Source organism: Scleropages formosus, chromosome 4, assembly GCF_900964775.1.
Source record: "Scleropages formosus chromosome 4, fSclFor1.1, whole genome shotgun sequence".
NCBI classification, from domain to species: domain Eukaryota; kingdom Metazoa; phylum Chordata; class Actinopteri; order Osteoglossiformes; family Osteoglossidae; genus Scleropages; species Scleropages formosus.
This window is the reverse complement of record NC_041809.1, coordinates 26884208-27003072: the sequence shown is the minus strand read 5'-3', so window position 1 is coordinate 27003072 and position 118865 is coordinate 26884208. Positions and strand designations below refer to the sequence as shown.

Here is a 118865-nt window from a genome sequence, read left to right as displayed (position 1 = left end):
TAAGGAACACAATGTCAATGATGTACATTTACATATAAGTGGGATCAGACTATAAACAGCGGATGACACAGCGGTCAGAGCATCACCTTTGATTTAAAGAGCCAGGGTTGAAATCCCCTCTGCCAGTACAACGGAACAAGGTATTTATCTCAGACAGCTCCAGTAAACATTACTTACCTTTATATATGGGTAAATAAGTATAAGTAGCTCAGTGTAGTACATCTAACAATGTAAGTCACCTTGGACATGCATTAGCAAAATGAATATATGTAAAATATATACACTGTAATGGAGGATTTACTCTATTTTATTGTCCACTCACTATTGGTACCTGCCTGTCCTGAGTCTATGCTGGAAGCACTGGGAGCACGGGTGAGCAGGGTACACCTGTGACAGGATGTCAGTCCATCACAAGATACCTTCTCACAAGCACATTCAAACGCTACAGGTAATTTAAAGTCGCCTGGTAAATTGAAACACACTTTCTGGACTCTCGGAGGAAACCTGTGCAGACGAGTGTAGGACGAAACCCCCTGAGGACAAATAATTAATGAAATTTTTATTCTTCTGATTATTTGTAGTTTATGAACATTTCTCTGAATTGTAAAATACTACATTTATTGTATAATGAGACTGCAATACGGAAGGCATTGTTAAGTATTGTATTGTAGCATACATTTATACTTGCATTATAAATTTACAGCTCTCTGTTTTGCAGCATAAAATTATTTGTACAATCATAAAAACACGTTGTCTGAAGCCGCTTGTCCCAAGCGGGGTCAGGGCGAGTCGTAGCCTAACCCGGCAACACAGGGCGTAAGGCTGGAGGGGGAGCGGACACACCCAAGAGGAGACGCCAGTCCGTCACAAGGCACCCCAAGCGGGACTCGAACCCCTGACCAACCGGAGAGCAGGCCCTCGTCAAACCCACTGCGCCCCCCTACCAATCATAAAAAAAGCATAATTAGACGAACATCATATCATGTCTTTGAAAAATAAAAAAACAAAATTAAAAATATTATTGAGTGTTTCTGTAGACATCTAAAATACGTTTCAAAGAGTCAAGTCTACCATGGAACTACGAACTTCAAGTTGCTGTGGACATATGGCATTTGCAGCAGTATGTGGAGGGCTGACCCTGTTGGTCAAAGCGACTGTTTTTATGGTGTTCTTTACCTTGGCTGCTTCAATCTTGTTAGGATTTGGGTTGTGATTATGCTCAGTTAGCATAGTAAGTGAGAGTTGTTGCTTTACCTCCAGATCTGTAACAGCGCAACCTTTGCAAGAAAATTCATTCCTCTAAGAACATTCCCAATGTATTCATGTATTATTTGAGCTCTGCTTAGTGTATAAGTAGCCTTCTGTACACAATTTAGGGCCTCCTTTATTGTTCTTGATGATCTCCATGGTGGAACTGATGCCTCTGCTTAGATCCAACACCAAGTTTTTCCTACTTTACATTTCAACAGAGAGGGTTCTGTCCTCCGTTGTATTTCAGCAGAGAGGGGTTTTGTCCTCCTTTGCGTCTCAAAAGAGGGGGTTTTGCCCCACTTTATGTTTCAGATGAGGGGGTTTTGTCTGGACCCCGTGCAGATACAGGGAGAACATACAAACTCCACACAGACTGAGCCACATTCAAACCCATGGTCAAACAGCCCAGGCACTGCAAGACAGCAGCACTCCCTGCTGCACCACTGTGCCATTGTAACTTTTGGTTGTTACCGTTTATTATGTTACAAAATAGTCGTACTTTGCGACGTTTCCATGAAGGTTGCTTTTAACGTTTTCGGATCGCACGCAGTCAGGTACGGGCACACAGTTACCACGTACACCCATTCCTCATAAAACGAGGTTAATTCTTTCTGTGCAGTTGCCACTTTAGGCAAATTTAAAATCTCACAATGACAGATGCACTAAGCCTGACTGAGGCCTGAAAATGTGCCCTTTACCCAAGAATTGGCTCAGGAAATATCAGAGGAGCTCTGCTGAGTGCTGATTTCTATAGAGCATCCTGGGGTCACACAAGCTGCTGGAGGGAAAGAGATTTGACACCATCAGTCTTAAGGCCCGCCTGTGGACTGTTTCTTTGGGTGAAAGTACTCAGATGCGCTACTTCATAGAATTCCTCGGTCTGTCAGGCAGGAGAATGGAGAAAAAAACCCACCGATCTTGTCGAGTGGCCAGCAGACAGCGTCTACAGACATGACAGGACAATGATGGGCAGCCACAGTTGTGATTAGAAACACAGGACACTGAGCTGTCAAGGGTGAGGATGTAGCTGTGTGAAGATTCTCTGTTCTTTCAAGATTTCTGAGCAGCCAACCATTCTCCCCACCCGGATCCCCACCGCTGCTGCCGGGAAGGCAGAAGATTTGCTTACAATAGACAGAAGTTCTGACTCACTGGGATTTTGTCTTCATTGCCATTGTACTGGGATTAGAATGATTTGAGAAGACAGTCTGCCCCTCCCATGTCTCGGTTTGTTTGGTGCACAATTGCAAGATATTAACTTATTTGTTCACTTGGAAAATGCACGCATTCAAGAGAAATTTGCACAGCTTGTCATGGAAACATTCTTGCTTGTTTGTATTATAGGATTGCTTGTTGGGACAATTCGGTTTAACTGGCTTGCTGAAGGGTACAACAGCAGGACCCCTGCTCTGATCTCAATCCACAACCGGGCAATTTGCGTGGAGCTGTGTTGACATGTGGGCCAGCCTATTGATTATGGCGCTAACACCACTTAATCGGGGAGGATGTGCTCTCATACTGTGTCACAGCTCTGGTGCAGCAGAGTGAAGGGAGAGAAGGGGGAATATCTCCTTGCAGCAAAGGGGACTGACAAAGTGCATATCTGGGTTAATGCCTCCAAATGGCCCTAAAAATGTTTTCAGATTTTCTAAACAAATTATAAAAATTTATAAAAATAGTAATTTTGTAATAGTAGCACAGCAGTTTACATTTACATTTATTCACTTAGCAGACGGTTTTCTCCAAAGCAACTTCCAATGGATACTATGTAGTGTTATCAGCCCACACACCTTATTCACCAAGGTGACTTACACTGCTAGATACACTACTTACACTGGCTCACTCATCCGTACATCAGTGTGACACACTCTTTCTGTGTCACTCACACACTATGGGGGGACCTGAGCAGCATGTCTTTGGAGTGTGGGAGGAAACCAGAGCACCCAAAGACTTACACTGCTAGATACATTACATACACTGGGTCGCTCATCCATACATCAGTGGAACACACTCTCTCTGTGTCACTCACACACTATGTTCCACTGTGCTCTGTGGCCCTGAGCCAAAGGATTTCAAAGTTCCCATGTAAAGCAGGCACTGTAGAACTTAGAGCTGCCACCTTCTTCTGGCAGGATCCAGGTTTGAATCCGTGCCCATGCTGTAGTACTTCTGAGCAAGGTACTTACCCTAAATTGCTCTGGTAAAAATTACCCAGCTGTATAAATAGACAAATCATTGTAAGTATCTTAACAACATAAGTCACCTTGGAGAAAAGTGTCAGCTTAATAAAATATGTGTTTAATGCTTAACAGCATAAATGCAGAACAGTGTTGTGTCTAATTTGTTCTGCTGGTGTTTATGAATAATAAAAATGTACTTAAGGGAGGAAAATGTATGGGCAGGAGCAGTGAGCCAGGCTTATTTATTAATAATTAATGCCACAATTACAAAAATGTATGTAGAGAATATAGAAATGTGGACACTCTAACTGAAGCACTGCTGAGAAGGAGTAGGTGAGGTTTCAAAAATTAGTCGGATGCATGTGTAAGAAGTACCAAAAACAAATATTTCACTATTTGATAGGAAAAGTGTATATACAGGTCACCATCACACCATTGCTGTCTATGCGTTTCTTTGAAAATGTGTATAAAAGTCATATTTCCCTTTTAATAGTGAGACCATTTCTTAATCAAACATTCTGTAGTTGCAATTTAATGGCTGATCTGGAATGTACCATGTGGTTTTACTTCTTGGGTTTTTTTTTTATTTCAGCAAACTTACCTTTATTGCTTTTAAATAGGTAATTATATTATTTTGCATGACTGTAGTAAATTTATCTCACTTGTCTGTACTTCTTCAGTATATACATTTACACACACACATTGGCTGAAACCTCTTGTCCCATACGGGGTCACGGGGAGCCAGAGCCTAACCCGGCAACACAGGGCGTAAGGCTGGAGGGGGAGGGGACACACCCAGGATGGGACGCCAGTCCATCACAAGGCACCCCAAGCGGGACTTGAATCCCAGACCCACCAGAGAGCAGGAAACCCATTGTGCCACCGCACCCCCTATATACATTTACAGACAAGACAAAATTATGTAGCTTTAAAATTATTAATAAATAGTCTTTAATACTCTAAAAACAATTTTATGTTAACCCAGTAACCTATAAAGCACTGTGATGCTTCAAAAGCTTACACGTCTGCAAATGCCAAAAGCTTGAGGTCTCTGAGGTCCAACAAGGTTTGCGTTCCGCCGTTGCAATGTTGTTCTTTTATTATAGCAAACATCAAAACTCTGTGCTTTGGTTTTTCTGAGCCATGCTAAATCATTTCCCCACTCGTAATTGGAATGTTACTGAATAAAATATGAACAGCCTTTTTGCCAAACTGCGCTCAGTAAAAAACAAGTTAGAGTAAATTAGACCCCTTTGGCCCTGTCTAAGAACACTATCAGTACAGAGCAGAACTCTCCCAGAAGATAAAAACGTATTTCTACAGTTATTTTATAGCGATTATTCATAGAGGCTGTGCAGAGTTGAAAGTGGATTATAACTTATGCCAACATAATGGTAGTATTATTTGTTCCATACAGTGGGTTTGTTTTTAACACAAAGACCAAAAAAATGAGATAAACATCTTTTCTGCAAAAGTCTTTGGTGTTGCTTTCAGACATACTTTTTCTCATAGGAAACATAATGTAAAATCACTTTTATCTGTGGAGGTTAAATGGCATGTTGCACAAGAACAAAACGAGTATTACGTACAAAGAAAATGAACAAAGGAGAGCGCTTCAAAAAGTTTTATATTTTGCATAGCAGAGCACAAGTGACAGTGACACAGGAACAGATGACAGATGAAGTCAAATAGTAATAAAACTGGGTTTGAAAGACATTTGGGGGCCTGTAGACAGAACACTGAGTCTTTCTATTCCTTTTACTCCTACCAGTGGTTTTCTGAACTTTTTTCCAGTTTACTGCTAGGGGATTATTCCAGTTTGTAAGCGCATACATTATTAAACTCTAGGAAAGGGCTAATTTAAATAAGATTAAAATTATATATTTTACATTTAAGGGTCAACCTATGCGACATAGAAAATTAATGACTCCTACTCCCTCTTCTGTAATTATTTGCATAAATTATAAAATGTTTTACGTTCTGTATATTCTAAATGAAATAATCTAATAAGTCCATGATGCATTTTGCAGCATCTGCAATATTGTCAGTCCTGCATTCCACAATGCAGTATAAGCCACCAAGGCATTTCTGTTAAGGTCAATGCAGCTGATAAATCATCCTGTAGTATTTAATTTAATTACCTTGTAAATTCAGGAGACAAGTCAGTCGAGGTTGTCACCAAAGCCAGATATGGGGCAGTGGAAGTATTTACATGGTGAAGTAGGGACAGCCAAGGACTACTACTACTACTATAGCGACAGCTCTGGGACATTAAGCAGAAGAGCCTTTTTTGTGGCTCAAACCCTTCAATCTGAACCAGGCTTGAGAACCGCTGTTGAACAAGCCATTGGTACAATGGACAGCTAATGCAGGTCATGAGTGCAGCAGTGCTAAAACAAGTCATTTGCTCACCTTGAAGGCACAGGAGGTTATGGATACACTTTACAATCATATACACATCCTGTTCCTTCTGATTCAAACCAGTCCTTCAAGTCAAATCAGGCTATGATGAATAACACCAGCATTCAGTACTTCATATTGTTTGTAACAAAAATTATTTCTGTCTATAATGACAACTGACCAACCGCCCTCATCCCTAAAGCTCTGCAGAGAGCGGTGCAGACAGCCCAGCACGTCGAAGGTGAGCTTCCCTCCCTCCAGGACATCTACACCAGTCGGTGTGTGGTGAAAGCACGGAGGATCATCAGAGACTCCAGCCGCCCAAGCCAATGACTGCTCTCAGTGCTACCATCAGGCAGATGGTATCGAGACACCAGATCCCGCACCAGCAGGCTGTGGGATAGCTTCTTCTTGCAGGCCATCAGACTGTTGAACTCTAACTAACAACGCAACCATACACACAACCCACTCTACCTCCCATCTACTGCACTTCATCATTCTACTAGGCACGTGTATATGTGTATATATTGTATATATACTGCTTATGCTGCACAACTGCAGAGAACACACCAAAGATTTTCACCACCTGCACACTTGCGGTTATGGTGAATTGACAATAAGTGATTTGATCTGATTTGTCAACGCAGGACCCAATGCAGGGTCGCAGGGCTTTGGAGTCTATGAATAATCGATTACCGGAGTTATAGAACTGACCCCCTGGCCTACTTTACGTCACATTTGACTAATCATCTTTTCGGCTCTCGGTCCCAATTTAGTTTGTAAGTAGAGGACCCGCTGAGTTTTTTTGTTACACAGGACCCTGTTTTATAAAGGCTAAGTGTACTTCTTGAGAGAGCTCAGGTGTAGACCATAGCAATAAAATACATTTCTTTACAACATGTGTAAGAGTAATCAACCCAAGTTCTACAGTATAACATCAGGAAAAATACAGTTTGGCTTGAGATTTAATGGGAAAATAGAGGGGGAAAATCAAATATTTTGTTAAAGATTTTTTTTAATGCTTGAATGAACACTGTTCTGTCAGCATATTCCCAGAATAAATGGATAAAAGTGCCAAGAGCAGCCGTAGCATTTCAAACATAGCTGAGATGTCCTCGGAAATATCCGGTGAAGGCATATTTGAGTAAGGTAGATTCTCTGCACGAACTCAGCTGAATGAGGTTTTGTTCCGAGATTCTGATGGAGGTGGAGACAGGGAGCACTTTACAAATATGTACAGAAAACTATTTGTCATCCCTAAAGACAAGTCAAGGTCATATCACCATGTCTCTCATATTTCATCATACACAGTAAATAAAGTGCTTTTAATAATTGTATATTTCATCATAAAATTTGAAGGTTAAAGTACACACACATCATCTGAAACTGCTTGTCCCATGCGAGGTCGTGCGGAGCCGGCGCCTAACCAGGCAACACAGGGCGCAAGGCTGGAGGGGGAGGGGACACCCCCAGGACAGGACACCAGTCCGTCACAAGGCACCCCAAGAGGGACTTGAACCCCAGACCCGCCAGAGAGCAGGACCCGGTCCAACCCACTGCACCACCGCTCCCCCTACAGGTTAAAGTATATAATACATAATATATATATATATTTTTTTTCTGAACCGCTTGTCCCATACGGGGTCACGGAGCCAACCCGGCAACACAGGGCGTAAGGCCGGAGGGGGAGGGGACACACCCAGGACGGGACACCAGTCCGTGGCAAGGCATCCCAAGCAGGACTCGAACCCCAGACCCACTGGAGAGCAGGACCCGGTCCAACCCACTGCGCCACCAGGCCCCCTCCATAATATATATATAATGTGTATAATATATACATATGTAATATATATGTAATATATATAAATGTATGGTTTAAAACAGTAAACATTTTTTATGCTGTGCATTCACATGATAACTCCATTTATATACATAGATAGTGCCCTTTAATAAATTTACGGTCTAGTGTCGTCTATTAGAAAGTGTTCAGTTAGCTGTAAAGAAACTAATACTTTGCATAAATGTTAAAAATGTGGTGTTAAAGGTGGAGTGTAATTTGATGTTAACTGTTTATAGACACACAGTACAGAATTTGTGTTCCATTCACCATAACATTGAAATGAAGCAGAGTTTAGAACCTAATGCACTGCCTCTTTCGTTCAGGATTATGTGAATATGTTAGGGACACAAAAGAATAGCCATATGGTGTATTGTAGCGTATTTGTGTACACATCGGTATCCGTCACAGAAGCTAAAATCTTCTTTATGAGGCAGAATTTGTTTCTAAATACCTTCCACTGCCACAATGCCAAGCCCCATAGATAGTGGGGCTTTGCTTACTTTTAAACGGAAGGCATACATCAGTAATGGATTAAGTACTAGATCCCTGTATATAATAATACAGACATATTTAACAGTTGTTACTGAAGGTTTTAATAGATAATGTCATTACTTCTTCGTTTGGCTAAGATTAAAGTGTACATGATGTCCATCTTCTCACGGAAACTAATACCTTAATTTTCTCTCCATTGTCTAAAATTTTGGTATGGTTGCGGGAAACATAGATAAACTATCTGAAAATGGTTTGTGACTATAGTTTAGCAGTAAAATACATTTTTTCATATTACTAAGCTGTTTTTAGAACTTGAAACACAAGTTTATAATGGATATTTGCTCTATACAATCACAGTCAAGTAAATTACTTGTATTTACATGTTAAACTGTATTCTAGGGTTAAATACACACACACACCATCTGAAACCGCTTGTTGCATGCAGGGTCGCAGGGAGCTGGAGCTTAACCTGGCAGCACAGGGTGGCAGACTGGAGGGGGAGGGGACACACCCAGGATGGGACGCCAATCCATCGCAAGGCACCCCAAGAGGGACTCGAACCCCAGACCTATCAGAGAGCAGGACCCAGTCAAACGCACTGCACCACCGCACCCCCCTTAGGGTTAAATAATGCAGAATTTTTTACAGTGTAAAAACAGATGCCAATGCTTGTTAAAACAGCATACTGTATAATGCAGATTATACCTCCTCCAATTGTACCGAGAGATTGTATTAAATAACCGTGACTGTACTCAGTTGTCTGTTTCTAGAAGTAAAGTAAAATGCCTCAGTTATAGTGACATAAATCAGTAAATAAAGCTATTTCTTAGATGGCCAAAATTTATTGTTGTTTGATCTGCAACTGAATGTGATGTGTTCATTACCCTTCACAATTTTAGAAGTGGGTTTAAGGCAGCAGGAAACTATAATTCAATATAATAATTTCAGCTGGGATCCTCTGATATCCCCTAACATTTCTCCAGGCTAGAAGAATGTTATATATCACCATTTTTTCAGGTAGTGATAGAATCTTATTGAATTTCTGAATAAAATGTAAGATGAATAAAACTGCATATCATCCCACAAGGAATAAAGCCCAACCTGGAACCAGCTAATCATTTGCTTTTTTTGTACAGCTCAATAATAATATCTCTGTCACATCTACAGTCCAAAGTGGCACGGAGGGGAGGAGCAGGACCATCCACACACAACTGTTAACAATAAACTTATTGGTAACTGTCCGTTCTCTCTTCTTGGCAGTAGAGAGAATGAGAGGGAGAGGAAATCCACAACCTGATGATCCACACACCACTGTCTCACCCACTTCTTCTCAAACCTTTCTTGTTAGCTGTAAATACAGCAGCTGGGAGCTTGCAGGTGATTAAGATCAGCAGTGAAAAAAAATCCTAAATTCATGTTGTTTTTTTCCCCATCTTGTAAGTCAGCATCTAGGTGGAAAATATCACAAACTCTGTAAGGAGTCTGGTAAGAGACTGCGAATGGCATCCTCCCAGAACTACAAACTCGTAATGTGTGTTCACCCGAGGTTTAGTGCTACTTCCTTATCCTATTGATTGTCTGACTCACCAAATCATCTATGCTTCTGAAGGAATGGCGCTTGTGATGGGACACTGATGCTCTCTACAGCAGTCCCATGGCTTCTGGTTTGTCCTTTGCTCATCTGCAGCACTGACCTTCAGGAAAATAAATTTATCTCTTCACTGTGACACAGAAGATCATGCATTGCAGTGAGACCGTCTGCTCCCTCGCAAGCGAATCTCATCCCGACTGGTTCCGCTTGGACTATAAAGCTCCGCCTCCTGCTGGATTAGGTCCGCCTGGGCGCAGTCAGAAGCGAAATGTTCTGAGTGACCTTGAAGGATCTGGCTGTAGACTGAGATGCATTGCCTAGCGGTTCTGCAGAGCAACCACCCAGTATGATGAATATAGGATGCCTTTGTGTGCTCAGTGGACAAGCTCTTCACACACCAAATACCTTCATATGAAATTACTTACCTTCCTTTGCAGTTAAGCACCTGCCTCAGCTCCACAGCTGGGTACCACATACACACACACACACATCATCTGAAACCACTTGTCCCATACGGGGTCGCGGGGAGCCTAACCCCGGCAACACAGGACAAGAGGCTGGAGGGCGAAGGGACACACCCAGGATGGGATGCTAGTCCGTTGCAAGGCACCCCAAGCGGGACTCGAACCCCAGACCCACCGGAGAGCAAGACTCGGTCCAACCTACTGCACCATCACACCCCCCACAGCTGAGTACAGTCACTGCACTCCTGGGACGTGACTCTGAAACCTTTAGGCTGCTAACCACCTCCCTAAGCACTATGCTGCAGACTATCTGCACGCAAGGTCTCTTGGCTTTTTGTACAACAGGCAGAAACCTAGAGATACCGGGAAAGTGTGCCTAGTCTTGTCACATGGTTAAAATCCTGTGACGTGATTGGTCATTAAGGGTCCGCATAGGCTAGCTTAGGGTGCTTGCGGAAAGGACGTCATTTCTGAGCCCCACCATGTAATTTCAGCACTTCGTCAGTGGAGCACACAGGAGATTCCACACTTACAGAGGCCTGCACAGTAGCATATATATCAAGGATCCATAATGTTTACTAATTCATGCACATATTCATCAAAGGTGTGAATTTAAAGAAAAGGATATTTGATCAAGGAGCTCTCAGTTTTGGAGAGCTGCTGGTGCACCAGCACCGAGTGTGCGTTTCCCTCAATAAGTATCCATCTGTTGAAATCATTATTGACATTAATAGCTGCATGGTTGGTCATGGGTGATACTGAGATCTTTATGAAAATACCAAAATACTGGAATTGAAAATACAACTTTCTTCAGCTGCCAGGACAGTGGTTTGGGGACGTTGTATTTCTCTGCTCCAACACACCGGTTTTGTGGACCTCATTCTCAGGGGTAGGGATACAGCACTATCCAGAATGAACTGCATGAACTATCAAGCCCATTTCAGCTTCTTCTTGTGAAGAATGCTGCTGCATAATTCTGAAATAGCAATATTTTTTTTACAGGTTGAGGGACCGCTAAGAAAAGCTAACCTTTGGCTAAACCGAACACCATGGCACACTTGAGCGAGTAGTATTTTCCATTTTATACAGTGCCTGGCAGAATTAATTAAAAGAATTCTACTTAAGCTGTGTAAGTCACTTCGGATGAAGAAATGAGCTGCCTGACCTACATTTCGAGTGCGGAGGCGAAAGCCCCCTATGCTCGCCCTTTGTGTTGACCAGGTTGACCCTCTGTCTTTCCACATGTGCCGTGTACATGTGAAGAATATGGACGGAAAGCTCTCCTTAGTTCCACGTTTGCCCTTCATTTCACCCCCACACCCACCCACCCACCCACCGCTGACGGAACGTATCATAGGGTACCTGTCACCATCTCGCTTCGTCTCTGACTCTTTATCCGACTTTTCATCTTTCGACGGCATTGATGGTGATACGCTTGTTTGTTCCGCTCACTTGAGGAAAACTGCCGCCGTACCCTTGAACAAGGGGCGTCGTCTAAAAAGATTTCAGTAAACGCTTGGACTTATACATATGGGCAAAATTGTAAGATTGGCAAGTTTTAGACAAAATAAAGTTAAAAAAAATAAATAAATTAAAACAGAAACCGAGTGTCCATAATTTCCTACCAATTCACGTGGTGGAAGTGGCAATGCAGCACAGCCAAATTCAACCATCCAGCAGGAAGGGAGATGAGGGAAGGATCTTTCCCACACAGTTATTTTTACCTGCAGTCATGTTATTTCTTATTTATTTGCTCTTTAAGGGAAACTACACAGCTTACCAGTGCACGTGTATAGTATACAGAATCATTGCACGCATATACAGAGAAGTGGGGAGAGGGTCCCGAGAGCTTTACCTGGGGATTACAGTGTTCAGGAGGGCAATACACGTGCAATGGTCCACAGCCAAATTTGCATAGCACTGCTCTCTCCAAACAGCGGTTGCAGCAGGAAGGCAAGGATTTTTAATTACCTAATTATATTTAGGGTGATTACTGCAGATGGCCAGACTGAAAGAGCTAGTTCAGGATTTTGGCTGGGGAAAAGGGTTAACATTCCAGCTTGTGTTGAACATCTCGGTGTCTTTAATGACCGCTGTTGGTCAGGGCCTTCGGTTCAAACGGATTAGCAGAACGTCAATTTTTCACTTTTATGTGTGAATGAGATTTTGTTCCATTGAGCTAATCAATAACAACACTCGAATAAAAGTTATTCCATGAAACCAGAAAACCAATGTTCTGCTTTTACTTGTCTCAGACTGCTCGTCCCTGTTTGAACTTACTCTGATTGATGACTCTTTGAATTCATACCTGTTTTGACTGTGTGATGTCATATCCCGTTATTCTATATTAAATATCATGTCAGCAGGAAGCAGCTGCAACCACTCCACTTACAGCTTTGACCTCAAATGCATGTCAGTGTCTCAGCAATCCATCTGTCTTTGTGTTCCGTGAGTTCACTGAAATTTATCCGGCTTGTCGTTGCCAATGTGTATCTACATTAATCTTACGTTTTGCCCTTCCTTACTCTACTCCCAAACCCAACTTAAAGTTGAAACCTGGTGACGGCAGATTGTTTGTACAGAGCATCAGCCGCCAGCAGCAAAGTGATGGATGATGGCAGTCTGGCTCCATAGTCCATATTCCGATTGCTGACAGGCAGACTTCATACCCCTGCTGCATGGGAGATTCCTCCTCTGCCTCCCTCCCAAAGCACTGATGAGACTTTAGTTCTCTCTTTGGGTTAATTTTGCTAACTATGAAAATGCATTAAAGTGGATTTTACTGCAAGTGTAAACATTCTGGGGGGTGTGGTGGTGCAGTGGGTTGGCTCTTGTCCTGCTCTCCGGTGGGTCTGGGGTTCAAGTCCTGCTTGGGGTGCCTCGTGATGGATGGGTGTCCTGTCCTGGGTGTGTCCCCTCCAGCCTTGCGCCCTGGGTTGGGCTCCAGCTCCCCGTGACCTTGTATGGGACAAGCGGTTTCGGTCAATGTGTGCATGCAAACGCAACCTTAAATGAAAATGCTCTTTGATAATGTCCAATTCCACTGTACATGTAATTGTTCTGCTTTAAAATGCAAGTGTTTTTTGTGTAAATTTAAATACTTCATTACAAGCTTAAATGTAATTTAATGAAATGTAGGACTCCAGCATGGTAACTGGATTAATGCAATCAAGAGACGACGTGACTAATGGCATTAATTACAGTAACACGACTTGTCATGTTGTAGGTGTATGTACGCGTGTTTATTTGTATATGTGCGTGTGTGTGTGTGTGTGCATGATTATAATTGGACTCCAGGTTGCCAAGAATTTCCTTGATGCCCATTGTCTGTCATTTAATTCACCAGCATTCAATACAACAGGCATATTTTCTAAACAGTTATTTTACTGTCAGTTTCATTTTGAAATACAGTAGATTACTGGTGGTACTGTCTGCTGTGTGGTCAATTGAGGCCACCTTTCTCCAGTCAGCAGGACATTGAGTAGACAAGTGCTCACAGAGAGTTTGCTCCCCATCGAATACCTGCCTTTTGATGACTGTGGCACAGTTCTCGCCAGGTCTGTGGGACCGCTGTGTGTCAGTAATATGCGTCAGCGGCTCAACAGGAAGTGTCCGCCAGCAAGCTGTGCCTGTCTCCTCGGAAGGGTCACAGTGTCTCAAAGCAAGGGACACTTGGTCTCTCGCTTTTTTTGCCCACGTGTGAGACAAATGATAGAAAACAGGCTCCTTTTTTCCGCCCTCGACCCTGAAGCCCTGAGACTGACCTTGATTGTTAGGTGGTCCCTGTCTGTGGGACACCCTAAGCGATGACATGATGATCCATTCATCGTATGAGCCATTCCTTTCCTGACTGAGATGTGCTGGTCAGGTTCCGGAATAGTCCACACACACACCATCAGCCACTCTTTGAGATTTTCATCGTTTTTCTTCCCTGAGCTCCAAAGCCCCAGGGACTGAGCCTCTCCATTGAAAACCCCACTTTGGCTGTTAGGTATCCTCTGTCTGCTGGATGCCCTGAGCAATAGGATGGTACTGTCACATCTCCCACAGACTGACATTCAAGATACACAGGACAAGATGTTACACCCCATGCGTATATTACAGCAGGTTTCAGGTTTCCGGATAACCAGGAATCATTTCAGAGGGTCTAGAAACATGTCCTAAATCTATTAAAAAGGACTGTGCTATAAAGAATAACTTGGCCGCTATGAGGTCCTCACCCATGTCTCACAGCTGTCCACCTCTCTGTGTCGCTTTATTGTGACATAAAACAGAGACATAAAACACAAACTCATTACCCTTCTGATTTATGCCTGGACTCCCTCTTCTTCCTTCTGCCTCCCTCTTCCTAATGCTTCCTGATGTTCTGGCCTCTTGGGTTTGCATGTACTTCAGAGCAACTCCCATGCAGACTCAACTTTTCACAGTTTAATTGACTTTAACCAAATCTGACTTGTGTCAGGTTGAATTCTATGGTGTTTGTGACTTTTGCCTAGTGGGAGGGGGATTCAGCGCTCTGCTTCCCCTTCCCTATGCCCTTACCTGTTTTTGAGCACCTTCTCCATTCTCTTTCCATCATAAATTCCAAAGGATGCTTGGTATCATGCATTAAGTGGTTCATAAAAATTTTTACACCAAGGCACAGTCTTGCGGCTCTTCGCTATCTTTATAGTTCTTTTCATTGTTTTTGATAGATGATATATTAGGCATGCATGGTGAAAAAAAATTAATTGAAAAGATATTTAAAAATTCTGAGTAGACATTATAAGTTTTCAAAGGTGATGCTCTTTATTATACAGTGGAAAAACTGAAAGTGATAAACTGAGTGTCTCATAATTATGGCAACGTCACGACAAAAGACCCAAGAGTCTTGTGGGACTGTTTTGTATAAACACAGCATGGCAGTCCTAAGGAGTAGACTCCTGATTAATATATGTGTATATCACGGTGTTATAGGTGTCACGCGGAACACAGGGAGCCGAGACGGCTGAACCCAAGTGCAGCGTTGTTCGTTAGACGTTGAGGGAAGAGGCAAGGTCTCAAAACCAGGGACAGGCGAAGGGTCGGTCGACCGGCGAACAGGACAGGAACGAGGATCCGTGGACGTGGTCGGAGAACGGAGCAAGGAGTCAAAAAACCGGAGATCGTGGACAGAGCAAGAGGGTAGTAACACGAGGAAGGGCGGTTGTCCCAAACGAGATTCCGCAACGGTACAGGAGCTGAAGAGGGTCTTTATAGGGTGAATGATTACTCATGAGCTACTGCGGAGTCAGGTGTTGTTGCTTGTGTTGTGGGCGTGGACGTGACAATAGGCAAGAGTAGATAACTTTTTTTATTAGGAACTTTTAATGTAAAGAATCTTTATTAGATCTAATCTGAAATCAAATATGAATATAGCACTAAATACAAATGTTTTTGCTGCTTATCTAGTATTCGGTATGATCTGAAGATTTTTGCTCTTGTGCACCTATGTCATATGCAGAAGACATTGCTGATGCAGGGGTACTGGGTAGTTACTCTCAGCCAATGTGACAGGCAAAGATTTGGCAGTGCTCAGGTGGCCCTGCCATGAGAGTGTCTCCAGTCTGTCCCTGGGCTGTTTGCCTAAGAGTTCATCCTCACTAGAGGCCTTGCCAGTGATGAAGCCTCCTTTATAGCAATTATGTATGAATGTCTGAGCTGCAGAGCAGGCTGAATCCTCATGATTCCATCTTCCAGCTCCTGGCTTCACTTACTGAATCCATCAGAATGATGAAGCGTCACAGCTCTTAGGGATGTCCGCACGTTCTCCTGAACACTTGTTTTTATGGTATTTATACAAGGCAGCTTTCACCTAAAAGGGACTAGTCTTGTATTCAATACCCACAGTTTAAATACTAATCCCATAAATTCACAAAATGTGTTGAAGTAAGTTTCTTTATAAGTTGGTGTCCATAAGCCTCTGTGGGGCCTGGTGGTGTTGCCTCCCAAAAGTTTCGAAGGTCGATGTTTTAAACAAGGGAGTTTGATGACAAGGGAGCAACTTTGAAGTAGTGCGATTTTGTGCTGCCGTTTTTGGATATTAGCAGTAGTCTGGAATGCTTTTTTCATGACATTTTTTTCTTGAAGTTTTGAGTTTTATGCTGAATGTTCCTCTTTAATGTAGTATTTTTGTACCTTTGTAACAGCTTTTCCGTTTACTTTTCTAGTGTGCCACCGGATTGGTCTCTTTTGCTTTTCATTTCGGGTCTTAAATATCAGAGACGTCTTAAGTCCACCCGCTGCCACCCATGGCCTGGTAACTTTCTGAACCAGACGTACCCCATTGTGTCCCGGAGTGTGACTAAATATGTTTGTGTATGTCTAATTGTGCATAAACACGTTTGCTTGTATCCATTAATGCTACCACTTCTCACTTGCGTGGCTAAGCGAGCTTTCGCCACTGGAGCTCCTGCTGATGCTTGCAGTGGGGATGGGGATGGCTCCACTCCCCAGCATGTGCCCACATTACCCTGAAGTTAAAGTCACAGGCTGAGCCAGATCCCAGCTGAGCTCCAATGAGCCAAGTGGCATCTCCCAGGGGAAACAGGACTGTTTTGTCATGCTGTTTCGATGCCCTGTTTCTGCTCTGTATCTTCATTTTTTGAAGTATCATGTTAGAGCTGGGCTGCTCTTGTGTTTATTTGTAGATGTGATCCACCTGTTGCTAAGTCGCTCTTTGTCAGGGTGTAGAAGAGCTCTGGAGTGGAACCAAGTTCTGTATTTGTTCCTGATATGTACATGTCACAGAATGGGCAACGGGTGGTTTAGAAGTTAAATTAGTGAATTGATGCCCGAGTTCATACAGATTTAAATGGCATGAACAAAAACTGTGGGAAATATGCAGAAGACACAGTGTGCACATGATTCCTTGATTATTTTCCAGCAGCCATCTCCAGAATCTTTGAGTAATGTGCCTCTTGGCCTGGCTTGGCCAGTGTTTGAAATATGGAGCCTGGATTTTCTGTATATAATGTGGTGCTTGTTCCTTTAGTGAAATGTTGCTCTTTGTCTATTTTGGGGAATGCTGCACTGTTATCTAGAGAGCTCCACCTCACCACAGAAGGCTCGCTCATATTATATCTTCCTGTTAGCTCAGGTGCATCTCTAAGATCTCTCTCTGGCCTTCAGTAACAAAAGGGATCAATAATTACCCCCTAATGAAGATCCAAGGACAAAGCAATTGCTGTTTTATCAAGCAATCACTGACTGACCAGTTTATTTCCGCAGTCTGCAGCAACAATCAAAATGAAGTCAAAGAATCCTCATGGCGGGGGGGCGCTGTGGTGCAGCGGGCTTGGCCAGGTCCTGTTCTCTGGTGGGCCTGGGGTTCAAGTCCTGCTTGGGGTGCCTTGCGATAGACTGGTGTCTTGTCCTGGGTGTGACCCCCTCCCCCTCCAGCCTTGCGTCCTGTGTTGCCAGGACTCCGCTCAGGACAAGCGGTTTCAGCCTGTGTGTGTGTGTGATCCTCAGGGCTTCATGATGATGGGGCCAGAGCCACTTATACAGGCTGCTGGTTAATTCACATCTGGTGTTACCCTCAAATGGGTTTGGGAGGAGCAGCAACCTCGTACAGAGAAATGCAGAGCTCTTCAGCTTTAGTTACGCCTTCGTGCAGATGTGACTCCAACCATTGCTCTGATCAATAATACCGTGCTCTGTCACAGCCCCTCATTACCCTCAAAAAGATTCAAACCCTCTCAAAAAAAACTGCCTGCAATTTTAATTTTAACTACAGTTTATTTTAATGCTTCTTGAGAGGAGACATGTGCACACAAGAATGATCTGACTGCTGACTTCAGTCCTTAGTGCCTTTGGTACAAACTGTAAAGTTTGCAAGAGACAATACTATGAGTAATAAATACAGGCTGTCAGCTTTACTCCACTCAGAAGTTTTTGGCATTTTAAAAACAAGCAGTCCCAGCAGACGGGAGCGAGGGAGGGATGCCAGTTTCGATTAGAGTCACCTCTGCTATACCTGCCTACTTCAGCGAGGGGAGTGGTGAGGTTGGACTAGGGCTAAACGGAGTGGTGAGGTCGTCCCGGATTAAATGGTAAAATAGCGGAAGAGTGGATAGTGATTTGGTCTCAAACACACCCTGCTGCTTTGCCTGCATAAATCTGGCAAACCCTGGTATTAGTGTCTACTCTTACACTGTAAACCCTTTTACTTCAAAGTGTCCTTGTTCTCTCCTGCAGCTACATCTGCTCCAAGCTCTGTTCATATGTTTATGGTTTCTGTCTGTAGTGATGGGTTCAGGTCTGGAGTTTGAATATGAGACGCTCAGAATATGGGATTTTAATTTGCTGTCGCTTTTGTGCCTTAGAGGTGAGAGATTACAGTTGACTTCAAAGGTAACAATTTTATGGAGTTGGTTATGATTTATTTAATGGTCAAAAAGACTTTGCAGATTTACTGTGGTTAATTGACTTCTACTTTAAACTATGACTGCTTTTTCAGGATGGGTGGCTTGGTGGCACCGCTGCTTTTCAGTGCCTGGGCAGTTTGTGGGTTTGAATCCAGTTCAGTCTGCATTGAGTCCTCCACAGTCTAAAGAGGTGCAATTCACATGAACTGGTGACACTAAATTGCCCATAGTGTGTGCTTGTATGTATACACCTACCCCGTAATGCACTGTACCCACACACACACATTGGCTGAAGCTGCTTGTCCCAAGTGGGGTTGCGGTGAACCAGAGCCTAACCTGGCAACACAGGGCGCAAGGCTGGAGGGGAGCGGACACACCCAGGACGGGACGCCAGTCCATCACAAGGCACCCCAAGTGGGAGTCGAACCTCAGACCCACCAGAGAGTAGGCCCTGGCCAAACTTGCTGTGCCACCACACCCCCTATAGACTCTACCTCTGAGCCTTTTTCCCAGTGATTCCAGAATAGGTTCCAGACTGCGGCAACCCTGACCAGAACAAATAGTTAACGAAAGTGAGTGAGTGCTTTTCAGATTTCAAAAATACAAGGTAATATTTTCTCTGCACCAAGTGTAAGCTATCACTGGCTGCCCGGTGGCATTCTATCCCATTACACATTTAGATTATCTGTCAGTCAGCAGTTCATTATGGTGGGTATGAAAAATTTTCCTCCCCTTTGTCTTGCGGGGGTTTTCAGCTGGGTGATGCTTACAAACGAATGTTTATTTGTTTTTTTTTTTTCTATTTATTGAATCCAATTTCCATAAGTGCTTTAGGTGGACTCCTGGGAGAACATGTGAGGCAAGACTTTTGAAGTATGAGTTAGTTAATTTTTTCCAGCCTCTAAGGATTTCTGATGCCTTCCTTTCCCTCTTGCTTGCTTAGCTCTGTTTTTTGCTGGGTTCTGGTTGTAAATCACAGTAGGTGCACCCGTGCGCCTTGCCAAGGTTTGCTTTCCGCATGCTAATTTCAGGCTCATCTACAGGAGCATCACACTCTTATGGGCAGCCCTTGACTTTGGTATACAGAAATACTGTTGTACATGCTATATAAATGCATACATCAAGTCAGCGTAGATACATGCATCCTTGTAGTGTTCAAACTGTTCCTCCAGTGTATCACTTATGCTAAAGCTGATGGTGATGAACAAGGAAAACAAGACTGCAGGCCCACACATTAATGCAACAAGGTAGACATGGGGATTGAGCTGCATCTTGATGCGGGGATCCGATACAATCTGCAGAAAGAATTTCAATTGTAAATGGGACAGCAAATAGAGTAGAGGTTAGCGCATCCGTATTTGGACTTGAAGGACCAGGTTTGGAATCCCACCCACTGCTGTAGTACCCTTGAGCATATTACTTGCCCTAAATTTCTCTGGTAAAAATCGCCTAGTTGTATAAATGGAGAAGTAATTGTACGCAGCTAAACACGGTAAGTCACTTTCAAGAAAAGAATCAGCTGAATAAAGAAATGCAATGCCATTAAGACCACAAATACACAGCTTTGGAGAAACATACATTTACATACACATTTCCAGACAAAAATTCCTGACAGCGAGCATGTTTTATGTGGTCGTCCAGCATGAATAAATTGTCAACAGGTGGATTATATCATATCTTACCGCCACGCTTCTTTAAAACTGTGACAAAGAATGGCGGCACGTGCACCGCAGAGACCCTGCTGGTTTGATAAGGGGAGGGGGCAACTGTTGGTAGGCATTGAAAGCAACTTGGAGAGGATGTACAAAGTTTCTGCTACCTCTAATTTCTGGATGCTGTCTTCCACTTTGGCAGCCTTCTCTGCCAACTTGGTCTTGAGACTGCAGATTTGCCTGTAAAACTATTGCTGGCTGAGCTGAAATGAGATTTGTCCAAGCAAACAATGGTTCTTTTGGAAGTCATTATTAAATTTGCATTAGATTAAATTAGATGAAACGTTCAAAATATAAAGCAATTTCAGAAAATTAATCACAAATGTAGATATGTATATATGAAAATGAAGAAGAAAGCCCCCCTTCTCTGATAAAAAGTAGGTAGAAATGAAATGGCAATTAACCCTGCACGGAATTTTGTCTGTTCAGCCCCCCTGAGAGCATGAGAAAATTAAAAAACTGACCTATGCTATCAGTTAAACACACACACCATATGTGCTATTGCATTGTCATATGCAGCTAAATGCACTCTGCAAACATACAAACACACGTAGATGTGGATTAGGCCGTATGTTAAAGTAAGGATACATCTTACTTACGCTAGGCTAGGCGGGGCACAGCCTGGCCAGGACACCTGTCGATCTTTTGACTGTGGGAGGAAACCAGAGCACCCACAGGAGGAACATACGAAGTCCATACAGCCTGAGCTGGATTCAAACGTAAAAAAACCCAGGCAGTGTGAGGCACCAAAGCTACGGGCTGTGCCGCCGTGCCGCCTTTCTACCAGCAGCCATGTTTAAATGCTCTCGCCTGTCACTGCATTAAATTAAATCATTTATGTCTACCATTGATTCATGTCAATACATTCTTTCTGCTGTCATGTGACATTTATATTCTGCTGACTTTGAAAACAAAGCAAAAATAATCACACACAAAATGTCTATAACCACTTGTCCCGAGCAGAGTCGTGGCGAGCTGGAACCTAACCCGACAACACAGGGCGTGAGGCTGAAGGGGGAGGGGACACAACCCAGGCGGGACGCCAGTCCGCCGCAAAGCACCCCAAGCAGGATTCGAGCCCCAAACCCACCACAGAGCAGGCCCTGGCCAAATCCAATGCACCCCCCAGCAAAAATAATATAATAATTTAATATATAAATGAAAAAAAAAACTGTTCTTGGACTGCCTGTGTCATGTTTTTACTTGCACTGCCCTGTGTTTTGTGGGAAAAAGGAGTTGCTTCTGGAAGTGTTGTTGTGTCAGGCATGCGCTGACAAAAGGGCAGTGGATCCCCAGGAGTCAGACATGATATAAATTCTGTGAGCCCTTTGTCTTTGTTACCAAATTACCACTATTTTTATTGGTATGAATAGATTTTTGGATTATTCTGTATATTTATATATGGAATCCATTCTATTATGTAGAAAAAGGATTATTTTGGAGAAACTGATCAGTTGCAATGATTATTATTCTTTACCATGCTGATATATTTTTCCTAGATGACATGCAATGTTAGGGACGTATACTGATCTACTAAAAATAATGGCCCCATTTATACTGCAGGGTATTCTTAGTGGACAATTGTACAGTACATACTATGTGCAAGAGTTCTTCGGGGGAACAGAGATTTGACCCAGGGACCCTCAGATTATAAGGCAACAACCTTCATCATTACACCCCTCGCTGCTGCACATTGGCTCTGTTCCATCTAATAAGGACGGTTAACCTGCAGACTGAACCAGAAGAAATGTTACGGATAATACACACACGCTGTCTGAAACGACTTGTCCCATGCAGGGAGCCGGAGCCTAACCCAGCAACATAGGGCGTAAGGGGACACACCCAGGGTGGGACGCCAGTCCATCACAAGGCACCTCAAACAGGACTTGAACTCCAGACCCACCGGAGAGCAGGACTCGGTCAAGCCCACTTCACCACCGCATCACCACATCCCCCTCATTAAGGATAATGATGTGGAGTAAAAATCCAGAATGCAAACAGCCCTTCCAGGATGTAAATCTGAAAAAAACATTGTTGTGTTTTTGTTGGCTCTCGACACATTCTCCCACATTTACAGTATTGTCTCGTTTTTTGTCTCGTTTTTTGCGTCTCTTTTGTAAATGTCAGTGTCAACCACCAGGGGGACCTGCAGCGCCCAGGACTGTCACACACACTTTCACACTGCTGTCTTCCAATGGGCACCCATACAATTTTGGATCTTGGCAGCTCAGGAACTACTCATCTATTAGTGTCCTGGACAACCTGAGGGGTTCTTTCCTCCTTTTGTCCATGGGAGCTCAGCCCAAATACCCTGAAATATCAATCTAGCAGTAGCAATATGTCAGAATACTTACTCAAGGGTATTTCCTGCCCAGGCAAGAGTGCCGAGCAAGCATTTAATTAATCCTGTTTACCAAGTGTTCCAGAAATAGGTGACTACAGAAGCCCTGCTTGAAGGGAGTTGTTTGGGCCATGCCCTAAAATGGGCAGTGGCCCCTTGGTAGCTGATTAAAATCTATCACGGTCAATTAAGACAAACAGGATCTAATATGAAATCCAATTACCTTCTTTAATTAAGCCATTTGATACGTGTGGCATTATGATGCAGCCTGACCTGACCGGCATGTCATACCAGTCCATTGTAAGGTTCATCTCTCTGGTGCTCGGCAGCATATGCTAATTAAACTGCCCGCAGAGGAGGAACACGTATATTACGTTTTCATTAAGCATATCTCGGTGCCATGTGCTCCACAAAGTATTATTTTTGTTTTTCGGTATGCTGTGCATAGAACGCAACAAATACATCTAACCATTTAAATTTTTCAGAGGCAGTTCGGGTTATGTAACCATCAAATTAGCACACCGAGATTCGATTCTTTTACTACCGAGTTTAAATTTCCATTTATTTCCTTCTAAGAGCCCTGCGCCACTTTAAAGGAGCAGGCAGCTAAGTGTTTGTAGAGAGGGGGACACCAAGCCTGCGCCACTGGCCCTTTGTGGATTCCAGGGGCCGACTTCACCGAACTGAACCGGTCAGTCCTCCATTCAGAGGGAAATAAGAGGCACCTTTATCTTTGAGCGAACAAACGTTGCCAGTCTAAAGCTCAAACATGAATAAAAGCAATGTCACCGAGTTCCGCGTCTGAACTCACAAGGATATAAGAGCCTTGTTTCCCAGCTCTGCGCCTATTCGGCAGTTTCATTAAAGCGTCACATTTTGCAAGATAAAGGTCACCCTCATTTGTGTGCATTCTAATGGAGTTTGGGATTATTTACATTTTTCAGGAATAGCGGGTAAGTATTTGAAAATGGGTTTGGAGCCTGTCAGCAGGCCGTGCTGTTGTGCCCTTGAGCGAGGTACTTAACCTGAACAGCTCCAGATAATGTCTAGCTGCATAAATGCATAATTTTAAAAACTTTCCGCAATTCTGAATAGATGGTGAAATGACTGCAGTCAAGCTCAACAAATTGAATTAGCAACTTTAAGGCTACTGGTGTGAATCATTGGAATATTCTTTTGACCATGAGCACAATTTCTTTAATTTAGCGAGAAAAGGAAAAATAGCCACCTCTAAATTGCACACTATGCGGTTTCACCAGTCAAGTAAGTGGTGTCAGACTATTGAAAGAAATGTTGCGTTTTCGTAAAAAAACACCATTAAAACTGTCTTTTAAATGTCAGCGCACAGAGTCCACGGCACCCTGGATGTGCGAGGTGCCAGGATGGTCAGTGGACAATTGTTGAATCTGGGTCAGTACACTGGGCTGTGTCATCGCTGCGGTGCTGATGCAGAATGCACACCTTTTGCTCCTGATGCTCTGGTGTGTAGCAACTCCTCCTTGCTAAACAGAATTTATCCAATGGACCAGTAACACACACACACACCGTCTGAAACCGCTTGTCCCGAGCAGGGTTGCAGCAAACCGGAGCCTAACCCGGCAGCACAGGGCGCAAGCCTGAAGGGGGAGGGGACACACACACCCAGGACGGGACGCCAGTCCATTGCAAGGCACCCCAAGCGGGACTGGAACCCCAGACCCACCGGAGAGCAGGACAAGGGCCCCCCCTTGGACCAGTAACAGTCAAATTCAAAGTCCAGCATGGCCATCACTCCTGGAAGTGTTTAGCATGGTACATGTCTTCACCGCCAAAAGCCAAAAAAAATCCTAATTAACATCACCAGCTAAAAATACTGGGTTTCATCCCAAAAAAAGGAACATTGTGACATTTCATGCACGTGTATTAGTTTTACATGCCTTTTCAATTCGTTCCCACCTTTCTAGACTTTTGGTAACAAAGAAATACTTTACCCATTTAAACAGCAAGGTATCTTTATAGGGTAAGAACATTGCTCAAGAATGCCGCAGGGGAGGAATGAGACTCAAACCAAGAACCGCCCGGACTGCTGTCCGTGTCCTTGACCGAGGCGCCACGCAGCGCTCTGCCGATAAGAAACTGCGGAGGGAAACGCTCGCGGTCCACTATAATTAAAAGCGAGCAGATAAAATCACAATATTCACGCTCTCTAAGTGTGACACAATGCGAAACTGGAGCGGTAATGAAAAATGGTCATTATTATCAGTCCATGTTCTTATGTGCTTTCTACACGGGAGCGCAAATAGAACGTGAAATTAATATTCATCTGCAGATTTGAAGTCCCCCTCCTCGGCGGCGCTGTCAGATATGAACGCTGAACAGAACGGGTGACGCCGGTGTTTATCATCATGTTTGGCGCCGCAGACCCCACCGTCTCCACGAGACGCCGCAGATTTACGAGGCCACCTGTTAAAGACGTGGAGCGGAGTCGCCAGAGCGCGGAAAGGCGGACAGACAAGGCTGAGCGACAGCCCGGTTCACGCCGTCAGAATGGAACATTTATAGATGATACCAATAAGGACGCGACCGGCTTCCCGCTGACTCCGTCCGTCCGTGTCCTCGCGACAGAAAGGACCACACAGATGAAGAACATCCATCTGTGATCCTAGCGCCAGTCTTCGGGGGTGGAGGTGGGGGCTGGGGGGGGGAACTGTTGCACGTGAAAGGGGCTGATATATCATCACACGTTCGGAGGCAGAAACTGGCGGTAAGGACTAAAGGAGGAGGTCCATCGGAACACCTGTACAAACGTGTCGCGCGGCTTACGGCGAGGACGCGGTGAAGGCGGGAAGCGGGTTAAAAATAGAATGACGGGTTAGCGGGAGAACGCGCGCGCGGTTGGACGGCTCGAGGCGGCTTTAGAACGCGTGGACGTGTCGTGGGAAATAGGGGTCACGGTGAAGTCCTCACGCAAATGACTCGAGAGTGAAAAGAGTGAACAAAAGAAATTAGGTCTCCCCCCCCCCCGACCCCCCACTTTGCCATAAGGGCACCTGCCGAGGTGAAAAGCAGAGCGGCCCCTGCGCTTCAGACACAGTACTGATCCGACTTTACCTTAAAAGGTGAGTGGATGAAGCGGATGTTCGTTTTTCACCATGATTTACATAATTATAGCGCTTTACTCGGTCGACGACGAGCAATTTTGCATGTGGTGGGGACGGATGCGTTTTCGGTGTTTCACGTGGCTTTGAAATTCAGCTCCAGGTTTTCGTCCGCATTTTTTAACATTGGGTCTCCCACGCAGGGACGCCTGTACTTACTGCAAGGTGAAATAGTTCATAAATGATCTACTTACGCGGTAAAGTGTCACAGGTTTTCATCAGTCTTTCCGCTCCTCGTTTCATTAGTGATACCAGACATTTGCAATAAATACATTTTGCACTGTCATTTTGTTCTGTATTGCTATATTATAAACTGTGAAAATTCCACTGGACACTGAGTGGATTGATCGATATCAGATTTATAGATGAGGGAGGAAGCACGGCTGGGGGCATCTAAACTCATTCACTGAATTGCAGGCGAATCTGGTTTCTCTGGAGGTGCATTTTTTTAATTCTCAATCTTTTTTTTTTTAATTTCTTTGATACGGGTTTGCTATTTTTGTGTCAGTATTTGTTTGGAGCGGCAATCCGAAAAAATCCCAAATTTGTATCATCGTGGACGTCGATGATGGGTGCAGCCTGGTCATGAGCGACTCTTACAGTTCTCCTCTCCGGGCTTGTGGCGCGCTCAGTGGCGCGCGCGCAGTGCCGCTCGCGGGGGGACCGCGCGGGGCCGGTGAGGGTGCCGCTTTGAATGATTATTTTAATCTGACTCGGCGGGGATGCGCGACGCCCTATGGCTTTGCCGCGCGGCCGCTCGGACCTGCGCGCGGAGACACGGAGGAGGGGCTGCCCGCGTTGTTAGGTTAGGGGGTCTTTCGACGAGTCTGCCCTCCTCCACGTGGATGGATGCAGCCACGCGTGAGCACCTGCTCCCCCACGCCGCTGACACAGACATTTAATAAATGCGGCTTTGCGGTGCCCGATGCCGACGTTGCGGGAGAAGCTCACGTTTGTGTGGAACTTAGGCTGAGGCACCGGGGGGAGGGGGAGGGGGGGGGGACCGTCCGTCCACCCGTCCGTCCATCCGTCCGCCGCCGTTCGGACTTTTCGATCCGTAGATGGAGGTCAGCGGAGCAGCCGAGACGGAGCGGGCGGATGGGGAGAGACGGAGCTCTGTGGAGGACTCGACGGACTCTCCCGCGGAGCCCCAGATGGAGCCCGACGCGCCGCAGCACTCAGAGTACGAGCAGTGCCAGTGCCAGTGCCGCGGGGGAGCGGGACGGGGGACCCGGGCAGTAAGGCGATTAATAGCGCGGGAGGACGGTCGCTGGAGCCGCATCTGCATCATCATCATCATCAGGGCATTTCAGCTCTCTTAACTAAGAGATCAACAATGCTGGGTGTCTTCGGAGTCGCCGCGCTGGCAGTTCTGTGACTGATCCTGCTCTTCTTGATACCCTGTTGAGTTAATGCGGCGTGTTTTAACTCTCCCGGTGTCGCATGTGTGCGGGGATCCGTTTTAATTCGCGGCAGGTGGAGTAAATTGGATGGACTCGGGGGAATCTGCGGTGTGCTGCGGCTCACAGCTGGCCACTTCTGTGTTTTTTTTTTTTTTCTTCTTGGTTTGTTCGCTGAATGATGGAAGAAGTGCCCGGCGCGGTTAGGGTCCAGACAGTGGCCGGTCTCTGGGTCCAGGGTTGGCTCTGAAATATTATTAATATATACAGTCGTCCTTGTGCGAAATTCCTAACGCTTCGCTTTGGAGGGAGGAGGTTGCGGGGACGCGCAGCTTCGTGTTCCAGCTGTCGGGTCGGAAAGCCTTCGTGAGACCCTAAGAAATCAGATTTTGTCAAATTATAATGGAGTTATTTCTTGTGTGATTCGAAATGCAAAAAAAAACAAAAAATCATGTCTTTACGGGTTGAAATTTTATTTTTAAAAAAAAAAATCCCCTTTCCACTTTCGTATTTCCTGAAATTTCTACTTGCATTGTGTAAAATATAATGACAGAAATTTCCAATGGACATTACAACAGATGCTTACAGTTCACAGGAGTTGCTGGTTCTGCGGAGTCTGACATCTCCGATATCTTCCTCCCAAACCCCTATGGATGGATCAGATTTTACACCACATGAATGGTCATTATTTCCCTGCAGGCTAAGGCCAAGAAGGTCAGAATGATTATGGACTTATACTGTATAACAATAGTTCCTAGTGATGGTTGCATAATAAATCAGGTTATTTGCCATAAAATTAAACAGGGGTCCAGGTAGGGCCCAAGGCTACACGCAGTTATCCCAAATGACCCATCGTAGCTGATGGTTTACTCACAAGTGCCTTGCATGTGGTTGCAATTTTACAGCTATTTATTTCTCAGCGGTGATTGCAAGGTGCCTTGAAGTCAGGCTGTTTAATATGCTTCCAAACCCGGTGTGAAATGAACATTTTTTTGTGGTATCAGAAGGTTTGGCTCAGCGCTGAAACAAGACCCTGGACTGTCAGAGGTTAGTCACATGTCAGTTAGTCATTTTTTCTATCAGCGAAGAAGTGTATGAGTGCATTCTGATGAATGTCTCAAGAGGCCGTCAACTGGCTCAAAGGAGGATGTTAAAGACGAAGCCAGCGCAGCGTTCAGAGTGCTGGTGCACAGTAGCTGGGAGAAGAAATCACTTATGCTCAGTTGGTTTTTTTTCTACATGATCTGCTGAGGTTTTGACTCTTAACTAGAGCGTATTGTCTAGTGTATGGCTTTCTTTTGGGTCTTTTGCTGACCAGCATGCACCGTAGTGAAGGAGGGAAAGGAGGAGAGGAACTACCTCTGTACCCATCCTGTACTGCAGAGTTCCTGTCATCGGTGTAACGGTTGCGGACACTGTCGAACTCTTAGGTGAGGAATTTAACCTGAACTGCCTTGGCAAATTCCCTTAAATCGGTTGACAGCATAGACTGCGCAGCTGGACACATCACATCCAGACAGCAGCTCAGTGATCTGCAGTCAGAGTTCTGGAGCAGAAAGCAGTGCTGATCTGGCACACAAGAAATGATAGCCTCAGAGGAGTGAAATGGAAATATGCCCAGCTTCCTGTGCAAAGCTGAAAAAAACAATCCCATGATAGATTTCACACTGGATTTCTGATTTGGGTATTGACGTCCCCCATGCAGGCTAAAAGGGGGTAAATAAAACACTCTGTCCACCGAGGTATAAATTGAAGTGACACGGCTTTTATCATTCATTGTCGGGCTGCATGCCAGAGAACATAAGCGGAGTGGGGATAGAAAATACTTCTTGCAATTGGACATTTTTATTGCAAACTTGGCAGCCTTTAATCCATGCTGTTACTCAACAAAGCCACCATTTTCCTCTCTCTTCCCCATCCTAGATGTACCGTAATTGAATGAACTTGGAGGGACTGGTCCCTCACAGGTGGAGGGTGGATATGATCAGACTGAGATGTGGTCCTTATAAAACGTTCTTGGGGTGGAAGAAGTGGAAGGCCCGTGAAGCGGCAGAGATGCTTTCCTTCTCAAAATCATCACCGTTCTTAGATTACAATGTTCAGCCTCTAAATAAATTTAGTTAAAATGACTGTTTATTTGTAAATATTCCCAAGAATAAGTGCATTTCTCCAGAAGTTTTTCACATAAACACTGAACCTCGCCATTTAACATCTTATCATCGAGTAAGGCTGTTCTGGTTTTAGGAATACATTTTCTTCTCCCTCCAAACCTGAAACCTCATTTTTTTGCTGGATAGACTCTGCTTTTTTATTACCGTTCTGTTTTAATTTAGTCAAGGCACTAAATACGTGACATCATGTGAATTTTTTTTAATTTTTACGGCATTTAATGGGGTTTTTACAGTTTGATTCGGAGTAGTTTGTATCAGAAAGAAGGTGGCGTCAAGGACATTGGCCTTTTAGAAATTCAGTGCATAGTGACATACACAGAATAAATATGAAAGTGGAATTCTAATTGTTTCTTGTGATGTGCATTTATTGATCTAACAATCCGCAAATGGCAGAGGTATCCCTCAGTCCGTTTTTCCAGAATGTTCTGTTGCTCTGAAAGATAGATGGTCTCAAAACCCCTTGTAGCGGTAAGCGAAGGGAGTCCTGCAGTGGTGTGTTAAGTGGCATTAAGATGCTACAGAAACCCCCTTGAGAACGGACAGCCTTTGACAGAGTGCGTTCTAAGTTTTTGGGCCAGTACACGCGAGCGAACGGCGTCCTCGGTCAGTCGATTGCTGTCAGTCAGCTGCTGTCGTGGGAGTTGAACGGGCAAGTCGCGTGCCTAGCTGTCATTCTTCGGACAGCGTGTCAGATGGATTCAGTGACCCTGTCCCCTCACTTACAGGGGCACAATGCCGTTCCACCACGTGACGGCAGGACTGCTCTACAAGAGCCACTACCTGAGTAGTTCCCTGTCTGATGGCAGTGACAGTGACCAGCTGGCCAATATTTCTGCTGAGGAACTGGGTGGTGAGTAGTCGACATGCTCCTTATTTTTCACGTGGAACATATCAACCTACGGGGGGGGACAGCTGGTAGCACAGTGGTTGCAACTGCTGCCTTTGCGCCAAAAGGTCGCAGGTCCGAATCCCACCTCCGGCTGTAGTACCCTTGAGCAAGGTACTTACCGTGAATTGCTCCAGTATAATTACCCATGTGTATAAATGGGTTAACAATTGTAGTTACTGTAGATTAACATTGTAAGTTGCTTTGGAAAAAAGCATCAGCTATATGAATAAATGTCAACATTACTGACTTCCGTGTCCTCTCTTAAGCACACGTTGGAACCTCGGTGCCAGTAACAGCCTTTTCCACTGAGTAATACAATGGCTCTTATAAAATGGTGTTACCATGTTAAATAGGAGTAAAATACACACACACACACACACACACACACACACACACACACACACACACACTGTCTGAAACCGCTTGTCCTGAGTGGCGTTGCAGCGAACCGGAGCCTAACCCGGCAACACGGCGTAAGGCTGAAGGGGGAGGGGACACACCCAGGGCGGGATGCCAGTCCATTGCAAGGCTCCCCAAACAGGACTCGAACCTCAGACCCTCCAGAGAGCAGAACCCGGCCAAACCCGCTGCGCCACCATGCCACCCACAGTAAAATGCAATCAATAAACTATACAAACATGAAAATGATATTCATCATTATGTTTTTTCATTTTTGTATTCCAGTGCTATCACTTTTTTGCGTTACTAATTTAATGTTGAAATAAGCCTTAATTATAGCACACTAAGCTCAGAAACTTTTCTGAGCTTTACTTGAAGAACTAAATTCTCCAGAAAGATGATGTCCCCCCACTTAATTTGCTTTTCCATGCCTGTTGGCAGATGATTGACAGGTTGTCAACTAATCAACTGTAGAGTCTTGGGAAGTGGCAGTGAATTTTAACATTGTTATACTTCACAAGTTCACACCCGCTGGCAGAGAAAGTCTTGGTCTTCTGGTTAAAGGATTAATCTTGGCTTTAAATATATTAAGCATGTGCAGTATGGGATTTTTTCATTTGTGTCTATTACAGAAATGCGACACAAGAGCTGAAAACAAGAGAGAGTGTGTCTGAAATAAGTAAAGAGGGTATAATTTCCTCAATTACTTTTTTATACAGTTTGGAGAATGAATCAAAGCAAAAAACTGAGTAGTTATAAAACTGGTTGATTCTATAAATTATTAAAATATTCTTTATTCTCCAATTACTTGGTCCCCAGTAATTATAAATTGCATAGTCAGTTCAGTGTATGTAATGTTTTATTATTTTATTAATCTCTTTATATAGTCAGATATTTGTTGGAATATAAAGGCAGAGATATCACCACATATGTTGTGAAACCAGAAGAAAATTTATCAGTTCTCTATGGACCACAGGTAATAATGAAGTTTTATAACAAAGTTTTACAAGAGACTGAGCTTGTGATTTAGTGTTCTGTTGTACTACAGTACCTCAAAGTAAGGTGACCAATCCCAGACGTAGAAACTGCTGAAGTCCGTAGTGTGGTTTGCCCATTGATGCAGAATTGGCTACCAAACAGGACGTAAATCTCATTCTGTGAGGTCTACACCTAGTCTGATCAGTGTGACATGTGCGCTACAACATATTCTCTGTTGGGTCTGTTGATAAGGAAGGGGCAACCAGTAGCATAGTGGTTAGGATTATCAAAAAAATTTGTACAGTAGACATAGAACATACATTAGATGTTTTACTAGGAGTCCTGGATTAGGAATTTGGTGGACATTCAATGTTTGAAATGGTAGAGAATGGTCTGTATTTAGAGCATTTAGAGTACTGAGTTTTCTACATGCATGCGTTTCGTCCTTGCAGAAATCCGGGAAGCATTTCGGGTGTTGGATCGTGATGGCAATGGATTCATCTCCAAGCAGGAGCTGGGCATGGCCATGCGGTCCCTGGGATATATGCCTAGCGAAGTAGAACTGGCCATCATCATGCAAAGACTGGACATGGATGGTGAGTGTGTGTAACAGTCACTCACATATGAACACAAAATACATCTTCTACTACTTAATAAGTCTAATTGTAAAAAAAAAGGTGTATCACAGCTAATTATTATAGTTTTTGTAAAACCATTATTTTTTACTCATGAAGTAGCAGGTTATTAAATGTTTTCTATGGACAGTATATATAATGTTTAATGTCATGTGGCAGAGGGAGGGCACGGTGCTGCAGTGGGTTGGACCGGGTCCTGCTTTCCGGTGGGTCTGGGGTTCGAGTCCCGCTTGGGGTGCCTTGCGACGGACTAGTGTTCCGTCCTGGGTGTGTCCCCTCCCCCTCCGGCCTTACGCCCTGTGTTGCCGGGTTAGGCTCTGGCTCCCTGCAACCCTGTATGGGACAAGCAGTTCAAACTGTGTATGTGTGTGTCATGTGGCAACGTAATAGAACTGTCTTGTTTGGGATGAGTATTGCATTTTGTCTCCATCATGACAAAATGGAATAGTTACCTGAAGTTGAGGTGGTATAATTGTTAGGGATATTTTCTGAGAATTCAAAGATCCCTTTTATGAATCATCCTTCTGCTGAAGCACCCTATGAGCAAGGTGCTTACTTTGATTTGCTCTAGTAAGAATATTTTACTATGTAAATGGGTAAAAAAAAATGGTAAGTCACCTTGGACAATGGCATCAGCTGAAAAAGTGGTAATAATAATTATAATATAGCTGTTAGACTTGTGGAAGTACAGAAGTCGCTTTGGTGGAGAAGGAAAGATGTCTGTGTCCCGCGTGGGGATTAAATATTATGGACAGAAGTAGTTTTAGCAGCTGTTTAGCTGTAATAATAGAAAATATGTCATGGTAATAGTCAGATTTCAGTTTAAGTTTGGGTGCTAAAATTTCAAAGAAGAGCAGGTAATAGAGATGACGCAGGATATCACTGAGGAACAGAGAACGAACTGAAATACATTTGCACGTAAGAAACTTGAAATTTATATTCGTCGGCGCCGTCGTTTATTTTCTCCAAAATCTAGTGGCTGTAATAAAGTTGTCCGGTATCGGCAAAAAAGAACATTTCGCTGAGGTTTCTATGCATCCTGCATGGCTATACATGTCAGCACGCTGTCACGGTTCTCACAGTGACTGAGGAAGACGTGACGCTTGCAGCAGTCGTGAAATTGCCCTACTCATTCGTACGCCCTGCTTCCTATCCAAACAAGAGAATTGTCGTAGTACCTTTGTCAAATCTAATTTAGCTTAAAAAGCCAGTTGTCCATTGTAAAACCCAGATATCATACTATTAACTGTCACTCAGGAAAAAGCAAGATAATGCATGTCTTTTATCCTCTCAATGTATGTGTGCCTGTGTCTGTTCATATGGTGTGTGTGTGTGTGTGTGTGTGTGTGTGTGTGTGTGTGTGTGTGTATATATATATGTGCTTCATATTTTCGGTGTGTATACCTTTAATGCAAATGAGGCACTGTAGCTCTATAATGATGTACTGATGCAATTATGTAATTAATATTAGGATTCTCCTCATGTTCATGCACTGCTGATACGTTCCTTTGTATTCACTTAATCTAATAACATCCAACTGATTTACCGTGATTACGAGAAATGTCGACGAAATGCACAGAATGTGATGTTCAGCGCACACATTGAGAGCAGGGTGTCTGTGATTTCTTCCTCTCAGGGGATGGTCAGGTGGACTTTGACGAGTTTGTCACAATCCTGGGGCCCAAGCTGCTGTCCTCGGGTTCACGTGACGGCTTCCTGGGCAACACTATAGACAGCATCTTCTGGCAGGTGGGGTAACTGGGGGCAATATACACCGGCTCTTCATGTCATGAATGTTCCACTTATGAATTCTGAAAGACTTAAAACATTTTCCTGATTTTTTTTTTTTTTTTCTCCTGCTTCACTTAGCTGTTTTCTGAAATTTCTGCCTCTCGTGGAGTGGCAGTGACTTGTGTTGCTGTGCCAGTTGGTTAGTTCGCAGTAAAACACACCAAACCGGTATGACTAAGGGAGTGCCTTAATTCATCACCCTCCCTGTAGTTTGTGTCTGGTCTTTGAGAGTCTGTGATCAATATCAAAAGATGCCGAACGCTGCGCATGTTTATGTGATGGATCAAGAATCGAAACTACAGTGCAGAGTTTCTGCAGAGAATGTATTTTTATCTTCAGTCATTTTAAATTAGTATTAATTTTAATGTAGCTAAGAGTTAATTAAAAAAAAATCACACAATACTTTAATAATAAAAACATTACAATAAAAAGTCAAGGTGTTATATATTATAGCTTTATCTTAGGTTTTTACAAAACCTAATCTGTGAATAAACTAAGGGATATCTGTATGAAGTTTTTACTGTCTGAGTTAGTTGTACGAGTGACTTTGAATGTGTGAACAAGTCAAGTTGTGTTCGGCAGTTGAGGAAACCGTGTATTTTCAACTGATCACATTTACATTTATTCATTTAGCAGATGCTTTTGTCCAAAGCGACATACATCTCAGCAAAAGTACAATTTATGCATTACGTTAAGAGAAAGAGACATAGCTGCAGACATGTGACTCAAGTAAACCCAGTGTGTTACCTACCACTTGCTGCACCGAGGTTCATCGTTCAAGTAGGTGCATAAAACACAGGACAGACAAATCCTGATACCCTTCTACCAATTTTTTTTTTTTTTTACAACATTATAAGATACACAAGCAAGCGAATACAATGTCGGAGTAGAGGCTGAATAAATGATTTATCTGGTGATGCTCATGAAGTTACGGTGCATGAACATTTACACCGTACATGAGCTGGAGAGATCTTGAGCGAAATGGGTCCGGAAAAGGTGAGTTTTCAGACCCTTCTTGAATATAGACAGAGACTCAGCAGTTCTGAGTGAGAGGGGAAGGTCGTTCCACCACAACGGAGCCAGAACCGAGAACCTCCGCGCTTTACCTTTCGTGCGCGGGACCACCAAGCCAGCAGAAGCAGACGAGCGAAGGGGTCTAGCTGGGGTGTAGCAATTGATAAAGACCTGTAAATAGCTGTGAGCAGTTCTATTGATGCATTTGTAGACAAGAATCTGGGTCTTGAATTTGACCCGGATCTATAGGAAGCCAGTGCAGAGAAATGAGTAGAGGAGATACGTGGGAACGCTTCGGCAAATCAAACAACTCGTGCAGCCGCGTTCCGTATCAGCTGCAGAGGTTTAATGGCAGTAGCAGGAAGGCCACACAGGACAGAGTTGTAGTAGTCCAGATGGGAAGTCACCACGGCCTGGACAAGTAGTTGGGCAGAGTCAGTTGTGAGGTAAGGATGGATCCTACGAATATAATGCAGGATGTATCTGACCATCAGACTTCAAGTGGACATTATAACGCTGGCACGCCTAGCTGTTACTGGGGGAAAAGTGTATAGTATTTATGTTTCTGCTGAAAACTATTCAGATTCTAGCACACAGCAAAACAATTTGACTTGTGGCTTTCATGATCTGAGTTTAGTCAACTGATCTAATTTTATTTACAGGTAATTTTGGAAGAGGAATTTGTGCTTAAAGTTGATATCTGCAGTAGTCTAGACTTTTTGATATACCATAATGATTTTGCTAACATGCTCATTGGTACTGAAATACGAGACTGCAGTACAATTTATTGATTAAGAAATGCTCATTGTATAGTTTGGTGTCAGCATTGGGGTGAGTTAGAGTTATGATAATGATATGCAGTACGAGACTAAGGCGATGATGTGATATTCCTAAAGCGAGGTATATGAGTCAGCACTAATTACTAACAGGTTTCAGCTTCTAAACTATATAAACTATTACTGAGCTGCAAGTACCATCCACAATTGTCACTTTAGTTTGAATACTGAAGTGGTTCATTAGTAGCATAATTAGACATGCCTTTAAACAATGAGGAAAGTAATCGGAGCCTGGAATTTTTTAGATGCTCTGGAGTGGACATGACTTATAGTAAATGATTGTGAATCGTGTCATTTGGTTATTTAGATGCCATGAATGTCTAGTAAAAATTACTGAATCGGTGTCTGTGAAACTGCATATTTTCACATCTTCATTTTTCATTTTAGTGCATTAAATGGGATTTTGTCCTGAATCACTTTCATATAATGTGGCAATTTGCAAAACAAATTAAACAAACTGCAGTCTCATTTAATGCAAACATCAATAAATACAATTTCTACGTGCCACACTTGCAGCTGGATTTCAGCCAGTATGGATATACACAGACATACAGATCACTGCTTTTAATTTTTTTAATGCTTGCCCAGTATGTTTGCTGTGATTGCCAATTACCAGCTTGGAGTCAATGATCTTACTTATTTGGCTGGCAACTCTCCCTAGGCCTATTTCAGTGTTTTACCCCTTCTGAAATGGACTCAGTTTGATTTATGACTCGGTACCCACATTACTAGTCTAAAGACACATCTGTACCTCGTCTCGGCACACCGCAACGTGTCCTTGGCCGCTTCTTGTTAGGAGCGCAGTTCTCAAACGCGGTTCACCCCTCACGCCCTTCAAGATAACTGATTCAATTAATAGACCAACAATGAATGTCGGAGAAGTCCAACCCTGTGAACCCTATTAGTTTGAGCTGAAAAAGGGGAAAAGGCCTCGGTTGCTCAGGATTAATACAAAGTAATTAACGTGCAAGTTATTCTTGAGTGGGCACTGTAGGACATGAGACTATATGTAGAAGCTGATTTTTACCCCTTTAGTGTTGACACCAGCTCTAACTCTAACTGTATCCTATTAACCCGTGATGGGGGTATTCTCAGTGTGATGTGTTAATGATGCCCGTGTCCACTGAGGGTAGTGGTATGTGGGTCGTGTATGAGTTCTGACTGCTGAGTTTCTGTGAATTCTAGACCTCTTGCCAGTTAACAATACCTTTCTTTCTCAGGTATATTTTGCCTCTTTTCATATGCGATGTTTTTCACTGGAGTTGCATGAAGTGGAGATGCACTCAGCTAAGCCAGTTTCCCTTGGTTATTACTGCCAGGCTCCCTCCTGTCCCGTTTAAGCAAAAGGAGAGAGATTTTCCAAAGTGGCTTAAAGCAGGGAGGAAAGCTGCATTTCAAACCCAGAGAATATCTCGCAGCATCCAGTGAAGTGCAGCCACATCCAGTCCAAACTCGAAAGACGTCTCTCCCGCTACAAGTGGAAGGAAACCTTGAAAGGTGCAGCTATATGGCGTAACCTCCCTGCAATATATTGTGATATTCGTTAACGCTGTGGCGGTGTTAATAACAGCAATGTGTTGGTGTTAATCGAGTTTGCTCAACACAAGGGGATTTGTGGATTATGAAGGAAGTTGTCTTGGGCAGTACTTTGGGATAATGTCAGCTTTAATGGTTTAATACTTCGGTAAAACTTAGGTACAGAACAAGTAGTGGAAATAGTCTTGATAAATTACTGTTAAATATAATTACAATAAATCTGTGTTCAATTACATTTTGTACTATCAGTTAGTGTGACATTGCCTCATTGCAATTTGCTTTCTTGGAAGCTCCACCGATCAATTTTTTTAAAAATCATCAATCTCTTTGTCTCCCGCTTGCAATCGTTTTCTTCTGCCTTCTCATGAAGACATTCAAATGATTAACAAAGGAGAAGCAATTTTTAAATCGTTTTTTTTTTTTGTTTAAGGAAAGCACAGATCGATGCATTACTTGAGGATGTTACCTACATTGTCCTGCCAAGGTGAAGAGTCTTGCTACCAGCCATGGACCCAGTGAACCAACAATGAAGTAATACTGGCTTCATGGAAAAATGATCCCGTATAATATTTCATCCACGATGGTGATTATAGTGCTAGGAGTTTTAAATCCCCCAGACTACTGAAGAGAGTTATGAACTGAAATGGTCGACTATGACTGATGTCAAGCCGCGTTACATTCAGTACATAGAATGATATCTGTTGAAATAATGAGCCTCTCATTGGTAGTTATTAGCTGGAATATAAAAAAAAGAGGGGTTTTTTTTCCCCATATGATGCTAATGATGATGAAGAAAAGCTTTGTCTGTGTATGTGATTATTAAAATGCTTTTTTTTTTTTTTTTTTTTTTTTTTATAACTGTTATCGGCCGTGCTTGTACATACTTTCACCATGAGGGTGCATTCTGTCGGCTTTTTGTGTTTGATAAATGTTGAGCCTTTTACTTTTTTGCCGGGTAACGCTGCAACCTCAGCTTTTACATCAGTGCGGAGGGTTAGCAAAACAACCCCTTTCCCAAACAGCAAAAAGAAATTGGCAGCTGTTGTCATGGTTTCATGGGCATGTGCCGTGAAAAGTCAGAGAGGTACCAGGTGGAGATTTGTCGGTCCCACGCAGGTAGAGAAACAGCATGCAGTTCTTGGAGCTATATATGTCGCCCTTTAATTCTTCAGCTAATTGCATTCTGTCTTTGAAGGATGTGACTAATGGAAGCGCAAGCTGAACTGCACAATTGTTTCAGATGTTTCTCAGCCCGGGGTTGGTTAGCAATAGCAGGTGGAATAGTATTTTTGGTACTGGACTTGCGATCAAAAGTATTGCACTTAAGCAAGATATAGTACAGTTGCTGCCTGAACTTGAAAGCTGCTTTGAATTAGAATGTGTTGAGTGGACACATTCCGAATACGCAAAAATAAAAATTGTACGGGAAAAGAACAATTACAGATGTTTAATGAAAGGTCAGATCCCTGGGTAACTCGCCATGCCCGTGAAGCAAAGGCCGATGACGACAGTCGTCTTTAAAGGTAGGCGTCTGGCGGTTGGTTGTTGCGGATCGTGTAGCTGTGGGGGCAGCCAGCTAAGAGACCGAGACCGAGACTTTGATTTCCCTCCTTCCTGCTGCCCGACCCATCCTCAGCTGTGTGCCCGATTACGATGCCAGTCTTTCCACATTCCGTGATGTCAAGAGTAGCTGTCTGAATGGGTGCCCTGTCGCTGGCCCAGCCAAACTTTCACACCATCACATATGTTACATTTACATTTATTCGTTTAACAGACGCTTTTGTCCAAAGCGACGTAAATCTCAACAAAAGTACAATTTATGCATTACATTAAGAGAAGGAGACAAAGCTGCAGACATGTGACTCAAGTAAACCTAGCTTGTTACCTACCACTTGCTGCACCGAGGTTCATCGTTGCATAAAACAGGATAGACAAATCCTGATACCCTCCTACCAATTTTTTTTTTCTTCTGGATATTGTAAAATACACAAATAAGCAAGTACAATGCTGGACTAGTGGCTGAATAAAGGTTGTATCAGGGGATGCTCGTGAAGTTACGGTGCATGAACATTTACACCGTACATAAGCTGGAGAGATCTTGAGCGAAATGGGTCCGGAAAAGGTGAGTTTTCAGACCCTTCTTGAATATAGACAGAGACTCAGCAGTTCTGAGTGAGAGGGGAAGGTCGTTCCACCACAACGGAGCCAGAACCGAGAACCTCCGTGCTTTACCTTTCATGCGCAGGACCACCAAGAGAGCAGAAGTGGACAAGCGAAGGGGTCTGGTTGGGGTGTAGCACTTGATCAAGTCCTGTAAATAACTGTGAGCAGTTCTATTGATGCATTTGTAGGCAATAACCTGGGTCTTGAATTTGATCCGGGCAGCTATAGGAAGCCAGTGCAGAGAAATGAGTAGAGGAGATACGTAGGAACGTTTTGGCAAATCAAACAACTCGTGCAGCCGCGTTCCGTATCAGCTGCAGAGGTTTAATGGCAGTAGCAGGAAGGCCACACAGGACAGAGTTGTAGTAGTCCAGATGGGAAGTCACCATGGCCTGGACAAGTAGTTGGGCAGAGTCAGAGACCATAGGTTAGTATGAAACCTATCAAGGGACACTTGAGTTAACATGGAAGAGATCAGCAGGGAGCGAAGCCTCGAGACATTATGCAAGACCTAAATGGGAGCGCTGAGCTGAGCCAGGAAATGAACAGTTAACAATGATCTTGTACGGGTCGGTGATGCGCTTTGGCGCCATGCTGCCCTGCACGCTTGGGAACCCTTAGACATATAATTAGTAAATCTGACAACATCCTCCATCTGGCAGGACTCTCAAAGTTCTGTTCAGTATGATGGTTGGAAGTGTACAACTTCAAAGTAGCTCCCATGAGCTGGGTTGTTTTCTTGAGAAACCTAACAGAGTAACATGTCATACGATGACTGGAGATGTGAAATGTTCAGATGATCACAATGACACGATGCTACTCTTGCTTCCCTTGCAAATATGAAGGGGAAATTTTGGTCTCGTGTGGTGGCTTTGATCGGATGTTTACGTCACTGGATTTAGGCCGACAATGTAAAGAAGAAAGAACGTGAGTTTGTCTGTGCTTTGCTACTGGGCACGGAGAGAATCCCCTGTTCTTCTCCTTGGTCTCCTGCTTGGTCTGTTTCCCCAAGTGTCAGCTAGACTAACAGCTCTGGATGATGACTCAATCAACGCTCCCATCGCTGCAATCCCGCTTTCCCTTCTCTGCTCTCGCTCCTTCTCCTCGTGAGTCACCTGGCTTCTGAGTGGCTACTAAGTCTTGCAATTTTCTCAGGCTGCTCTCAGCATTTTGCCACGCAGCCCCTCTCCAGCTCGCCTGGAGTGGCGCGGAGCGGGCAGCACGTGTTCCTTGCGTGTGCGCCTCCTGCGCCGTCCCGTGTTCCTGCCTGCTGCCAGCCCCCGGCTTTGCTGTCACTCACTCCGGTTGCCACGGTAGCAAATTACCCCGAGCGCACTCGAGCGCACCTGCTCCACAAGCACTGAGGTCACTTAGAGTGGTCGGTGGTCTTTGCGAGGCCTTGCAGCCAGAAATCCATAAACGGACCCTCTTCCAGCACTTCTCTGGTGTATCACGTTGCGGAATCCACGCTGTACTCAGACTAACTGTAAGAGTAATGCACTTTTTTCAGTGCACTCAGGGTATGATGTGTAATGCTTGTCGTTTACGCTGCATAAAAGCACCTAGAAAATGTACAAATAATGACATAGGTGGAAGCTGTTATGTTAATGACATTTATTCACTTAGCAGATGCTTTTGACCAAAGCAACTTACAACAGATACCATGTAGTGTTACCAGCCCACACACCTTATTGACCAAGGTTACTTACACTGCTAGATACACTACTTACACTGGGTCACTCATCCATACATCAGTGGAACACACTCTCTCTGTGTCACTCACACTATGGGGGAAGCTGATCAGAATGTCTTTGGAGTGTGGGAGGAAACCAGAGCACCCAAAGACTTACACTGCTAGATACACTACTTACAATGGGTCACTCATCCATACATCAGTGGAACACACTCTCTTTGTGTCACTCACACACTATGGGGGGAACCTGAATAGCATATTTTTGGAGTGTGGGAGGAAACCAGAGCACCCAGAGGGAACCTATGCAGACATGGGGAGAACATGCAAACTCCACACAGACCAAGCAGGGATCAAACCCACATCCTCTTGCACAACCCAGGTGCTGTCAGACAGCAGCACTACTCACTGTGCCACCATGCTGCCCATGAAGCAGTTAGACAATTAATGTTGAACCTGGTCCTTAAGAACAAAATAACTGAAGATTGTTTCTTTTTGCCATAAGCTTAGAGGAGGGTTTCAACACGGAGAACACCTTATATATTTTCAGCATGTGGTCGAGTCTGATGTGATCTGGTACGCTCATCTCTTCCGTACTGTAAATATTGTTGTAACAGCTTAGGGAAATAATGTTATGGGGGAAAACAGGTATAGAAATTGAGTAGAGCGACATTTTTTCGCACTGTGTGGTCCTTCTGCTTCCAGAAATGTGCTTCATGCGAGCTGGAGAACGACACAACTGATCGTACAAAGAGACACGTTGAACTTGACCTCGTATAAGTGATTGTAAACAACACAACTCTCCTCACAGATCATGGGTTCAACAGAGTCATTCAGCACAACTGCAACAAAGTAAACACGTTAACTAGTAAATTCTCATGGGAACATTGAAGAAAACCATAGAAATAATATAAAAATAAATTCTTTTAACTATATTTATAAACTCAATTATGCTTCACTGATGAGGGTGAGAGCAAGGCAGCATGTGAGAACATCCGGTCATATTGACACAGCGGATTTATTATTAGTGTTAATAAAGCCTTAATTTTTTACCATGTTAATTAGATGAAGATCATCTAGCATAAAACATACTGTAGCTCCCTCTAACCGCAGAGGATCCAAGCATTTTGCAGGATGACATAGACAATGTTTTTGGGAACTTAATATCATATCACTTCATATCATATATTTATGCATTATGTAACTTTATATAAATATCTGTGAGCCAAATAATGAAAATACTTCCATCCAGTGTACCGTGAATTGTGTCTCATGCCCTTTGCTTGCGAGGTAGACAGACTCCAGACCGTTTGTAACGCTGAACTGGACAAACTAGAATGAAAGACTGAATGGAAGTGTAACGCTAAAGGACAATCTATAGAATCAACATCATTTTTGTTACAAATGTCGTAGAATATGTTGGTTTTATCGGTTTTGCTCAAAATATCTATTATTTTGGTTTTTAATTACTTATTTAATTACAACTATCTATTATAGGTGCAGCTGGTAGTGTAGTGGTTAGTGCTGCAGGTTCAAGTCCCACCTCTGGCTGAAATACCCAGGAGGAAGGTGATTTTACCCTAAAATGGCTCCAGTAAAATTAACCCACTCTAAAAATTAGAAATAGCAGAAACCATGTAAATGCTCCAAAAAGTAACAATAATGCTGTTTAAGCACAAAAAAGTATAACCATGGGAAATGTCTCCATTCACCTGAACTGTATCAGAGATTGTGAGAGTGCAGTCTGACATTATGATGTATGGAGGTAAGTGACCCATGGTAAATAGTATATCTAGCAGTGTAAGTCACCTTGGTGAATAAGGTGTAGGCTGATAACACTACATAGAGTTCATTGGAAGTTGCTTTGGAGAAAAGCGTCTGCTAAGTGAGTAAATGTAATTAATTTCAGGTGACATTTCATCCAGGAACCAGTCATTTTTTCGGTTAGAAATGATGTTAATTTGACAGTGCGGTTTCACAATATGAATTCACCCCATTAGGTGAGGGATGAGTGCACTTGTTTATGGCATCTTCACTGCCCTGGTATAAGGACAAGAGAATGGTTTCCGATGATGTGTGTTGTATGTTGACTTGATGGCTGTTCTGATGGTTCTTCGCTCTGCGGTGCGGTCACAGTTTGTCACATTTTCGTTTTCCTTCTTCTGAAATTCAGTTTATATTTTTTAAAATAAATCTTTCCGTAGGTAGGTATTAATTTTTGGCAATAATCTGGTTTCTACTTCATAAAAGAATGAAAAAAAAATTTAGAAAAAGAAAATCAGAAGGGGGAGAATGTGGAAATTAAATACCGTACCATTATAATAAGATTATGAATAGGATTATTGTAAACTTTTTGTATCAAATACAAAATGTATTGAAAAAAATAAGTAAAGAGCTGAGCAGTCTACAACCCATTTATTTTTCCAAAACTATTAGACTATTTAAATAGAAAGGAGGAGTTGCATTGTTTAAATTGCATTGTTTACATTCTGAATTTTTTCTGTATTTTTGTAGTAAATCTGTAGTAAGTCTGGTCTAAGGGATCTAAAGTCAACAATGCATTTTCACAATGTCTATTTAAATTCCTCCAAATTTCAGGAATTTTTAGCAAAAAGATCAGTCTCCCATAACAAAAATCTATGCCACGTTGGGCCAGTTGATTTGAGCCTCTTTCTTCTCAAGACTTTCTTACAAGACAAGTAATGTGTTAATTAGCATTTTGTTTTCATGATCCCTTAAGACCAAGAGTACCTCCCAGATAGACCATTTTTAGCTTACAGGGGATGTCAATCTCAAATATTGCTTTTGAAGTTTCATGCACATTATGTTACTGCACATTTGTTCTGTCCATGTTTAGGAGTTGTTATCGTTGAGTCTCACCTGGGACAAAAAATACGATTTTTTTTTTTACAGCACTGCTCTTCAGGGTGCTTTGAATCACAATTAGTAGCTGCAAAGTGGTGATACATTCAGGATAATGGCCATTGGCCTGCACTGGGAAATTGCAGCGCTGGAAGTGTGAGAAGTTACGGTATGTTTGCGCAGACATTTGAGTTTTCGTCATTTCGCGAAGAGTTGGGTTGCTCTCTTTTTACTCCCCCCGATGAAAGTTCATTGTGTTGCTTTACTCAATGTTGCTTTTTCTCTGCTGGCTAGAATCATTGCCGTAGGTGACTGGCGTTCATGCCCACTTGTAGGTAAAAGAAGGAGATTTGGCTCGTAAAATTCAGCGACATTAGCTGGTTTTTATATTTTATGCACTGGCACAAATGGAACGAAACGCTTTGCAACGATTCATTTAGTTGACCTTTGAGTCGTGACATCAGGTGCGAGGAAGTGACTCAACATTATGAGTTTACGAATAGCAAACTGAACGAATTGGTCTGAAGGAGAAGGATTAATGCCTAACGGTTACTAGTAGAGTTGGATCAAATGGTCAAATCTAAACATAATTAGCGTTTTGATAAACGTTCGTAGAATTACGAAAGGCTGGATACCTTGTTAATTTACTGATCCTACACCAAGGCGTAAGTCCGCTGCACGACTGGTTTTCAAGACCTAAAACTGAACTTATTCTTCTAAAACAGTTTCCCGAAGGAAAGAGAGCAGCACCGATCAGGTGCGTTGTCCTTGTTTTCGGCTCAGAATGGATGAGCCTTTGATAAAATTCGGCCCTGCGGGAGCTGTGTGGAGGATGGCGGCGCTGATGCTTCTGTGTGGGGGACGCGAGCGCTAACGCGTCCCGTCTCCCCCCAGTTCGACATGCAGAGACTCACGCTGGAGGAGCTCAAGCATGTCCTCTTCCATGCCTTCCGAGATCACCTAACAATGAAGGACATCGAGAACATCATCATCACGGAGGAGGAGAGCCTGAACGAAAATACAGGGGGCTGCCAGGCTGATTTCGAAGGAGGTGAGTGCGGATGTCAGCAGCTCCTCCTTTTAACTAGTTTATTCCTCGTCAGAATACAGAAAAAAAACGTGTGTATATATGTAGCTCGGATCTGATACATTTGTCTGTTTATACAGCTGGGTGAGATGGGGGTGCGGTGGCGCAGTGGGTTGGACCACGGTCCTGCTCTCCGGTGGGTCTGGGGTTCGAGTCCTGCTTGGGGTGCCTTGCGATGGACTGGCGTCCCATCCTGGGTGTGTCCCCTCCCCCTCTAGCCTTGCGCCCTGTGTTGCCGGGTAGGCTCCGTGACCCTGTATGGGACAAGCGGTTCTGAAAATGTGTGTGTGTGTACAGCTGGGTGGTGGGGTGGCAAGGCACGTAGCACAGGAGCGTCACGTCTCCTAGGCTGCGGATTTGGACATGAGTTTGGATCGGACTCGGTTTGTGTGGAGTTTGCACGTTCATCCTTTGTTCGTGTGGGTTTCCTCCAGGTGCTCCAGTTTCACCCCCGCAGTCCAGAGATATGTTTCAGGTGAACTGGTCACTAAATTGCCTTTGGTGTGTGAGTGAATGGGGGGTGCAGTGGGTTTGACCGGGTCCTGCTCTCCGGTGGGTCTGGGGTTCGAGTCCCGCTTGGGATGCCTTGCGACGGACTGCCGTCCCGTCCTGGGTGTGTCCCCTCCCCCTCTAGTCTTGCGCCCTGTGTTGCCAGGTTAGGCTCTGGTTCGCCGCGACCCCCTATGGGACAAGCAGTTTCAGACGATGTGTGTGTGTGTGTGTGTGTGTGTGTGTGTGTGTGTGTGACTCCCCTGATATGGATTGGAGCCCCATCCACTGTGTACCCTGCCTCATGTGCTATGCTTCTAGTATAGGCTCCAGACCACCAAGACCCTGCAGCAGGAAAGCAGTTATTGATAATGAAGGATTTATATTTATACAGTTTCCTATACCAGTCCTAGTAAAGAACCATCTGCACAGATACTAATTGAGGATTTAAACCAAATGGGGGTTTCAAGCCAAGAGCCTTGCGGTCAAGGGTTCAGCTCTCCACCTAGTTTTGCACATCGTGCGGGTTTCGCTCTGCCCGTCAGCACCGGTTGATATCGGAAGTGCACCCTGGGATTTATTGATGTGTTTGTGTGCAAGAGATGGTGAGACCAGTCATTGATCAAAAATATGTATTTCCTGAAATCGCTCTTCAGCCTTTACAAAGTGCACTTTTCCTTCAGCACCGAAGCTGTGTCAGTTGGTCATCTCTGCAGGAGGTGTTGTGAAAAGGTCTGGGTTGCTGCGGGGTTGTTCTCCGCAGAAAAATGCCCTTTGCTTCTCCCCGGCTCTCTGGATGAAGGACAGCGTAAAGGTCATGGAAAGGTCAGGCCAACCTGCAGCGCTTCCTCTGTTCCTGACAGCATGACTCCCCCCCCCCACTCCTTCCCCCCCCCCATGCTGCAGTTCACCCCAAGAAGAAGAATCGGCAGACTTGTGTGCGCAAGAGCCTCATCTGTGCCTTCGCCATGGCTTTCATCATTAGCGTCATGCTCATTGCGGCCAATCAGATGCTACGTAATGGGATGGAGTAGCAGCGATGCGGTGAGTAAGGAAAGAGGCAGACCTGGTGTGACAGGAAGGTCACTCCTGTCTCTCGAGGAACTCTACAAATAGACCAAAAAAACTTAACATTTCCTCTATGAAAGAGGAAAACTAAGAAGATCCGGGGTGGACAGGTGGGGCTTCTGGGGTGCAGGCTGATGTTCCATCCTGGGGACACCTCCACATCTGCCTGGTGGGTGGGAGAATCGCAAGGGCTGACTTTTGCTCTTACCGGAGCTAATTTCACAACGCAATAACATTCAGGATTTCGGTTTTCCTGGTCTTGTGAGGAGGTGCCAGAGATCCATTTGCCAGACACAAATCGTAGCATGGATGATGAGCATGTGCTGCTGTGTTTCAAGTTGTCTTTTTCCACAAGCCATTACAAAAAAAAAACATTTGTTCTTCTCTGTCCCAAACAGTACTTTGCAACATTTCATTTATGGGGCCTAGTGAGGGAGGCTTGTCTCACCCATATGTCATTTCCTTGATTCTGTGTCTGTGATTTGTTTAGACGCCCAGTGGACTGGCTTTTCCGAGTATGATCGCGACTTCTCAGATACCGCAGTCTAAACTCCCAGCCCCGTTTTGATTCCTTAATCAAACAGAGGGAGGACGCACACAGAGAGTCTTGGGAAAAAAAAAGAACACGGATCTTTGCGTGATTGAGCCTTTATGATCCAGTTAGAGTGGATATATGTGTGTGTGTGTGTGTGTGTCTGTTAGTGAGACAAACTTGGGACACGAAGTCGAAGGTCTCCTCTGGCATTTGTCATTCAAAAAGCAGCGCGGGTGAATATATTCTGTTCCCCTTTCGAACCATCAGGACAGTGAGCAGGAAGTCAGAGGCAGACAAATTCTCTCAAACAGTTTTTTTTCTTTTGGTTTGTTTTGTTTTTTTAAAAAATAAATGGGTTAATAAGTATTCATGTATCTCTAGAACCATAAGGGAAGCCCTGTGCTCCGCATCCCGTCAAGACACGCTCTTCAAAAGAGTGGATCCATGTCCGGCTCTTCGGTATAAACCGTCTCGTGGAGACGCTCGGTTCTGAGCGTTACGAATTACTTTATTTTGAGGGTCTTTGGATCACACGCACTGCACTATATGCTTATCTCATTTTATAGTATAATTTCACTTTAGGTATGCATGCGTAAATGTGTGTGTACGTATACGCTGACAAGACGTCTGCATATTAATAAGGCAGATATCTTGTGGAATGGGAGAACACACGGTAAGGTAAAGCACACACACACACACACACACACACGCACTAGCAGGAACCATGTAGGGATTTGAGAGGGCATCATCCATGTGAACTTTGTGTGAACATGCCTCCCTGGGGGGGGGATGTGTGTATCCAGCAAGCATGATCCAAGGGAAACTCTCTCTCACGCGTTCAAGTTCAGGTATGTAGTAGGTTCTGGCCCCGAACCAAAAAGCATTCGCAAACAAAAAAAAAAAAAAAAAAGAAAGAAAGAAAGAAAGAAAGGCTTCAAGGACTCTGCACCCACTCATAACCTAAAAGTCAAGCCATAGATTTCTGCAGGGAATCCCAGCCTACACAGCACCGTTTGTACAGTAATTATATATAATGTATACAACTCCGTATGTGGGTGTGCATTAGTGTGAGTGTGTGTCAGTGTGTACAGTAGGACCCCTGAGAACATCCTGTGATTGGGCTGTGTCTTCAGCCAAGACCATGGTCATTTAAAGTCTAGAACAGCTTTGATTATGATTATAAATATTTACTACGTATAAACTCAATTCACAAAAGGATGCAGACGATGGTGCGGTCGCCTTGTGATTTTAAGGTTCCCCTTTTCAAAGCCATCAACCAAATAAAGACGTAAAGTAAAAAATAAGCCGTTACCTTTGGATGCAAAGGTCGCGGGTTTGAATTCCAACGACTGCTGCAGTGCCCTTGAGCAAGACACCGACCCTAAATTGCTCTAGTAAAAATTACTCGGCTCTATAAATGGAAACAATAGAAAAATCACTGCAAGTAGCTCAACGCTGTAAGTCACTTTGGAGAAAAACATGAGATAAATGAATACGCCGAAATATAATAATCTACCAAAGCAGGCTGAACGGGTTCCCACCATTTAAAAAAACATTCATTGGTCTTTAAATAAATTTTTTTTTGTAATTGACAGCAGTAATAATTAAGATGTAGACCTGATAGTTTCTTTTCCAAAGCAGCAGGTTTTGCTCTTTTGTGAATAAATCCAGCTTGCGTGAGTCACCGGATATTAGCGCCTTTCGCAATTATGTGACTGCTTTTCAGACTCCAGCATCTTGCGACAGGTGAGTCATGTTTCATCGTCACAGCAGAATACTAGCTCATGGGTAACCTCAGTAATCTGACACCTCCACTGCCACATTAAATGTTCTTTGTACTGGTCAAGTAAAAAAAAGAAAAAAAAAATCTCAGGTCTGTAACACTAGGGGTTCTACTGTGTATGACAATGTTTTTGTGAAACATCCTGTATGTTGTATGTATTCTTCTGACTGAAACTGTGATTTGGAAACACGTTAAATGTGCAGGTATAAATGTATAAATGTATATATTTTTTGTTTCTATTTAACCCGCCAAGTGAAAGTGCTGCCAAACGTTGAAAGGACAAAAACGATTTATTTTGTGGCTGTTCCAAAATTGCAGTAATTTTTTTAAGCTACAAATACAGGTAATATTTTAGGTTATTTCTGTGGTTTTTAATGCCTTAATTTGAATAATACATTTTTCAAAGTGATAATTTTTTTATTAATGAAGCTTTAAAAAAAAAAAAAAAAAAAAAATCACAGACACTTTGTAATTTATGACACGGTTCATTTAAACGGTTGTTCTAAATTAGCGTTTTCCTCTCAAGTCAGAAGCAATCGCCAGATTTGATCTGCTTCTAACCAGACTGATGGCGTTTGTCCAAAAGTGCGGATCAAGTGCGGTGTAACCGAATAAGGGCCAAGGTTCCTCTCATTCACTTCATGTGTCTGTCAGATAGCCCTGCACACAATTCATGAGAACAGGAGGAAGAGTGTTAGTCCAGCATATTGCCTGTAATAAACACTTTCATCGCCAATCTAGCGAATGGTCCGTGACTTTATACTAGGAATGCACACTTTGATTTCTGTAAGTTATGGAGTTTGGCTGGGAGATGCAATGTACAGAGTATATACTGTCTATACTGTGTCTGTGCAATTCACTCCAAAAAGTACTTTTGGATAACATTTAACCAGTGTACTATCATACATTTAATAGTTAAAACAGTTTTCTTCCCTTAAACAGCACTGCCTTTTCATTTTGAAGTGTTATTTTCTAAATGTCAAAAACAAGATTGAACCTCCCTTTACTAAACTGAAGGGAATGCTACAAGTTTTTAATGTGGGATATTTCAAGGTGAGGAGGAAGCTGAAAGTTGTTACTCACCACTCAATTACCAAAGGAAGTGGAAGGGACGCATTACGAAATAAATCCATCGCATTCGTGTCTTCTTGGAGCCGAGAGGCTTTTGTAGTCTTGCACCGATGTTATTTTATTAACGAAGATGGTCTATGAGGTGCGAGTCTTACCAGAGGTTTGTTACTGCGTTAATGTCGAGGAAAATAAGAGCAAATGATTTCAATTACAAACTTGCATAAAAATGTTTATAGCCTTTTCTCGCCCTCTCGAATAAACATATAGAAAACATACACATAAATATATGTAAAATGCATGCAGATTATATTAATGTATTATGTAGAATTACTTTTGCCATAAAGGCCTGGAAGATGTAGTTGTAAATAAAATCTGTAAAAACATAAATGGAGAACATTTATGCAATAAAATTTTGTACTTTGCTGATTTTGTTCTTTTAATTATTTTTGTGCTTTTGGTGGAAATTATGGCTTAGAACCTCCATGTAAAGTGAGCAGCGTTTTAGTAACAAACTGCACTTGCTTGTATTGCCACAAGATAGAGCCAAACTGCTTTTTGTTAGATTTTATGAAACCATGAGGAACAATATTTTTACAGGAACATCAGGCCCTTTGAGGGATTAGATGAAGCCCAGACCACTTTACCTGGTGAGGAGGAATCATTGTTTGAGGAGTAAAAATATTTTAATGTGAAGAATGGCATGTAAAAAATTATTTGTAGAAGGCATGACAGTGTAACTTTAGTTTTAGGCACTCCAGCAAGTTTGTATTATAATACTACAAAGAGCCCTTGGCTGAGGTGAGGCCCCCCTGCAAAATGAAGCCTGGGTCAGAAGGCTCTGCTGACTCCCATCTCATAGTGCCTGGAAAGTGCTTGAGGTGACACTCCCAGAACATTTTATTGTAAATTCCTTTTATCTAAATCAAGTACAATGTTACCACTCATTGTACTAGCCCCTTCTCTTCCATCTGTTCACTTATCAAAACATTTTTCCACTCAACACTTGCCAGTGATTTAAAAATTCATTTTCAACCTTCAATAAGTAAAAATCATTTATTTGAGGTATCTTACACATTGTTTTACACAGACTGCCTGTAGGTGATGTCCTTGCCACACTCATGAAGTCTAGTCAACCAATCGATCATGGAAAAACATAGGATTGAATTACACTTAAGGCCGCAGAGGCTCAGCGGGCTTGGCCGGGTCCCGCTCTCTGGCGGGTCTGGGGTTCGAGTCCTGCTTGGGGTGCCTTGTGATGGACTGGTGTCCCATCCTGGGTGTGTCCCCTCCAGCCCTATGCGCTGTTTTACCAGGTTAGGCTCCGGCTCACTGCAACCCCGCTTGGGACAAGTCAGCCAGCGTGTCTGTATACTTAAACTGCCTGAATTCAGGTAAATTTCACAAAAAATCTAAATGACTAAAATCCTGTTTGTTTTAAGGAAAATAGGTACATACATTGTTGGTATTCAAACAATAGTAGTGCTCTTAAATGAACTCTTAAAACACGGACTCACCTCATAAAACAGATCTGTTGATTACAATGTCCAGAATACTGATAGAGACAGTAGAAGTACCGTCTTAACTCTGAATATTACAATACAACAATTTTCTGAATCAAAATACAGGCAGGCTCAGCACACATCTATTCTGGAACTAATCCTAAGGCTCATATGATAGTGTCACAATGAATGTAGTTACCAAATGCACAATGTCACCACTCCTCCTCCCAGCTGAGCATATATACACACACCTTGCTGTTGTTTACAGCACTGTTCTGTATTCTGGACTCATGAATGGGGAAAGTCAAGATGATAACTAAATTAACCCCTTGAATGTTTAGGGAAAGACAGCTTTAGGTTTCTTTAAGCAGCACTTCATGAAAAACTATATGAAGATATTTTCTTATACTAAAACCCACATAAGTTTAAATTTGGTAAACTCAAAGTGGAAAACCTGTTTAAAGTATAATTACTAAGTGCTGACATGGATTCTAATTTGAGCTCATGCATTTTAGAAAGTAGGCTGTATACAAATTTGTATGTATAAAAAGGGTCATTATAAAAAATAAACTGTTCAAGAGAAGCACCTGCTCAAAGTGAAGAATGCACTTGTTCATCTGCTCAATAAAGCTCATGCATTGCAGCACTTTCACAGCTTTCGCTTTTGTGTAGTCATTTTATATTCCCGGCAAAGGAATAGAAGCGGGAAAGGAGTGAGACGCATGGTAGTATAGCTTTCTCCGAAACAGACATCTGAATAAAAATGTGGAAATGGGCTGCCCAACCAGAACCAACTGTTTCTCTAGGTCTGCAGACACTGAGTGAGTCCAAAACTCAAAATCTGTGGTATATGATAAAGCTAGCCAAAAATTCATGGTGGCCACCGTGTCCAGCACTTTCTCACAGCACTAGAATTGGCGATTCATCTAAATCAACTGCAGCAGAGTAATACAAATACTAAACCCTATGCAGCAGTGGGTAAGATGAGCCCTCTCTGTTTTTAAAGAACTCAAAACAGGCAACTGGCACAGTGTAAACCAGCAGGTTAAGCACTGCCAGGGCTGAATTTAGCTTGTTTTCACAAATGCACTCTTCAGATAATCCCCAAACATGTGACATTTCAACCACTGAACCTGTCTCCTTCCATCCACCCTGAGAAAAGGGGTAGAGAGCTCTTGGAGCTAAAACTCTGTATGGCTGGGCCCTCTGTTGTCTCTGGCTCCTGCCATCTCACTGGGCTTCATGAAGATTCCCTCCATGGTCCTCCAGTAGCTGTGCTGACTGGCTACTGCCATGGCATGCACTTCTCGCTGTCCATGGATGGGTCTGCCATACTGCTCACCTGTGACAGACAGCAGGGCCTCTGTGGCAGCGTGACGGAAACGTACAGATTCGTCACGCTGCCACACTGTGCCTCCGCACAGCACCATCCACTCGTCCAAGGAGTCTCCCTCACCGTTCTCCCCAAATGCACTCACTTCCTTCAAAGACACGACAGGAAAAAAAAGAAAAAAAAAAAAAACCCATTATGCTGAAGGTCAATGAGACATATCAGATGAGCTGCAGAACATCTGCAAAACATGCTGGATTATATTAAAAAAAAAAAATAAAAAAAAAAAAAAAACCTGATTCGCAGAGAGAGGTGATGCAAAGTAGTGGCTGTGCAGATTCCGGCCGGTGTTGACATGTGTGAGACGGATGGTCTGTCCACATCGCACCGGAGTTCCACGCTGGCAAGTAAGACTGCTTGTGCCTCGCACACTCCAGTAACTGTTGCTGTCCTCCACCGTAGTCACTCCTGTTACAGACTGCTGTCCGCTGCCTAAGAACACAAACACCACAGAAATATTCAGTTGCCACCATGAAACAGCCATTCAGCAAAGCTGACAAGGTCTAGAAATCTTTTCATATTAATGTAAAAACAGTCACATATAGGAATCAGTTGACTGCTGATCTGAACTGCTGATCAGCTTCCCCCATAGTGTGAGTGTCACAGAGAGAGTGTGTTCCACCGATGTATGGATGAGTGACCCAGTGTAAGTAGTGTATCTAGCAGTGTAAGTCACCGTGGCGAATAAGGTGTGGGCTGGTAACACTACATAGAATCCATTGTAAGTCGCTTTGGAGAAGAGCATCTGCTAAGTGAATAAATGTAAATGTAAACTGCTTAAATATTGAATTTATTAATACTTAAACTTTACTGAGTTGCTGAAGATGGAACAAGTTGAAATATATTATAACAAGTTATATGTACATCCCTTACACTTAAAAATGCTGTCGGACAAGTTAAAAAAAAAAAAAAACACAAACAGCAGGGCATTCACATGTGATAACATTTGAAGACATAGGAGCCATAGCAGTTTCCCACATGAAAATATGTAGGATATGAGTGTGCAGTGACCACATCTAAAGCTGTGACAGCTGGAGCATAATAAACCGTGTGTGGGGACCGCTGATAACATAGTACTCTGAGCTGCTGTCTTTGGATCGAAAGGTCGCAGGTCCAATTCCCACCTCGAGCCATAGTACTCACCATAATTTACTCCAGTAAAATTGTCCAGCTGTATAAAAATGGGTGAATAATTCTAAGTACCTTAACACTGTAAGCTGCTTTGGAAAAAAAGAATCAGCTAAATGAATAAAATGTAGGCATGAAACAAGAGAAGTACATCAGCAAGGGAGGCCTGACAAGAAACATTTCAATGTACTGCTGTAGAGTAACAGTATAGGTATGGCAGTAGTGTGGTGGTTCTAGTCCCACTGTGTTGTGGCAACAGCCTTGGACAAAACCCACATGAATATCCCACTCATCCCAGGCAGAGCTGGTAGTGTAGTAGTTAGAGCTGCTGCCTTTGAACACAAAGGTTGCAGGTTCAAGTCCCACCTCTAACCGAAATACCATCAGCAACCAAGGTACTTTACCCCTATGCTCCAGTGAAATTACTCCAGCTGTAAAAATAATTATAAGTAGCAAAAAAAATCATCTAAGTGCTCAAAAAAGTAACAATAACTCTGTTTAAGCACAACAAACTTTGTATAACCATGGGGGGAAATGATGACGAGCAAGTTGGAAAACTGCCTGTCTCCACTCACCTGAACCGTACCGCACATCGTGAGAGTGCAGTCTGACATTATGTTTCACATTTAACAGTTTAATTACCGAGCCGCAAGTCACAAAGCTGATCTCGGTGGTCGCAGACAACGTACACAACCACAGAACCAGGAATGTGTTCGGCAATAAGTGCAAGGAACTGCCCGACCCGTCCATCGCGGCCGCCTCAACTCCAGATGATTAAATGGCCCGAGCTGCTACGTCACCACCGGAAGACGGAGAAAGGTGAGAAAAGCTCTCTGAGTTCTGAGCCGTCGCCCCCTGCTGGCTCGGCATGGACATTACAGCCTTACTAGTCGCACAGCGCTAACTGGCTCAGCGTAATCGCCGCAGGCTTCTGAAACACTTCGTCTAAATCACTGGTTTCTGTTTCCCAAACCGATGAGTTTGGATACAACAGAGAATAGTTTCGTTGTCTGCCTACTTATTGGTCATAAATATGCCAGTGACTTCTAAATGTAAACCAGTAGGTCGTTCCGTTTTTTTTTTTTTTTGCTGTTTTTAACGAGCACGACAAGACGTGCACGTTATACAAGTGACCACCAGGTGGCCGTAGTGGTGATGTCGTGTTGTACCTGGATGGATCGCGAGACCGGATGTTTCTCCTCCGCGTCCCGGAATCTTAATCATGTAACATGCAGCGGCCATTTGCATTTGGTGCGGCGTTCGGCTTAGTTGTGCTCCTCCTCGTTTCTCGAGGCATTTTGACGGTCTTTTCGGCGAGTTTAGTTAACGAGAACGTAAGTATTACATGTTAAAACTCTTTTCTATGTTTGTCACCTATTTTTGGTTTGTGCCCCGTTTTAGAAAGAACTTATTCCTAAAATGCGGAGTTTTTCCAGAGGCTCTTAGGCCTTGTTTTGTTGCTGCTAATTGGTCTCCTCACAACTGCCTTATGATCGCCCTAACTAACTAAGTCGTCATTTTGGGGGGTTTTCCCCGTTTGAGCTTTAATAAAGTTACATTTGGAGTTTCATAGCTAACACTTGGTTAGCTTTTTTGTGGTTTTGTAACTGATGCTGGATCAGTGTCGTCGGTTGGTTGGCTACTGAATGTCTACGTACGTGTTTCCTGGAATTGCAGCGTAGTAGTTTGCTCGCATCATCATCATGATCATTTACCTCATATTGGCTTTTTTACTGTGTGCCCTCACCATTGTGCCACATGTCAGTATTTCAATGTCTTTTTGGACGATCATAACACTTTTTTTGTGCTCGGAACCTTTATGCTGGCCTCCGATGTTATGCGCACAAATGACAAATTATGGAAGCCTTCCAGGAAGGTATGACTGAATATTTCCCAGTTTGCAAATCCAGAATATTTGGTTGTTGCTGAGTGACCACAGCCCGCATTCACAAACCCAGCTATGAAGTGGCAGTAAAACGTGCCACAACAGAAAGGATGTGAGATGACTTTGATTCAGCAAGTTCCTGTAATCTGTTCAGCTGTTGTCCCTGAGTGATGGTGATCAAAAACTAGATGAAAATGATGACTAGATGAACATTGTACAGGTTTATTATGGTGTTAATCGGTCAACAGTCGGGACCGAGTTGGAGTTTGTGGAGAGATTTTGATTTTAAATTTTGTTTCGTTCTTAATTAGCTTTAAGTTAATATTGTTTAGTGTACTTATTATAGCGATATCGGATATTTTTAGATAATCTAGCTTGCAGAGAAATCAAAGCGTCTGTTTTTCAGGTTTTACTGACTGAAGTTAGTGATAAAAGTAACCAAGGCTGTTTTTGAATGTTTTTGTCGGCTATTGATCAACATCCCATGGACTGTGTTCTTTCCCAGCTGCTGTACGCTCACTGACAGACCCTGTCAACATGTCTGACTTCATCGAAAGCGAGGCGGAGGAGTCTGAGGAGGAGCTGGAGGAGAGGGATCTGAAGCCTAAGAAACCCCAGAAGTTCATGGAAGAGGATGGTATGAGAAATCACAACAGTCCAGCACTTAATGGTTTCTGCTCTGGACTCTTAAGACCCCGTTCATGCATTCTTGTGGCTCTTTGCCAACTAATACATTTAGAAGACTTGTGCCAGAGGTTTTGTCATTGTCTTTGGGGTCTCCATAAGCTCTCATTCCTACAAACAGCTCAAATGGACATAAAAACCCCCATGATTTGTAGCACTAACGAAAAATGTGCTTTCCTTTATTTGTGCTGTTTCTAGGAGGGCCAGCTTCATGGATCAGGGTGACATCACATGTAATATATCCATTTATGTTTAAAAATGTAGAAGAGATGGAACCACGGTCTGAACAGTACAAATGTAACACTAATGACTGGGGCCAAATTCGACTTTCTGCGGCATTGTAGGGGGTCTGGAGTGACGGCACGTGCCATATAAACAACCTTTAATATCTCCAGAACCAAAGGAGACAGAACCGTGGTTTGAATGGCACAAATGTATCAGAAACGATTGAGCCCGAATTCGAGTGTCTCCGGAATCATAGGAGGGCTGGTGACGTCACGTGCCATGTAAACAACCTCCATTTTATCCAGAAGTAGGAAAGATGGAACCGCAGTTTAAACAGCACAAACAAGTGAGCCCAAATTCGAGTGTCTCCAGCATTGTAAGGTGGCTGAATGATGTCATGTCCTGGAATAAATAAATGTTAATATCTCAAAAACAACAATGGCACAAATGTAGCACTAGCGAATCATGAGGCTTTTATATTTTTGCTGCTTGTACAGGGGCCAGCTTCACAGAGCTGTCTACATATTAAATCTTGCAGATGCTTGGGACTCTGAAATTGTGTAATTTTTTTCTGGACTGAACTCTGTAAAGTGAGAAGAAAAAATAAGATAAGCAAAAAAAATCTCACTGTGGGTTAGAATATCATTTTGCTCTTCATTCATTCATTTTGCTGACACTTTTCTCCAAAGCAGCTCAGTTAAGCTCCTTAACATTGATCCACCTCTGTAAAGGCTGATGATTTTTACTAGAGCAATTCACGGTAAGTACCTTGCTCATGGATGCTGCAACAGAGGGTTTGAACCTGGGAGCTCTGAATCCGAAAGTGAAGGCTTTAAAAAATCAGTACAATACCTGCTGCCTGCAGAGATCATGAAGTTTCTGAGAGCTGTGGATTTTAACTGGGCTTCTGGCTGCCTGCCAGTAAAACCTGTGTTATCTATTCTTTGACTCTTCCTTTTAGATGAAGAAGAGGAAGATGACAACACAGAGGACCAGGATGAACACGGGAACTTGCTGGGCCTCATTGATGATGATGTGGAGGAAGAGGAGGAGGAAGAAGATGATGATGCAGAAGGGAGTGGTGGGGGGGACAGTGACTCAGGAGAGGAAATTGGACATCGCAAGCGGAAGCGAGGTAAGGGGTGCATGACTTAAATTCAAAACCAAAGACATAGTAAAGTTTTGAAATTCAGTTTATATGAAATGGTTTAGGTGCTGTTTTTTGATGTTTTATGACATTTTCCTCAGCCTACGATGATCGCCTTGATGATGACGATATTGATCTCATTGAGGAGAACTTGGGCGTGAAAGTGAAGAGGGTAATTATCCGAGTTGCCGCTCAAGTTTTGGTTGATTTGCGTGTACTTGGTTGATTTAATTTTGTTCGTACTGCGCTTTGTAGCAGTTAATATGCTTTTGTTAAAGGGAAGCTGACTAAGATGGAATTACAGTGCCACAGCTTAAGCAAACACCTTAATGTGGTTTTGTAAAACAGTTTATTAGTTGATAAACAGGTGCACCTGCTTTCAGTGTACCTTTCTTACTGGGTGGTGGTGTTAATCACACAGCAGAAGTTCCGTCGTGTAAGGAAAATGTCCGATGATGAAGATGAGGATGATGATGATGGCAGGGAGGCCCACGAGAAGGATCTGATAGCGGATGAAATCTTCACGGGTGATGGAGACGTTGAGGATGGGGAGCATGTAGATGTGGCCCTCCACCCGGGAGAGGAGGAAGATGATGAAGATGAGTCAGGTGAGCACACATGGCCTTGCTTTCTGTGGATGTGTACGACCTCCATTTTGTCTGAAACTCTTTACAACATGTCTTAATCCTACAGATATCGATGACTTCATTGTGGATGATGATGGACAGCCACTTAAGAAGCCTAAATGGCGGAAGAAGCTTCCAGGATACACTGATGCGTATGTTTATGAACTGTTGTGCCTTGTGAGCAACTGAGCACCATTTTTAAAAAAGCCAAAATGGTCGTTTAGGTGGGAAAATGCCTTGTGATGTAGTCTTTCCTCTTGAAATTTTTCGTTTTGCAGTATTAGTAAAGTAAAACTTGCCTGTACATTTATGGAACAGGTTTGCACACAATTCTTCACAATATAGTGATCATTAGTTTCACTTTTTCAACCGTTGTTTCCTTACAGACACCTCATTGACCATTTCAGGAAGTATTTTTCATCACTTTTTACAAATTTCATTTTACTTTTAACATAGAGGCTGCTGTGTAAACAGAGTAGTGCCGCTGTTGTAATTATTCAGGGAGAAACTTGGGGGGTCCCATCATGGGACGTGTAGTTGATGTTTTCTGGTCTCCTAAACAGGGCGCTGCAAGAGGCACAGGAGATTTTCGGTGGGGACTTTGACTTCGCGGAGTTTGATGCAGAAGGCTACGACAACGTGGAGGAGGAGGAGGAAGACCCTGACGAGGAGTCATGGGACCGCCCAAAAAAGCAGGCCAAGAAGCGCATGGGCCGTCGCAGCATCTTTGAGCTCTATGAGCCCAGTGAGCTGGAGAGCAGTCACATGACAGACCAGGACAATGAGATCCGCTCCACCGACATGCCAGAGAGGTTCCAGGTGCGTTTGCCTCATTTAGTTCAGGACTCCCACTAGAAGGCTGCTGCTTATAATTTCTGCCCTTTGACAGTTCGGAGGTGTTTAACTTGAATTTAACATGAGTTAAAAGTATTTAATTGTGTAAGCAAACAGTACAGTTGTTCCACAGCACATGGATAGGGTAGTTTAATGCTTTTCGACAATCTGTGCAGGTGAATTCACTTTAAGCAGCTCTTTGACATGTAACAAAGTGGCTGTACAGACAGTAATGGTAACAAAATAAAGAACAAGAAAAGAGATACATCTGAATTACATCTAATGCCAGAACAATAGTAAAAGAGATTAAACCACAAGGTCATCAGTGCTACTCCCTGCATCGCCACATAGTGGATCTAAGAGCAGCAGACGGCCCTAAAACAAGCAATGTACATCCAAGATAGGATTTCAGTCCTTTGCAGGGTAGCCACACAAGTCACTCAGCTGTGCACACTACAGAAAACTTGTCTCCAGTCCACGTGAAGTACAAACCAGTGAAAACATTGGGAGAACATAGACTCCGAAAAGACTGAGCTGGAGCTGAACCTATGTCCAGTTGCGTACCCCAGACTATGTAAGGAATCCACGCTACCTACTACTCGATAGGCCACTTTTTTTTGTCCGTATTTGAGTTATACAGGGTGTTCCCACTATGCTAATATGAATTTTGTTGTGAAGGAGAATGTGTAATAACATGCATGTTTATTAACCTGTTGGACTTAAACGTTGTTGTGACCTTCAGTTGCGAGCTATTCCTGTGAAACCTGCTGAAGAAGATGAACTGGAAGAAGAGGCAGAATGGATCTACAGGAGTGCCTTCTCTACCCCGACCATCTCCATGCAGGTATATCAACACAAATACTCAATCTGGGACAAAAGGAGGTTTAGTGGGCCACTTGGCATTTACTTCTTTGTTTAAATTAAAAAAAAAAAAAAAGGTCTATGAGCAGAGAAGATCCAAGTTATTCTGGTTCAGTATCTGGCATTTGTCTTCATTTGGGATAGCAAAGTACCCTAGTCTGTAAATTCAAGCACTTGTGTATCTATAGGAAATGGGGCAGAATTGGGTTCTGTTCAGTTCAGTTGTTTTGGGAAATTTCACTTTATGATGCTGCATCATATTGCTTCCTGGTCCTGAATTGCTTCTCTTGTTTCAGGAAAGCGTTGACTACCTGGACCGAGGAACAACCAGCAGTTTCAGCAGGAAGGGCCCGAGCACAATCCAGAAGATAAAGGAGGCCCTGAACTTCATGAGGAACCAGCACTTTGAGGTAAGACTTGATATCCACCATTGCTTGCTGTTATTCTTAAATGTTCTTGGAGTCGTTGTGCAGCTTGCCTCAAGTGGGTCTTCCGAGTACTGATTTAGTGTATTTACAAGAAGCTAGGTAACTTGGGCATTGCTGTCTTCCAGTGTTTTTTTTTGATGTTGTGCCTTTCTGTTTATCTTGTGTATAGATGACCAATTGCCTCATGGTCCTTTCCAGGTTCCATTTATTGCATTCTACAGGAAGGAGTATGTGGAACCAGAGCTTAGCATCAATGACCTTTGGAAGGTTTGGCGCTGGGATGAGAAGGTAATGCCACCTGCTTGGACTAAACCTTCTTGTCTGCATAATAGTTGTAATTCTGGGCTTTTACATGTAATTTTTTTTCTGAACTATGGAGGACAACACCGATTCCTCACCTTGGTTAGACATTTGACCTTGGACTAAATTATTTAATCGTTCTACATCTCTCAGTGGACCCAGCTGAAGACCCGCAAGCAGAACCTGACCCGCCTGTTCCAAAAAATGCAGGCCTTTCAGTTTGAGCAGATCTCTGCTGATCCAGATAAACCTCTGGCAGATGGCATTCGTCCCCTGGATACTGCTGACATGGAGAGGTATGAATGGGGACTAGAAAGATGTATAGACTCCCACTAAGTCTGAGACTCAGCCATGGTTCTTTACAGACTGGTTCTTCTTGCCTGTCAATTACATTAAGCCACTTTCTTGATATTGCAACTTTTTCCTTTACTTCATTCTGATAGACTGAAAGATGTCCAGTCTATTGAGGAGCTGAGTGACGTGTACAACCACTTCCTGTTATACTACGGTCGTGACATCCCCAAAATGCAGAACGCAGCCAAAGCCAACAAGAAAAAGCTGAAAAAGATCAAGGAGGTGTCAGAGGAAGACGGTTGGTTTCAACTTCTTATACAACCCCTGGCAAAAATTATGGAATCACCACACTTTGAGCATGTTTACCCAACTTTTTTACTTCATAGCAAATAAACAAATCACAGATACAACACAAAACATTTTTTGTTTAATAGCTGGACATTCTGGCTTTGTTGAACATACCTCAAACAAATTAAATTATATTACTTTAATGGAATTTTTTTTTCCAAATCAAGTAGAGGAAAAAATTATGGAATCACTTAATGTTAAGGAAAAAATTATGGAATCATCATCAAAAAAAATAGTCAATACTTTGTCGTTCCTCCTCGGGCTTTTATGATGGCCTAGATTCTTTGAGGCATTGACTTCACTAAGGAAAAAACAATATTCTTCATCAATCTGGTTCCAACTTTCTCGAATAGCCGTTAACAGATCAGCTTTGCAGGATGGAGCCTTGTCATAGACCAGTTTTTTCAATTTCCACCATAAATTTTCAGTGGGATTGAGATCTGGACTGTTTGCTGGCCATGTCATTGAGTTGATATGCCTTTCCTTTCCTTACACTCTTTGCTCTGTGGCAAGATGTATTATCATCCTGAAAAATTACTTTATCACCAAACCTATTTTCTATTGATGCAATGAGAAAAGTGTCAAAAATTTCAATGTACACCTGGGCATTGCCATCACACCTGACATGCAACCCCATAGCATAAATGACTGGGGAAATTTGATTGTTTTCTTGAGGCAGTCATCTTTATATGTTTCATTTGAACGGCACTAGACAAAAGTTCCAGCATCATCGCCTTGGCCAATGCAGATTCGTGATTCATCACTGAATATCACTTTCATCCAGTCATCCACACTCCATGATTGCTTCTCTTTAGCCCATTGTAACCTTGTTTTCTTCTGTTTAGGTGTTAGTGCTGGTTTTCGTTTGGCTTTTCTATATGTAAATCCCATTTCTTTCAGCCGATTTCTTACAGTTCTGTCACAAACAGTTTTGTTGTGCATTTTCTATTTTCAAGACATATTGCTTTGAGTTTTCTATCCTGACGCTTTGACGTCTTCCTTGGTCTACCCGTATGTTTTCTTTTTATTACCTTCCCATTTTGATTATATTTGCACCAAATTTTAGACACAGCTGACTGGGAACAACCAACTTCTTTTGCCACACTCTGTGTGTGGTTTTCTTCTTGAAGTTTTATTATCTTTTCCATTGTTTCTATTGACAACTCTCTTGTTGGGGCCATGTTTCTTTTCAATTAGTCAAGTCCAACAGCTCGTTAAGCTCAGTAAGCTCTCTTTTAACTGCGGACTAATTTGCATTTTTTGACTTGTGTCTGTGTTTGTTTTAAAAATGCAAATGCAAAGTGATTCCATTATTTTTTTCCTCAACATTTAGTGATTCCATAATTTTTTCTTCTACTTGATTTGGAAAAAAAATTGCCATCAATTAAAATAATTTAATTTATTTGAGGTATGTTTAATGAACCCAGAATATTCAGCTATTAAACAAAAATTTTGTGTTCTCTGTGATTTGTATATTTGCTACAGTGTAAAAAAGCTGTGTGAACATCCTCAAAGTGTGGTGATTCCATAATTTTTGCCAGGGGTCGTATATCCCATATTAAACTCAAACCTTGTCTAAGTCTTTGGTACTGTGTAGTAAAATGGGTACTTTCTTTATCCATTTAGAATATGTTTCCTGTTACTTCAGGCATCTCATTGTGATATGGACTTCTCTCACACAGGTGAGCAGGAGGCAGAGGTAGAGGAGGAGGAAGAGGAAGAAGAGACAAAGGGACCAGACCTGAAATTAGCATCTCGCAGGGACATGTACAGTATTTGTCAAAGTGCTGGCCTGGGTGAGTGAGTGACTTCTGCTCAAATGTTCACCAGTCTGTTGTAACCCATGGTATGTGCTCTTAATGTAATGTGTAAATTGTGCTTTTGCCGAGATGTACGTCGCTTTGAACAAAAGCGTCTGCTAAATGAATAAATGTAAATGTGTGTACCTTCTGGTTTAAGCTACCAACAAAGCATAGCCTTCTTTCGCATTACCGTTTTCTCTTAGATGGTCTTGCCAAGAAGTTTGGCCTGACCCCAGAACAGTTTGGAGAAAATCTGCGAGACAGCTACCAGCGCCATGAAACAGAGCAGTTTCCTGCAGAGCCTATAGAGCTGGCCAAGGACTATGTCTGCAGGTAGGGAGCCTATTTACAGTCCCAGCCCTTTGCTCAGTGTAGATTGTGTTGTGTTCAAGCTGCTAGATATGACTAACTTGTGCCTCCCCTTCATCCCATTGCAGTCAGTTCAGTACTCCTGAGGCTGTGCTAGAGGGGACACGTTACATGGTGGCCATGCAGATTGCTCGTGAGCCGCTAGTGAGGCATGTCCTGAGGCAGACCTTCCAGGAAAGGGCCAAAATCAACATCAAACCCACTAAGAAGGGCAAGAAGGTACAAACTGATCTATGTAGCTTATTTTAGCTTCTGACACAAGTTCAAAATAATTTGAAGCTTTTATATATTATATATGAGGTGTGTGGGCCAGTAACGCTACATGGTATTCATTGTAGGTCGCTTTGGAGAAAAGCATCTGCTAACTTAAATGTTAATTTAAGTATAAGAACAGCAATATTTTTAACATATGTATGTTTCCAGGAGCAATATCTTTGTGGTTCACTCTCTGGTTTCTCCCCATGTCAAACACTGCAGGATGTAGATGAGGCACACTATGCATACTCTTTCAAATATCTGAAAAACAAGCCTGTTAAGGAGCTGAATGGTGATCAGTTCCTGAAGATGTGTATGGCAGAGGAAGAGGGTCTCCTGACCATCGATATTTGCATTGACTTGGTTGGCGTCAAGGGGTGAGTTGACTTGTGACCTGCAGTTCCCATTACTTGCTGGATGGACCTAGATTTTTATGTTTGTATTTTGGTTGTAGACATGATGCTAAAGTGGTGACAATATTTGTCCGCTGTGTTACCACAGCTATGGTGCTGACCAGACCTACTTTGAAGAGATAAAGCAGTTTTACTACCGAGATGAGTTCAGCCATCAGGTGCAAGAATGGAACCGTCAGCGCATGCTGGCTATCGAGCGTGCACTCCAGCAGTTCCTCTACCCTCAGATGGCCAAGGAGCTGAGAAACAAGCTGCTTGCTGAGGCTAAAGACTCCATCATCAAGGTAACCCTCTGTCTGTTGCACTTTCTGATATTCATCAAATAATTTGAAGATACTAGGACAGTGGCTCATTGCTGGACAGCAGCTGTCTGTTTGGACTTTTGATCTCTGATGGAATTAAGCCTTAATCAGGTATTTCTAAAGCACAAAAGCCATTTTGAGCTGACATTGGTTCTAGTCTTTGTCGTATTTAATCAGGATAAAATATTTGTAATTTAAAAGAATACTGAGGGTTGCTGCTTAAAGATTACTATGGTTTCCATTAAGAAGATTTACCAGGTTGATTTGAGACAGTTGGAGGAAAAATGAAATATATTTTTGTATTTGAAGTCATGATATTAAACTGGAATACACAGAAAGTGTGTGTCTGTGTGTGCACTCTTGCTGGTTGTCCTATACTACACTCCTGGCCCAACTATCTGGTTTTTGGATGACCTCAGTTTTGTTGTTCCCTCCCACTAGACAACACACCACAGATCCTGTTGAATAACTGACTCAGATTAATTGTATTTTAAGGGCATTCATGCACCTAGCATTTGTCATTCTTTATAGTCCGTTGACTTCTGTGTCCCGGTCTTCTGCCATTTACAAAGCTGGCAGTCATCTTGACATACTATGTGGCCTGATCATTTCCTGCAACCCATCACCAAGACCACTAAATCAAGGCCCCTATGATTGTCGTCCACCACTGGGAAGCAAATGAGTTCCCTCAGAACTGCTGAATTCTTTTGAGCGTTCACTTTCTTTCGAGGCCACCTTTCTCACGATCTCCGAGCTGCTCCATTAGCTCGCACTTCATCTGTAATCATCACATTATTTCTTACTGATTCCATGAACAGCTACTTGTGAGAGGTGTGCCAGTAAAAACTGGTATTGGAAGTACTGACTGCTTTGAGGGTCACATGTCTACATCTAAAACTCATGTATTCCAAAGTGCTTTGAATCACTGCAGTTGGGGCAGCTGGTAGCCTAGTGGTTAGAGCTGCTCCCTTTGGTCCCAAAGGTTGCTGGTTCAAATCTCACCTCTTGCTGTAGTACCTGTAGGCAAGGTACTGGCCTTAGATTTCTCCAGTAAAGCTACCCAGCTATATAAATGGGTTGTAGGTAGCTTAACATTGTAAATTGCTCTGGAGGAAAGTGTCGAGTAAATGTGCTTTTGCTTACTCTATTTCTCAACCTATTTACCCTCACACATCACCTGAAAGTGATTTTAATGTTCATTTCCCCAAGTTAATCAATGTACCAATAGCTGTGAATTTTCTGGGAGGTACCTCACACCTTCCCTGTGTGTCCCCTTGAAGAACCTCTATGCTATAAGTAGGGCTCTTTAGTATATTTAATTACATGAAAAATAGATTAACACTAGTCTAAAATGACTGAGAATGAAGTGGGTGATTTATATACCCGCCACTTTACCTTTGTTAAACATGGGCAAAAGGTTTGGAAGAAAATCAACCAGTTATGTGAGCTGGAGGTTGTCTATTCCTCAGGCATGCAGTAGGAAGCTGTACAACTGGCTGAAGGTGGCACCATACCGACCTGATCAGCAGATGGAGGAAGATGATGACCTCATGGATGCAACCCAGGGGAAAGGCATCCGTGTTCTGGGTGTGGCATTTGCTTCCAGCAGGTTGGCATTTCTTATTCAGACCTACCCATCACTGAAGTATTGTTGATATGTTGATGCTTTCCAGACTGCTATATGGTGCTGGGCTGCTGCTTCTGCTAGAAAAGAGCCTTATGTCTCCATAGGGATACCCCAGTGTTCTGCTCTCTTATCAACGGTGAAGGAGAGGCAGTTGATTTCCTGCGCCTGCCCTATTTCCTCAAAAGGAGAAACGCCTGGCGGGAAGATGAGAGAGAGAAAAAGGTGTGTGTGTGTGTGTGTGTGTGTGTGTGTGTGTGTGTGTGTGTGTGTGTGAGAGACAGAACATGTATGAGAACAAATCTATCTAAAATTTACTGTACATAATTTTGGATAGTTACAATATTTCCATAATTATTTTTCAGATACAGGACATTGAAAACCTGAAGAAGTTCCTCTCCAGCAAGAAACCACATGTGGTGGCAGTGACAGGCGAAAACAGGTGAGCTCCAGTACCTTGGCTTTCTGTGGCTGTGCAGATTGTCTGTTCCTACTCATTGACTGAAAAGCTATTCTCTCTCCATCCCAGGGATGCACACATGATAATTGAGGACATCAAGCGCACTGTGAGCGAGTTAGAGCAGGAATCATCACTGCCTGCTATTGGGGTGGAGCTGGTGGACAATGAGCTGGCCACACTCTATATGAACAGCAAGAAATCTGAAGTGAGCGTTAACCCAATACCAAAATTGGCAATAACACAACTTGTATGAGCTACAAAATCACAAGTTATCCATTCTGAGTGCCTTTTCTTCCTTCCCCCAGGCGGATTTCAGGGACTACCCACCTCTACTACGTCAGGCAGTCTCTGTGGCCAGGAAGATCCAGGACCCACTGGTGGAATATGCTCAGGTGTGCAGCAGTGATGAGGACATCCTGTGTCTCAAACTACACCCATTGCAGGTAATCCTGGTTGTATAGTTACTGGGAAATGGGGTATTTGTGAATGCAAATTGATTGACCTCATAGGTTATACTACCGGACACTCGGTCACGCCATGACATAGCAAGCTCTGTGGAAATGGGGGGACCAATGAGAAGGTGTTGTTACGGATGCACCAATGTAGGAGAGGCCTTTTTCAGTGAACTTCTTGCCTGGGAAGCAGACAGTGGCCATGTGGCAATCGCTACACTGGGAAGGAGAGGCGACGTATTGCACGTGCACTTTCCCTGGGTGAGCAGGACGTCCAGCCCTGACCTCACCCCCCCCCCTCCCCAATACCGGATCCTTAAATGACAAACCCAGCCTGGACCAGAACTTTGTAGCTCAGTTTGTTCCAACTACTGCATTAAAATCATTAAAACCTTAATAATACAGATGTTCATCGATGGATTCAAGGGGTTGGGTTCTGAAAAATCCTCAGATGAAGCTATAATGAATTGAACAATTTACTTGACATTTATTTCATTGTCGTCAGTCTATAATCCTATGTAACATTTCCGTAGTCTAAAAAAAAAAAAGAATAGTGGTCATGGCAATGTATGGTGTTTATCACAGGACTTTTGTCTTTTATCAACTTCAACATGTAGCATGTCAGTGAAAGGCCACTTTTTTGTGTATGCAACCAGTAAAAAAGCATAATAGACATACCTTGATTTATTTGCTGAGTAATTTTTGTGGAATAGCTTTAATTAAAAAAAAAAAATACTGCAAGACATTTAAACGTTAACTTTGAACTACATTAAAATTAAATATAAATTGACTAAATATAAAGCTGTCTCCACAAAGTCCTGCCCAGTACTAGTTTTTGGGCGATTTATCCCATAAATGTGCAGAATTTTCCCTGACCACCATCACTGATGAACAACACACATGAGCTGCAAACACTGCAGTAGCCTAATCTGGTTTCACATCTACACTTTTATGGGTATATTTTATTTGTAACTAACAGCTATTGGAAAACCAGGTTGTTTTGTTTTGCAATAAACAAATTCTAAAAGTAAGATTTAAAAGAAAAGCTGAAATGTTTGTCTTAAACTACCTAATTACATTTGTAACATGAGTTACAATGTACAACATTATTCTTTGTTTATGTGTACAAGCATTTTGTTTTGCCCCCTACAGGAACATGTTGACAAGGAGGAGTTGCTGAATGCACTTTATAGCGAATTTATCAACCGTGTCAATGAGGTGGGGGTAGATGTGAACCGAGCCCTGGCTCACCCCTACACGCAGAGCCTGGTCCAGTATGTTTGTGGTCTGGGCTCCAGGAAGGGTTCCCATCTGCTCAAGGTGAGTCCCCTAGCAACACTTTATTACAATCACCAGCTTTGGTCATGGTGTGCATCTAGATTTTGTGCTTACATGCTGTGTTCTTGTCTGAGCATTGGTGATTTGTTCTGCAGTGATTACTTCTGCTACCCCTTTAGATCTTGAAACAGAACAACACCCGCCTTGAGAACCGCACCCAGCTTGTGACAATGTGCCACATGGGGCCCAAGGTCTTCATCAACTGTGCTGGCTTCATCAAGATAGATACCGCCTCCCTAGGAGACAGGTCAGGAGATGCAAGCTTGTGCCTTATTAATTTATGTCTGTGGTTTGATAGGAGTGCCACTCCTGCTGCGGTGGGAGAATTTCTGATGGATTCTCTTCCTTTACGTACAGCACGGACTCCTACATAGAGGTCCTAGATGGTTCACGTGTGCATCCTGAGACCTATGAGTGGGCTCGCAAGATGGCAGTGGATGCGCTCGAGTATGATGAGTCAGCTGAGGATGCCAATCCTGCTGGAGCACTTGAGGAAATCCTGGAGAACCCAGAGAGATTAAAGGACCTGGATCTAGATGCTTTTGCAGAGGAGTTAGAAAGACAGGTTAGGGTTCAGTAGTGTTGAAGCTTTGCTTGTTATTGGGTTTCCTGTTTAGTATTAATTTCTTCATTTATTCAGTGACATGTTTTGTGCCTTAGACTGCTGATAGTTTTTTTTGGATGTCTAGTAATAAGTAATCATTTCATTTCTTATTTTTCCAATGCCTTTGTGGATTTTTTTCCTCTGAAACCAGCTGTCTGGTTTTCACCTTCTCTGTACCATTTTACTCCCCCAGGGCTATGGCAACAAGGGAATCACATTGTATGATATTCGAGCTGAGCTCAGTTGTCGGTACAAGGACTTGAGGACGTCCTTCCGCCCACCAAACACAGAGGAGGTTTTCAACATGCTTACCAAGGAAACACCTGAGACATTTTATATTGGTAACAACAGCATACCCATGTGCAAAGATATTAACCATTTGTTTTGCTCACCTGTTGATCTCCTTATCTCAGTTCAATCTTTAATGCAGTATGTGATTCTCCTTCTGATTGCCACCTCCTATAGGCAAGTTGATCACCAGTGTGGTGACAGGAATTGCCCATCGGCGCCCCCAAGGGGAAAGCTATGACCAAGCCATCCGCAATGATGAGACAGGCCTGTGGCAGTGCCCCTTTTGCCAGCAGGATAACTTTCCTGAGTTAAGTGAGGTGTGGAACCATTTTGACAGTGGCTCCTGCCCAGGCCAGGCCATTGGGGTCCGGACTCGGATGGATAATGGCGTTACTGGCTTCATCCCCACAAAGTTCCTCAGTGACAAGGTGGTCAAACACCCTGAAGAAAGGGTTAAGGTGAGGTCTTTGTCAGTGTTCCTTAGCATCCAGCTGCTCATACCAGACCTACCTTTCAGTGCTACCTCATTCAATTCTTTGCTATTACAAGTATTCCCATGGACAGACAGTTTCCAACTATTATGCTTGTGTCAAAGGTTGGAATGACTGTCCACTGCCGGATAATGAAAATTGACATTGAGAAGTTCAGCGTGGACCTTACCTGCCGGACTTCGGACCTGATGGATAAGAACAATGAGTGGAAGTTGCCTAAGGACACATACTATGATTTTGATGCAGAAGCTGAGGGCATTAAGCAAGACGAGGAGTTGAAGAAGAAGCAGCAGCGAACCAGTATGTTCATGTTTGCAGTCTTGTTCATGTTCTTTTAACATGCAAGAAGTAATTTTTTTGTCTCCAGACGCTTCTAGTTAGTGTCAGTCAATTCACCAAAATGTTTAAGTGCAGAGGAATTAACTTGGCCTGGGTTCTGTGTGTGGGGGAGAGGACACTTGAAGGGACAAAGGTTCCTTGGTTTCTCAGTTGTCTTGTTGTTTTTCATACAGCTTACATTAAGCGAGTGATTGCCCACCCCTCATTCCACAACATCAACTTCAAGCAGGCAGAGAAGATGATGGAGTCTATGGACCAAGGTGATGTCATCATCCGTCCCAGCAGCAAGGGTGAGAACCACCTGACAGTTACATGGAAAGTGGCAGATGGGATCTACCAACACGTGGATGTGCGGGAGGAGGGCAAGGAGAATGCCTTCAGCCTGGGCCACACACTGTGGATAAATAATGAGGTAAGTAAAAATTTCCCTTACGCACTTGAATTTTAGAGACCTGGGTATACCACTGAGTTTTGTTTTGCGAGTATTTAATCTTTTATTCCCCTGACTTCTGAATCCCCAGGAATTTGAGGATTTGGATGAAATCATAGCTCGTTACGTCCAGCCCATGGCAGCATTTGCCCGTGACCTCCTAGGCCATAAGTATTTCCAGGACTGTAATGGAGGTGATCGTAAGGTACTGCAGTAGCATTGCACTTTTACACTAAAATGTGTGCCTTTTGTTGCATCTATTTTTGGTTCCACTTTTTGTTTTTGCTTAAACTTTTTCTGTGGTAAATCTGTGTTTATAAATGTGGAACAGTAAGATGATGGTTTATTGTTGGTCTCTGTGGGCACTAGATGCAGGTGTTCCTTTGCTTCTCTCTGGCAGAAAATGGAGGAACTCTTGCTTAAAGCCAAGAAGGAGAAACCCACTTTCATTCCCTACTACGTATCAGCCTGTCGGGATCTGCCGGGCAAGTTCCTGCTGGGCTATCAACCTCGGGGGAAGCCCAGGTGAGCCCAAGACCAACCGTGCTCCTCCACTCTTGTGCACCATATATTCGATCTGAAGGCCTTACTCAGCATTTACATTACATTACATTAATTTAGGTGACTCCTTTTTCCAGTGCAATTTACAAGTTTAAGCTCCTTGCACTTATTTACTTTGTAGACATTTAATGCAATTTAATTTGAAAACATAGTCTGTAACTGTGTCTCCTTTTCCTAATGTAATGCACAAATTGCATTTTCTATGAGATGTGCATCACTTTGGACAAAAGCATCTGCTAAATGAATAAATGTATAAATTACATTACATTTACAACTGAGTGTTTTTATGGTAAATACTTTGCTCAAGGGCTGTAGAGCAGTAGGTGTGATTGTAACCTGCGAGCTTCAGATTCAAAGACGTCACCTCTAGCCACTTTACTGCTTGGTATCTCCAAGAATGAAGAATTTCCATACATATAAAGTAACAGTAGTTCAGATAATCTTGTGAAAGGCAAAGTACTCAGTGAATTTTCCCCCATAGGCTGGAATTTGTGACCATCACTCCTGACGGGTTCAGGTATCGATCCCAGATATTTCCCACAGTCAATGGACTTTTCCGCTGGTTCAAAGACCACTACCAGGAGCCAGTCCCAGGTAGGTATCCACACCAGGTACTTGTCAACAGATCATGGTGAGCTGCACTGTTCTTTGCTCAGTTTTTTTTTTTTTTTTTGTTCACTCCCTTCAAACAGGCATCACTCCCAGCAGCAGTAGCCGAACCCGAACCCCAGCATCACTCAATGCCACCCCGGCTAACATCAACATTGCGGGTGAGTAATTGTCCACTCTCCAAAGCTATACTCATCCTGTGCCTTTTAAACTGGCAAATTGAGGGACCCAACAATTTCATGCTTTTGAATGGCAGTTGACAGTAAACAGTGTGAATATCCTGTATTAAGAATATTTGCTTAAAATGTTACATAAATTTTAGTACGCATATGAAAAAGCATTGTGTATACCTGGCTTAAGGATATAGTGCAGTTTGTAAAGTGTCATTTCAGATGCAAAAATGCTGTTGAGGGCTGTTGCATAACTGTTTCCAAACCAACCTCCCCGTTTCTTCTTTTCTGCCCAGATTTGACACGAGCAGTCAGTGCCCTTCCCAGAAATATGACCTCCCAGATGTTCAGTGCTATTGCTGCTGTAACAGGTCAGGGTCAGAACCCCAATGCTACACCTGCACAATGGGCCTCCAGCCAGTATGGCTACAGTGCTGGCAGTAGTGGTGGAGGGGGTGGCAGCAGTGCTTATCACGTAAGTTTCTCAGAGGGTTTTCTGGGGGGGGTGGGGGAGTCACTTTTGGAAAACTACACTACAGGCTGTTTTTTGACTGAAGCATTTAGAAATGTCAGATATGAATTTTTTTCCTCCCATACATTCTGTAACATGTCTTGTTTGTACTAAGGTTACTCTGTTGAAAGCAAAAAGTGTATATGGTATTTGGACTATATGTACTTGTGGCATACAGTAAGCCTGCTCATTATACCTCTTTTGGATGTGTTCATCTCCAGGTGTTTGCCACACCTGCACAGCAGCCCATGGCCACACCACTCATGACACCCAGCTATTCATATGCCACGCCAAGCCAGCAGCAACAATCCATGACAACGCCGCAGTACCCCAGCTCCACTCCCCAGTCCTCTCACAGCCATGCTCACGCCCCTTCCTCCACACCATCATCCTCTTCGTCGCGTGTCAGAACGCCACAACCAAAGTGAGTGTCCCTGCCCTGTCTTGTTCCTCTGAACCCCTAAATTGTATGTTGCGGTGGCTTGCCAAGAACTTATATGCACTTGATGTTGACTTAAGACTGCAAAGCAAACATTTTCTATCCACGGAGATGTTGCTGTTTGGATTAGCTTCCACTTCACTGAAACACCTGGGAAAGACACCACCTTGTGACAGTCATTGGAAATCATTGGCAGGAAAAATAATTTGAACCTTGAAAGGTTTCCTGTGTTTCTCTACTTGTCTTGGTCTTTGTTAATCTTCTTTCAATTTCTCCACCGCAGAACTACCACACACACAGCAGTGGACTGGGGCAAGATGGCAGAGCAGTGGCTACAGGAGAAGGAGGCTGAGCGCAAGAAGCAGAAACACCGCATGACTCCCCGTCCCTCACCCAGCCCCATGATCGAAAGTACGCCCATGTCCGTGGCTGGAGATGCCACTCCCCTTCTGGACGAGATGGACCGATAGACGGGTTAAGGAATAGGGCATCAAGCTTGCTCCGCAGATGTTTTGTTCTGTGATGATGATGATCATGGGGCACTCAAACCTACACAATGATGGTGGAAACGAACGCTTCAAAGCGGGTGACCATGATGAACAGAGTCAGGAAATGGACCTGCCGGAGAGGGATTGTTGTGTGGGGTTTTTTTTTCTTTTAAATGAAAATGTGGGGAGGGTATTTTATTTTCAAGACAAGCAAAATAATTGAGAGAATGTGAATAAGAAAACCATCTTGCAGTACAAGTTCAGTGCTTTTGCCCACCTCAAATCCCATCCCAGCCCCTCTCTCTTCCCCTTTTCTCAGCCCAGAACAAATTCTGGGGTTAGATGGGTGGAGCAGTCAAAAAGCTGTTTGTGTTTTGTATGCATGCATCAAAACAATAAAATATTTTTCCTTCGGTAACAACCTCAGTCTGGGGTGTACTGTACCTCTGAGTGCTCTCGTGGAACAGTTGTTTGGTTGTATTCATACTCCTGGTGCTCCCTCCTGTAATTTGTGTTTTAAGAGTAGTGCTAACAGAACTCAATCACTTGTACAGGAATGTAATGTTTGTGGACTTGAATTCCTTTGCAGTGCAATGGAGGCATGTAGTGTGCACTGATTCAGCCATTCTTTAATCCTCACACTATGTCCATGGCACTGATGTTTGAAAGCCAGGGTGGCACTTCACAAAGCAGCTTTCTTCTGTAGTTCTGGGGTGGTACAGCTGCAGCAATGGGAAACAGTGCCTCTTTGTCTGGTTTTGACCAGTACCACACATGATCTGAGCTGGTACACTGAGCTTCTACTGCTCTGTGTCTTATAGCCTGCAAACAGTCCTTGTCACAGGGTCTTTCCCCAGCGGTCAAGGTATGCAGATATTTGAATAATTTAACGCCACCTTAATTTGGTTGATCTCTGTCTGTGAACTACCCAGAGATGGATATTTTCCCAAAGTTCCTCTGAGATGCTGATAGGCTTCAGGAAGTAGGAAGTTGGTATCTTTGACATGAATTGGCTTGTTTTTGGTTTATTTTCTAGTTGAGCGTGGGGGGAAACGGTCGTTGTGTCTTGTGTAGTTACTACTGTTAACTGAAAGATTTCTTTTTTTTTTTTTTTTTTTTTTTTTTTTTTTTTTTTGTGTACACTGGACCCTTAACTGGGGCCAGAAGGGTAACTTGTATTGTTCATAATCCCAAAGTCACTTTTACCAAGTTACAAAATGGGCGTCACTTGATCTGTGAGTTAGATTCTGTAAAAACTTGATAGCTACAATAAATACTCAGCAAAACTTAGTTTTTATTTTAATGAAGCATTATTTGAAAGTCATAGAAAATGCCCAAATGACTTGTGTAACCTTAACTGTCAGCTCCATTGTCTCCGCTTTGGTGTCTATGGTAACAGGACACCACTTCATATGCAACCTTCTTGTTGCCAAATTTCAGCTTTGTTCATTCCCTCCACTTTGGTCTCCATGGTAACAGTGCACTTCATGTGCTATGTGCAACATTACTCTTTCTTTTCAGTTTGGGCTTTATTATCTCCATTTTATTCTCAGTGATACCACAGTATAGTCCTTCATAGTGGTGTTACTAGAATCGCCAGCAGTGACGAACACCACATGTGAGCTTTAAACACTGGAAGCTCTGATGGATGTATTTTACTGCCATCTGTCTGCTCCACTGGTTAACAGAGGTCAACTACATTCACTGCAAATTAATTTAGAAAATAGACATGTGAAGAAACTATTAGTTTCTGGTTCAATAAAAATATATCAAATATAACTTGATCATTCATAATCTGAGGGGAAAAAGTATTTGAGTAAATGCCAAATGTATTTGGTAAAGAATGCAGTGAGGTGCATTATAAGCAAGCAGAGGGATAACACTTTTTATCATATAGTTATTTGTTCAGCCAGACTGGAGTGATGGACACCTCTGCTGCTCAGACCGAAGATAATGAAGCTCATATTTGTATTTCTTGTCTCTGTCAAACACTGAAAAAATGTCAGAGTGCTTTCGCTGGTGCTCAGCCAAGACCCATCCAAGGAGGACATTTGGCACTCAATGGACAAAGAGCACCTGTTTCTCGCTCTAAGACTCTCTGCACATGCCTTCTGTCATTCTGAAATGTTCCGTTACCTGTCCTTAAGATCCTTGTGTTCAGTTATTCATCTAAAAATATTTCTTACTCAGAGGTGCTGCTTATTTAACTGGGTTGTGCAGTCAGACAGTAATATAAAGAATTATTCAAAAAGTTCATTCAAAATAAATGCCAAAAAAATGGACTCTTTCACGATTGGTTGCTTTAGTTTACTTCTAGTGTTCATTCACTAAGTTCATGCAAAAACCGTGCCGTTTCCTTTGAAGCCTGGCATATGTGTGGCCGTCTCATGTTTTCATATTTGTGTCTTTAGATAGTTCTGCTGCTATTTGTGACCAGCGAGCCGCAGAACTTTGTCCCTTTTCTGGCCTCTCACACAGGCGTGCCAGCTTGAAATCCAATGAGAGAAGCCCCTACTGCAGCCAGGACACTCCCCCCCCCCCCACTGCCGTCGCCCTCAGCTTATCTTTATCCTGCTCTGGTTCTCTTTACCCCTTCGCTCCCTCTCCAGTACTTTTGCTAACTGCACTCAGACCTGGACTCCCATGGACGTGTTGGAGGTTCCTGCAGACAGGCCACGGAGCTGGTACCTGTCACTAATGGCCCCCAATAGCAAGGGGCCTGGAAATCCCTGGCTGGACCCCTCCCGGCTCTACTGCAACCACCAGGTGAGGGAAGGTGGGTTTACTGCCATGTTGTTGCAGCAGTCTGCAAGTTTGCACTGTAAATGGAACAATAATATTACACATGACCTGTCATTTTTTCCCCATCATAACTCTGTTTGGTCATTAGAATAACTGAAAAACTACTATAGGAATAACATCATCCATCCACCGTCAACAACCACTTGTCCCGAATGGGGTCGTGGCGAGCCGGAGCCTTACCCGGCAACGCAGGGAGCAAGGCCGAGGGGGGTGGGTCACACCCAGGACGGGACTCGAGCCCGCCACAAGGCATCCCAAGCAGGGCTCGAAACCCAGAGCCGCCACACAGCGGGCACCGGCTGAACCCACCACGCCGCCATGCCCCCCAGAACACCATTGAAAGACATGAAATATTCAAACTCTTGTTGCTGAAGGAAGCATTTTTGAGCTGATCCTACAGTACAGTCCACCCAGAGGTGGGCACTGCTTAGCCCCTGCTTCAACTTATTGTACTGTAACTTACTTGCTGTACTTGAACTCTTTGTATGCAGTGCTTCCCATCAGCCTGCAGCACTGAACAGCATGACTTTTTTGGAGGGAGGATGGCAAGGATTCAAACCCGTCTGTTTTGGGGTTCTTGTCTAGGCTCTGTCTGACTGCATAGCTGACATACTTCAGCCCTTCCAGAATGAGTCCATTGACCTGGTGGCCGGCATTGACGCCATGGGATTCATCTTAGGTGGGATAATGACATTTCTGTTTGTGTTTGAGTAGTTCACTGGAGTGCTCTTGCTAGAACATCTAAAGCTCTGTAGACGGAGAAAGTCCGTTAACATCACATTGCGACCTAGAGGGTCTCTCTCCTGAGACTTGAACCCATGTTCCTCAGTTGTTTGTGTCGGTGTCTTGTCTGATAGATTTGTTTGATTTGACCATGTGTTGATACCAGACTATTTTTAATTCAACGGTGTAACTGAGAGGGCAGGAACGTGACTTAGATGTTACCTTTTTTTGACAACACAGTCATTCTGAAGCAATGGATGTTTGTGTTGGTTACAGGAGATGTTAAAGGAAAAATGTGCAATAAAACAGCATAAACGCACAAGTAACATTCTGGGACCTTTCAGTTGGTGGGAATGATCAAGTGGACATTTGGCAATTACATTTGAGAAGACATGGCTTTTGGAAAGAGGGGATTCATCTTTGTGACTGTCAAAAAACTGCTGACTTTATTTTGACAAAATGTAAAAATTTCTACTTGATGCTTCAGTTTAATTCTTCTGTCAGCTGGCTAACAGAACCCCCACCTCTGCACCACTAAGGAGCGGCTGTAGCCACTAAGCTGGGCAAGGGTTTCCTGGCCATCCGTAAGGCGGGACACCTGTGTGTGTCAACATGGGAACAGGCCTACGTCGACTATTCTGGCCACCGAAAGGTCATGGAAGTGCGCCAGGACGTGCTCAGACCAGGTGAGCCACCAAGGGCCCCATCGTGCAAGAACCTTCTGTCCGAACCAACTCGCAGCGTTCTACTTTTTTCTTCGAATTTATATAGCTCGACGCAACGGAAATAAGTTCCGAACGTTCGACAATGCGTTAGCAAAAGCAGATTGCCAAAAACAAGATGGGAAGAGTGGAAAGGTTACTAATAATTTAAAAGTCATCTACTGTATTACTTATGCTGTCAGTCTGGAAACTGGAAACGCATCCACGCGCAACATGCCCTCTGAGATGTAGTGTGTGTGCAGGTCTACGTGTGCTTCTCGTGGATCAGTGGATAGAGACAGGAGGCACCATGAAGGCAGCCATTGCCCTTGTGGAGAAGTTTGGTGCCATTGTTGTCGGTGAGTTCATGTGATAATTATAATTATGAAAACAACAACAGGCGCTTGGTAGTGTTGGTAGTGGTTAGAGCTGCTGCCTTTGGACCTGAAGGTTGCAGGTTCAAATTCCACCTGTAGTACCATTGAGCAAGGTAGTACCCAAAATCGCCCACCCATATAAATGGGTAAATCATTGTAAATTCCTTTGGAAAAATGTCAGCTCAGTGACTAATTAACAAAACGCATAGTGAGTTGCTTACGTTGAAAGGCACGTGGGGGTCAAAACATTGTTTACAGTGGTGCAGTTTTGCTGAATTCTCTTTATACCTTTGCATTGAGGCTATGAATAGTTTCAGCGACTCCTGACCTTGCTGTACATCCTTCGGTGTTTTCTCTGAGTAACTCTAGGTGTGGCTGTAGTCGCCATTGAGAACACCGAAGGAGGCCGTTGGATCAAGAAGAACTACAAGTGCTCCCACTGCATTCCAGAGGAGTTACAGCCTCAGATTGACAACAAGTACCTGAACTCCTTCAAGAGTTTCAGTAACCCGTCTCAATGACCACCCAGAGACGACTCCTACCAGCTTTGGGAAGAGCTTTAAGAAACATTCATTCACATCCTCCAGCTTTTTAGTGATCCTGACATCTGGGGCTCCTGCATAACAAGAAGATGAGAGAGTTGCATCACTTTCGCTGGTTGCAGGCAGGAGTATCGGGGTCCCTATTCTCTGGAGTTTCCCTTTCAAACTCGAATTCACAACCTTCTGCAATCTCACCCAAGTATTCAGTTGCTGTGGCTGAAGATGTGAACATTGCACTAATATTGATTTTTAATTTTTTTTCCACCCATAGATTTATCACTTTTGTCATTAGAAACACATTTGCAATATTTTGTTTGTGGTGACACGGATACAGTTCTAGCTTGCTAATGTTGCACTTGACTTAGCCGATGTAAACGGACATTAAACATCATCAGCCAGAAATACTGGCATTTCTACATTCGAAAGAAATTCATTTTCGCCGGAGCTGTATAGAACATATGTAAAGTTGTCACATATCAAATCACTAACTGTGAAAAGCAATACTCGAGTAAAACTGTTACTTAGAAGAATACTCAAATATTCATCCAAACAACAAATCTACTTAATAAAAGCAAAAAAAAAAAAAAAAAACTGTCAGGTCAAAAGATACTCAAGCATCAAATTTTAACTCATTAAAAAAATCTGCATATATTTTCAATTAAATAAATTTAAATAAATTAAATAAATTAAATTTGCTCTGCCAATAATGTTACATATTGTCAACTGCGCTCATCTAATAAATACTAAATAAAAGACCACAATCTGTTAGCTGGGGGGGGGGTGCGGTGGTGCAGTGGCACAGTGGGTTGCATGAGTCCCGCTTGGGGTACCTTGCGGTGGACTGGCGTCCCGTCCTGGGTGTGTCCCCTCCCCCCTCCAGCCTTTTGCCCTGTGTTGCCAGGCTAGGCTCCAGCTCCCCGCAACCCCATATGGGACAAGCGGTTTTCAGATGATGTGTGTGTGTGTGTATGTGTGTGAGTGAGAGTCTATTAGATGTTACTCTTAACCATTATTTAGCTCACCCCCTTTGAGATAACTCAAAACGTTAGGTTAGTATACTTAGCTACGGTAGGGTAGGGTCAGTGCCATCCAGTCAGATTTGAGTCATGGCAACCACTCAAATGATTTTTAGAGTAACAAAAGATACAGAAGTGATTTACCATTGTCCGCTCCTGCACGTGCTTGAACGGTGGGAAGAAACCCACAGGAACACAGGTCCAACATTTAAAGTCTGCACCAAGTAAGCCAGAGTCAAACCAACAATCCAAACACACAGCCCAGGTACTCTGAGGATTATTTGTACTGGGGTAAATATTTTGATCAAGAGCACTGCAGTAGGAGTTGGGATGTGAACCCGAGATTTCAAGTCAACGGTTCTGACCACTATGCTACCCACTGCTCCGAATGAGCATCATGTTACTCATTTTCCATTCTCTGAACAACTTGCATGAACTTGCATACTTGCAGATCTATCTGATTTAAGAGTTGTCTAGTTACTCAATGGTTCATTTAAGGCAACCAGATTACACATTATCAAACCTTAACTAAGTACAAGTTATACATCTCCATGATGACACTGACATTCTGGTTAGAAAGCACATAAAATTTGCCACCTAATTAGCAAGGAGAAGAGCAAGAAACTTACTGCAACGTGTTTTTCAGATTGGATGTGGACTTCACATACACTGAGATTTACGCAATTCGGCAAAAGTGACAATGTCCATACAGTGCAGATGGCCGTATAGCCAGCAGGGCTGTGGAGTCGGTTCAGCTCCGATTCCGGTAACCCCATAATTGTTTCCGACTCCAATTCCACGACTCCGACTCCACAGCACTGCCCAAAAGTTGCACATTATTTTGGAGGTCGGCTTATACTCCAGATGGCATATTTAATCGGAGTCGGTACATTTTTACCCAATAATTGTTTCCGACTCCGACTCTACAGCACGGACAGCCAGTATACTTTTTAGGATGGATAACACACACATAACCTGAGTGCTTGTTCCCATGCAGTGGCTCAGTGAGTAATGCTGGCACTTCACAACGTTAGAGCTGCATGTTCGGGTGCAGGTTGAAGTTTGACTCAGGATGTGTACGGCTAGCATGTTCTCAGGTTTTTTTCAATCTAAAGACACGGAAGAAGGCAATGATGAACTGTTACTGTACTCTCCCTTACCATGGAGACCACCTGAATGGTCACCATGAGTTGAATTCAACAATAAGGCGCTTACCTAATTAAATTGCACCAATATACAAAAAAAAAATGTACTGAACTTATTTATCTCCAGTGTCTGTTATGCATGATGTGAGACGGTCCATTTGGTAGTCAGTAGTATACCGATTTTGGGTCTTCGCTTGTCATCAAAAGTCTGTTGATTTGTTGCTTTTGAGGAAAAAACTGACCCAGAACTCTTCCACTTTAAATACCCTACTGCATAAATTGGCAAACAGATGTAAATTGCTTAGAATGAAGGCATTAGCTAAATGGAAAATCAATTATATAACTGTTAATTTTCCTTAAACACAGACTGAATCCGAGGTCATGGATTTTCACCCCATTTTAAACCAGACAGCTCACCAACTTCTACAAGGAGCTAACAGGCAACAATGACCAGTGACATTGAGAGAAGACAGCTGACCTTGAAGAGATAAAGCTAATGGTTGACTGTAAAAGTGAGTGTGACATACAGAAGATATCACCTGACAGCTAAAGTTTTTTGCAATAAACCTGATTAGTCTTTGAGATAAATCTAAAACATTAAAAGCAATAAATAAAAAAGGCAACAAAAGTACATTTTTTCTTTATAAATGAGTAAAAGAAAGTTTCCTTCCCAAAATACTACTCAGAAAAAAGACAATTTCTCTAGAAATGTACTTAAGTACAAATAACAGAGTAAATGTAACTCAGTAGGCCTACTACCCACCTTTGAAAACAGTATATGGTAAGAAATGTTAACTGTAAGTTTGACTCCTCATAAAAAGTCAATGCTGATTTTACTTTCTCATAAAATGTACTAATGTTAAATATTCCAACTAAAGGGACAAACTACTAAATCATGTGGGATAAATACTCTGTGAAAATACAGTGCTCTTCATTATTAAAAAAAGCAATAACCCTGCATAGTATCGCCTTGAAAAGAAAGTTCGGAATGCAAATAATTCCAATAAGCACTGAAACTCTTGACCCCAAAACACCAAAATGAGCATTGCGAAAAAAAACAAGGCAGAATTGGTCACATGGCTCAACTGTCATCGCATCTCAAAGGGCAACATTGTGAGCTCTAGATGTTTTTCCTGACGTGGGAAGCCAGAGGTCTAGGAGGTGGCCTTGCGCCTCCACGGGGCAGTTATGGCCACAGATATGATACAGCCCATTAATCACAAGAACATGTGGCATCATCGTAAGCACAGACTGCAAATTATATCTCCACATGTGAGAAGCATAAAGAGTAGGCACCAGAAGACCTCTCACAACAGTAAGACGTTGTCCTCTGTTGCACTTCGTAGAGTTTGTCAAAAAGAGGCACGAGAAACAGCCTGTCTCCTGCCACTGGCAATTACCTCTCTCTCTCTCTCTCTCTCTCTCTCTCGCAACAGCAGTGGCAGGAAGCAGAAGAATACAAGGACGAAAAATTACACGGACGGCACGGGATGGACCAACGCTCGAAATATTTAATCTCCCTCCAAGCGCTCATGTGGCGACCACAGCAGTTTTCCAAGTTTTTAGCCTACGTTCCGGTTTCAGCCTTGCTCGTTATTCGTACTAACAATCACGTGCCGTCACATCGGGTCACGCTTTGGTCGTCTTTGGTTTTGTTCTTATCTCCCGGCCCGAGATCCGAGGAGGATATTCAGCTGCGGCAGTCCTCCGCATCACTGGCAGCAGCCGGAACGCTTCTTCTTCGACTTCAGACCCACGTCGATGGAGTCATTTGTTATTCCTGTCACATAAAGTGGAAACAGTAATGATACGGAGAAAGAATTTTTCAGTTGTTGCTTTACAAAGCAAAATTTTTTAACCTTGTGAGCTGCGTAAGCAGAGGTTTTGCACCATGACCTCGTTGTGAACTATCACCGTTGTCATACTATGCCCATAGCAGGTGTAAATTAAACAAGTCCCATGGATACTAGCCACCATGGGCTCCATATGCTACAGGGCACATATTTTTAACTCAGTACCCGTTAAAGCATTTAAAGAACGCTGTAATCACAGCCCAGTGCAAGTCCACATGTCGGAACCCGAAGAGGAAAGCGATCGGATGCCGGGATGCAATCCTGTCCGTGTTTCTTAACGGCCACTCACGGACAATGCCCTCGGTGCGCCTGGACTCGGTCTTCTCCAGCTCGGCCAGCACGCTCGCTTCGAAGGTGAGCGATGCCACGCGGAAGAAGAACTCTCTCACGCTCTCCCCTGCAACGGCAGCAGGCGAGTCAGCCTGGCCCCGTTTGCTCCGTAGCAGCAACATGACTGGAGCACAGTTGCCCCCTACAGACTTACTGAGAGCCACACCGACGACAGAGATTGATAAGGAATTTAAAACAGTTTGTTTTTAAAGTGTATTTGAGCGAATACATTAAACCATCGCCCTGTTTCACGATCTTGCCAGCCTGAAACAGAACTTGAGAGCCGCACAGCGAAAGAAGACCTGACAAGGCAGACACAGCCCAGTATTCTGCTCTGATCTCCGCAGAGAGCTTGATGGCTTCCTGCTCAATCTCGGAGAACCGATCTGGAGACTTCGTGGGTGGGGTGGTGGGACGTAAGAGACAAAATCAGAGATTTTTAAGAAGAACGGCTCGGCGCTACTGATCTCAGAATGACAGCAAATACCTCCAAAAGGCTCTCACCCTCAGGTCTTTCTTGGTGCCCACCAGAAACAGCAGCACACTGGAGGGGTCATTCTCCTTCATGGCATCTTCCAGCCACTGTCTGAAAACACAGAGGCCAGGTGAAGGGGGCGGCTACTGCTGAACTGCATCATGGTTGCTCCCACGTCTAGCCAAGCTTAGCAGAGAAAAGTTGGCTCTTTTCCTACCTCACATGAACCAGGGAGGCTGCATTGTTCACATCAAACACGATTATCATGGCTGGGGAGACAAATGACAGCGGATGTCTTGGGCCAAACAGAAGGATGTAACAGCAGTTCAGCATTATTCCCCTAGACCCCTCAACTTGAATGACACCTGAAAGTCTTGGTGCTCAAAGAGAACGGCGGAACGCAAAGAAAAGTGGCCGTCATACCCTGAGCTCCTCTATAGTATGTAGAAGCAATACACTTGAAGCGCTCCTGACCAGCAGTGTCCCACCTGAGGACAAGAGTGTAGTAAACAAGGTGAGAGAGCAACATAATTAGAGGAAGATGGATGTATGAGATCAGGGAACTCACAGCTGAAGACTGAAGGGCACGCCCAGCACCTCAAACCTCTCCATCTCAAAGTCTACACCGATGGTCGCTTTGTAGCTTTTCTCAAAGGTGTCCCGACAGAACCTAGCGGAGTACAGAACACACTGACGTGCGCTTAGATGTTGCACTTTAACCAGTTCGCATTGGAGCTTTGGGCAAAGCGGAACATTTTCGAAGAAAAAGTTCACTTCGGAATAGACTGAGCTTCCTGGTCACAAGTCCGATTCACTTTAGCGTGATGATTTCCCTTAATGTTTCCTCCCATCTCGTTCCCTTTGACCCTTGGACTCCCGTGCATCTTTTCATTACACTTTTCTTACCTATGAATGAGGCAGGTTTTCCCCACAGCCACGTCACCCACAACAATGACCTTGCAGACCGTGAACCTAGATGCAAAGGGACACATGAGCGGGGGGGGGGGAAGAGGGAAATTTCAAAACCACCCCCCAGTCAAATAGGGATCTACTCAAGTTGGGGCATTGTTTCTCACCCTGCTCCACCCATCTGCTGATCTTGGCAGGCGGTCTTCACTTTGGCGTGAAACGTTTCATTGGTATGCAGCGCGGCCTCCTTGGTAAAGCACTGGAGAGACAAACGATCACGTGATCGATCGTAATCGCGGACCGGAGTGAGTCCGCACAACCGCAGGTGGAAGAAAGCGGGTGATGGAGACGTGGAGCTGAAGGCCGTAGGCAAAGATGCCAGCGAGTAAGCATAAACACCGAACAATGGACAGCAGTGTGGTGTGTTGGGAAATAAGTTAAACTTATGACGAAAGGGTCATCGTGTGAGAGTGGGCTGACTGCATTCTCACGGAACAGGGCAGAGCAGCACAGCAAATTTACTCTGCAACAGATCCGCTGCTTTCCCATGCGAGTGAATTCAGTCCCCCTAGTTATGTGTAAAAAGAAGGGTGGGGCTAGAGAGGAAGGAAAGAAAAGCTGAATGATTTTCAAATGGCGTGTAGTTTTGGTCTTATAACACCCATTTATACACACACACAGTCTGTAGCTGCTTGTCCCATGCAGGGTCGCGGGGAGCCGGAGCCTAACCTGGCAACGCAGGGCGAAAGGCCGGAGGGGGAGGGGACACACCCAGGACGGGGCACCAGTCTGTCACAAGGCACCCCAAGCAGGACTCGAACCCCAGACCCATCAGAGAGCAGGACCCCGTCACACCCGCTGCGCCACCATACCCCCCCCCCCCCCGATTTATATACAGCTGGGTATTTTTTTCGCTATATCAGTTGAGGGTAAGTACTTTCTGGGAATCTTCAGCTTGCAAGATGACAACTATGTACTAGTTGTGCAAGCAACAATGATGCTTGCTGCATTACAGTACTGAACGTAATAGTCAAAGTTGTTAAAACAAGAGCTTCTTCTTGCCTTTTTGTTGTTGCCGATATTGTGATGTTTTTAATACAACATTTTTACTGTCCTGTGACCCTCATACAGAAACTCCCAAGCAAAATTAATATAAATGAAAAAGGGCAAGGAGGGTGTGGCGGCGCAGCGGGTTTGGTTGGGTCCTGCTCTCTGGCGGGTCTGGGGTTCGAGCCCTCCTTGGGGTGCCCTGTGGTGCACCGGTGTCCCGTCCTGGGTGTGTCCCCTCCCTCTCCAGCCTTGCATCCCGCGTTGCTGGGTTAAGCTCCAGCTTGCTGCAACCCCGCTTGGGACAAGTGGCTTCTGACAACGTGTGTGTGAAAAAAAGGTAAAGACAGGGATCCAAAGTGGCTCAGATTAACGCTGTTCACCTTTGTGTAAAATGAGTGCTACATTTGATGTTGCGTTCAGGAATCAACTACGATTTATTACTAGGACGTTTGTTTAGTGCCTGTAAGTTTATAGCTTCCAGTGGGTGGTATGAATCAAAGCGAGTTGTGTCCTGCTCCTGGCTGGCAGACAAGAGGGATGCTGCATTAGGCATGGGTAATATATAATATATAAAGAAAATAAATAAAACATTCAAGGATTACCCTAGGAAGTTCAGTGATTATTCGGTCCTTCCGAACAGGGGGCAGTACGCTCATGCTGGTCCGTATTACGGCGGGAGCACACGCAGGCAGGTGGACAGGTAGCAATACTGGCAAAAAGCTCACCTACAACAAAAAAAAAAAGCACACTGCAGACCAGGTAGACAGTGCATTTCGGTATCAGGTGGTACAATACTTAAGGAGTAAACTTCTGAGAAAAGCTTGAGTTCAAATGCCAGGCCACTAGTTTTTTTTTCCAGTTTAATTGCTTACATAACTGTGCAGCTGTGTAAACTTATATGACACACACACACAGTCTGAACCGCTTGTCCCATTCAGGGTCGCGGGGAGCCAGAGCCTAACCCAGCAACACAGGGCGTGGGGACACACCCAGGAGGGGACGCCAGTCCATTGCAAGGCATCCCAAGCAGGACTCGAACCCCAGACCCACCGGAGAGCAGGACCCAGTCCAACTCACTGCGTCACTGCGCCACTGCACCCCTCTTCAGCCCCGATACGCTGCTAGGTATTACGTGCCTAGACCCCTCCAAAGCTGCGTGCTTCACCATTAAGTTGTGGATCTCGGTTATACTGTGACAAGCCAGCATTATCGTCTGTAATTTCTGTATGGGCTTCACTTACTAGCAATACCCACACTGGCATTTAAACCCACAACCTTCTGATCACAAGTTTAACTCATTACTATTATACCACACTGCTCCCATTGTTGTGCGATGAACATATTGACTAAGTCGCATCTTTGTGCAACAGAGAGGAAAGCAGCTACAAAGAATACTTAGTAACTGTCATGTGCTTCTTGTTTTGAGTGCAAACTTTGACCCTTCTTGCCAAGGGCCCTGGTGGAAGTGGTCTTGGACAAAGTGACTGTTTATATGACTTTCAAAACTCTCCTCTACTTGCCATCATTGAATTAGTGTGTAAGAACATCGCGACTTACCCCCGGCTGGCAGCTCGGGCAACTTTTGCAGAAAGACTTTTCAAGGCCCGTAATGTTTTTTTACAGTCGTTCCTTCATTTCGCACGGATTTCAGAGTGCGACTGTAGTCTATGGGATGCCGCCTTCTGATTTTCTCAAGTCACCTCTGGACAGGTCAAAGCAGCAGTGTCTCTGACAGCTCCTGGACAGCTTTCACAGAGCCGTGAACCTCCAGACAACGTTTACAGGGCAGCGGAACACGGAGACCACACACACACACACACACACACACAGTGCAGGAACGCGTCTCTACCTCCTCTCTCTCGCACCTGACGCTCTGCCAAGAGAAAACAACCGACGAGATACTTTCATTTCCTCGTTTTCGCCTTTCTGTCCAGCGCTTATATTTTACATGGAGCTGTCAGTTTTGAAAAGAAGCGCAGGCAATTTCACCGACTGACTCTGAAACACCTTTCGAATCATATGGTGACCTTTTTAATGTCCAGGAGGATAAACAGCCTGTACAAGCTGGACTTGTCTTGTGTAGTGCATGTAATTCAGAGATACTTTTAACTACAAGATCTACATTCTTCAGGGAAGTACACACACACACACACAGTCTGAAACCACTTCTCCCAAGCAGTGTCACGGTGAGCTGGAGCCTAACCCAGCAACACAGGGCGTAAGGCTGGAGAGGGAGGGGACACACCCAGGATGGGATGCCAGTCCATCACAAGGCACCCCAAGCGGGACTCAAACCCCAGACCCAAGAGAGAGCAGGACCCAGTCAAACCTGCCGTGCCCCCTTTCAGGGAAGTACTCGTTTACTAATCTTAAATTAATAACTGGTCCCTAAACTATGTAAACAAACAGTGGTACAAAAAACCTTATTTCGTGGTGCAGTGAGTAGCGCTGCTGTCTCAGAGTGTCTGCATAGTACAAAAGGACATGGGTTCTATCCCTGTTCAGTCTGTACGGAGTTTGCATATTCTCCTCGTGGCTGCATAGGTTTCTTCCGAGTGCTCTGGTTTCCTCCCACACTCCAAAGACATGCTGTTCAGGTTCACCCACAGTGTGTGAGTGACACAGAGAGAGTGTGTTCCACTGATATATGGATGAGTGACCCATTGTAAGTAGTGTATCTAGCAGTGTAAGTCACCTTGGTGAATAAGGTGTGTGGGCTCATAACACTACATAGAGTTCATTAGAACTTGCTTTGGAGAAAAGCATTTGCTAAATAAATAAATGTACATTTTAAAACACGAATTAAAGCTACGGAAAAATCTTTTTTCAACCTATAACTCTATGTGAGGAGCCTAACCTAGCGGTGTTCGGCGGAAGATGTAAAAATATGAGCTGCTTCCGAACAAATATTTACAGAACATAGATAGTACGAATCAGACAAAACGACAAACGCGTGACAGTCTTGAGCGTTATACTTTCGTCTCATAAATGGAAATGGTCGGTAATTAATGCAGTTCTTATTAAGTTTTATGAAGTCGATACATGATGTCCAGTGGAAACCTACCGCAGGCTGCACATCCTCGTCCCTCGCTGACGATCAGATACACAAAAGACTTATTAACCTTTGTCAATTTGTATTTTAGCATCAAATACAAAACAATCATCGACGGAATGGTCACTGGTTAGAAAATATCAAGTATTCCTCGCGTTTAAGTGAACGCAGTCCGCGTATGTAACTCCTTCCTGCTCTGAAGCCCAAGAGAGTGCAGAGACCGTGTCCAATACACATTTCCAGACATATGACTTGAATTAGGAGCCGCAGCGAGTCGGGCGGACGGTCACACTGACACACTGAAGCTGCGGTGCGGAACGATGCGGAACGATGCGGAACGGTGCGTGTGTTCTCGTTGCGGCCGAGGGAAGGGCGCTACACACTCGTACCTCTCCGCAGGACTTGACGGCACAGTGAAAAACACTAACCGAAATACCTCGATTGTTTAATAAATATTATACTGTGGAGCGCAGCGCCGTGGGTTTGGATGGGGTGAAGAAGGACGCAAAGGCAGCGTTCATAACGAACGGTTTATTATAGGAACACCGGCACCGGGGAAATAATGCTCGCGGTCCGAGGATCCCGTTTTCCTCAGGACTTGCACCTATTTTATTTTTCTACGGGTCAGAATGGACCACCAGTCTACCTAAAAGTGTCTGGCTCCACACATTGTCCAAATCGACAAAAACTAACATCGCTACTCATCATTTCCGGTAATTAAAGCCTTTATTCAATAAATAAATCCTAAAAAGCTGTCATACCAAAAAATAAAATTAAATAAAACAAAAGCCCATCATTCCAGCCTAGCCAGGCACACTCCTAGGCACGGTTACCCCATTATTTTCCCCCTAAGTGCCCCCAGTGGTTGCATACCCACATTTCACATTATTTCCCAGAATGCAACTATTTACATTTATTCGTTTCCTTCCTAAAACAGTAACGCGGGGTCGTTACAATATGTATTTTTATATTTGAAAATCAAATGGTCCCGTTTATTTACACTGCTGCCCTGTTCATAATTAATTTATATAGTCAATAGTGAAGGCAAGACCAAGAGAGCGAAAGAATTTCCTCGTCGTTAATCTTCATAGATTCAAAGACTTTTTAATTACTAAAAATGTGCAATATATGCTGTCTTTTTATTGCACCTGTAACAGGTATTTCTTTCACTTTTCGTACATGGAGACTGAAAAGAAAATCGGAGAGGAATAAAATCAAATGTTTGCAGGTCACGGAATTAGACAGCAAATATAGTGCTTTTCTCTTTCGCTACAGGCCTTCTACTCTGAGATTCAAGAACTTACTTGCAATGTAGCCTAAATGTTTTTTAAACAGTAGTACTACTACCCCATATGTTACCAGAAACATTTGGAACGGAACGTGGTGCTTTACGTTCTTTGCACATTCCTTAAAAACATTTCATAAAACTCCACGAAACAGAGATGAAGTGAACTGTCGCCTCTTCGCTCCTCCTTTAACCAAAATCCTTGCCCACAGTATTTGTTTCAGCTCATTTACTGCGCGTATTGATTATGACACAGTGCCCTTAAATAAATATTTTAAAATATTGCAACAATGAATAAAAACAGAAAAATTACGGAGACTCTGATAAGTTATGTCTGGTAGAGAATTTATGGTTGCTGTGGGCGTTGCTCCATGGACCATGTTGAAGGAGATGCTGAAAAGTCATAGAGAAAGATGGATTTCAACTTTTCTTTGTTTGTAACAGGAATGTTTGGGGCTCAACGGAATACGGAATAACAATATATCTGTATAACTTTTGATTTGGCAATAATGCTGGTGGGCTATTATATAAATTCTTAGCTCTGGTGGTGGTGGAGTTTATTCACGTTTTGTTACTTCCCCGAGTATATATATATCTTTTATCGTAGTATATACATTTCTCTCCCCCCCCCCCTTTTTTTTTTTATTTTTTTTTTTTAGTTATTTTACTTGTTGCTGTTTTTGTGGTGAAGCAGCTGTATCAAACTCCAGAAATAATCTTGTTGGTCTGATAAGGATGTTTTCGGAATGTGGTTGATAAGAACTGAGGGGTCTGTGCCAAAGTACGTTTGAAACACTATTTTTAAAAATCAGCTTGTTTTGTTACAGAATAGAAATGACCTTGGAAACATGTAGGAGGAAACTTTGTGCAAATAAAAAATATCTTAAAGCTTGATTGTGCCTCATCATCGAATTTCAAAATTACAGTGAAAAATCAGAAAAAAAGATCAGCTCCAACAGTTTAAATAGTTGTCCTTGTCATGTTCTATTTGTTTTTTCCCCCAAAAAGAACATTGCGCTGACTAGGCTAAAAGGACATATAATCCCGCCGCTCTGCTCTCGGTGAGCCCCTCGCCGTACTACATTACCCATAATGGAGAGCAGCAGCTGTTCTCGCGAGTTTAAGTCGGCGTCCTCACCCCTGCGAATAAACTGAAGGAAACCCCGGCTGTTCGTTCTTTCCCAAGATGGCCCCGAAGGCGAAGAAGGAAGGTCTGTACAGCTTCTTCAATAAAGTCTATAAAAATCAATAAAATATCTGTATTAGCCGTATTTTGTTAAATAAAAATGAAAGGTAAATGTGTAATCTCAATATATATTTAAAAAAATGTCCCGAATGCCTCTAAATGTATGTCTCGTGTTGCACATTTGCGAACGGCGTGAGGTCAGGTTAGCGATGTCGCTAGCGTTGGCCGTCAGTAGGTAGGACCGTTTTCAAATTTTATACTTCAAAATACCACTAATACTCCAGTATATTGATTGAATTGTGTACATTGGGGTTGGTATTTTCAACGAATATATATAATTTAGTATGCTTAAATGACATGGCAGGAAGTATAATAGGAAGGCCTAATGTGTAGCAGACCAGTCCACGTGAGAACCGAGCAAAGAACAGCGGCTTGTTGCTAGCGGGTGTTAGTTTTGCCTAATATAGAACAAAAATTTTTCCTTTGATTGCATATGCCATCGTTAGCTAGTACTCCCTTTTCAGTAAGGACTTTACTGACTAAGGTTTGTCGCACAGTTTGCAGATGGTAAGGTTAACCGCCTCTTTCTCATGATCATGATTTGGGGTGTTGAGACTGGCGAAAACTGGTTCTTTTGACATTAGTTCAAATTACCGGGGTAGGTGATGACGTGTTAACTTGGGTTATAAATTAGTGGTGCAAATGATGACCATGATAGCGATCAAAGCATGATAAAATGATTCAGGCATTTCCCTTTGATGCACCTAGCCACAAGTCTTATGTTACAGATACATTTGTATATAAACTGGGTGAAGTTTCCTGTTGCAGCTCTAATATAGCAATGCTAACATTTTCAAGGAAATGTTATGTGTAAATTGAATTAAAATGAGATGGTTGTTCTTGTATTCTACCCCCCACTGATGTGCCTCACTCAGCTGTCCCAGCCAAGACTGAGGCAAAGTCCAAGGCGCTGAAGGCCAAGAAGGCAGTGCTTAAGGGCATCCACAGCCAGAAGAAGAAGAAGATCCGCACATCACCCACTTTTCGGCGACCCAAGACCTTGCGTCTGAGGCGACAGCCCAAGTACCCCAGGAAGAGCGCTCCTCGCCGGAACAAGTATGGACAACTAACTTTGTTCACCTTACCTGAATACAGATTCTAAACTGACACCAGCTGTGACAGAGAGATAGGACATAACTGTATCTAATACAAATTTAATTCATAGTAGACTCAATGTTGAATGTGAATATTGATTTTCAGTGGTGGTGCAAGTGATGGTATGTAGCGATCAAAGCATGACATGGCATGAATACTACTACCCTCATACTGATTCACCTTGAGCTACCCAGAAAATTTCCAGTTAACTTAGTGTTAAGAAACTGTATACATGATGTTTGTTGAATTCAGTCATTACCTATTAAAAGTAAAGTGAATGTATTATGAACAAAGTATTCATCTGGATAGCACTTATAAAGCTGTCTCCTTTAAGCTATAATTGTGACTGATAGGAAAGACTTGGGGTTAATTGGATAGAATTTTAAGCATATTAATATATTGCTGACTATATGGCATTCTTTCCTCTTTTCTGAAGGTTGGACCACTATGCCATCATCAAGTTCCCCCTGACTACAGAGTCAGCCATGAAGAAGATTGAAGACAACAACACTCTGGTGTTTATTGTGGATGTCAAAGCCAACAAGCATCAGATCAAGCATGCTGTCAAGAAGCTGTACGACATTGATGTGGCTAAGGTCAACACACTGATCAGGTACAGCCTTCTTGCTAATGGTCTCATTTCAGCATTGTGTTAAAATGTGGTTGTGATGTTTTAAAGAGAATATCTTGGTATTAACAAGTGGGACTAGTGCTGAAGCCTCTTGTGCATGTGATTGAAACTGTAGTATCTAAAATATGATGCTTTCAAAGGAAGCACTCATGCATGTTGGAACCTCTTAATGTTGTGTTTTATAATGTCTAATTGGAAAATATGAGTTATTGAAAAAAGGTTCTAGAAGTTTGAACATTGTAATTGTCCTTGCTCCATAGGCCTGATGGTGAGAAGAAGGCATACGTACGTCTGGCCCCAGATTACGATGCACTGGATGTTGCCAACAAGGTGAGCACTCAAAATATTTGAAGAAATTTTCCCCCATACTAATCTATTGGGGAGTTCTGTAACATTTTAAAGTTTTGCTGGACCTATGCAGTTTTACTGTAATATTTAAAAATGACTTGTACTGTATTTTATGTAGTTGTAATCTTTAGAATTAACTCCTGATATGGATGGATGTGACTTTTGTACAAATGATGAGAACTTTAATATACCTGAATCACTTTGATGCCTTCAAAGGAACCACTGATGTACAAAAGAGGAAGAGAACTGTTTTGACACTGAACCTTATGTTTTGTCGTTAATACATTTCTCTCTTTATTTTCAGATTGGCATCATCTAATCTGTTCATCACAAAATGTACAGCAAAATAAACGTTTATAAAAATGTCATGTAGATGCTTGTCCTTGTTGGTGTGAAATTTTGTTTACTTAACTGTTTTCATCTTGGCAGGTAATGTATCTTTATATTGTTTCGAGCAAAGAGATCAAAGTTCAGTTCAAAATGTAAAGTTTTTTTTGAAACTGGCAATAACTTCAGAACTTTTGAATTCCATGAGTGTTTCCGTTTATGTATTTTCTCTGGCAACATACATACTACATGGAGAACCTGATTTAGATTTATGGAATATTATAAATGTCATAAATATAATCCAATAGGAATTACAAAATATTTCATACCTTGAAATGCACCCATTTGAAATAGAATGACTTTACAAGGAGTTTAATTTAATACACATACTTTGGCTTATAGTTCATTTTTTCCCTATACAAGGACCAGATTTGGGTTTCACATGCCTCATGACAGTTATAAAGTGCAAGATAATTACATTTATTCGTTCAGCAGATACTTTTCTCCAAAGTGAAGTACAGTTATGTAGTACTTAGTGGACATGTTGCAAGTTTGAAATCTGAATGGATATAAGGTCATCCTTGAATAATTGTCTAGGAGCAGTTGATAATGTAGGGGGTAGCGCTGCTGCCTTTGAACTCAAATGACCCAGGTCTGAATCCGATCCTGCTGTAGTTCCTTTGAAGGAACTTCTGTTTGCTGTCATTAACTGGTTCTCATGTTTGGGGTCATAGCAGTCTGGAGCATATCCCAGAATCATTGGGGGCAAGGCTGGGGGTATAACTGGATGGGACAACAGGGCATCCACACATGCTGTAGGCAATTTAGTATCCAGTTTGCCCAAACTGCATGTATTTGGGCTATGGCAGGAAATCCACAGACACAGGAAGAATATGCAAACTTCATGCAGGCTGAACTAGACTTGAACCTACTGCTAACCAGCCAAATACTGTGAGGCAGCATTGGAACACGGTGCAGCACTGTGCTGCCTCCTTGAGCACCTTACTAATTCTAAATTTCCTTGGCTAAAATTGCCCAGGCATTTAAATGGGTAAATCATAAGTTGCATTGAAGAAAAGCAGCTGCTAAATGAAAGTGTAAATTTTAGAAAATGTGTATGAACCATGCTGCCCTGTAGCTGAGGTATATTGGTGGCCTGTGGATGGTGGTAGTTAAACATCTTATGGTATTATATGTGAGCCATTTTTGATTACTTTTTCTTTTCAAATCTGATGGAAATGTCGGTCCACACAGTAGTTTGTTTTATTTCTAAAGGAAAACATCACTTGTGTAAGACGTGACACACTGAGACAGTCCATTATTTGTAAGGTCGTTTCCCCAAGACGTCCTGATTCAGCACGAGTGGGTAATCCTCCTCTCCCTGGTCCTACAAGTAATCATTACTGGCTTGTCATTCATACTATCATTACCTTTTGATAATTTTCTGTTAGTTTCTTCTATTGTAAACAATACTGAGTCTAACTGTACAGTCTACACCAGATGTGGCAATCTTGACATTACTGATGATGCCATAATCTGGCCAATTGATCAGTTGTCTGTCCTTTGATAAGTACAAAACTGAAGGAGGCTGGGAGATGTGCACTGACATAACCATCTGCAGCATCATACTAAACATAACAGTGCTGTAACTGTTCCTTACTAAAATTTTTGAAGCAGGGTTTTGATATTTTGTCAGGGATTAAGATAAATTATATTTCATGGAGAGCTATTTCAGCATTAGCACAAGTGAGTGATGTATTCAGATAACTGCAAAGCAACATTACTGGAGCGTGCCAAGCAGTCAGGTTCCCATACAGCATTTTGCCTTTATCTTACTGCAGTCCAATCTGAGAGCCAGCCAGGGGAGTGAGGGATATAATAGGCTCCAGTGGAGGATTCTGCCTGATTAATGGAAAAATCCATAGACTGTTCATCTGCATTTAACTACTGTTGAACCATTTAGTGCAATCCAACTGGTCAGCTAAGCCTGGTTTTGGCTTCTCATGGGTGAGCAGCATTATGCAATGCCAGTCCCAATAGGCACCGAAGATGAAGATTGTAGGCCCACACTTGTGAATTACATATTCATATACCCCAAACAAGCTGAATAGACCAGATGAAAATATTTAATGTCTCCTTTCTCTGACCTCAGGGTCATAGAAAAGATTTCTCAATTTCATTGCTGTTTCTGTGCTTGCCATTGTGAAGCAGAATTTCAGTAATCCCTTAGTTTCAGGACTCTAGTGTAACTCCAACCTTCATTCTCATCTCATTTTTAAAGACAGGCTATATACCATTCTTTCTTCTAGCATTCGGGAAACGACCCATAATGCGGACACAGATTTCTTATTCAGAACTCTGTCACCTATGTCTTCCTCTATAAGCTGTCAGCACCGTATAGATGTATCTTGTTCAGGGTTGTCACAGCTTTGTGCGTTTCTGTTGGTCTTTTTGATCATATTTAGTCACCAAGAAGATGCCTTTATACAGTCGTGCAAGTCAAGACCTTTCTCACTGTATTTTACTCAAAGGAGCAACCACCTCTTTCAAATATAACATTGGACTTTAAACTGCTACCTTTTCAAAACATTATTTCATTTAAAACAGAGAAAGTATGAATATTCTGTAACTGAATTCAAACCCAAAGGAAGTCAGACTGGTTGTGTGGAACTCTAGGGTTTCATAGCACTAATTGACGAGAAGCAATGCACTCTTACCTGAAGAAAGTAAAATTAAAATGGGAAAATGACTACTCAGTCTTCATCACCGGGAAGGTATGAAGGGGGTGAATAGACAGCCTTCAGCCACTTTATGCATTCCTACTACTGATGCTCACATCTCAGCACCCTATAGCATAGATGATAAAATAATAAAGATCACCCACCTTGCTTAGGCCCTGCTGCAGACTCATATGGCAAAGTCCTACATTACAGTGATGTGTCACTGGTCCTCACCTGCTCCATATGTACTTCCTTGAACATCAGTCAGAAAACTGTTTGATGTTCGACTGGATTCACCTGTGGAAATGAATGCTCACCTCTACATGCTCATGTGTCTAAACAAGTAGCAGAGTGACTGACTTGTAACTGTAAGCACAGATACGACGTTGATTAAACAATCTGCTTTATTTTTCAGTGTGAAGAAGGCCCGCTTCCCACTGTCATCTATCATGTTTTGTTTTTCCTCTGTGATTTTTTTTAGTACCAGTTGCCCAGCTGTGTAAGATGTGTTCTAAACCCTCATCATCAACAAGAGTCCGACTTCAGCCAGCAATACAATTTGTTACGCTTGGTAAAACAAGACCCACTAATTCCTGGATTTAAGGGGTAAGAGCAGAAATGCTCTTATTTTGTTAGAATCCCTTAGTTTAGTTCACAACTGGGTACAGCACTACCCTGAAGTTCATGTCCACAGTATGGTATCTGTATTTTTGGATTATCATATCACATCAGGTCACATGCAGCATCGTGGGTTTAGATGAGGCGAGGAAGGATACACAACAAGCATTTGTCTCAAAAGTTTTATTCAAACACCTACATACAGGGAAATAATGCTCTGGGTTCGACGACCCGTTCTCTCTAGTACCTGCGCCTCTAACCTGCCTTCCCAGCTTACTTAGCACTCCAAACTTTTTGACCTTTCCAAACACGTCTCCCCATCATTTTCCCCAGAAGTGCCCTCAGTGGTTGCACACTTACAATTCACATTTTCCCATAATGCAACTATTTACAATAAGCGCATTCCCCGCTCGAACACCAGTAATGCGGGTTGTTACAATACACATTATAATCACAATTATTGGCAGAGCCAAGCAAGTTAAATATGCAGAACAATTTGTAAAACATCTGATTTAGAAGTTTTAAGTTTCCCATCTTTCAAAGTTCAAGGCAACAGGACATCCAACTTGCGTTTAGACCTTGGCGAACATGACGCCGAGTGCAGTTCTCATGTAAAGTTATTCAATTTTTCTTTGTTAGTCTTCTAGTTTATACACTATGAATCAAACCGCTTCAAGTTTACCCGAGGACAACGACTCTCCAACGCGTTTAACACCGATTTTGTGAACAAATTAAAACGAACACGTGTCCACGAATTTCCACTAGCGCGTTGTAGCGACACCGTGCGGCGGAGTTTGAACCTTCATAACAGTTGAGCCCGCTTGGAGTGCCGTGTGTGTTTTCGTTCGTTCGTTCTCAAACCTAATATCAAATTACATAATTAAACACGAAATGATATACAACGGTAACAATGCTTCACGACTCACCACAAATAGGATGTAGTCTATGTATAAGATTTAAAAAGTTTTAAGTAAGACAACAGCTCGTAAAACAAGAGCAAACGGCACGTTAATTCCTAACGCGTATGTGGCGCGCGCACGTCGGACTCCTCCTTTTCTAAAAGGGGGCGGGGCCTCGTACGGAAACCTGACAGATGGGAAGTTTGTTACTAGTTAAACGAGCCGCCTGCTTGTCTCCGCTGGAAGGAGGGTTTTGTAAACTGCAGCTTTGTACTGCGCCGTCAGCTGGCGCTTCGAGTTATTTTAAAGAGGGGCCGTATGTGTGTGCGTGTGTTTGCGGATCGCGAGCGATCCGACCCGAGAGTCCGGCGTCTCCGAGACACAGACAGAGAGAGACACAGTCTGCTTGTCCGTCCGTCCGTGGGTCGGTCGTTACCGCACACTCACAACCTAACTCGGATTCTGACCTACTAGTACTACTAGTCTTTTTTTTTTTTTTAAAGCAGCGCGGCCGCTTTTTACTACACAGCCGCCGCTGCCTTCTGTTCTGGCGACTTTCGAGCGGTTCTTTGCGTGTCGTGTGTCGGGCGCCGTCCGCGATGCCGGGCTTCGATTACAAGTTTCTAGAGAAACCCAAGAGGCGCTTCCAGTGTCCTCTGTGCAGCAAGACAATGAGGGAACCTGTACAGGTTTCTACGTGTGGACACCGCTTCTGTGACACGTGTCTGCAAGAATTCCTAAGGTGAGGACGTGATTTAACAGCGTGTGTCGCCGTTTTGAATCATGTGATTGCATTTGCCAGCAACAGTACGCGATGCCCCAGGGATTATGTATTCTACACTGTATAATCCTTCACAGAAAACACGATGTGACGAATTATTATTATGAACAGCAGCGTGTGCTCGCTAGTTCACTATTCGCGGGTTCGTTAAGTGAAATATGTCGAGCGTGAAGTTCTTATTAAGTCTTTGATCAGTGCGATGTTAGAGGACCGGTGTGACAAGTGCGATTTTGACAGCGGGTCCATCTATCTTTCAGATGTTGGTAAAACGGGGAAAAAAATTCCCTTTTGTTAAGTAAGATAACTACATTGGAACTCGAGCACTGACTTCTATACGGAGAGAACTTGATTACACAGCTCTTCCGTGTGAGAAACCTGCTGGTTTCTTTATTTCTGTTTACCTGTAACCTAGAGGTGTCACCACCTGTAGCTACCTGTGTGCGCTGTGCTCTCGCGAGACTTCGTCGTTTCGCTGCCCGGCTAACGCGCGCGGGCAGAATCTCTCCGACGAAAAAGCGCGCTTTTCTGCCGCTGGATAATGAACCTGACGGTAACAAAAAGGAGGCGAAATTTTGCGCTGTCACGAGCGTGTAGGTCTTTCCCGACATTTTCGTGCCCTCCTTCCCTCTCCCAGATTTGATTCTGCTTGAGAAATGTGTAGAAATAGTCAGTCACTGAGTCACTTGACATAACTCGTTACATTTTTTTTTTCCCCTCACTCATTTCCTTGTGTGGCATACTGTACATAGTTCCCACATTATTTACCTACTAACGTGTATTTCTTTGTAAGCAGTCCATGTTAGGAGCCTCGGCTAAGGCACACTGGAGACCAGGCTGTCCATGAAGTCCTTGTCAGTGTCCACCGATAGACGCCACAGCTTTTTTTGGGAATAAAACCCATCATGTTTTGGTCTCCGTTAAAATGTGCAAATGGCCATTTCGAAAAAGCAGAGACTGGGAGCTGCAGTCGCTCTACAGCTGTACAAGATACAAGGTCTCATTGCAGCCATGCTAGTCTGTTGACTGTTTGTCCACAGCTGGATGGATGGTGGTTGTAATAGAATATTTATATTCCCTGTTCCCTGGGTGATTTCGTGTTGGAGGGCGTTCACGTGGGTGGATGTGTTATTTTTGACTGGGCATGGACCAACAGGTGTGAATTTATGGATATTCAGTGCTACTAGTCGCCGAAAGCGATGGGGAGAGAAGTGTGGCGCATTCATATAGCCCAACATTGCACCCCGCACACCCTATAATGAAGGGGACTGGACTCTGCTCATTCTACACAGCTACTTGTCAACTGTTTTGCTACGGAATGAAAGTAGGGAAGGTGATGGCGCGTGCCGTGTCTGTGTTGCACGGTATCCCCACCCATTGTGCTGCTGTTATCGCTGTCGCTTCAGGTAATTTTTGGCCTTAGTGCTGCGAGTGGCTCGACGGGAGAGATGAAGGCCGTGCCGCTGGACTGAACCCGGTGACCTGTTGAATGCTATGTGTCCTGATGACGTTTTCCGTCTGTCTGCAGTTTTCAGCCCCAGCATGGAAACTGTCTGTACTACTTTGGCGCCATTTAGACAGGCTTGGAGGAGCCGAGCAGAAGGAGATCTTCTGCACGTTCCCGTGGGGTAGTCTCACCCCCTGGACTCTCCCTTGTCAGCTGCCAGGTGCAGACTCCGAATGTGAAATAACCAGTTTCGTGACAGGTGTCGGGAACATGATACTCTCTTCGACTTGTAGTGGGGCAAGTAGCCAGAAAATGGTGCGCGCACCTTGGGTCGCTGGACTCTCATTGTCATCTGTACTATATTTGTGAGAGTATTTGAGTTTGTGCAAAGTGGCATAGGCTGTTTTTCGATATGTGATTTGCTATTTTGATTGATATTGGTATGTTCAGCACAACCGCACTGTATATTTGTGAAATCAGTTGTTGTACGCTTCCTTCCCCTGCTAGTTAACATGCATTTTCAGTTTGCTTCCAGTGTAATAAGACTATAACTTACTGTCAAATTTATTCTTTTGTATAGTGTACCCCTAAAATTTCTCTTCTCATCATTGTCCTGTAACATATATATACTTTTTAGTTTATGTCTTTGGCTGAAATGTTATGTAAATTCTCATTGTTATAAAAATTCAGTAATTTCTAATCCTAAGTAGATCAAGTAACACCACTGATAGCTGAGGACCAACCTGTCCAATCTGGTGCCTGGGGCGGTTTGGTCACAGGTTCATCCTCATTAAAACTACAGAGGGCTGTAGCTTCAAATCCCCCTACCTCTTGTTTTAGGGTAAGTGCAGCTGAATCAAAGTCATTGCTTGGCAACTGGTTTGTATGGTAAGGGAGGATGTAGAAGTGGATTATCATAGTCTTTGCATGTCTTTGGACTGTGGGAGGAACCTGGAGAACCTAGAGTAAATCTACTGAGCATTGAGAAAACGTGCAAACTCCACGTAGACAGTGGATTTGATCCGCTGTTGTATTGCACAGCTCAGGAATTGGCAAGTGCCAGGATTACCCGCTGCACCACTGTGTTGCTTTGACCTAAGGACTCCTCTTAAATTGCTCTGATAGAATGTCCAGTTATACATGGGTAAAGGGTAATCGTACATTTTTCCACTAGCATTCCAGCTGGCACCAAGACTAAATGAATAATTCTAATATTCTCCATCATTCAGTCCTTTCTGTAATCAAGCTTCGTTCTCATCTTATCTGGAACAAATGGAGAGTAGTAATAAGTCAGTTATGCATGAGGGAGAAATTGAGGTTTATTTATATCTTCAAATCAATTTATTTCTTCTAAATTCTTTATTTATATGGATTATTTTCGGTTTGGTGCCTGGTGCTACGCTGTGGAAAAAGAACATTTTGTGGAAGATTTCAGGCCTCCAACATTAAGGTGGCACTTTACTGGTACAGTCCACTGAGAGGTGATGTCTAGGCTGCCTGGTACTCACAAGTGTGTACTGGTGGTGACTTGTACGGCTTGGATGGTCAAACGGCAAGTGTCAGTGTCGTGGGTCTTGTGTTTCACCTATGCAGGTGACGTTGTGTTAACAAAGAGGTGGATTATGAATGTATGTGTATGACATATTTGAACGTACATACACATGTAAAGTAACCAAACAAATAAGTTAGCAAGTCAATAAATGGGCAGAGATATTTAAATGCAAGAGAGGAGTAGACTGAAGTGAAGTGAGATGAGTAAAGTGAGGTGGTACAGGGTGTGGTAGGACACAGAAAGCTTAGTGCCATTTGCTAATTAAGAGGTGTTCCCCCCCCCCTCCCCAGCATCTTGAGGACTCACTGTAGAGCCTAAGGCATATGCATGAAAGTTGAAACCGCTTGGTCCTTCCAGCCATCTTTCTTGAAAAGATATCAGTCCACTTTAATTGTCATCAAATCTCCTCGTCCTCCTACAGCCCAGCAGGGTGTGTAAACAGGCAGAGTAAGGTATGCACACATGCTGATAGTGTGTGAGCTTCAGATGTTGTACACTCTCCCCCTGCCTTAAGAAGGTAATGCATTCCTGAAAATCCCTTTATAAGGTACATTTTTGTAAGCCGAACTCATTACCATTAATTTATATGAGAGGGGAAAAAACTAAGCTTTCCTGAGCCTCAAAATGGGCAGTTTTTTTTTTAAAAAAACTTTTTACCCAGAAGGTTGATCAAGATAACCATTATTTCTGTAATTCTTCACATTTTTTTAAAACCAAAAAACCTATTAAACACACACACTGACTGAAGTCACTTGTCCCGAGCGGGGTCACGGCAAGCCGGAGCCTAACCTGGCAACACAGGGTGTAAGGCTGGAGGAGGAGGGGACACACATTGTAAGTTAATTGCACTCAATAATGTCAAGGTCACTCTTGAACTGCACCACCATTAGAGCAGTTTAAATACACACACACACGCATTTTCAGAACCGCTTGTCCCAAGTGGGGTCGTGGCAAGCCAGCGCCTAACCCAGCAACGCAGGGCGTAAGGCCGGAGGGGGAGGGGACACACTCAGGACGGGACGCCAGTCCATCGCAAGACACCCCAAGCGGGACTCGAACCCCAGACCCACCGGAGAGCAGGACTGTGGTCCAACCCACTGTGCCACCGCACCCCCTCAGTTTAAATATTTAAAGTAAAAAAAATTAACAAAGAAATATTTCTGAAACAAGGTTAATGCTTACTGAAAGGAGTTTGACGTTGTGGCTTGAGGTGAGGTGGAAAACGGTAGGGAGAGGCCAGAGTGAGTGTTTGGAGTGTGGCGATTGTGGGTACGAAGATGGGAGTTGGAGGGCAAACACGAGGGAAGGGAAGATAGTTTGTTCACATAACCACATTCTCAAATTATTTTTATACAATTCTTCTAGGAATGCATTTGCTACTTTTTCTCTGCAGATGCTGCATTGTTTGTTATTTAAATGTTGTGAAGTAACCCCCTCTTCCTAAATCTTTCAGACCAACCATGACTTCCCTAGAGAGTCAGTTTCTTAGCTGTTTTGTCATCTATTTTGATAGCTTCGTTTCACATGTATATGGTGTGGTTCTTATGAGGAGAAAGCTTATTATCACGTGCTTGCTTCTAGAATCAATGGTCCACTGTAGCAACTCTCCAATATCTCCATTACTTGCCTTGGTAACAAAAGTTTTCATGCTAGGAGAACCGACGACTGTTTCTGCAGTCTTTAACTTCTACTTTTGTGTGTAGATGGTACAGACGGTAGACATAGAGAGCTGTAAGGCCGTCATAACTTCTTTGTCGTGCTGCCTCGCATCCCTCCTCATTTCGCACTTAGTGGGATAGCTTTTCAGTCTTTTCTGGCGTTTCCACTTTGTTTCACACCTTTTTTTCCTCTCATAATTTTTCACTTGTTAAAGCCATGGCCATGATGCATGGAACAGTTAGAAAAAGAACAGCACAAATGGGTGAGTAAGCAGAGAGATTATCAAACACGTGCCTGCACCGTAAATGCCGAGATGACCACTTTTGAAGGGGTGAACAGACTATTTTTTTTTTGGCATGGAGTTCTCGGCTCTTCTCCTATTTGCCCCCCCCCCTTTTTTTTTTTTTTTTTTGTAAGTGAAAAAGTGGCATTAAGGTTCTTTTGTATACATGAATTTTTGTAAATCGAACAGTCATATCTCATGACTGACTGTATTGTAAATGTCACTTTGGTACCAAGAAATCCTGGTTTAATCAAAAACTGTCCTTCCTTTTTTTTTTTTTAAGAGGAAGGCTTTAAAGTCACTGATTTTATTACTTAGAGATGTTGATGTATATAACAGAACACAAATGGATAAATGAGGATTGGTCAAAATAGTGAACCCCAAGGTCAAATTCCCTGAAGGAAGGCATTTTATCGCCATAGGACATGACAGTGGTGCTTTTCGGCTCATGAGCCTTGAGGCGGTTGATGCTTAAAGAACAGGCAAAGACAGAAATAGATGCCTAACATTTTTCCTGCTGGTGCTAACTTTAATCAGTTTTTTCACCTGCCTTCTGTCTTACTTCTTACCACTTGTGTTCTTTTCATAGAATTTTGTGGGATGACATTGTGTTGCAGTGGTGTCTCACAGCTTCTGGCCAGTGGATTCAAATCCAGCTCAATCATTGCAGAGTTTGAGTGTTCTACATATTTCTGTGTTGGCTTCCAGTTTCCTTTTACAGTCCAAAGTCATGTGTTTCAGGTTAGCTGTGATTGTAAACTGCCTGTAGTGTGCGAATATGTGTGTGATTTCTTTGCAGTGGACTGGTGTCCTGTCCATGGTGTCCCCTGACTCCTGGCCAGTGCCTCCAGGTTAGACCACAGAGCACTGCGGCATTCCACTGGACAAGTAGTTAGTGACAACAGATGGATATCAGTTTCAGTATTGGTCTCTACATTCTGTTTTTGTTAGTGATTTCTGCTTTTGTACAATGTCAGCACTTCATTTTCAGTAAGCAGTTTTGATCCAAGAATTATGATGTAATAAGTCATTTGCAGTGGGCGTTCTTTGCTTTATTTATCCACTTTTTATTCCTTGAATATTCTGAAGGAGGCTGTGCCCAAATGCAAACACTGACAAATTTTCCGATTGTTCTATTTCTGAGTGCTCTCCTTTATTATCTCTTTTAATCGTCTTTTGTTGTTGCCAAGGTTATGCAAGAGGGTTTTGTTCATTCGATAGCAGCCTGGATAGAGCCTGAGACGCCTGGTGGAACTGAGACTCGGTCGAACCAGTGCAGAAGCCCATTAGCATGAGAGGATAGTGTGTCCCTTGTTCAACCCGAGGTAAAAGACATGTTGAGTTTCTACAGGAGCCTGACGGCTGGATGGCTTCTGTACAGTAGGTGGTTGCTGCTGAATTTGCTGCTTCATTGTTTTGGACGGATCTCAAGTTACTTTTGCTTATATTTGTGGTATTGAGCTGGTTTTTCTGCTTTTCAAAAGGAGTGCATTTTTTTAAGACTTACCCTTACAGCTGTGCCCTTATTCCCACTTTCTGCTGATTTGCTTGCAGTCCATTCACATCCCATTTCTACAGTACAGCTCAAACCACTCGCACTCTTCACACATGGTGCTGAGTCTATGCCCATTATTGGTGGAGTTCACTGTGATGCTTTGTACATATATACGGCTTCAAGAATCTAATCCCAACAACCACTCTCAACTTACAAATGTTCACATTCTTGCCTTATCAGTGATGATGCTTTACTATGTGGAATGACGGTAACAGCGGACACATTACTTTCCAGGGACTAGTGGTGAGGTTTAAACTGAGAAAGAGGAGAGTACTCCCTAAAATTCCAGAAAGTTCTTTTCTGTATCGGTGCAGTTCAAGCATGGATGACGTGTCCCTGGCCATCAGCAGTGTCTGTCGTGGTGGTCGTGGTGATGACCAGTGGAGAGGCAGGCCCCCAGGGACAATGTTGTCAGATGAGGAAGACTCAACAGGGCATTAAGCTGTGAGCTCTTGAGCCTGTGGGTTTTCTGTGTGCACCATGCCCTCCTTAACTTTCAGTTCAGCAAACCAGTTGTATAACAAACCACTTGTATCAGATTCAAGACTCTGGTTATTGTCTACAAATGCATCAATAGAACTGCTCTCAGCTATTTACAAGTCTTTATCAACCGCTACATCCCAGCTAGACCCTTCGCTCGTCTACTTCTGCTGGCTTGGTGGTCCCGCGCACGAAAGGTAAAGTGCGGAGGTTCTTGGTTCTGGCTCCATTGTGGTGGAATGACCACCTCGTCTCACTCAGAACTGCGGAAACTGCCTGCATTCAAGAAGGGTCTGAAAACTCACCTTTTCCCAGACACATTTCGCCCAAGATCTCTCCAGCTCATGTATGGTGTAAATGTTCATGCACCATAACTTCATGAGCATCACCAGATAAATCATTTATTCAGCCTCTACTCCGGCATTGTATTTGCTTGCTTGTGTATCTTATATTATTTAAAAAAAAAAAAAAAAAAAAAATTGGTAGGAGGGTATGAGGATTTATCTATCCTGTGTTTTACGCACCAACTTGAACGATGAACCTTGGTGCAGGAAGTGGTAGGTAACGAATTAGGTTTCTTTGAGACTTTCATGTCTGCAGCTATGTCTCCTTCTCTCAATGTAATGCATAAATTGTTCTTTTGCTGAGATGTACGTCGCTTTGGACAAAAGCGTCTGCTAAATGAATGAATGTAAATGTATAAGAAGTAATCAACAATTTGTTTCGCTGTTTCATACTGCTTTTCGCTCCTTTGGGATGTGCGTGTGACACAACCAGCAATACATTTGTGTAGTGTAAAAATGAGTAAACAACTTTTTAATCTTGGAAGATCCGAAATCGGACCACCCTGGCAGTGCCTGCGACCCCACATTAGTCTTGACAATTTAAAGGTGGTGCTCTACCCACATTCTGAACCCTGATCGGGTCTTAGGTTTATCAAACATAATGTTTTTTAAACTTGATGGCCGGGGTAAACGTCATTGCAGCGTTCTGGTGTCAAGTTGTCTGATCGGGTTTTGTCTTCTCTTCTCTGTGGATTTGTATTTTAATCAGTACGTGGGCGCTGATGTGCTGCTGAGTTGTGGTAAGACACAGCATTCCCCATGCGTTCCATGTTTGCTTGGCAGACACTTCCACGATCGTGATGGTTTACACTTTTGGTGCTTATCTTTAGTACAGTATAGCTGTGTACTCACCCCTGCTGTTCTTTTTTTGTCATGAATTTCAGAAATGTATTTTCCTGATGCAGTTTACAGTGAGCAGTTGTGTTTGAGCACTTTGCTCATGATGACAACAGCAGTTTCTTTCCTAGAACCTAAAGCTGCAGTAATTTTGTTTAGGAGTCGAGTTCCATAACAAGTCAGTGTTGTAGAGGGGTGTGTTCATTATGTCAGTAGTATTATAATGCGCAGGCAGGTCCCAGGTTTCCTGTTATAAAGGCATAAATTTGAGATCCAAAAGCACTGTAAAATCAGGAGGGCTTGCTGTTCGTCACAAGGCACTGCTTGTTGGGGGTGTATGTCAGTGAATGTCATGAAATGCCAGCTCCTATCAGCTGCAGACTCGCCTCCTTAATTGTGTCCTTTGTGAACTGTCCTTCCGCAGAGTGCCAAGACACTCCGTGAGCAAGCGCGGGGTAGGGGGGGAGGGTCCTGAAAGTCAGGTTGTGTTATTAACGCTGGGACAGCCACCCTGTCCAGGAGGCTGCTGGTCCTTCTTGGCCAACAGCCAGCATGCTCTGACTTTGCCTGTGCAGCACCATCTACAATTTTGCTAGACGTAGCCTGAGACCTGCACCTTGCTGCTGTGTGATCCTTCATGGTTGTTCAAGGCCCACAGTCCTTCGCTGTTAATTCAGTTAGCGTCTCCTCTGGAGTGTGTGCATTTGTAACACTTATTCATTTTCACAGCTAGATATTTCCTGAAATAGTAAATAAATAATGATAAATAAATGGTATGATAACAAATAAGTTAAAATTTTGTATAATGGTAGCTCTGTTTTGGAATTTGAACCTATAGCCTTTTGGTCACAAGTCCAGTTCTGTAACTACTGACTCACCTGCTAGCACTGTGTAGAGTGTTATTTTTACCTTGGTGACACACAATGCTGTCACTGTCTCTCTTCTTTATCTGATGGCACAACAATGAGAGATTTAGATGCAAATTGTGAGCTCTTTCCATTAAGGAGCACGGTGTTCGCTACCGGTCACTGTCGATTCCCTTTCGCTTTTGCCTCCCTGCCAATAGCAGTGTGTCCTGAGCAAGGGGAATCATGTACTCTCCAAGTCCCATCTGATGCAGCAGCATTAATGGAGCAGATTTATCTCTGTTACCCTGAATTACCCATCCTCCCATCCACTGTCCTTGGCCTGTTCTGCTTGGTTTGCTCTGTAAGTGGCCAATTTCACAGCCTTGCTCCCGCCCCTGGAGAACAGAGCCATGGAAGGACTGGGGAACTCTGTCTCAGTGGCCCATCCCTTTGCGTGATGCGTTTCCCCAGAAAGTTTTATTGTGACTCTTTTGGTTCCTTCTCGGGCATCTTTGTGTAAAGGGCAACGAACGCTATAGCAGAATCTTGTATAACCGGTTCTTCCTTCTCCGAGGCCCGACAGTGAAACCAGCCTTGCATGATGAGCATCAGCTGTGGTTTCTCATGACATCATAGGACTATATTGGCTCAAGCACATATATGCAGGGCCTTGTTCTCGACTTTTCCCTGGCATCTCTGGATTCTGTGGTGAAAGCTTGGGTCCCTGGCAGGCTTTAGCCACAAAAGACTGTATGGAGCCCCTGAAATGTTGCAAGGGCTGCGTCACTGGACTCTAGTGTCTATACTGGTTCCTATCCCTGAACGCAGAAATTTCCAGTGTGCCCATTCCAAATGGCCCTGAGGCCTAGACTGTCCCAGTGAATCCATTGCCCTCTTTTTACCCAGATGCCTTGGGCCCTGGTTCACTCTTCAAGTCTTCAGTGTGGACTGGTTTTTTTCAGACATAATCTCCTGGTTGTTGTTTAATCACGCTTATGATGCGTCTTTCCAGTGCTTCTGAGGAAGTTTGCTTATTCCACAGTGAAAGCTATGGGCCTGTCAAAGCAAGAGTGATTGTGAAGGTAGAAGACATTTCAGTGTCCACAGCACATCATGGGACACGGGAACTGGCGGGAAGGGTCAGGAGAGCAGGGAAGCCAAAAGCACTAACGGAGGGGTCACTGTCACATTCTTGCAGCCTCTTCTTTGTGTTTTGCAGTGAGGGAGTCTTCAAGTGCCCAGAGGACCAGCTGCCCCTGGATTATGCCAAGGTAATTCCATTACTCTAGAGGGGGTTTGCTCTAATTTATTATTATTATTATTATTATTATTATTATTATTATTATTATTATTAATAATAATAATAATAATATTATTAATGTATTAATGTTGTCATCATTGGTGGGGCAGAATTTTACTCCACAGCAGGGTTTTCTCCTCTTTGCAATGCTCTTCTTTCGTGTTCTTTTGTCTTCTGGAAAATTAAAGCCTTTTTTGAGAGACAAAATAAGATTTTATTTATTTATTTATTTAACCCTTTTAAAAAATTTTATAACTTCTGAAACTACTGTAGGAAATAGTCGGTTTATGAATTTATAATGGACCACAGTCCTGCTCTCCAGTGGGTCTGGGGTTCGAATCCCGCTTGGGGTGCCTTGCGACAGACTGGCGTCCCGTCCTGGGTGTGTCCCCTCCCCCTCCGGCCTTACGCCCTGTGTTACCGGGTAGGCTCCGGTTCCCCGCGACCCCGTATGGGACAAGCGGTTCAGAAAATTGTGTGTGTGTGTGTGTGTGTGTGTGTGTGTGTGTGTGTGTGTGAATTTATAATTTTGCTTGTTCGTTGAAAGGTGTTAGTCAAGGAAGATAAGATCAGCGAAGAAGAGATGACTTTCTTTGTCCTTTCGGTGCTGGTGCATGACCTCCGATTAGTGCTATACCAGTCGTGCGCTTCTGTTATTTCAACAATGTCACCCCTCGCACACTTTCACATGCGTACAGTATACCTTCACCTCTATTTAGTCCATTACCAGTGGAATAGGTGGGTAGTTTATTATAACTAGATTCAATCTTCATAATGGTGCTTTATGCTTTATAATCACTGGCTCTTATGTCATGTTATTTGAGTATGTGGCAAAACAGCTTTGTTGTGTTTGCATTTTTGCATGTGTGTGTAAAGCAAAGAAGGAAGTGGAGATGTTAACTTTTAAATTTTTTGTTGCTGAGTCACTCACTATGCATGTGGATTCCCCAGCCTGTTGTACCTGCAAACCGTGTTATTCATTTCTTCCACTGGTTCTACATCACCTCACTTGAACTTCAACCTTTTGACCCTGCAGATCTATCCAGACCCAGAGCTGGAACAACAGATCCTGGGACTGACGATCCGCTGCATTCACAGTGAGGAGGGATGCCGTTGGACAGGCCAGGTGAAGCAGTTGCAGGTAACCACAGATCTGCCCCCTGCACACCTCCACTGCACACTTGGTTTCTGACATCGTGGTAGCAGTGGAGCAGAAGGCGGAGTCACGAGTGAACAGGGAAGAAACTACCAGGGGGCCATTGGGGCTGTGTTTTAATTGGAAGTGAGCTCCCTGCTTTGCGTTGCTTAGCAAACACTTCTTATAAGTGTGTACATGAGGTTCAGGAGCATCAGATCTGATCTGATCTGAGCATGAGAAGTTCAGTTTTGACATTCTTGTCCATGTATTATGGAGGAAGCTAATAGTGTAATGGCTAGAGCTGCTGCCTGTCAATCCAAAGTTTGCTGGTTTAAATCTCACCTCCAGTTGTTGTACCCTAAATTTCTCCAGTAAAATTACACTTCTTTATGAACGGGTGAATAAGAAGCTTAACATTGTAAGTCACTTTGCAGAAAAGCATCAGTTAAATGTATTTATTTATTCATCAATTCTACTCCCTTGAGGGGGGCGCAGTGACGCAGTGGGTTGGACCGGGTCCTGCTCTCCGGTGGGTCTGGGATTCGAGTCCCGCTTGGGGGTGCCTTGCAACGGACTGGCGTCCCATCCTGGGTGTGTCCCCACCCCCTCCAGCCTTATGCCCTGTGTTGCCGGGTTAGGCTCTGACTTCCTGCGACCCTGTATGGGACAAGCAGTTCAGACGGTGTGTGTGTGTGTGTGTGTGTGTGTGTGTGTGTGTGTGTGTACTTCCTTGAGCATGCGCCTCAATTATCAACTGGTCCACACCTAGTGTAGACATCACACATTATCCAATTTTACAACATTGATTCGGAGCACCCGGAATGACTTCTGTCCCCTCGGAACACACGTCCAGTGATCTGTCGATCTGCAGGAAACCACAGCAGTCCCTCAGATGGCATTTCAACCCCATTCACTGGGGGAGTACTGACATTTGAACCACAGAATTTTGTCCATTAAATCAGAAATCTATTAAATTTTACTGTAGCATCATTAATGCTGTAGTTAATTTGTGTAAAAGTTTCATCCATAGTGCTCCCAGTTCTAAGTACGTGTGCAGTACTTTCCGTGAAGTGCCGATGGCCTACGTTTAATCTCTTCCTCCTGCTTTGTTATTCCCAGGGCCACTTTTCCACCTGCGCATACAACGTGATCCCCTGCCCCAACCGTTGCTTGGCCAAGCTGACACGCCGCGACCTGCCGGGCCACCTGCAGCACGATTGCAGCAAGCGTAGGATGCGCTGTGAGCACTGTGCTGGCGACTTCACCGGACAGGCATACGAGGTGCTGTATGGTTCATGTCTGGTGTCACACGTTTGCATCCGGTGTCAAACACAGAACTTAACAAACTACACTGATACCCATTTACATTTATTTACATTACTGATACCCAAAAGGTTTCTCAAAATCAGTTACAAATTACTGCTTTATCCTTGAAAAGAAATGCAGCCTTTATGGGCTTTGACTATAGCAGTACAGAAAAGAGAAGGCAGCAGGATGACAGCAGGGCTATGGTTAAGTTGTGGGTTTGAATCCCAGACAATACTGTTGCTGTTTGCGTTGCTGTGTTGTCTCATAATGGTGGTTTGCACTACACATATCTAGACCTATTGAGCATTACCTTATATCACAAGGCAACAGGTCTTGGTGGTCCTGCACACAGAGGTTCTCGGTTCTGGCTCCGTTGTGGTGGAATGACCTCCCCCTGTCACTCAGAACTGCTGAAACTCTGTCCACATTTAAGAAGGGTCTGAAAACTCACCTCTTCCAGACTCACTTCGCTCATGATCTCTTAAGCTCATGTCAAGTGTAAATGTTCATGCACCATAACTTTATGGTCATGCCCAGATAAGCCTTTACACAGCCGCTACTCCTATGTTATATGTAAATGTTTGTGTACCTTTTTTAAAAAAAGAAATATATAGGAAGATGATCAGGAATTGCCTATTCTGAGTTTTATGCACCTACTTGTGCGATGAGCATCGGTGCTATAAGTGGAAAGAAACAAATTAGGTTTACTTAAGAATCACATGTCTGCAACTATGGCTCTCTTTCTTTTAATGTACAATAATGCACAAACTGTATTTCTTTGAGATGTAAAGTGCTTTGGAAAAAGCATCTGCTAGATGAATAAATGTAAATAGCACACTGAACTCTCAGCCCCACATATCAATCATTTATATCAAAGGTGATTAGAATCCTGAGATCAGACCACTGCTCTGTACCCCCTTCCAGGACCACCAGGGTACATGCCCCCAGGAGAGTGTGTACTGTGAGAACAAGTGTGGAGCGCGGATGTTACGGCGTCTGCTGACCCAGCACAGTGCGACTGAATGCCCCAAGCGTACACAGCCCTGCAGGCACTGTGGCAAGGAGTTTGTGTGGGATACCTTGCAGGTTGGCCTATGGAATTGGAGACCCTGGACACAGGGACCATTATATTTAATGCCTACAGTTGCTTTGTGGAAATTATCCTTAATTATACTTATCAACAGATACTTATAAAGTAAAATCTGTCTGTTGCTGTTTTGTGTGTGTGTTTTGGGTTCTTTGCTTGTGTAATAAAACTATTAGATGCATACACTGATGTGTGTACTGTATGTCACGTTGCTGTGACACAATTCAGGAATTTTTCTTCTAACCTGTGGTATCATAATGTTAACTTTTGATAAGTCCACAATTCCTTTTCCCACCATAGTGTTGGACTTTCTACAGTTACCTGCCACCTCTGCATGTCTGTTTCTTTTCTTTGACCTTTTCTCCCCTCCCAACTAACAGAACCACCAGTTCCACTGCCCACGATTCCCAGTGCCATGCCCACGCAAGTGTGGGGTGGTCAGCGTGGCCAGGGAGGACCTGGCTGCCCACATGCGAGATGGCTGTGGCAGCATCCTTGTGCTCTGCCCTTTTCGGGAAGCTGGATGCAAACACAGGGTAAGTCTCACACAGCTGCTAGGAACTGACTTTGCTAGGTGGTGTTTATGTTCGTTAGATTGTTCGGTGGAACATTTTGCACGTGTAAATTTCAGTCGGGGAAATTGCTGTATTCTTGTAAAGGTAGTTATCCTGCTTGCTAAGGCTAGATAAATTTTAAATTCTTGAAATACTAATGTGAGATTCCTGGCTGTGACTCTCTGCTCTGTCTCACCCTTGTGGCAGTGCTCCAAGGTGGCCATGGGTCATCACCTGGAGAACATGGCCAAGGCCCACCTGACGCTGATGTGTGGGTTGGTGAGCCGCCAAAGGCAGGAGATTCTTGAGCTGCGGCGACAAGTAGAGGAGCTGTCATCGGGTCGTGTCGGCACCCTCGTGTGGAAGTTGTGCGACTACACGCGGCGACTGGCGGAGGCGCGACAACGTGGCAACTTGGAGTGTCTGAGCCCCGCCTTCTACAGCCACCGCTATGGATACCGGCTGCAGGCTTCAGCATTCCTGGATGGAAATGGGAGTGGTGAGGGTACGCACCTGTCTGTCTACATTCGCGTACTGCCTGGTGAGTATGACAGCCTACTGGAGTGGCCCTTCCCCTGTCGTGTCACCTTTTCTCTGCTGGATCAGAGTGACCCCTCTATCTCCAAGCCCCAGCACATCACAGAGACCTTCAGCCCTGACCCAAACTGGAAAAATTTCCAGAGGCCCCAAGCTGGAGGAAGTAGGGCCTCCCGTGACTCGATGGATGAGAGCACCCTCGGATTTGGCTATCCCAAGTTCATCTCCCACGAGGAGATCCGAAAGAGAAACTACATCCGAGATGATGCCATCTTCCTGAAGGTCTCTATAGAGCTGCCTCAGAAGATCATTGCCTGAGTCCTTTCTAATGTTTGTGGGAACACCAAGAGGAGAGTAGAATCTGGACAATTACTTGCCACTTGCTGTAACGGGGTGTAAAGATGTCAAGTGGATACTGAGCCAATTTGATGGGGTTTATTGTAACCAAAAAAAAAAAAAAATCCTTGAGTGTTGGTGGATGCATTGTACTTTATTATTGACAGCATTTTCACCACTCTTTGTATGAAGCACTGTGAAAGAGGGTTGGATAATGGAGGAAGAGCATGTGAAGTGTGCTGGGTATCCCTGCCTAGTTCTTATCTCAAGAAGAAACGTGGACAGTGGAAAGAGCTGAGTGGAACAGCCGCTCCAATTCCATACAGATGGAGGTAGAAGGATCAAGACCCAGATGACACTACTGCCTCACATGGCACTGGCTCAAAGACCAGTGAACTTTTTTTTTGGCCGATTCCCTGCACAATTTGTGTGAAAGGGCAAAGCTGAGGGAGATACAAGGAGCAATGAGGAGTAGCAGTAGAAACATTGCAAATGGCTCTTTATAAGGAAGAATCAATCCCTGTGGACTCCTCTGTCAAGGGCAAATGCTTTCAAATGCTATCTGTTCTAATTCTGTAACTGAAGTTGTTCACAGAGCCTTTATAGCTGCCAATCATGTGTTTCAGACCTACTTCCCAGGAATATTCATAAACTGGACAGAAAGGGACTGAAATGGTTGGAGTCTGGAGTCTGCAGAGCCACCCTTCCCAGGAGGATTGACAGCTGCCTTATGTTGGTGCAGTAGGCAGACAGAGGCATCCTTCTCAGTGTCTAAATCTGACACTTTATAGGATTCACACTTACACAACATCAGTTCTTAACAGATGCATTTACCCACATCAAAAGTCTTTCCCCCCCTTTCCTCCAGTTACCAACTGCCCATTTTACTGAAACAATTGAGATGAATGCCTGAGCTCCAGGAAGCAAAAGCACTTCCCTTCCTGGGACCAAAACCTTTTCTAGAACCTTAAAGGTCCTCCCTCCGTTGAGGCCTAAGCCTGGCACAGCTTCAGCTCCTGTGGTGCTACCTGCCCTACCTCACAGCCAGTTTTCAGGGACTTGGTGGACAGTAGTGTGGTGGTGTCTCTCTCTGGCCCCTATCCATTGGCAGTGACCTGTAGCATATTTCTCATGTTAAGGGTAGGGTGGGGTGGGGTGGGGTGGGGTGGGGTGGGGTGGGGTGGGGGCAGAGAGATACAAAATGCACCAGTGCTTTTGGATGGGCATGACAGCCCTGCACACTTAAAACATCTGTCTGCCTGGTGGTTAACACACACAAAGAATGGTCATGGCATCCAATGCTCAGTGACTGATGAACATGACTCAAGCAATGGAATGGGTTTCCTACTGTTTTTTTTTTATTATTATATTTTATAAATCAGCTGTGAGGGAGTTGGAGGCTTATGTGCTCACCTGCATGTTCGGTACATCCTGAGTAACGGGCTACATGTGAGCCCTGCTTGCTCAAGGCGTTGAATATAGGTGGCGTGCAGATGCCCCCCGGGCCTGTTTGAGAGCACAGCTGTGTGTGTGTGTGTGTGTGTGTGAACATCCAGTGAGCAGATCACCAGCATAGTATCAGGAATCTCAGGCTGGAACACATTCAGCGCAGTTGGCTGATACTGAAATTTGGGTGACTACGGTCTACTGGGAAAAAAGTTCTTTTTGTAATAGTCATTAATATACGTGTTCGGAAATATATGAAGACAAAAGCACATTTGCTGCCAATTTTTTTGTCATAAATTCCAGTCAAACCATTTTAACAGCAACCAATTATTGCTTTTAACTATTACAAAAAAAGTCATACTTTTATTTTAAACTGTGAAAGGATTTGTGAAGGACAGTTGCCAAAGCGAGAGGTAAGCAAGCTGTTAAAATTTCTGCCTCTGAACTGTGCATTATTTTGTGTTTAACATCCTGATCTGCTTCTGTATTTATTTTATTGAGCCTTACTGCTGGTTTGGTCAAGGAGTTTATGTAAATGTTCTGCGTCGAATGAGCATTGATTCTGGTTTCAGAAATAAAATATCCTCCATTATTTGCAAGTTGTCCGTTCTCCTATCCCTTGCTAATAGATGTTTGTGAGGTGGCCAGCAAGCTCAGTTCATCATACAGGCACGTCCGTAAACGTGCCACCGGTCTCTGCTACTAAACTCCTTTTTCCTCATCGTTCACCATTTGAGCTGTACCCATCGGATGGTTTTATTGAGCATGATCCCTTTATCCTTTTAAGAAGTTGGACACAAGCAGTCTGATCAAGTCTGCATTACTTAGGACAGAAATAAAAAAAAATTTAGCAAATTCCAGCTTTGTTATGGAAAGGTTTCTAGTCACTCGGTCATGGCCCTTCCCTTGTGATGTTGCTCATTTTGCAATAAGCGGACCCCCTCAACTGACAGTGTACACATGGACTACATGCATTGACATAGGCAGGCTTAGGGTCGACCGACCAAAAATAAAAACATTTAGATTTAATCTTAGCTTGATGTTAACAATGGCTTACAAAAAAATTATTTCCTATCTTATTGAAGTTAATTTGTAAACACTAAGTCAACAGAAAATCTAATTGCAATGAGGTAACAGGATTGAGCGGGAGGTAGTGGCAATGACACTTCTTTTTGGTCATTTTAAATTAGTTTTAATGTATTTTTTTTTTTTAATTAATAATGAAGTGTTATACTGTGTGCAACAGGCTTGGCTGGGTCCTGCTCTCTGGCTGGTCTGGGGCTCAAGTCCCACTTGGGGTGCCTTGCAATGGACTGGTGTCCATCCTGGGTGTGTCCCCTCCCCCTGCAGCCTTGCGTCCTGTGTTGCCAGGTTAGGCTCCGGTTCGCCACGAGCCCACATGGGACAATCGGTATCAGCCTGTGTGTGTGTTAGGTGAATCCTATCTTGTTTCTGGGATGCAGCACAACACTGTAACCCTGCCCTGGACAATCTGGTTTTAATGATGGGCAGATGTTAGTAGTTTTTTTTTTTTTTTTTTTTAAGTACATTGCAGCTTTGTCTCAGGTTTTTAAAGAACCAAACTTTTCAAAAAGTTGAACAATCTATTATTTGGCTCCTATAATAGTAGTGACAGGATAAAAGTGACATTCCAGTTATGAATAGACTTTCAGTCCCAGTTGTATTGGTAAGTTGAGGACACAGTTAAGCCTGATTCCATACAGGGAAGAATGGGGGGGAAATACCAGAGTAAAACACTTTATCACACCCCCACTCAAAGGGTCTGAATACCTGAAGGCACTTTAATAACTTCACACACCTTTCACATGCTCAGTTCAAACATTCAGAATGTACGAACGCTGTTTGTGCTAAAGCTCTTATCTCCAGATCACACCCAGGCCCAAAGCACCGCTGACATTCCAAGGTGCTGAAACAAAGCTTAGACTGAGTGCCAACTGTGCTGCTATCTGCAAAGGCCAGAGTTACCCTTTGACTGCTAACCCCTGAGCTCCCTGAAGTTTCTCTCTCACGCAAAATAGCTGAAGCCGCTTGTCCCAAGCAGGGTCGTGGTGAACCGGGGCCTAAGGAGGGGGCACCCCAAGCGGGACTCGAACTGCAGACCTGCCACAGGGTGGGACCTGACCCCTCCTCCTCCAGCCTTATGCCCTGTGTTGCTGGGTTAGGGTCCTGTTCCCCGCGACCCCATATGGGATATATATGAGAGAGAGAAAGAGAGAGAGTATGTCTCTGGGTGCTGGGGGATGTGTTTCAGGTGAACTGGTGACTAAATTGTCCTTTGTGTGTGTTATATTGCACTGGTGTGTAGATGAGTGAATGACTGTAGGTAAGGTACATTGTAGTGTATCTAGCACTGTAAGTCACCTTGCATAGAGATGTCAGAAATTATTAATAATCATTGTATGCCACTTTGGAGAAAAATATCTGTTGAATAACTTGTGAGGCAACAGTGCTACACCACCATAACTGATCTTCTTAAATTACCTGATGCTTTTCTCCAAAGCAACATACAGTGTTTAACTACTTATGCACTTTTACAGCCAAGTAATTTTACTGGAGCAAGATGAGTCAGCTGCCCCATTGTTGCTGCACTCCACGGATAAACGTTGCTAAACTGACCCAATGTGACACCGAGATGGTAATAAACCAGCCTTGGGACCAGACCCAAAAAAAAAAAAAAAAAACAAACAGCCAAAGCCATTTACAGGGGCTACGGGGTAAACTGCCATTTTTTGCTATATAATGTAATAGTGTGTAAGTGATAGAGAGAATGCGTTGCACTGATGTATGGATGAGTGACCCATTGTAAGTAGTGTATCTAGCAGTGTAAGTCGTTGGGTGCTCTGGTTTCCTCCCACAGTCCAAAGACATGCTGTTCAGGTTCACCCATAGTGTGTGAGTGCCCAAGAGTGTTTTCCACTGATGTATGGAGGAGTGACCCAGTGTAAATAGTGTATCTAGCAGTGTAAATCACCTTGGTGAATAAGGTATAGGGTGGTAACACTACATAGTTTGTTAGAAGTCGCTTTGGAGAAAAGCATCTGCTAAGCGAGTAAATGTATATGAAAGACAGTAAAAAGGGACCAAAGAGAGATGGGTGTTATAGAGGTGGAGCTCCTCTTTGCCCTACCTGGTTGTTTTCCTCCGCAAACCTCATGCAGCCACAGGGATTTAGACCCTCAGAGCAGCAACATTTCCAGACTCTGAGCGCAAGGTGGGTATTTTGCTGATGGTGATATAACAGTAATCCTTTCTTCTGCGAGTTCTTCACAGTTGTTCGCGAAGAAGAGATGTTAATGAGCATGTAAGGAGAAATACTGTTCACTCCCCTGACTGTAGTGGTCGTGCACTGGGGTTGCTAAATCTGGGCTGAAGGGTTTGTGGGTTACGGCTGGGATGGCAGTCCTCGTTTCATTGTACGCAGA

At 43.5% G+C, this 118865-nt stretch overlaps 7 protein-coding genes and 2 non-coding genes across 13 annotated transcripts; 7 read left to right on the top strand and 2 right to left on the bottom strand.

Annotated features, from left to right (window-relative positions):
- Nucleotides 1-30098: 30098 nt before the first annotated feature.
- On the top strand, nt 30099-48025 carry caln2 (calneuron 2). Its single transcript, XM_018730588.2, has 5 exons — nt 30099-30216; nt 32085-32228; nt 33904-34016; nt 45054-45210; nt 46642-48025. The coding sequence occupies exons 1-5, from the start codon at nt 30099-30101 to the stop codon at nt 46767-46769; spliced, it is 660 nt and encodes a 219-aa protein (XP_018586104.1). The 3' UTR covers nt 46770-48025.
- A 4341-nt stretch (nt 48026-52366) lies between these two features.
- Nucleotides 52367-54992, bottom strand: sdf2 (stromal cell-derived factor 2). The gene is made up of 3 exons (XM_018730564.1): nt 54785-54992; nt 53317-53513; nt 52367-53172 (listed from the first exon to the last, which is right to left on the bottom strand). The coding sequence occupies exons 1-3, from the start codon at nt 54957-54959 to the stop codon at nt 52873-52875; spliced, it is 672 nt and encodes a 223-aa protein (XP_018586080.1). The 5' UTR covers nt 54960-54992; the 3' UTR covers nt 52367-52872.
- Nucleotides 54993-55439: 447 nt separating this feature from the next.
- supt6h (SPT6 homolog, histone chaperone and transcription elongation factor) lies at nt 55440-74210 on the top strand. 2 transcript variants are annotated; one of them, XM_018730699.2, is made up of 36 exons: nt 55440-55543; nt 56600-56731; nt 57965-58138; nt 58252-58322; nt 58575-58758; nt 58844-58928; nt 59340-59595; nt 60353-60454; nt 60768-60881; nt 61098-61187; nt 61353-61495; nt 61643-61791; nt 63524-63637; nt 63847-63976; nt 64081-64231; nt 64490-64644; nt 64769-64964; nt 66452-66591; nt 66714-66831; nt 66972-67048; nt 67136-67271; nt 67372-67509; nt 68671-68838; nt 68976-69103; nt 69214-69421; nt 69654-69801; nt 69926-70209; nt 70347-70542; nt 70755-70993; nt 71103-71216; nt 71412-71536; nt 72054-72166; nt 72265-72342; nt 72648-72826; nt 73084-73286; nt 73585-74210. In XM_018730699.2, exons 2-36 carry the CDS (start codon nt 56632-56634, stop codon nt 73769-73771), a joined length of 5193 nt encoding a protein of 1730 aa, XP_018586215.2. In that variant the 5' UTR covers nt 55440-55543; nt 56600-56631; the 3' UTR covers nt 73772-74210. The 2 variants fall into 2 exon arrangements, with proteins under 2 accessions (XP_018586215.2, XP_018586214.2); XM_018730698.2 differs by having other exon boundaries at nt 58572-58758.
- A 284-nt stretch (nt 74211-74494) lies between these two features.
- On the top strand, nt 74495-79722 carry LOC108921283 (adenine phosphoribosyltransferase). The gene is made up of 6 exons (XM_018730700.2): nt 74495-74654; nt 76399-76555; nt 77177-77270; nt 77854-78000; nt 78279-78374; nt 78762-79722. The coding sequence occupies exons 2-6, from the start codon at nt 76433-76435 to the stop codon at nt 78911-78913; spliced, it is 612 nt and encodes a 203-aa protein (XP_018586216.1). The 5' UTR covers nt 74495-74654; nt 76399-76432; the 3' UTR covers nt 78914-79722.
- A 2232-nt stretch (nt 79723-81954) lies between these two features.
- On the bottom strand, nt 81955-89042 carry rab34b (RAB34, member RAS oncogene family b). Of its 4 annotated transcripts, XM_029250772.1 has the most exons (11): nt 88777-89035; nt 86315-86437; nt 84830-84921; nt 84660-84725; nt 84322-84423; nt 84177-84241; nt 83971-84022; nt 83783-83864; nt 83581-83671; nt 83238-83345; nt 81955-82875 (listed from the first exon to the last, which is right to left on the bottom strand). In XM_029250772.1, exons 2-11 carry the CDS (start codon nt 86366-86368, stop codon nt 82808-82810), a joined length of 780 nt encoding a protein of 259 aa, XP_029106605.1. In that variant the 5' UTR covers nt 86369-86437; nt 88777-89035; the 3' UTR covers nt 81955-82807. The 4 variants fall into 4 exon arrangements, with proteins under 4 accessions (XP_029106605.1, XP_029106606.1, XP_018586029.2 ...); XM_029250773.1 differs by lacking the exon at nt 83581-83671 and having other exon boundaries at nt 83766-83864; XM_018730513.2 differs by having other exon boundaries at nt 82795-83345; nt 88777-89041.
- Nucleotides 89043-91168: 2126 nt separating this feature from the next.
- On the top strand, nt 91169-93741 carry rpl23a (ribosomal protein L23a). Its single transcript, XM_018730572.1, has 5 exons — nt 91169-91260; nt 92171-92351; nt 92827-93003; nt 93282-93351; nt 93674-93741. Exons 1-5 carry the CDS (start codon nt 91236-91238, stop codon nt 93686-93688), a joined length of 468 nt encoding a protein of 155 aa, XP_018586088.1. The 5' UTR covers nt 91169-91235; the 3' UTR covers nt 93689-93741.
- On the top strand, nt 91931-92000 carry LOC114910455 (small nucleolar RNA Z17). The gene has a single exon (XR_003797647.1). It is a non-coding gene; the product is annotated as a small nucleolar RNA Z17 (small nucleolar RNA).
- Nucleotides 93534-93600, top strand: LOC114910454 (small nucleolar RNA SNORD42). Its single transcript, XR_003797646.1, has one exon. It is a non-coding gene; the product is annotated as a small nucleolar RNA SNORD42 (small nucleolar RNA).
- A 4389-nt stretch (nt 93742-98130) lies between the features above and the next one.
- On the top strand, nt 98131-115111 carry LOC108921171 (TNF receptor-associated factor 4-like). The gene is made up of 7 exons (XM_018730512.2): nt 98131-98675; nt 108936-108987; nt 110053-110157; nt 111274-111435; nt 112387-112548; nt 112930-113085; nt 113311-115111. Exons 1-7 carry the CDS (start codon nt 98533-98535, stop codon nt 113956-113958), a joined length of 1428 nt encoding a protein of 475 aa, XP_018586028.1. The 5' UTR covers nt 98131-98532; the 3' UTR covers nt 113959-115111.
- Nucleotides 115112-118865: the final 3754 nt, after the last annotated feature.

Bases quoted from the DNA above. Each gene is read 5' to 3' on its own strand.
- LOC108921171 (XM_018730512.2), top strand. From the start codon at position 98,533: ATGCCGGGCTTCGATTACAAGTTTCTAGAGAAACCCAAGAGGCGCTTC. The intron at 111,436-112,386 runs GTGCTGTATGGT...ACCCCCTTCCAG, and splicing joins TCACCGGACAGGCATACGAG to GACCACCAGGGTACATGCCC. The intron at 113,086-113,310 runs GTAAGTCTCACA...CCCTTGTGGCAG, and splicing joins AAGCTGGATGCAAACACAGG to TGCTCCAAGGTGGCCATGGG.
- rpl23a (XM_018730572.1), top strand. From the start codon at position 91,236: ATGGCCCCGAAGGCGAAGAAGGAAG. The intron at 92,352-92,826 runs GTATGGACAACT...TCTTTTCTGAAG, and splicing joins AGCGCTCCTCGCCGGAACAA to GTTGGACCACTATGCCATCA. The intron at 93,004-93,281 runs GTACAGCCTTCT...CTTGCTCCATAG, and splicing joins AAGGTCAACACACTGATCAG to GCCTGATGGTGAGAAGAAGG.
- rab34b (XM_018730513.2), bottom strand. From the start codon at position 86,368: ATGAGCGTACTGCCCCCTGTTCGGAAGGACCGAATAATCACTGAACTT. The intron at 84,726-84,829 runs GTGAGAAACAAT...CTTTGCATCTAG, and splicing joins CAGCAGATGGGTGGAGCAGG to GTTCACGGTCTGCAAGGTCA. The intron at 84,424-84,659 runs GTAAGAAAAGTG...GTACTCCGCTAG, and splicing joins AAAACCTGCCTCATTCATAG to GTTCTGTCGGGACACCTTTG.
- LOC108921283 (XM_018730700.2), top strand. From the start codon at position 76,433: ATGGACGTGTTGGAGGTTCCTGCAGACAGGCCACGGAGCTGGTACCTG. The intron at 78,001-78,278 runs GTGAGCCACCAA...GTGTGTGTGCAG, and splicing joins CCAGGACGTGCTCAGACCAG to GTCTACGTGTGCTTCTCGTG. The intron at 78,375-78,761 runs GTGAGTTCATGT...GAGTAACTCTAG, and splicing joins GTTTGGTGCCATTGTTGTCG to GTGTGGCTGTAGTCGCCATT.
- supt6h (XM_018730698.2), top strand. From the start codon at position 56,632: ATGTCTGACTTCATCGAAAGCGAGGCGGAGGAGTCTGAGGAGGAGCTG. The intron at 64,645-64,768 runs GTGAGTTGACTT...GTGTTACCACAG, and splicing joins GACTTGGTTGGCGTCAAGGG to CTATGGTGCTGACCAGACCT. The intron at 67,510-68,670 runs GTAATCCTGGTT...TGCCCCCTACAG, and splicing joins TCAAACTACACCCATTGCAG to GAACATGTTGACAAGGAGGA.
- caln2 (XM_018730588.2), top strand. From the start codon at position 30,099: ATGCCGTTCCACCACGTGACGGCAGGACTGCTCTACAAGAGCCACTAC. The intron at 30,217-32,084 runs GTGAGTAGTCGA...TCGTCCTTGCAG, and splicing joins TTCTGCTGAGGAACTGGGTG to AAATCCGGGAAGCATTTCGG. The intron at 34,017-45,053 runs GTGGGGTAACTG...GTCTCCCCCCAG, and splicing joins TAGACAGCATCTTCTGGCAG to TTCGACATGCAGAGACTCAC.
- sdf2 (XM_018730564.1), bottom strand. From the start codon at position 54,959: ATGGACGGGTCGGGCAGTTCCTTGCACTTATTGCCGAACACATTCCTG. The intron at 53,514-54,784 runs GTGAGTGGAGAC...TTGTGTTCTTAG, and splicing joins CGATGTGCGGTACGGTTCAG to GCAGCGGACAGCAGTCTGTA. The intron at 53,173-53,316 runs GTTTTTTTTTTT...GTGTCTTTGAAG, and splicing joins CACCTCTCTCTGCGAATCAG to GAAGTGAGTGCATTTGGGGA.